The sequence below is a fragment of the Lutjanus erythropterus genome, chromosome 6 (assembly GCF_056507025.1).
Source record: "Lutjanus erythropterus isolate fLutEry1 chromosome 6, fLutEry1.hap2, whole genome shotgun sequence".
In the NCBI taxonomy this organism is placed as follows: Eukaryota; Metazoa; Chordata; class Actinopteri; order Lutjaniformes; family Lutjanidae; genus Lutjanus; species Lutjanus erythropterus.
This window is the reverse complement of record NC_139322.1, coordinates 9,554,212-9,698,390: the sequence shown is the minus strand read 5'-3', so window position 1 is coordinate 9,698,390 and position 144,179 is coordinate 9,554,212. Positions and strand designations below refer to the sequence as shown.

General features: G+C 39.3%; 7 protein-coding genes and 1 non-coding gene across 12 annotated transcripts in view; 4 read left to right on the top strand and 4 right to left on the bottom strand.

The window, feature by feature from the left end:
- Positions 1-12,223, bottom strand: part of LOC146324862 (uncharacterized) — a 16,752-nt gene extending 4,529 nt beyond the window's left edge. Inside the window, exons 1-16 of one of the 2 annotated variants that reach the window (XM_084720476.1) lie at positions 12,089-12,223; positions 10,014-10,159; positions 9,205-9,376; positions 7,376-9,099; positions 7,174-7,294; positions 6,727-6,780; positions 6,351-6,385; positions 5,823-5,966; positions 3,752-3,817; positions 3,468-3,617; positions 3,272-3,379; positions 1,739-1,868; positions 1,417-1,527; positions 1,256-1,300; positions 1,073-1,152; positions 809-921 (exon numbers count right to left, since the gene is read on the bottom strand). In XM_084720476.1, the coding sequence (XP_084576602.1) occupies positions 809-921; positions 1,073-1,152; positions 1,256-1,300; positions 1,417-1,527; positions 1,739-1,868; positions 3,272-3,379; positions 3,468-3,617; positions 3,752-3,817; positions 5,823-5,966; positions 6,351-6,385; positions 6,727-6,780; positions 7,174-7,294; positions 7,376-9,099; positions 9,205-9,376; positions 10,014-10,159; positions 12,089-12,215 (3,326 nt within the window). In that variant the 5' untranslated portion in view covers positions 12,216-12,223. The remainder of the gene's footprint in view (positions 1-808; positions 922-1,072; positions 1,153-1,255; positions 1,301-1,416; positions 1,528-1,738; positions 1,869-3,271; positions 3,380-3,467; positions 3,618-3,751; positions 3,818-5,822; positions 5,967-6,350; positions 6,386-6,726; positions 6,781-7,173; positions 7,295-7,375; positions 9,100-9,204; positions 9,377-10,013; positions 10,160-12,088) is intronic. The other variant, XM_084720477.1, reaches the window with a different exon arrangement.
- A 24,856-nt stretch (positions 12,224-37,079) lies between these two features.
- On the top strand, positions 37,080-74,640 carry nol4la (nucleolar protein 4-like a). Its single transcript, XM_084720474.1, has 11 exons — positions 37,080-37,910; positions 54,098-54,253; positions 58,831-58,942; positions 62,256-62,365; positions 67,820-67,961; positions 68,711-69,003; positions 70,245-70,430; positions 70,949-71,137; positions 71,832-71,951; positions 72,098-72,287; positions 73,533-74,640. The coding sequence occupies exons 1-11, from the start codon at positions 37,569-37,571 to the stop codon at positions 73,748-73,750; spliced, it is 2,058 nt and encodes a 685-aa protein (XP_084576600.1). The 5' UTR covers positions 37,080-37,568; the 3' UTR covers positions 73,751-74,640.
- Positions 74,641-91,699: 17,059 nt separating this feature from the next.
- LOC146324860 (pancreatic progenitor cell differentiation and proliferation factor B-like) lies at positions 91,700-94,447 on the bottom strand. The gene is made up of 5 exons (XM_084720473.1): positions 94,167-94,447; positions 92,758-92,860; positions 92,553-92,630; positions 92,372-92,465; positions 91,700-92,115 (listed from the first exon to the last, which is right to left on the bottom strand). The coding sequence occupies exons 2-5, from the start codon at positions 92,810-92,812 to the stop codon at positions 91,989-91,991; spliced, it is 354 nt and encodes a 117-aa protein (XP_084576599.1). The 5' UTR covers positions 92,813-92,860; positions 94,167-94,447; the 3' UTR covers positions 91,700-91,988.
- A 423-nt stretch (positions 94,448-94,870) lies between these two features.
- On the top strand, positions 94,871-94,942 carry trnae-cuc (transfer RNA glutamic acid (anticodon CUC)). Its single transcript has one exon. It is a non-coding gene; the product is annotated as a tRNA-Glu (tRNA).
- Positions 94,943-95,572: 630 nt separating this feature from the next.
- On the bottom strand, positions 95,573-103,385 carry LOC146324858 (tumor protein D54-like). Of its 2 annotated transcripts, XM_084719955.1 has the most exons (9): positions 103,260-103,385; positions 101,756-101,871; positions 101,470-101,618; positions 100,043-100,090; positions 99,522-99,623; positions 98,217-98,243; positions 96,950-96,985; positions 96,131-96,179; positions 95,573-96,044 (listed from the first exon to the last, which is right to left on the bottom strand). In XM_084719955.1, exons 1-9 carry the CDS (start codon positions 103,270-103,272, stop codon positions 95,973-95,975), a joined length of 612 nt encoding a protein of 203 aa, XP_084576081.1. In that variant the 5' UTR covers positions 103,273-103,385; the 3' UTR covers positions 95,573-95,972. The 2 variants fall into 2 exon arrangements, with proteins under 2 accessions (XP_084576081.1, XP_084576083.1); XM_084719957.1 differs by lacking the exon at positions 96,950-96,985.
- A 3,340-nt stretch (positions 103,386-106,725) lies between these two features.
- On the bottom strand, positions 106,726-114,063 carry dnajc5aa (DnaJ (Hsp40) homolog, subfamily C, member 5aa). Of its 2 annotated transcripts, none has more exons than XM_084720471.1 (5): positions 113,910-114,063; positions 110,979-111,108; positions 110,676-110,889; positions 110,408-110,579; positions 106,726-108,474 (listed from the first exon to the last, which is right to left on the bottom strand). In XM_084720471.1, the coding sequence occupies exons 2-5, from the start codon at positions 111,086-111,088 to the stop codon at positions 108,371-108,373; spliced, it is 600 nt and encodes a 199-aa protein (XP_084576597.1). In that variant the 5' UTR covers positions 111,089-111,108; positions 113,910-114,063; the 3' UTR covers positions 106,726-108,370. The 2 variants fall into 2 exon arrangements, with proteins under 2 accessions (XP_084576597.1, XP_084576598.1); XM_084720472.1 differs by having other exon boundaries at positions 110,979-111,150; positions 113,910-114,031.
- Positions 114,064-117,916: 3,853 nt separating this feature from the next.
- Positions 117,917-124,831, top strand: LOC146324856 (glucose-induced degradation protein 8-B homolog). Of its 2 annotated transcripts, XM_084720470.1 has the most exons (5): positions 117,917-118,084; positions 118,411-118,538; positions 120,210-120,406; positions 120,778-120,975; positions 122,718-124,831. In XM_084720470.1, exons 2-5 carry the CDS (start codon positions 118,418-118,420, stop codon positions 122,889-122,891), a joined length of 690 nt encoding a protein of 229 aa, XP_084576596.1. In that variant the 5' UTR covers positions 117,917-118,084; positions 118,411-118,417; the 3' UTR covers positions 122,892-124,831. The 2 variants fall into 2 exon arrangements, with proteins under 2 accessions (XP_084576596.1, XP_084576595.1); XM_084720469.1 differs by lacking the exon at positions 117,917-118,084 and having other exon boundaries at positions 118,376-118,538.
- A 2,448-nt stretch (positions 124,832-127,279) lies between these two features.
- LOC146324855 (voltage-gated purine nucleotide uniporter SLC17A9-like) lies at positions 127,280-139,751 on the top strand. Its single transcript, XM_084719954.1, has 13 exons — positions 127,280-127,607; positions 131,435-131,632; positions 131,758-131,897; positions 133,425-133,524; positions 133,634-133,758; positions 134,909-135,005; positions 135,094-135,190; positions 135,362-135,449; positions 135,556-135,590; positions 137,054-137,169; positions 138,838-138,893; positions 138,988-139,017; positions 139,150-139,751. The coding sequence occupies exons 1-13, from the start codon at positions 127,483-127,485 to the stop codon at positions 139,317-139,319; spliced, it is 1,377 nt and encodes a 458-aa protein (XP_084576080.1). The 5' UTR covers positions 127,280-127,482; the 3' UTR covers positions 139,320-139,751.
- Positions 139,752-144,179: the final 4,428 nt, after the last annotated feature.

Genomic DNA, 144,179 nt, shown 5'->3' with positions numbered 1-144,179 from the left:
GTGGAGTATTGATTTGTACAGATCTACAGATCATTGCTTTTATGTTCTTCGCTATCATTTACATATTCAAATTCTTCTTGTGTCATCTTTTTCATCAGACATGTACTGAATGCCAAAGGTAGGCAAGAGAACTGGAGAGAAAAAAGGTACTGGGATAAATGTGGGTCCAATTTTGATTCGATTCCACTCATTTCAATCGATTTTCAATTATCAATTAAATATTGAAATTGTGGCATCCCTAGTAAATGGGTAGAAACATATTTTTGGTTCATTATGACACTGTGGTGGGACAAATTAAGATTGTGGCAGCCCAGATGTAAGCAAGAGAGTCTCCATTAGTCATAATTGCTTTTTTCTCTTTATTAGTCATTTAGAAACCTGAAATTTAGGCTGGAATGTGGACAAGAAGACAACTACTAAATATCAGTGTCAGCTCAGTAGTAGCATTGATGTGGCATTGATGATAACTGGGACTAGAATGAGGGGTTGGAGAAGAGGTTTTATCTACAATGTGCTCACTGTGGTCATTTGGTGCATTATCCTAACTGCATATATCCATGAATCAAGACAAGATGCAGTATCATTTATTGAGCTTTTACCGTGTCAGACATGACAAAGTAAAAACTTGTCAGTAAAAGTAAGTCACACATTTAGAACATCAGCAGCAGCTTTTCTCATGTGTCTGCCTCAATAATTCAGATGTCAGATCAATTCATATATCAATTTAGTCCTGTGTACGATGATTCAAAATATTAAATTACAGTAATAAACATTAAACAGTGTACTGGCCTCTGCAAACAGTGTTTACCTGCAGCAGCTGGCGTTGCCACACAGAATGACCTCCAAGCCGGCACAGCACACGGTGCAGTACGACTGGTAGCCATCTTCATCGTAGCGATACAGCGTCTCAATGAAGTTCTCCTGCAAACAGTGACAAGGTCGATTCGCAGCATTTGGGATGTTAGAGGCAGCTGTGTTTCAGATGAGGTTAGACATTCACAAACTGGACTGGGATGGAGTAAAGCAGACCACATTGAATAGACAGAGATAGATCATCAACTTATTAGATTACCTTGCATTTTAGACAAAGGCCACCTTCAAACAACGGGTGTAACACTTCAATGTCAGATGTTCCACAAGACAAACAAACATCTGAAATAACAAATAATCATCACATTTACATTAAGAATCTTATGCTTACATCAAAGAACACTGTAAATCAAAAACTTCTTCAATACTCTCACACAAAACTCACCTTCAATTGTTTTGCCTTTCTCTTTGACCTTTTCAGTAATTGATTCTGTAAATTAAAATATCAAAACAAATCACAAATATGAAGGAATATCAATCATAATAACACAATAACTAGTTGGTTGTTATCTTTGTGGTCTAAACGTGGACACCAACAATACGAACCTCTGCTGTAGGTGATGGCAGGTGCCTTATTTTTTAAAACGTATTTCCTTTTTGCTGGAGGCTGGTAGTCAGACAGAGAAGACTCAGAAGAATCCTGCTGTTGAGCTGAACCTTGGAATAAAGATGGAATAAAGAGAAATTTCATGAAAAAAACATGTTTTAAGAAGCATCTATTGACACACATAGACTCAACAAGAAAAAGAGGTGAAGTTGCTGATAAAACCAGCCAGACAAACTGACACTCTATGACTACTGTCTGTCTAACATGTAATGAAAATTTAATCTGTAGTAAATAAGAAAATGTTTATAAATGTAAACCTACTAGGAGGCAGGAATCCTTCAGGTCCTGTGGGCAGAAATCCTTCAAAAGCCCAGTCCAACATCAGCTTCAGCTCTTTTTCTTTATTTCCTTCTGCCTCAGAAAAAGACTTTGCACATCGTTCACCTGCCAACTGCAGATTACAAACATTTCCTGGCACTGAGTTAAGACATTCTTCAAGTTACTTTCTTCATAATGACACATGAAACATCTCTGGTTTGCAAAAAGGACGCTGTTCCAATTGGGAGAGCCAAACAGTCACTCAGTGGTTTGAAAGGTAATCTTGCAATGCGAAACACTGTATGTTTCATTATTTTAGTCCCATCAGTTGTTTGGTCTTAATCAGAAAACCTTCTGATTTAATCCATTTTAAAGTCAAGTAACAGCCAAACAGCTGCTGTAGCCAACTTTCGACTTATTTGTTGTAAAGTCTGGTGATGTTTGTCTGATAAAGCTGCAATTACCTCTGGCAAAACATGAAACATAAAAACAGGGAGATTGGAATCACAGCCACTGGAAATTTGGCTAGAATTAGTAAAAATGTGTATATGTTATCATAGTACAGTGTCTCATTAAGTATTCACAAAAGCTCATTTTGCTGTTTAGACCATTTCTCAAGACAAATCACATTTCGAGTAACATCTTCCTACAGGAGTACAAATGAAGTCACCGTCTATGCACTCTTCAAATCCACCACACATCTTTGACAAAAACAGTAATTTAACCCTGGAGAACACGGGAGTTGCTGGTTTACTGCTGCCTCCGCTGGTTAGTTGGTTAGTGTTATTGTTTGACTTTGGTGTTTTAACAACTTAGTTTGCATCCAAACAAACAATACTTTCTGCGGGACGATGCAGCTGTAGACTGAGAACTCCCCGTGTTCTGTGAGGAAAAATTACTGTTTTTGTTAAAGGAAAACGCTTCAGTTGACGGCTTCAGTTCTCCTTTGTTCAGTTGGCTCAGACTCAAAGAGGCAGATTAAGTTCCAATGATTTGTGGAATTACTTGTGTGATTTTTGTATATTAATCATAATCATGTCCAATTCCCATTAACAGGGAGCTGAATTTAGATTAAAACTTTGTTTCTGACACTTTTTAGATGTTTACTGTTATGGATGTACATAGGACCCAGTGGGATACCAGTGGCATTAATACAAATTAAATATTAATATAAATATATGTGTAGCATTTTACTATATGGAAACTGGTGAAATAACAGAAAAAAGTTTAATATATTAATTCATCATGCCAAACTCCTCCTAAAACTTAATTAAAATTAAAATCCCATTGAGATCAGTAAATCTGGACCATTTTCACCACAATCATGAAGAAAACTGAGAACCGATGAGACGAGAACTGATTTCATCCTCTGCGCTTTGAGTTGACTAAACCTTTGTCCAGAGAAGTACCACACAACATTTCAGGACCAAACTCATGGTGTTACATTGGTTGGCAAGAAAAAGGTTAGAAAATACGATACACGAACCAGAAAGGACAAAAAAAAAAATTCAGTTTAGTGATGCTTTGGTCTCCTACCTCAATGATCTGGTAGATGGCTTCCTTGTAGATGGGCAAGCTGGTGAAGGAGTTTTTGCAGAAGCACTTGGTGAAGGCACTAAATGACAGCAGACCCTCCGTGTAGATCTGCAACAGAAAAGCAATGATGATCTAACAAATACAATTCCACACATGTCAAGTGTTCCCGCAGCTCAAGCAGATGCACTGTACTAACCTCTGAGAACATCCCGTCTCCAAACCACTCCACCCTCCGCATACCGGGCGGAGCTGACTTGGTTTTCCAAGGCATCACCATCCCGGGCCACCAGGAGAACCCCTTCACTTTCCCCCACACAAGTTCTCCTGACAGAAACCCTTTCCCATCCTGCACACATCAAAAAACAAGGAGAAATTTCATCTACATGAAGATAAAAATCGAACACAAATATTTTCCATGATGTCTGATCAGTTGACTGAGAGTAACTGTATCACGTTTTTTTCCTGCAGCTGTTATATTACCTGGTAGACGTGTTTCCGTCTTCTAACCCTTGGTGTGGGTTTACTGGATGGTGATGTCTCTTCTGCCTGAAAGGCAACATTATCATTGCTTTTTATATTCAATTCCAACAATGAGAAGAGAATTTATTAAAAACACGAAGCAATGAGCTTTTCATCATCGTTAAGATATGAACATTCACTTTGTTCAAAGCAGCACAATGTACTGAAATATAATAAAAAAATCAAATTGGAAAAATCCAATAACAAACAATAAAATGTCTGTTCCACTGTGAATTCAATTTTTGAATGCGAGCCAGTATAATGCTAAGGAGGATGTGTTATCTCACTTTTGCCTTATTTCTAATTTGATTTGGTGCCACATGAACAAAGCGAATGATGAATCTGAAATGAAGGCGTGTGTTAGAGGTAGGATTGGATTCTGATAGCTGTTTTTTCCTTCTTCCAATTTGAAGATCAGAATCTAAAGAGCAATCTGTCATTCAGTCATATCACAGAACAGACATGCTTCAATTTATGTTGAATGTAACAATAGACAATTAATTCCTTACAGGTTTAATTTAAAGGGTCTCTATGGAGTTTTTAAACCTCTATTAGCACTTTGGAGTGTGTTTTTAAATATACATTATCATTCTGCTATTAGAAGAAAAAAAACAAGCTTGCTTCTATTTCTTTAAACCAATTGTAGTCGTCTTGGGTGGCACAAAACCCAGGATGGAGCAATTATCTCCATGTAGGTCGCTATCTCTGAGATTATTGTTGTTTTCGGTAGCGACGGGGACTTTGAAACACACAGATTGTGGAAGGGGAAGAGAATGCCAATGGCAGACTCAAACCCACAGTCTCGATCCAGTGAGTCAGACTAACATGAGTGTGATGCAGTAAGCAGTCCAATCAATGGTGCTACAATGTTCCAGATATGTTGCAATGCACCACAAAGGGATGGAAGATTGTAAACTCGTAAACATGGATGTAAACAATGTAAAATACTCAGATTATGTGGAGGGAAATGCACTCAACGTGTTTGTTAGTCCTAAAGGATAAACACAACACATGTTGGTGAGTAATGCTGACTGCAAACACAAACATTTTGCTTGTTTATGAGAACACTCCACAGGGCCCCTTTAAGTTTTTGCTAAAATTAACACCCATTGAATACTGATGAGCTTCCTCTGTCGCCTGCCATCGTCAGATAACAACCAGCAACCACACAAAGAAAATGTATGGTTAATATTACTGTCTATGGGAGGCAAGAAAAAATATTCAAGGCTTTGGAAAAGAAATTTAAGACTTCCACAGCCTGTTTTAAGGAACTGAATTCAGTGCTCTTTAGGACTTTTCAAGACCTGCAGTTTCCCTGTGAATGGATGAACACTCCAGTAACACTTACCTGCTGATGACGTCCTGTTTTTAATGTGGTTTTGCAATAAATAAAATTACTTACTAAACATTTTATATAGTAATTTAATAAAGAGTATCTAATTGATCTTTTAAACCTTAACAGGTAATTCTTTAATTTTAGTGAAAGCTATTTCAAGGATTCAGTTTTGATCAAATGCTATCAAGCTCCAACCCTGGTTGTTTTTGACTAGTAGCATTTCAGAGAGGCCATGTCATGGCTAGTGCTGGGTATCGTTTAAAAAACTACAGTACCAGTACCAATGTCAGTAACCTTAAAGTGATACCAACACAGATTTGATTATTAATTTTACACCACATGCGTGTAGTATAGTCATAATTGTGAATGTTTTGGTAGCATCTTAGCACACTTCACACAACAGCACACTCAACTTCATCACACCAAAGACTGTATAGGTTGTGGCGGGAGTGGTAGTGGGCCAATCACACATCACATTACACTGAAAAATGCTTAAGGTGATTGGCTACAAGCAAAACCATACCAATAGTCCTTTTTTTCTCGATCTTAGTACAAAAAGGATCAAATTGAATGGAGAAATTTCGATACTACTTGGTACTGGGTTATTTTGCTTAAATCCTTAAAGATATCGGGTACCGATACCCTGCCCTAGTCATGGCCCAGGACTATTCTGGTAGTATACTTGAGTATACCTACCACTTTATCTTGGGACTCCTTATTGTTGTCCTTTTCAAGATCTATGGGCTTGGACCACTTGCTAGCACCAGCCTGAAACACTGTACGGGCCTGTGGCTTCTGGCGCAAGCTGCTCTCCCAGCCAAAACCTCCCCTAACGGCCCCCTGAGAGACAACACACTCCCATTACACGCTCAAATATCATGCACATGCAAATGTAAACCAAAACACACACACACACACACACACGTTTATATAGGGGCACAGTGCACCTCATCACACCAGTGACTATGAAGATGAAAAGACTGTTAGCAGATGAGAGGGAAGAGTGGAAGAGTCACCCAATGAAAGTTCCAACTTGAGATTTTAAAAGAAGCAAAATATGATTAAGCAAAACAATCTTTTCTTATTTTCTGGTTATAGCTGCATTTGAATTCAGCACAACAGTCCTATTTGGAAAAATCTTATATTTTTTAACCAAGTTGCTTCTTTTACATCTAGATGTAGTAGATTAAGAAGCAGAAGACAAACAGAGAAAGAGTTTGTTACCTCTTTCCAAACGGCGTACTGTTCATCCTTTAGTTCTTTGGGAAAGAAATGGAGTATTTCAGTGTGTTTCAGTGCTGAGATCAGAGATAATATCAGAGACATTCTGACATGGATGACAGGATCCTGAACATGATGCACACTACAAAATACTTCTAAAAAAGTATGTTGTATGTTTTTTCTCAGCTAACAGCTACATTAAAATTGACTATATTTACAAACTTAAATTCACAAGATTAAGTACATATTTAATACATTTAAATAATGAAATGTAAAGTATTCGTCTATAGTTTAAGTATAGTAATCAAGTATTCTTCTATAGTTTTCTGCAATTTTGCAAATAAAAGGTTGGCAAATAAAAGGAAATCGTTTTTCTTACCATTTATCTTTCTAAGGCGGACTTCACACGGCTTCACATGAAAGCCATTCAGTCCTACAAAATAAGTGTCATAGTGTTATTAACATAAGGGATCCAATGCATTGATTTCATACACACTTCTGCTCAAACTCTTATACATGTGCATCATACAAATAATAATTATAATCCCATGAAAGGTAAGATGCCCTGCCCAACAAGTCTTCCAGATGTAAAAAAAAAAAAAATGTTTGTTTGGTACTGACCCCAGCAAATATCACATCATCGTGACACATAGATGACAGCTTTTTCAGTGAAAATTAAAACTGTGATACAAAAATGATCACTCTTACTTATTATGATCTTGAGATAATCACAATAGGATTTTTTTTTTTACCATATTCTGCAGGTAAATTAAGTTAGACAGATTTAACTTGTTTGACCTATCGGATGGACTATCATTCTTCTCACCTTTAAGCTGACGTGGGGAGTCCTTGTTGTCAGAGAGAGGGCTGTCAGATGTGAAGTCGCACTCACTTTCTGTTAAGGTTTCACTCTCAGAGAACAAAGTGGCATCTTCTTTCTCCAGGGCCTGAGACGGTAAGTGCACAAAATGAATTAAACACAAGGAAAAACACAGATGTTGATACAGCACGAACTAAACTTTACATACCTGAGAAAAAACCTGCTGAGCCTCTAATGGAGGACAGGGGAAAGATAACAGGGTCAAAATGAGCTTCCTGAACATTGAGGTTGGCTTGGTGTCCTTCAGCACACTGGCCCAGTGTTCCTCCAGTGAAACCACTTCCTCTCCTTCTTCACTCTCCCCTTCCTCGGCCAGCTGATACTCAAGAAATTCACTTGTTAGCTGTTTGACCTCTTCAGGAGAGCTGCAGATTCCCAGCTTTGTCCCAAGCTCCCCTACCGCCTTCCCTGTCACTTTCAGCCTGCTCTGAGCATTCAACAGCTCAAGTATGCTCTTTAGCACCCCCTCACCAAGAGGCAGTTCATCTGCAATGCAACCTGTGAGTGCGATGTAGAAAGACAACGCCTCCTCCTTTAACAGTGACAGTGCCTCTGTAGCCTCAGACTTATTCAGGAAGTCCTCCACAGCTTTCCCACCCAGACTGAGCTCAGGGCTCGACAGGTGGAATTTCTTGTTCTTAAGGATTTGGGCATCGCGCTCTTTGAGGAAGCGAACAGCAGCTTGAGGATGAAGGAAGTTAGAGGTGTAGGTACATAGCAGGCTACTGGCTTCTTCCAAGATGAGCAGCATATCAGCTCGGGCAGCTCCTTCATGCATCTGCAGATGTCTTTGGAAAGTGTGTAGAGGCTTCAGGGCCTGCTCCAGGAACATAAACGTTGCTCTGACTTTAGGATCCTGCAGCTGGGAGCAGATTAACTTGGCTTTCTCGTCATCCTTGTCATATGACTTAAAATAGGACACAAGATCTGTCCATATTTCCAAAATTTTTGTGACTAACTGGAAAAACTTAAGGCAGCTGGTGTTGAGATGAAATGATGGACTGTCCGTGCTGACATCTGAGCCAAAAAGAGCCTCGAGGTTGTTGTTCTTGGTAGAGCAGGAGGAGTGGTGGGCATGGATGTCTACCATCAGCTCTTGAGCCTGATTGGACAACTCCTTAACCCCAGCATGGCAAGCAGAGTCAGCGATGGTGTACAGCCCTCCTAAGGCAACTATGTTCGGGTTGAGTTCCCTGAGCTGTGAGCAGATCTGCTCTGAGGCCGCACCATTACTGTCAGAATAAAAAGCGACAAGATTATCTGTCGGTAACCCGAATTTCTTCAAGGTCTCTGCCACTGCTGCCGCTGTTTGATCTTCTTCACCACCCACTGACTGAAGAGCATCCAGAAATTGGATGCAGTGCCTGGAGGCTTCGACATCAAAAAACCCAACAAGGACCACAGAGACAGTGTCATCCTTTCCCAATGTTACCCCTCCATAAATGTACACACAGTAAGGAGTGTGTTGGCAAACAGATGTGATATCTTTGGGGTACTGCGACCCCAGCGTAGAGCGTGCAAAATGTCTGGACACCTTTTCACCCTTAGCAGACCCGGTGTTAAAGTGTTTGCAGATAAAATGAATAGCTGCATCACTACAGGGCAGCGGCTCAGAGTGTCGGTTTTGCTGGGACTTGTACATTTTTGCCCTTTTTTTGTGTTTCTTTGTCTCTGCATGTCGCTTGAGTTCTGGAAGGCCTTTACTGAATGTGCTCAGGTGCCAGTCACATGAGCGGCAGTAGGTATAGTCATCTCCACGAGTGCTTTGGTCAGCCCAATTAAAAATATCCTTCCACTTTTCAGTGTAAGGATATGCTAGTCTGGTCATTCCAGTACCATTCTCTTCCATGCTTGATTCCAACTTAGATCTCCCTGACAAAGAAAGAGAAGAAAATGTATTATTGCACAATTACTGTAAACGTGATCAGGACACAGTGCACTGTCTTATTTTATTATCACAGTGAAATTGAAACTTACATTTACGTGACTGTGGAGATGCCAAAACAGGGCTGATATCATGGCTGTCCCGGGCTTTCACAGGGTCGTATTCATTACTCTTCGCATTTACTGTATAGAAAACTTTGAACCACTTCAGGATCTCAGTGCTGCTTTTAAGATCCCCTTTTATGAGCTCCTCAACTGGAATGGTCTAAACCAAGACAAAGAATACATATCAAGATTTAGAAATCAATTTAACTTCCATATTAAACAACATTGTGGTATATATAATATATATAAGTAAATTTCCCTTGATAAAGTTGGATTTTTCAGTGTCAGTTATGTGTAGTTGACAAGTCATAGTCACATTGTGGGAAATACTTGTCTTCTTGCAGAGACTTAGATGAGAAGCTTGATACCACTTTCATATCTGTACACTAAACACAATTCTAGCATGTGGTTAGTTTAGCTTAGCATAAGACTAGAAACAACTGGCCTTACTCTGTCTAAAGGCACAAAAATCTTGTTTGTTTAATTCTTATATGGGAAAAGAAACGTAAAACTCACAATTTGTGGTTTTACAGGTGAGTTACATGTTGGAATTATCTTATGGCTGGGAGCAGTGACTTTCTGTCATCTTAGTCATGAGCTGTGACCGTGTGATTGCCAGAATGTACTCACTGCTCCTGGCACTACATATCATCTGATGATATTTAATACAGTTTCATGTACACAGTGACATTTCTTTCTCATAATGGATAAGATTTTGGAAACTTGCTCCTTAAATGTAGCAGAGACGTTAAAAAAAAGAAACTGTAACACTACTCTACTAGAAAAACAGTGCATACCCTTGTGATACCGTTTTTGGTGAAGGCCTCAAGAAGGAGACTGAAGTTGTGCTTATAGTCGGCTTCACCTTGAGCATCAAACTTCACCTTGGTCAAGTCGACAGAGCCAGGAATGACCCAGTCCATGATCTGACAGTGACATGCACCTGTACGATCATACACACATAAAAGCAGTTCAAAAAGTGTTATTCAGCGAAAACCCCCATGTTTTTGCTGTTTTTCAACGGCTGCGGGATATATTACACTGAGCAATGATGACCATTCAAGCTGTGCTGACATGGTGGCTGCCTCTGCCTTACTATTCTTTCCTGTAGATGGATAGTAGGAATTACTGGCATAACGTCACCTATTTCCAAGGTGCATGTAAAAGGGAAAGAGGGTCTAGTAATTACAATCAAAGTGATTTATTGTCATCTTAAAACATATATACATATATACAGTGCTTAACAAATTTATTAGACCACCACCCAGTGTAAGGTTTATGCCACAGCTGCCCTAAATTAACAGCACTGGTAATTACCAAAATCATTTTTTATGTTTCTGTAATGGTTAATACACCAGTATGTAGAAGCTCTTTAACGAAATGATATTTTTAATGCTAAAATATAATTATTATTGTTATCCATGAATTTTCAAAGTTACTGTTTTACAGGCTTAAAGGGAAGACTGGCTGCTAAGAAGCCATTATTGAGGCCGGCAAACATCCAGAAACGCCTCAGATTTCCCAGGGAACACAAACACTGGACTGTTGATGACTGGAAGAATGTACTCTGGTCAGACGAGTCCAAGTTTGAACTCTTCGGTCGGCATCGTCGTGTTTATGTCCGCAGAAAAGCTGGAGAACGTTTTGATGCCAGATGCACCCACAGCGAAACACGGTGGAGATTCCATTATGGTATGGGGTTCCATTTGTGGAAACAGCTTGAGCAAATTCGTGAAAATCGACAGTATCATTAACAAGAACGTTTACCACAACATCTTAGTGCATCATGGAATCCCTTCTGGACTGAATCTGATTTGTTGTGGGTTCATATACAAACAAGACAATGAGCCCAAGCATACTTCAAAGCTGTGCAGAGACAATTTGACCAAGAAAAAGGAATCTGGAGTTCTGGAAATGATGGACTGGCCAAGTCAAAGTCCAGATTTGAATCCTTTTTTTCAAAGATTGATCGCACGAGTTTCATCCAAAGCAAGTCTGTGGGAACAGCTAGAAACTATTTGGAACTCAATAACAAAAGAGACTGTCTAAAAGTACATAAAAACAATTCCAGCAAGAATGCAAGCTGTTATCGAGGCCAAAGGAAGCCATACAAAATATTAAGTTTTTTGGCTATTATGTATGAAAAAGGACTATTTAGTTGTTTCAGTTTATTATTTGCCAAATAAATAACAAAAACATTTTTGTTTTAAACAATTTTTTGAAAGATTTCTAAAATATTTTTGTTTTCTCATTTTTATGACAGGTGGTCTAATAAATTTGTTCAGCACTGCATATAGTCTCCTCTGTAATATTTAAGACTGGCCCTCTGGCTGTAGTGTAGACTTTTTTAATTAAAGAACAATGCAGCCAATAAAATGAACCAAATTCAATGACAAATACACTGCATTTCCTATGGCTGCTTCACAAAAAAAAACTCTTTTGATATGAAGCAGCACCAAATTAAAAGTAACTTAATACAGCTCAACCAAGTAGTGATGCAGCTGTAAGCAGTATCTGAAAGCATGAACAGACACACAGAACTGAAACTAAACTCTAAACATAAGAGATTTCATTAGAAGTTACAAAAGTAATGAGAGCTGACCACGGGGAGACTTTTACAAATCATGCTTTCTCTTTTGTCACGAGTCATACATGTGTTGAGCCAACCAGTTAAGCATAATACACACCTTGGTTAGGAGACAAACAACAAACAACTACACAGGGCCACAACAGTGTGGGTCGACATGTATACACACCGCTGTGCAGCAGTGGAAATGTGTACTGAAAACTTGGTGTTGTGTGCTGTGATTAAAGTGGGCTAAACCAGGCCATTGGAAAAACTGCATTCGTTCTGCTCATACTGATGAATCACCTGAACCCATCTGCCGCACATCTTTGAAGTTAGTCTTCAATAAGTTGTTGATCCAGGTCACCAAATATAAGCGGCTTGATTTATCCTGTGAGGAGGAGTCTGGAGTCACAACCGTCGTACTTGCCATCTTGCAGCTCTCTGACAAAGCAAACAACACCAATCACATTTTTATAATATGAAGGTTTAATGATTAGATAATCAAAAACATTAGCATCCTAGCTAATCAATGTCCATGCCTGTTTTTTTACATCTACATTTATCATCTATACCAAACAAAAAAATCACAACATTTCGTACATTTCGGCTCAGGAGCAGTATAAGTGATTCGATTCCTGGCTCCCCCTGTCCAGATGTTGAGGCGTCCCTGGGCAAATCACTGAACCCCAATCTACAATAGCTGTTTAGGCATTCTCAGTCATCCAGGTCATGGCATTCATAGAATAGGTTGTCGCATGCAACTGGACTGGTACAGTTCTTGAAAAAGTTTCGCCTCTCATCCAAGAGGCTTCTTCAGTTCTGGCAAGCACACTGCAAGGTAGCTTGGTGCTATCTATGTGAGTTTGCATGTGTGTACAAGGAAATGATCTGCAAAGCATTTACATTTACTCTGATACTTGCTTTGAAAAACAAAACAACCAACTACCTGCACTTCCTGCTACACCTTATAAGACACTCACAGAAAGTTACAACTCCACCTTTTAGAGCTATCAGTCCTAGCAAAGTGACAAACCATTCAAACTAAAATATTGACTTTTTATCCATACAACCTTTTATTTGGTTAATATTTGATAGATTTGTGTTTATTTAATAGTTTTGTAATGTAATTATATGTTTAATAAGATGTGGATCGTATAAAAACCTAGATTGTATATTTACATTATTAATTTAATCTTTTGTTTATTAGCTTGTGTTCTTATTTGTAATATATTATTATTACATTTATGATACAGCTTTGTTCTCTACTGTGTTTAAATGTGCACATCACACCAGATGTTCTATCAGACAACAACTCCAGCATCACTGTAATATCTTAAACTTTATTATTCATACAAAACTGACATGCATACCATGATCTATGATGCTATTTATTCTTGTCTAACATGTCTGTCAGTTGTGTTAAAGCTTTTGTTTACCCCTACCCCATGACTGACTTTTAGGGGTGGGGGTGGTGGGTAAGACTGGGCTGATGAGTGGGCTCTAATCCTCTATTGTCTGACTGTGGAAAAGAAAAAGACTGAGGGCTCTCAGTCAAATCATCTTCATATGATCCATCTGATCTATATATCTTCTTTTGTTTGTATCACACCATTTTCTTCTCATGTGTGCATTAAGACACCGAGCTGTGCTATGCTATAGCTGAGTACTAGCAGACCACTAGAGCCACGCTGCTGCTGCTGCTGTCTCCTCCCCTTCCTCCACAATGTATAGAAAGCCTAAATGAAATCTCGCGTTGTCCTTTTTGCCGCGAACGATCGTCCCCAGTGCACAACTTTCACTGACAAGGAAACTTGAGCAAAATAAGATCATGTCACTTTACTTCCATGAAAAACAAACACAATGCCCCACAAGTGACACAGTTACTTCCACACCAACCGGCACGCTCATATCCACAGAAACGGTTTGTTATCAACCTTCACATTGCATGCACGGTGCAGCCTGGTTTCACATGAGGGCAAGGATCTTTCTCTTTTAACGTTACATTGAAGAATGTACTTCAAAGTGATGCACTCCAACAATCGCTTGTGGACATATAATAACAGCTGTCTATTCACGCATACTCGTGTTATTACAACTACCGACATAATGGAACTAACTGAAGCCAATTGCAATCATTATTAGGACGACAAATCCTCCCCGGTTCACTATCCTGTCTGCTGACTTCGCCGTGGGTTTGTATGAGCCGGTCTTTGTGTTGTGAGCCGGCACAAGGTTGGATTAACAATAAACCAGAACAATAAAAACTGAAAACAACACGACCCTGAGCGCATCATTTGTAAACAGTCGATTTAAAAGAAAGTCTCAATATAGAATGAAAGTGGCGGGGTTTGTGCATAGTAGTAACTTACCTCTGTGGTCCCTTATAGCTGTAGACGATCCCCCTGACTCTTAGCTCCGTCCTAAAGCACACTCTCCGATAGGCAGACGGGTCCGTGTGACGTCCTCATTATCCGGGGATGATCCATTGGACGGCCGATACTGGAGGCTGTCCCATAGTAGAACTGGTGGTTAGCCATTAAACACAATTGGGTTAGAAGACCCACACCCATCCTACAATGAGCACAGGTTGACCAAATATTAACCCAGTAAAACGCAAGCGCCGCATCAGTGGCTAAAAACTGGCTGACAAATGTGGCTGTTATCGTTAAACCGGCTAACCCTGTTTTCAGTTTATTTCTGAGAATGAATCACTGTATAGACTGTAACCGGAATACAGGCCAACTTACTCACAACTAAGCACGGGCTGACCAGTATCTAAACTAGATCAATGTCGCAGCTAAACAAACACCTGCTAACTTAACTGCTAGCTAGTTGTAACTAGCTAGCTAACACTAACGTTAGCTTAACCTACTTTAGCTAGCGTTTGTAGGTTCTTTCTGGAAACGAGCCAACATATTGTTCTACAAGCTAACATAGCTATCGCCAAGACATGTTGAATTCTATCGCTAAAATGAACATCCCATGTGTCAGGTATGTATATTGTATATATATTATATATATAGTATATAATAGCCAGAGTATACCCTCATTCAGTTATACTCGCCAGTCAGTGTAAACGATTATCTGTCATCGCGAGATTTCATTTCAGTTACTAACTCACGGGAGTAGAGACGCTATTCATCAGGGATATGAAATGGTCAAAATGTTATGAACTAGCCTGAACATCGGTTAACCTCTCGTTTGTTTGGGTTATGTTAGCTAGTCTATTATCTGTTGAAGTGTTGACAAAAATAACGATTCCAAGGCTGATTTTCCCATCCTGTAACACCATGGGATTCAGTTTTCATAAACGTAGTAATGGCGGCTGCGTCGCAGCGGCTGTGGTCGTTTGGTTCTCACCAGGCCCATTTCCTGCTGCCTTCTGCATTGTGTGCTGTTGTGTAATGGCGCCCTGACAAGTAGACCCACATGAGGGAGGAGAGTTACAGCACTGAATGACCCACGAGGCTCAAAAGTGGAAGCGGCTCCGCCATAACGGCTGACAGCGGTGTCCAACTGCCAAAAGAAAAGAATGATTAAAGAGCCAGCGCAGCCAATATGGCGCCTATTTCATGAAATCGTCAGGAGAAGAGTGGAGAAGCCATTACACTACCTGCGCCACTTGCTAGAGACAAGCAAAATGAAACCGGCCTATGTAACTGCCATTGTTGACCGCTCCTAACTCAAATAGGCTAAGTTGTGACTCAAATTAAATGATACAAAAACAGAATATTAGCCTGGGTATTATATTATTAGCCTGATATTTGGATTGACATTTAAAACCAAAACACTGGCACAAAGTTGGTAGGCTACAAAAAAAACTCAACAAATATTTTCCTTTCTTCTAGACATCTAGACATAAAATAAGACACTGAGGAGGTAGGAGGTCTGAAATTCTGCCACTAGCAGGACTAAGTATATTTCATACACAGTTAAGAATCAGGCTGGACAACATTGGGTAAATTAGCCACAGTATACTGGTTCATCCTTTGTAACAAAATTTAAGTATCACTCATTGATATAACCTTCATTATGTAGTAACTACTTAACCGTATAGTTTGTATGAATGCTTGGTTGGAAAAATACTGTATTTTTCTGCACTTGGATTGACTGACTGAAAAGTTTTACTTTTGTGACTGTAGTGTCCTGGGCCTGGATGGTGAACAGACGTCTCTGTGTTGGAGCTGTCCATGGAAATGGAAAAGGCAAGCAATGGTAACCTGTTCTATGTTATGTAATAGTATTATATTTATTATTTAAGATTAGATAGGCAGAAGGACGAGGGAAAAGACAGCAGCGGTACTATAAATTCTGATTTTCTAACACAGTTAGCAAAGTGGTCAAAAGATGTGCAAATGGAATTGTCCCCCTTTCTTTTTTCATATTTAATAACAGGTCATTTTAATGACCGCCAAACTGGAAATGTCCTCGGTTTTCATTTCAGAAATCTGGCCACCTTACGTTACCATATTAATTTATTTTTTATAATACCTTTGGTCCAACAGAGTCTTGTTTGTGTGGTATTTCATTTTTCTGATGTGTAATCCCCAGCATTGAATTTATTGTCCAGTACTGTTTAGTTTAACAATTTCTTTCAATAAATGCCTCAAAGGCCAACTATTTTCTTCAGTCTTCATTGAAAGTGTGCATAGAGGAGTTTCCAACTCTATACAGGAATTAAAACAAACAGTTTACAGTAAGAGCTGATTAACTTAAACACTGAATTTAATTAATGATAATATCCTCATTGCTTCAAGGGGTGTGACATAATATTGGGGCAACAGAGCAGCACTTTTTTGCGGAGTGGAAAAAGGGTCCAAGTAACATTTTGTGCCTGACATAACTGAATTGAGTTATAAGATTTTGTTATGTGCTATAGAGAGAATGATTCTGGGAGTCGCTGCGGAGGTCCAAGGGTTAATGTGTCTGTCCGAATTTATGTTCAAGCTCACTCTCGGAATAAGTGTAAGTGAATGGTTAGAGACGGGCCCACGAAGGCTGAACCTTGATGGTTGTGTGTCCACGGGGGAAGATGACAATCATACTACAGTGTTTATGAACTGATACCGAGGCGTACAACCCGCGATGTGAGAATGCTCTTACAGGGTGAAATATTACTTTAATAGCAAAAACAACAAATTGTCCCTGAATGTCTTTTTATGATGTCATTATCGAGATAACTCCGGGCCTTTTGGACACCATGTGCGGTGGGTTTAGATCCACTCCAGTGGTAGCCTACAGCGGGGTCGTAGGGGTCAGGGTAGGGCTTTGTTTGTCTGACCACCTCTCCGCCAGCCCACCCACCCTCCCAAAGGGCAGGGTCGTCAGAGTGCGGAGAGAGAGAAAACAAGGCGTCTGATGTTCACTTTTCCTGGTGTGGATGACGCTCAGTGGTGGTTTAATGTTGGAGAACAAGTGAGAATATATGTGTGTGTTTTTTTTATCATCTAAAAAGCAGTTGATAATCGGGTGTTTTCTTTATAGTTTCATCATGTGTTGGGTTAAGAAGTCAGACAAAGGAATTCAGGAGTCTCAATTGTAACCGTGAAAACAAAAGGAGAGAAAAACCCACCATAAATTCCACTGGTCAAAAGCTTGAATAACTGGTCTGACAAAGTCTAATATGTCAAGAAAGCACTTGTTCAAGTGGGATAAATTGCAAGAGCGTCTTCTTTTGCTGGCCTGTCCTCACATATGTCCTCTGTGTAGGGTGAACAGATCCCAACAAAACAAATGTGGGACAAAGACTAAGTTTGTGTGAGACTTAAGTGGGACACGTTACCAATGCTGAGAGGTATCTTAAATCTGTGCTTGGCCCTCACAATTATTGTTGTTTTCTAATGTATTAAATTAATGTATTTAATTATTTCATCTGCATGGCTTTGTTAAATACTAGGTTCTGATTGGTCAATTACAGCATTCTAAGGTCTGTTATTTCTGTATAACAGTCTGTCTGTGGACAGTTATGATCACAGATTCTGGAGGAGCAATACAATTATGTTTAATCCATAAAATCATTTTTAAATTAATATTTGGTGTCAAAGTTGTTTTTTTTGTTAAGCAAGCATGTAAGGAATAATGTACAATGAGCATTATTGTCATTATTATGAAATAAATCCTGACATAATGATGCAGGACCCTGATGCAAAAAGGGGTCTTGTTTATTTATCAGTAATGATCCGCTCACTGTACATTATCCCACTTCATACATGGTTACTTACAAAAAAAAAAAAAAGGCACATATGTGCGACACAAAACATGAATTTTAAGATGATTTTATGGCTTTATTTCACAATAGTGTCCTGTTCTCTGTACATCATCCCGCTTTTGTACCAAAAAATCAAAAATTTGACACAAAATATTAATTTTAAATGATTTCATTGATTTAACAATGATTTTATTATTGCTCCAGAGTCTATGACCAGAACCGTCCATAACAACGGTCTGTTCTTCATAGCAACGGTCTTCTATACAGAATAACAGACCTTACAATGCTGTAATTGATCATTCAGAATCGAATATTTAACAAATCCATGTAATAATAAGTGGGATAATGTACAGGGAGCAGGTCACACTACATTATCCCCTTACATAGACAACAGATGTAGAGTTTCCTGGACTTTGTTGTGGCTGCTTTTCCTTTCCCTTGTGGTTATTTGCATCATAATCCACCTAAATTTGCATAGCTTGTGACTTTGTTGCAACTCGCAATTTTCCTGCGCTGGTCTCAGGTTTGCAAAGACGGTGACAGGTTAACCTGCACTGACCCATGTCTGCAGCCTGACATCAAACGCAGTCCAGTGAAGACAGTCTTCCCTGCTTTCTTCTTCAGCCACAGGACAAAAGACTAAATCTTAAAACTAGAGTCAATCAATATGTGGGACATCGTCTCAATATGTGGGACAAGGGATAAAAGTGCTGTTCAGTCTCACATGAAGAGGACAGGAAGAAAATACTTAATCTTGTCATGGGTCGTAACTCTTATCTGAATAATACACAGTCTGGAATTAGTCTATGATTTCATCAGGGAATCAATAATTAGATCACTCAGTGAGACAGTTTTTCTGTGAATAATTTACTTTGAGTAGAGAACATATAACAACAAACTTAAAATATGACAGAACTTTAATTTTTGTATGCTATTTTGATCTTTTATGAATGTCCGAAGTTATGATTCACTCGCTAATTTACTCCGACCCTTTACTCCTGCATGTGCCTCATGATGAAAATTGGATGGAAAACTTAAATAGCAACACATCAGTCCTGTAATATCAAGGTGTGCAAAGAAAAGAAATCATTACCACTTTCACAAGAGTCATGTGGGGTAGGCAAAGAAGGAAGAAGAACAAGAAAAAGGTCTGAGAAAAAGGAAGGAACCGTCTGAGAAGGGGAAGAAAACGGAGGCAAAGGTCCTTGGGAGCATTCAGGGGAAGAGGCTGTTTGGCTGACACTTTAATGAATGAGGATCATTTTGCTGTTAGAGGTGCTGAAACTGGCTTTTCAGAACAATTTAGCCATCCGTCCTTTGCGTATGATTGCCAAGGTATGTTTAAAGGCTCGAAAAGGTTTTCTTTTTACCGAAATCCGGTCATAGATCGTTTAATAGGCCAGATATTATAGAAATTTTTTTGTTTCATCACAGATGAAGGTTTGTGGTATTTTCTTTTCAACAGATCCAATTAAAAAACAAAACAAATAATTAATCTTACCAACAGTAGACCCTTTCACAGCAGCCACATAGATATGAAACAGTAGGATAAACACAGGTGTTACCAGTGATACTAATTAAGCTCCTGTTCCATTTAGTGTAGCAGAGCCTTTCCAGTGAGCCAACGTGCACAATAGCAGCACTCTGACTCTGTTTGACCTGAATGGAACAGAACCTTAATTAGTATTATTGGTAACGCCCGTGTTTACCCTACTATTTCATGTCAAAAAGGCTGCTGTGAAAAAGGTCTGTTAATGTCTATTCAGTGCATGCTAAGCTCATTTCTTTTTGCCATAGGCCTCCATCTTAACCAGTGAGCCACGCTGTGACACATTCTGCTGTTACTATGAACATGGAATCTGTGGATTATTGTGAGTTTTCAGCAAATCTGAATGAGGTCATGTTCAGACTGAACGGACAGCAGGAGTGCAAACGTAGAAACAAACAAAAAATTAACTGCAGTGTGTGGTCTGTCAAAGCAGTGTAACAGCCAATCAAAGTACAAGCAAGTGCACATTCGCTGCACTGTAACCCTGCATCATGCCAAAGCGTAATAGACCCGCCAGTCCATGTTTTGTCTCGCCAAGGCATGAAAACTACACACACTGTCACTGTCATTCCGCAGCCTAAAATAGAGGTTGCCAAGGGACAGTTCAGGTGTAGCAGTTTCATTATTTTTTTGGGTTGAGGCAGCAAAACTGCTTAGGTTAGTTTTAGGACAATATCATGGTGTTAATGGGTTAAAATAACTACTTCCTTAAAACAACGCTGTCTCACACAGGAACCAAATCCTGGTCTCCTGATCTTTATTCTATGTATGCTCCTGTCATTATCGCCTCCAGTTCAGTCACTCCCAGAGACTGGGTCATGACCCACCGGAGGGTTACAGGAGACTTTACATGGGCAATTTTTTTTTTTTTAAGATTTAAGATTTAAGATTTAAAAACAAAGCCCTAGTGGATCAGTGGGTCTACATGCTTTGGAATGAAACTGGGCTGACATTCATGGTAGATTACTTTATAACAATACTGTATTTCTGCTGTTCACGTCACCATTATTGCGATGAGAATTGTGAAATTCTTCCTCATAAAGCAGCTACGCAGAGTTTTGGCCATTGATGAACCATCAAACTCATGTTGTGACACTTCCACAAAATAGTACCAAATGATACAATATTTACTCTTATTTGATTTGAAAAAAACCCTGATTTGCAATGTTGCAATGTTTTAGGTATTTTTGCAATAACAATATGGGAGAAAGAGAAAACAGCAAAAAAAAAAAAAGTTTTTTTTTTCACTAAATGAAATTTAATCAATTAAAAATGAAAGGCAACTTGGTCGAAATTGCACTGTTCTGAGTGATTGAAATAACCTTACCAAAAAGGCTCAGGATTACAAAAATTCTAAAAAGATTTGCTTTATTTGTAAATGAAGAAATGCGCCTGAAGGGTTTTCCACAAAGAAGCAAAGTCTTTTGAATAATGACAAAACTTGTACCCAGTATCCGGTACTTTCAGTACCTGTGACAAAAAAATAATTAAAATGTAATAATGATAACAAAAACAATATTATTATTATTATTATTATTATTATTATTATTATTATTATTATTATTATTATAAGAAGAAATTGAGTTGGTTCACTGAGATGTACAGTGATGTTTGATGTTTGCACAGGGGACTGCTGGTGTAGCTCACAGGAAGCTCCTATGATTTGTGAAATTTGCAGAAAAGATCCTGTAGAATTGACAGGGATTGGTTGAATTTGCGTTAACTGTTGTGATCACAACATTGCAGCCTCTTGGAGGAACTCATCAATTAGTAAGTTTGTCTTTATTCAAATGAAACAGTATATTCATGAAAAGTTTAAATCAGTAATAACTTATTTATTTGACCACCTGGGGCCAGCAGAGACAAAGTGCAAATGCAACACTGGCATGTCATCTTATTTTAAGTTTATGTGGTGAATTTATTAACAAAGAGTTACTTATTTACATATCCAGCAGACATGGAGCCACATTATCATTATTTTGGAGTCTTGTTTTCAGCCACCTGTTGTATGTGAGTTCAATATTCACTCTCTTTTAGCTCTGTTTTGAGGAATTGCTCACCAGCAAGTCACAAAGTTTCTCTCTCCTTGGTTTATCTGAGGAGATCTTTCACTGAAAACGGCTGCTTTCATCTGGAAATAGAACAAAACAAAGGTCAAAGAGCACTGAGAGGAGAACAGACACATGGTTGTTTGATTTGTTGCCTGCAAGAAAAGTCTGACTTACTGAAACTCCTGCTGTTTCGTGAAGAAAATAACAGCAGAAAGTGTGAGGTATAACAGTAAATCGACAATTATTACAACGTGAATCCTTTAATATCAACATGTGTTGTGGCCTGAGGCTGCAGAGGTTTTAGGTAAGCCACTTTTGGAGGGTGTCATGTGGTGTTGGCAGAGAAAGAAGACTGACAGGTGGTCTGAGAAGAGGCAGGAAAAGTCTGAAAAGGGGAAGAAAACAGAGACAAAGGTCAGCGGGAGCATTTAGGGGATAAGGCTTAAAGGACAGAGCCTGACAGGTGCAATCAGATGTGTCACACAGCCGCAGTAAAGTGGATGTCAGTGCAGCCGTGGGGGGCCACTATAAGCATGTCAAAGCCAATCAGGAGTGTAGAAGAAGAGCTGTGGAGTGTTTGGGCAGCAGGGCGTGTTTGTGTCGCTCCACAGTGAGCCCAGTATTGCTGTCGAGAGCGAGTAGCATCGGCATGATCAAGGCCATGTGGTTAAAAACAGGTGGTGCTGACCAGAGGCGTGAAGTAACAAAATACAAATACTTTCATCAAGTCAGAGGGAGTGTTTGATCAAGTTAGATGCAAATCAGGTATTTGTAAATGAACAGATCAGGTCATGTTTGCTGATGAAAGCAGTTGGCTCCCCGACAACTTGTTTATGACTCGACTTGCAGGATGTGTTGCCACTTAACTTGTTCATTTCTGCCAGTTTAATAAGCAGATGTTGTGTCAAAGATAACGTTTTAGTTATGAGCCGTGGTTGGGTCAACGGGGTCACACATACAATCCGCCTTTGTGTAGCGCTAGCAGGCTTCCTCTGGGCCCCTCGAAAGCCGCTCAGACCGCAGAGGGTTGGGCCGACACGCACGCAACTTCTCTAAGACAGTCATGAAGGAAACTATAGGGGCTACACAAGTCTTGCTAAAATGTGAATCACAGGTTTTCTCCTTATGAGTTCATAATTCTCTCACATGATTCTTATTTTTTCAGCAAAAAAATTACTGCACTCTTAGACACTCAAGTTAAAAAACATTTCTGAGAGACTTGCTGTCCAGACGGAGCTTTAAACAGACCACATAGTATGCATCGAACTTCTGGATGAAAAAGTCTCTTTTGTTCTCTTACTCACTCACTCTTAAAGTACTTAACTTAAATACTGCTGAACATAAAAATAAAATCTGAAAGGTGATACACTGTGTAACCTTTGCATTAACGTAGTGACGCCTGCGAGCGAGTTCAGGCACTCAACTCGAGCTGCACCGCAATCGCACGCGACATGCCTCACACTCTGTAATACATACCAAACGCACCCTTCCGATGTGGCGGTCTATTTAAGCTACTAAAACCTCCCATCTCTCCCTCTGCCTGTCAAGGCCATTCCTGCTTTGCATCAGCATCAGTGCCTGCTCATTCAGCCCCTCCACCACCCCAACATCCACCTGCAGGCTCCGACGGGGCGTCCAAGATATTTGATCATCACTCCTCAATATCTCTGTGTAAACATAATCTGCGGGGAGTGATGAGGTCGGAGCCTAGACGGCAAACTCTTAACTATGTTCTGCAGCTTCAGTAAACATGAGTTTATGTGGTCTAGCAGCTGGGAGTTTGTGATGTGACTCATTTGTCCAATAGGAGCCAGTGAACTGAGATTGCATGAATCAAGATTGCGATGTTTTTTTGTTTTGTTTTTTTACGATTTATTGTGCAGCCCTAGTGTTTATGCATAAACTTTAACTACAGTGTACGTATCACATTTGATTTTAAAGTATTTCAATTGCAATAATAGAATAATAGAAATGCCACCAGCACGTAGGTATAAACGGCATAGACTGCTTGCAGAAGTTACAGCGTAAGGCTCTGCATAGAGGTTGCGTAAAACTACAAATCAGTCTTTAGGTGGCAATGAGAATCATTTTCAAGGGCCCATTCTCCACCCAACATATTGTTTTGAGCCTACTTTGACTATGGGTGCCCCAACCCCGTGGGCCCAGGTGTTATTTAATTGGGGGAAGACCTCATCATAGTTTGACAGACTTTGTAACATGTATTTATCTCGGTAGTTATACTGTATTGTATTGTATTGTGTTGTTTACTGGCTCTTCAGTATCCTTCCATTTAACAGAAAATGTATTTTAATTCTGCTCCGGGCAAATTTCTCTATACAAATGGTTGTCACTGAACTTTAATCCTCCTAGGAATCCAGCAGTTTTGATTGATGTCATTGTGGTACGAAAATGAACTTGCAGAGACTTGAACTTTCCTCGAGACACCACAGGCAACGTATCAGAGTGAGAGTTCAGTCAGCTTTATTATTTGGCAGGTACACTGTTGAGAGCTGCCTAAAAGCTTTGTTTGTTATTAGAAACACTTAAGACAAACAATAAATAAACACTGATACAGGGAAAAAGTTGTGTGCCAGTCGCAACAACAACAACAAATAACAAACTATCGAACTTGTCCCTGTTTTCAGGCTCATTATCCTGCAACAATAACTGTGACAAAACCATAATTATAATCTAACAGTCAAGCCGTGATTATTATAATTATTTCAAGCACGTTTCATGTCAATGTGAGTTAATTCTCCAAGTAAATCAGTTTTTAGAAGCTAAAAATTACAGCTGCCTGGAAGGTATTTAGTATAGTGATAAATGTAATTTGATAGATTATTTGTATTTAGAAGTCTGAAATATTGTGAATTTGCTGAACTTGTTGGCAAAGTGTTGCAAAGTGTTGCTTAATTTACACGTCCAGTCTAATATTCACTCTGTCTTAGCTGTTTTTTTGGTTTCCACCAACTACTTAAAGAAATATTTGGCTCCTTAGCAGCTAAATGCTCCACTGTAGCAGATATTATAATTCTTTTTGCTGTAATTTGTAAAGTGACTTTTGGGAGGAGTATCTAGTAATGGAAACTAATTACTACATTTCAGTAACTTGCAGTAACACTGGTCTGAAGCGCACAGTGCAAAGACAGATGGAGAGACACTGTGCTGCTGCCAGAGGAGTGCTGACTAAGATTACAGCATATATGGGAATACATTACAAAATGTTAGGTTTGTGTATATTTCTCTCTTTTCCTCTGATGCTCTGAGTAAAAAGAGACCCGTGGCTTTAGGTAGGCAGTGGACCAATGAGAAGAATAAATTTTGCGTCTGTAATTACCACAATATCACTAACTAACATTGACTAAACACCAACAGGCAACAGTGATTAGACTTTAATTTTTTGATCAAAATTATTGCTAGGGGCATGTCCCCACCACGCCTTCCTAATTTTACACTGTTGCGCCTCACTGTTCTGTATAAAACGTGCCGTTAAGCAGGCGGAGGAGGCAGTAACAGAGCTGTATTGATGCACATGTAAAGGTGAGACAGCAGGACGGGACACACAGTTGTCACCCTAGATGCCGATGCTGTTGTGCACGTCACACTTCCGGGGTAGCACTGTGCCGGCATTGTTTGGTTCAGCGTAAAAAAGCAAAACAAACGTACTGACGAGCTTTTTCTACGGCTGTGTTGAATCAGCTAGTCGCTAACAGTGTTAATCCTGAGCAGGTAGTGTACACCCAGTTTTTGTATTTTTATTTTTTATTTTTTTAGCTGCCTACTGCGAATAAAAATGATGCTATGAGAGCAGTGAGAGTGAATCAAAACATTAAAGTTGCAGCCAGACAGCTAAACAATGAGCTGAAACAGATTATAAAGCTCCATAAAGCTGAGGGGAGCAGCAGTTTCAGGTGATAATTCTCTGCAGGTTCATTACCACGAGTGACCCCTTTCACATTATCGCATTGTCATTTGATATATCGTTACTGGAAAAATATTGATCAAAGCCACTTTAATATCAACACTGACACACACAGAGGCTCAGTTTAATGGCAGCGCTCCAGCTCTTTTCTCCTCTCCTTGTAGCGTGTGCTCATTTACACCCCCTCATGGATTTACAAAGAAAATGATGGTGGAAGAAGGGTGGAGGCTGCCTCTCCAGCTCGCTCTGACACTAATCCAGTGTCAATGTGGTGCACGTGTGGAGGGAATGAGCCGCTCCCACTCTGGAGGAGAGGGGCTCTGCGGTGAGCCAGGACCGTGGCCCTTATCTCCCTGTCATTGTCCTTCCCTTCCTCTATCCCCCCTTCTCCTCATGATTAACCAGACTCATCGCCCTCTATGGTCCGTCGTTTCCTGTTACTTAGTTACCAGTTGCCATGATTTGCCTGGGCTGCTTGTGTTTCCATGGCGACTGTGCCCATTCTGTCGTCTCCTGGCTGCCTCTTGGCTGCGCTGTCCCGATGGCCTGTAGCCACCCCAGGCCCTGACCCGCAGCTCTGTGCCTGCCTGCCTGCCTGCCTGCCTGCCTGCCTCCCTGCCTCACGGTCCCATAAGGCTGTCAGTGTGTGTTCACGTCGTCGCACTGCAGCCCCTCGCCACGCCAGACTGGTAAATGCAACTTCTGGCTGGTCGCTGTTGTGGCTGACTGAGCAGACAAAGAGAGACAGAGTTGATATAATAGACACTAAATATGCAGTCAGCGTGCTCCCTGTCTCTTTTACACGGCTACATCTCATCACACATCAAATGCAACATCAGGATGAAGAGAGCAAAACACTGTTGGATTCTTTATGAAATGGGGAATTCAACGAAATCACAAAACAGCACATTTTCCAAATCAAAGGGTCTTCCAGTAGAATCATTTAGGCTTCTTATACATATGAGCGAGACTTTCTATCCCCTTTATTGGGGCCTGAGCACCAACCTGAAGAAATTATTATTATTTTTCGTTATTATTCCATGCTCAAACACTCACCAGATTAGGCACACACATCAGTCACATGTATGTTTGATAAGAGTCCCAGCCTGAACACATCTACATAACAATATTCAGTCATAATCGCAGCACCACCTACTGACAATAATCACCATTTGATTTACATTAAATCTTTAAAGTATCCTCTACACGATAAACTGGAATGTAACGTTAATTATTGGCTTTTCTGTAACGCCACCGCATAGAGAAAGGAAGTGACTGGGAACTTCTTCCATGAAATTTCAGAGCCTCGATGACCAGTCAGCCTTTGGCAACGTTCTTCTTTTTTCTTTCTTTTTTTTTTTTTTTAAACAGGAACCTTTTTATTTTACCTTATGGTCAGCAAAAACAGCTTGGTCAGTATAATCTGAATTTATCAATGTAACATATGGATTATAGTAGCCAAAGTTTAGTGAAAATCAATTAAAAAGACAATTATTTGCAATATCCAAGTGATTATAATGAGATCATGTTGCATTTCAATATCAAAATGAACACAAATAAATCAATTTACCCTCTTACCTTACTTTTCACTCTTTTATTAGTTTATTTAACAGTATATTTGTGATTGTGGTAGGCATAACGTAGATTGCATCATGAAATTTAACAAAATAATGATTAAGGGATTCATAGATTATTTTACATAGCTGCAGTATCAAATTTGATACATGCATTTTCTACATGATTTTACTATCAAATAAGTTAAAAAAAATCTGAAGCAATTGTAGGTTGTTATAGTATAATACAGCAAACACTGTACAATGTCATTATTTTCAAAATGAACAAACATTTTCCCTCCAAAAATGTGCGAGTTAACGCGTGAAGGCAACCATGTTGGATTTTGCACTCACAGGTCAGCTGCTGCCTGCAGTGCACTGATGATCCACCAGAGGGCAGAAGACATGTCTCAGATCAACAGTTTTTTTTTTTTTTTCAGTAAAATATTGATCATATTGATGCTGTAGAGGTCTCAGAAACGTTTGCTTCATGGATACATAGCCTGTGTTTCAAATGTCTTTCTTTGAGACTTTCTTCAATCTTGAAATATCTAAATTCAAGAGGGTGCAGTTTTTTTGAATAAGGAAAAGATGTTATAAAACAGCATTATAATGAAGTACTGTAGTGCTGCAGAGATGCCCTGACCTACAAATCTTGTTTTCTAGTTGTATAAAAACATGTTTGTTCGGTACAGACCCCAAACATCATCACATCATCATGATATGAATAGTTTTTTTCAGTGAAAATGAAAATGATGATGCAGAAATGATCATTCCCATTAACTGTAAATTGTATCACAATTGCAATATCTGTCAAAAATAATCACAATGTGATTCTCTTTTTACCATGCTCTGCAGCTCTTCTTCCTATAAATTTCTAAAAAATCCTATCCTGGAAAACTTTCTATCCCCTTTATGAGAAAAGAGTGGGGCTCTGCTGAGATTTTTTTATTATTATGGTTCGGAAGACCTTCTTTCATCTTTATAAGAATTACCACTAGGACTATTATTCTTTATTGAAAGTCTCACTTGGCTGTGACGGAGTGCTGTAAAGGTTTGAGACACCTCTGCACCGCATAAAGAGCATGTGCTTGATTTGATCTGTTAAGGATTAAATTTAATCCTTTAAATTTATTCCTGCCTGCCACTATTATAAAAATCACAGTTTCTCATTCAAAGATACAGTTCAGGTTTAGTTGAATAATAATGTAAGGGATAATGTACAGGGAGAAGGTCATTATGGTGGAATAAACCCCGACAGGGTGATGAAGGTCTTGAATCACCATAATGACCAGCTCACTGTACATTATAATGCTTATTACATGCCTACTTACTAAAAAAAGATAACTAAAAATATTGACTGTTTGATTTAAAAATTATTATATTGCTTCTGCTAAATCTTCCAGAATCAGTGATCAGACCTGACAGTCACGGGTCTGCTGCTCAGAAATAACAGTCGATTAAAGACTGTAACTGACCAATCAGAATCGAATATTAAACAAAGCCATGTAATAATACAATTTAATGTTCTCAGTAAAAATTACAATACATTTGTCACAGTCAGATTGCAACAACTAAACTAAACTAAAATGCATGCATACAGTGTTATATTATTGCACTATATATAAAGTATGTTTTATGCATGTATGTATGAATCTCACAGCCTCATATAAGCGATAAGTAAGTGAGAAATTCTCACTTCCAAGTGGCATCAAGCCAGAGAGATCCATCACATTACAATGGATGTGAATTTTATTTTTCAAATCTATTTTTATCTATTGTGTCGGCTTGTATTTCAAACGTGCATTCGTATGAAATTGTTTTACTGTTTACAGTTGTACCGTCTTATCATCAGTTTGTCAGAAACTTGTAAAGAATTTTTAATTGCACTAAACTGTATGAAAGGTGTTAAACAAATTCAATTTACAATGGACGTGAATGCAGAACTCTGCAGACTCATATTTTAAAAAGAGAAAACGTAAGAATAATCCACTGACCTCACTGTGGACAGATTTCATTAAAACAATTTTCTGATGAACAAATTTCACTAATTTTCACATGTTGCCATAGGAACCATTCATTGTATTTGTTTAGTTCATAATAATTATTATCTTGTTGAATGGCATATTTAGTTTTGTCTAACTGGTAGCCTATTTTGTTTTTGTTTATTTTTGTTTGTGAAGTAGATACCACTGTGGGAACCTGACGTTATATATGAAGGAAGGACCAGCATGAGAGGCTTTCAGGAACCATGATTTCTTTGTTCTTTTGTTTGCTTGCTTGCCTTTGGAGAAATAAACGCAGAAACTTTCCATTGACAATGGTCTATTGTGCGACCACAGGGCATCAGTGGCTCTTTGATTATATGTTTAATTTAAGGATTTGATTTCTGACAAATGGCCTCTATAGTTTACATTTTGTTTTATTTATAAAATTTACAATTGTGCTACAGGAACATTAATAAACATTTCCGTAAATGTTCCAGATTATCCATCATGGCTGGGTTTTTTTACTGGACAGGTGTAATGACAATGACAAAGACATATAAAATACAGTAAAACAGTATGATAATTGCTGTTTAGTATTTAAAATGTAATGCAATCTCAATGCAAAAGTTTCAAAAATGGCAAAAGAAATATAAACAGAAAATAAAATAATTATAATTACATGCATTTTAATCTTAGTATCTGATATTTTACAATCCCAGCAATAATTTTCATTAATTACTAGATGGGAAAATGTGTTTTTGATGTGATTTGGGTGAACTGACCCTTTAATCCAGAGGCCTGTGATAACATTCATATATGACAGAATATTTCAATCCAAAATGCAAACATCACATCATAAACAAACTAACCATGCAGTTAATAGAAACTGAGAGGTGTCTCACTGATGTGTGGTCTTGTGTAGGACAGGTCCGGTCCAGGAGGACGTGGGACACACACAAAGGATGGAGGTGCAGTTTCCGGCTCCACCATCAGGAGGCAGTAGTTAGTTATCAAATTGTCAGTCAGACTTTATCAGCGTGGAGATCAGCACACGCGGGGCGAGCAGGGTAAACCTGTCAGCCTAACTGAGGCTGATTCACCGTCACTCCCCCTCACAGCGTGTCTGCCTCTCATACTCCTCTTCAGTCTCACACTCACAGCTCTGTGTCACTGTCTGTCTCTCTGTTTACTGTCTCTGTCCCCCCTTAAGCCCTGCTGAGGTTGTTGAACCCTCCTGGAAGACAGATTTTGTTTGTTTACACTACAACTACACGAGAATTCTCTTTACAGCGAGATCTGCAGACATCCTCTTTGTTAGCAGTGTAAATACCCCCGAGCTAAAAACTTTGAGTGTGGCTGGACGAGCGCCCGGTGATACCATCAGGGCTGGAAATTAAGTACATTTACTTTAGGTATTGTACTTAAGGACAGTTTTGATGCACTTTACTTGAGTATTTACATGGTCTGCCACTTTAAACTTCTTCTCCGCTACATTTCAGAGGCCAGAATTGTACTTTTTTCTGTCTAACATTTATTTGACAGCTGTAGTTACGTTGCAGATTAAAGGTTTAATTTGTAAGATCTGCAGGGATTTAGTGGCAGAAATTTATAAGTATGTTTCCATTAGTGTATAATCAACTGAAAATAGAAATTGTGGTGTTTTCGTTACCATAGAATGAGCCGTTTATATCTACGGAGGCCGTGGGTCCTCTACAGAGCTGGCCAGGTTGTACAACCATGTAGAGAACTGACAAACCAAAACTGGCTCCAAATAAAACCTTTTGCATTTTTCACAAGTTTCATAGCCACCATAGGTTCTCCTACTTGTTCAGAAGTGGAGGATGAAGCAAGGTAGTGGCAGCTACGGGCGTGTTTTAGGTGTGACCTCAGCGAGAAGCTTCTGTGGAAGCAACGCGTCACGAACAATGGCAGCTCCTGAAGAGGTTAGCATAGATACTATGTTAGTGTCAGTTATATTCAAGTGAAGCCTTTTCTCAGTGGAAAAGATATTTTTTCTATTTTCCCCATCAGCTTCAGCAAAAGTTAGATCTGATTGGTGGAAGTTAGCTTGTGTTAGACACGATAGACGGATGTTTCATCCAACTGCCTGCCAAGTGTTTATTGAAAGTGCCTGCCCTTTTCCAAACATCTGCGAAGGACACTTTCAAACAGCTCGTTTTGTATTTTGAATGCTCCTAATACTTCAAACAGATTCTGAATGCAGGACTTTCACTTGTAGCAGTATATTTACATCTTGTGTTGCTACTTCGACTTAAAGGAGTACGACAGTAATTTTGTAATGTAATGAGGTAAAAAAGGGGAACCTGCAAAAGACACACTTAAAACACACAGTGGTCAAAACTGAAGCAGCACAGGCTGAGATATCCTGACTTTTAGTCCCTAGTGTTGGTCAAACCCTGTGAACATTAGGCCCTACATTTCCCATAATGCAATTTAACAGCATCTGTCATTAGACTCATTAATGTAATGACCCTCTAGTTTTTAAGTTATGACCACCATTTTTAATTAATGAACTTTGTCTCTGGGAAATCATGTCCTGTCTGTCCTTTTGGCACAGTGGACATGTCATACTACAATACCCATGAGCCTCGTCCTCAGGAAAAGAAGCCAGTCAAGCTTCATTATTGCAATTGTTTAACGCACAATATGTTAATTCTTCCACTAGGGGCCTCTCTCACAGAACAAAACATGTACTTCGATGACTTTGTAAAGTAGCATTGGATCATGGGAGTTGTTGTCTTCATTATTTAACAATCACCACAGCCGATAAAAATCTGACGTAACTCAGGCATCATGTTCATAGATGAAGTTATGTATTTAAGTTTTATTCATGTTACATTTAGTCACATTCGTCGACCTCCTTCCTCATTCTTGATTAATCTGATGTATCATGGAATTATAGAATCTAACTAGCAGGAAACGCTCTATTACCTTGAATAAATTACAGATGTCTGTGGGTTTGAACAGTGTTGGAAACATATGGGATAATGTAAGTACACAACTCAACAAAATATACAACATGAGCTTAGCGTTTTTAGACATTTTAATACAGAAATGTTACATATTGTAGCTTTAACAAAATGGAACGGTAAAGCTGCTGAATTCATCCAAAATTGACCCCGATTGCAGATTACAAAATTAGTTTTCTAACCTTTAGCTCCTGCCCATTTTTGGCTGTGCTCATGACAGAATTTTAAGCTCCATGATAGGATGTTTCTTGCCAAAATGCACCTTGGGAAGTGTAGTTATCTTCTCCCCTTTTATGTACACAGGCTTGTACCTTCCTTTTCCTTGCCTTAGTTACGTGCCAGAGGTTTATGTCGATCCGACCTGTAGAAATGCTACAGTGTAGAAATGCTACTACTGTGAGTCTCCGGTCGGTGACTTTATTTTTCCAGATTGTATAAAGTTGCGTCCTGAGCCACAGGAGACACTGCACAACAGTTGTCTCGGGCTGAGCAGTACTATCATAGCTTGTAAAATCAGTGAAGTGTGGCTTTAAGTAAAGGGTCTAAATGCTTCTTTCACCACTGGACACTATGCACACATTAGGAAATAAATTTCATCTGTGGGATGGAGACATGAACAGGGAGGCTCGCATCCAGAGGTTAGTGGGTGGTGCAGGTCAGGGTGTAAACAGATGGGAGTGAAGCTGCTGTCATCAGGCCTATCAGAGTTTTTAAGTAAGGGTTTTTATTTCTGAATGTGAGGTTTCTCAGTGTGAGACAGCCCTTGCTGTGGCCCTCCAGGACAGGAGCTGTCCACCTCACAGTGAAAGGAGAGCGCTCGGTGGGGGATTGTGAGCGTAATTACAGCAGTTTTGCCTCATTAGGAGTGAGGAGGCGTGACCCTGCCTACAGGTCTGACAGCTGAACCGCACGGATGGTGGCGCTGAGAGATGATCTCCGCTCAGAGGACGGGAGGGATCCATGTATTACAAGGGGGCAGTCTGAATCCTGGTAAATATGTGAAATATTTAGATTTTCACCTGTAGTGGTGATTCTGCAACCTAAAAATACTCGGCTACAAGTACAAGCCCTGCATTCAAAATGTAGACTGAAGTATTACAAGCTAAATGAAATCATAAGTTCAAGTATTCATTAGGCAGGAAACAGCCCCGTGAGTGTTTTATAATGCTGTTGGATTATTATTACTGATACATTAATGTGGAAGCAGCATTTTAATGTTGTAGCTCGGTGATTCTCAATCTGTGGGATGGGATCTCTAAGGGGTCCCAGGACAAATCTGAGGAGTCATTAGATGATTACATAAAAAAAAAAAAGATTTTTTTTGCTTTTCTCCAATGAATGCTTTCTTCTTTTGTGAATACTGTCACCTCTTCAGCCTGTAAAAAAATCTTTAAATATATGAAATACTAAATGCTTTTTTACTGCAGTCTGTAAAAATCCTTAGTGGCATAATTTGAAATATTTTCCTTAAAAACGATGTATACATTGTGTGTGGTGGTGGCTTTATCTGCAGAGAACCTGCCCTCTGCATGTATGTCCTTACCCCAAAACATCAGTATTTATTATATTCCTATTCCTGGAGTGTTTACAAGCAGCTTGGACGAATCTTACTGATTCTACCTTTAAAATAAGTAAATTCCTAAATATTTTCATCTCTCTGGGCCCTCAAATGTGCCATCCGCTGACTAATTGTCCCGGCTATAAAGCACATGAAATACAAAATGCTTTTACCTCTCACAGTCTCTAAAAATGATTAAATTACTGGATACTTTCACCTCTTCAGGCCTCTAAAACCGTCTTTCCACTGCTCCAACAATCGCCAGCTCTGGTTTGGTCGAAATAAACCACTGATCCACCAGGTCTGATGTGAAAATATTCTGGCTCTACACACTGTTTTTCCTTTTGCGCCTCTACTGATGTTTTCCCATCTAATGTCATGAATAAAAGGATTTATTTCAGCCAAACCAGAGCTGGTGACTGTTGAAACAGTGGAAAGACCAACCAAAATGGTTTTGGCGAGTTTTATCTCGTTTCTGTCGAGTTTGAATGAATTGTTTGATGATGATCTCTCTCTGCGTGGTAAAATTACTGTATTTGTCAGTGGAGTCTGTCGGTTGCTTTGAGAACAGCAAAATAACTGCTTTTTTCAGGTTAAACAAAAAGGATCAAAAAAGGTCTGCCTCTGTAGGAATCCTTTCCATAATGTTGTCAGACACTTAGAATAATAGTCTGAGTCTATCTGTGGTAAAACAAGCACATTTAGAGGATGCATTTTTGCTCAGTACCAAACCAGTTTCAAAAATTGTTGTCCCCATCAGTCAATTTGACAGAAGAATGGGACATTAGGGTCCAGGTTGAAAGTATCCAATTTTTTTCAAGTACAGTATGTAAGTAAGGGTACTTGGCTACTTTCCACCACTGGTTTTTGTCAAAGGCTCCATGTAGACGGACTCATTCACCCGCCAAACTGGAGCTTCATGTCTAAACCTTTCAAAATAAGAGCGGTGTTGGGATGTTTCCTCTCCTGAGGGTTGCATGTGATGGGGAGCCCTGGAGCTCATCCTGCATGCAGGCCAGTCCTGAGAGGAGACACACAGCACGAGACCAAATAATGATGAAATGAAATGAAATAGCTTGCAGAGGCCTCGACCATTCGCCACATACACACACACACACACACCCAAAAACACACACAAACACATGTGCGTTCAGTTTTTCTTTATCTGAACAGAGTGTTGAGCTGTTGGTCGGGGTGGGGCTTTTTTTTTCTTTTTTTTTTTTTTTCTTTTTCTGTCCAGCACGCCGTTGTCTGAGTCAGGATGGAGAGATGAGGACGGGGCATCCCACTCACCCTCTGCACGGCCGGAGACACTGCTGTGCTGCTGCTGTCATGGCAACAGCAGCAGTCACCACCGCCAGCATGGGCCTATAATGCACAGGCCAGGAGGAGTCACACACGCACACACACGCACACACACACAAAGAGAGCACGACACCACACAGGCAGAAAACTACACATAGAAGACAAATACAAAACCTTTTTCCTTCCATTGCCCCTACATATGAAAGTGACAGAGTAGAAACTGACTAGAATGCTTTCTTTGTTTATTTTTCATTTTATTACTATTATTCTTTTATTTATTTTTTTTTTTTTTGTACTGGGACAGATATAGCACTGTTGAGAATTTATGTACAATTTGCAAGTTCTGCTTTTAGGGCTCTCTTTCACAGTAAAACAATGACCAAAAAAAATAGACGTAGTTTGATGATGTCGAGCGCTGAGTGGCGTGGGATCATGGGAGTTGTTATCTTCACTTTAAAGCAACCACGATACCTGATTAAAATATATCTGACGTGACTTAGACAGAAATCTTGTTCATCAAAAAGGAAAAATTAAGTTTTGTTGATGTTACATTTAGTCATGTTCTCCAACTTCCTTCCCCTCTCTGGCTTAATCTGACATATTTTTTTTTCCCAAGACTGTTCCGACTAACCCCGCCCTACTGTGCTGTGATTGGCTAGCTCTTGTTGCCTCGACGACACATCCTGGTGATTCTTTAAAGCGTTTCTAAAGTTGTGAAAGCGTCTTTTTTTTTTAGCCATAAACCCTGATCTTTTCCTAAACATACCCAACTAGTTTTTGTTCCTAAACTAAACCAAAAAGCAACTGAAAATAGCCTAATTTTTCTAAAAGAAATAATAAGTCAAATAAATCTTTTAAAAAGTTAATAGTGACATTTAGCTTCACATCGTGCACCCAGTTTCCTAGATGAGAATTGTGTGTTTGATCCATACATCCTCTATAACCTCCTTACTAAATTACTCCCAACTGCTGATACACTCAGAGCCAATCACAGCACAGTAGCAGCAGCCAATCACAGCACAGCTTTTTGGGGGGCGTGGATAACGAAAAAGTGTCAGTGTTTTCCCGGAAGTTATAGCAGCTAGCTAGCCGTTGCCAGCTAGACAGAACTAGACAGAGCATTACCTTTAATAAATTACAGATTTCTCTGTGTTTGAACATTGTTGGAAACATTTGGGACAATATAAATACACAATTCAACAAAACATATTACGTATATCTGGTGTTTTTAGACATGTTAATGCAGAAATGTAAAAATTATAGCTTAAATCACCTCAAGCTTCTCAAGAGAAACTTAATTTCTCAAATTATTTGTCCAAGCCATTTTTTAGACTCCTATTGTGCCTTTATGAAGCAGCTGAATATGTTTTTTTATTCAGACAGACTTTTGGTTAACCTGTCTGAACAGCTTTTATTGGCTTTTTTCCTTGTTTGTGTTCAGAATTTTGTATTTGTTTTGGTGTCTCTGTCCCCATTTGTTTGTTGTTACTGTGTACACAAACTGTCAAAACTGTGCTGTTTTTAATATTATTTTTGATAGTTGATTTTTAATCAGTGTAAAGCTCTTTGTTCCTTTTTGTGAAAGCTGCTATATAAATAATCTTAACTCACTTTTTTTTAATTTATACACGAGAGTTACACAATCTGAAGCACAAAAATCGCAGCTGTATATCACAACAGTCACACACACTGTTAAAGGCCTCTGTGGACATTCCCTCACGGTTGGGACTATTGTAGCCACATTTTATTTATCTGTACATCGTTTGCCACCTCCTGGATTTGCAAAAAAAAAAAATGTTTCCGATTGCAAAGGAAATGTGTGTTATTAGTGTTTTCTAGCATATTCTAGTAACAAACAAATTCTGCCCCCACCCTCTCTCACCTTCCATGTCTCTAAATCGGACATTTTCTCTCCGCGTCTGGGCAACATGTAACCACAAGCTCCGCTGCACGTTGAGCCAGTTACCAGCAGTGTTAATGCAGATATATAAGAGTGTGTGTGTGTGTGTTTTTACGGGATAGAGGAAGCAGACAGTGCAGCGTGAATCAAACAGGTGTGAGGAGCAGAGACAATCCCAGGTGGCGCGTGTTGATCGGATATGTGGCCGTACAGGAGCACATTGTGAGCATCTTTGCGCTTTTTTTTTTTTTTGCTTTTTTTTTTTGAAGGGTTGAGCAACCCGCATCCGAAAATAGTGTTGGCTGTTAGAAAGTAGGTCGGTAGGAACTGAGAGCGACGTGTGTTTCCACGCTTTTGTCTGTGTTCTTTGTTGTTTAGCGAGGACTGTGGGTTTTTTTTTTTCCTGCCTACCCTTCAGTGAGGAGCGTTTTACGCACAGGTGGGAGATACCCGCTCAGCTCACACAGCGTACTGTAGGACAGCCCCCCTCTCTGCTCCTCAGCGGATGATGTGAGGAAGTGACATTTCTCACCGCTGCGGTTCGGGACAGCACTGCTTTTCTGCAAACAGGTGTGCTGCTGTCCGGGTCACTTCTGCTTCTTCTGCCGTTGCTGGGGGAACCACAGGGAGGTATCGTCCCAAAACCTGAGCCATTAATAAGCCTCCTGGACAGCGGGACAGCGGGGACCACAGGAGGAGAAGTCTTTTCTTTATTAGCCTGGTTCAGACACAGAGGCACAGAGAGGGAGAGGGGGAGCGATGGCAACGAAGAAGGCGTGCGTGGATGCGCCCAAAAGGAGCCGGAGTCCGGTCGTGTTGGAGGCAGAGATGTTCAGTGAATTTCAGGACTGGTGTCTCCGGACTTATGGAGACTCCGGGAAAACAAAGACCGTCACCCGGCGAAAATATAACAAAATCATGCAGACACTGTTGCAGAACGACGAGTCGGACGGCGTGTATATCGACAACAGCCACATCAACGCCAAATTCAAATTCTGGGTGAAGAGTAAAGGATTTCAGGTCGGGACCAACGTGCTGGGAGAGCACAACAAGAAGGGAGCTCCAGGGAAGCCCGTCCTATATGTCCCGGTCAAGTCAACGGTAAACTGTGTGTGTGTGTGTGTGCGCGTGTCTGTGAATGTGCGTGTGTGTGCGTGAGTACGCGCGTACGAGATGTCCCGTCACCGCCTGTAAGTTGTCATTATTTCAGGCTGCGCACATTCATCTGTTACATGAATAAAACGATAACTTATAACGTCTCATCGTCCCGGCTCCTCCTCGCCTCTCCTCATAAAGCTCCACTTTGTCCACATCCCAACCAGAGCAGCCCTACTCTCATCCCCTGCTGCCATAGCAACGCCGGTGCCTCCTGGCAATCGCGATTGTAAAAGGTAGGCTATCATGCATAGCCATCTCGTCAGTGAGGGTGAAGTCCTGTCAGCAAAGCACCAGATAATTGACTATTGACAACATTTAGTTTGAAACGAGCTGCTCAGGGTCTCGTGCAGCCCCGATGTGGTGATGCTGTGCGCGCGCGCGCGTGGATGCAACGGCATGTTGGTGGTGGGTCGGGTATGTCAGGGTACCCCAGCATGGAGCACCATGAGGGGCTATGGAGGGTATTAAAGCCAAGTTAGAGGGTGTCAGATTGAGCTTTCTGCTGTGAGGAGCAGCAGGGTTGATTGTTTGATTCATCAGAGACACGCGTCCTCACTGTCCCATCCAGATCACGCAATATGGACTGAGTCCGTGCGTCGACAGGATTGATCTGTCCTCCTTTGACAGACAAAAATATTGGGTTGAAAAACACTCAGATGTCTGTTTTTATCATGAAAAATGTGATTGTGTGGCAGCCAGTGTGAGTCTGAGTGTTTGCACCCCACTTTTCATTGTCCTGGGAAGGATGCGGCTCGGCACTCGTTGCTCTGGCAACACCTGTGTAGTCCAGGATAGTCAGTCTGCCTCTGCCGCATTTTATTGTGTACGTTCCCACATCAAGCTCCGTAACCCCGTTTAGGACTGCCTTTACAGGAGAAACCTTTAAAATGTTTCATATTTCCACATTTGATGGCAGCTGTGCGTAATTGCTGACCACGTGAGGGGCTGTGGCGGAAACAAAAGGGTCTGCACGGGACTGAGAGCGACATACGCCCACAGTTGGTGCTCAGACTTCACTTCTACATGTCTCTGATGATGATGCTGCTGCTGATGATGATGTTGGGTGTCAGGTCAGCACTGTGTGAGGCTGCAGGTGTGGGAAGGGTTAAACCACAGATTGCAAAGATAAACATGTACATGGTGAACTGTCAGCAGTGCCCCAGCAGCTCTCTTTGTGCACACGTCTCTGTATGGTGTTTTTTGGGCCTGCTGTGCCAGCAAGGAGACAACCACCATTTTAAATAAGCGCCTTGAGGGAATAATCTCCCCCCATCCTCCTGCCCTGCTGGGACAGAGAGTCTCTCCGGACCTAAAAGAGCAGAAACACATTTTCTGTCAGAGCAGATATTGGCACCGATTACAGACCAAAGCCTTTGATTTTTTTTAGTTGAATAGCACTGATCCTTCCACAGGTGTTATACCTGTGTGAATACACGGTTTAGATTTAGGCCAACTGCCTTTACAAAACTCCTCTAATCTCCACTCAATATTGTGTTTCCCTCTGGGCACGAGGGCAGGTGTGATGTGTCTCTGCAGGTGCAGATGGTGCCTCAAATGTGTTGTTGATTAGCTTTTGTCTGCGTCTCCTGTCAATTCCTGTTCGTCTACATTCTTATCTGTCCTTCTGTCAAATATATGTGACAATTAAGGTTGTCAAAACTATTGATACTTAAATAGTTTTTCAGTACCACATGTTTAAAACCATATAATATCAATTAATTATAGTATCAGCAGTACCAAAGATGTATATATATATATATATATATATATATATATATATACATATATATATATATATATATATATATATATATATATAAAAAAATCTAAGTGCTAATTCAAGAGCTCAGCTCAGTTCAGACTTTATTGTCCTGCCTGAAATGTTGTTTGCAGCATAACCAGACAGAATTCACTGACTTTTTCTGTTCAAGCAGTGTGCAGGTTTTTAATAAAAAAAAAAAAACAGGGAAAAAAATCCTTTTGTGTGGCTAGGACTTTTTTTTTCTCTTTGCCGTGGTATCAAAAGAGGTATCAAGTATCGTTTTTTATACTCAACAAGAACATAAAAACAACACTTTTGTTTTCTTAACATTTCTCATGAGTTCCAGTAAAAGATCTCAGACTTCTTCTGTGCACACAAAAGGTTTTATCCTCTCACAAATTCGCTAAAATCAATGTTATTGAGCACTTTACCTTCGCTAAAATAATCAATCCACCTGACAGGTGTGGCATATAGAGACGCTGATTAAGCATCATGATTATGGCACAGGTGTGTCTTGGACTGGTCACAATAAAAGGACACTTTAAATTGTGACATTTGATCTTCAAAAAATACATTTATTAGACACTGAACTGTGGCTATTTCACATCGGGCTACAGATACCATTTTTCCCCTACACTGCCTCCGACTGGCTTACTATAATATTGTCACTCTAACTCTAACCAGTCACTCCTCATGCCTAAACTTAGCCAACAAAGGCAACGAGCACTAGCCAATCAGAAGCAGAGTAGGGCGGGTCATAACGTTGCCCTCCTGGGGAATTTTTCTTTTCTCTGTAGTCCTATGTGAAATAGCCACAGTGCCTAATAAATGTCTGTTTTCAAGCTAAAACTGCACATTCAGAGTGTCGTTTTATTGTGACCTGCTCAACACACACCTGTGTAATAATGACGATGTTTAATCAGCATCTCTATGTGCCACACCTGTCAGGTGGATGGATTATTTTGGCAAAGGAGAAGTGCTCCCTAAAGGCTCATTCATACCTCTGTTATATATGAAAAAGTATAATGTCAAACGATTTAACGTTGTATACGTTGGCATGGATGTTAAGTAGCTTCAGAAAGAGGCGAAAGCCGAGGCAGCGTTGTCTGTGCGACATCGTGACGTGGACGATTCCTGTTTTTCACTTAGCAATCGATGGACGTCATTTCCAGTTCCTCAGGGATTTTTAAAACTTCCTTCGTTGTGTCCCACATTAACTATTTGCTACACCGCTCCACTTCCCCCAAGACTACTGGTGGTACTGCTCCGTTTATCCGTATTAATAAGCTTTCAGAAAACGTGCAAAAACAGGGCTCAACAATAAAGATCGCCCACTTGCCTTAGCATGCCAAAGCAACCAGGCAAGTGGTAAACAACCAACTATTTTGATAATCAATTAATTGTTGAAGTAATTCTTCATTCAGAAATGGCAGAGAATGTTGTTTCAGCTTCTAAAATATGGAGGAATCCCAATTTTCTTTATTCTTTTGTCATATTAAACTCAACATCTTTGGATTTTAGACTGACAAAAGAACACATTTAAAGACATCGCCAAGGATTTTGGACATTTTTCATTTTATTCTGACATTTTATAGAAAGTTCAGCTCTAGATTAAAAATCACAATTAACTATGTTATTTGATAGTCTTGAATAAATTGAACTATTTGTAAAGGGGCAAGTAAAAAATAACTAATATTTAGCATAAGAGAAATAAATCATCTGTGTGCATACAATAAGTCTCAGATCTTTTACTTCAAAATCAAATGTACAGCATTAATAGGATCGTATCGAAGTTTAAAATTCTGGTGACAACTAGCATCTATATAATTTTCTCCAGGTCAGCCTGATTTCTCTGTGAGGCCCGTTTAACAGCGACCGAGCTGAAATAAACCTCTGAGGTCACATTAAACCGGTGGAGACATTTAGAAAAGGCAGAGTCTCACTGAACTCACTGTTTATTGGAGAGGAGTGCACACGCTTTGTAGCTAATATCATACGGCAGGGGGAAACCTCCCCCTGACTCAGCTCCACTTGGGAAATTTAAACAACAAACAAAACATCATCCAACACAAGCTGCTTCTAATGATGACTCAGAAGCAAGAAATCTACCAATTCATATGCGTGTGACTATTAGAGAGCAAGATTTTTTTTTCATTTTTTTTATTCAGCGTTTGTGCCTCTTTATAAATAGGTTGTCCTGGGCCAGTGGAAAAGTGACACACACATGAGCAGACGTACAAACACGCACACACACACACACACACACACACACACATACAATGGTCAGTGGCTCCTCATACGGCTGCAGGGCCGGGGGCGTGTCTCTGGAGCTCGAGCATTGGAAGCCCCGCTGCAGCTGCTCCCGGGGTGTGCCAAGTTTCTGTATGGGGGCAGGCATGGGGCTAAATGACGGGAGGCTGGGTGGGGGCAGGGATGGATGGTGGTGGCTGATGTGCAGACAGAGAAGGTCTCTTCTATGTGTCAGTGAAGCATACAAGGCGGCTTCAGTGTGTGACGGGACAGAAAGGCAGGGCACAGTAGCACAGATGCCGGACACTGAATTATGTCCTCTCAGTGTGTGTTTTTCTGTCCATCTCTCTCTCGTCTGTCTCGCCCTCTTTCTGCTCAGAGAATCCAGCAGCCCTCAGTGTGGAGATGCAACCTCGTTTAGCTCTCATTATGTCCTGATTAGAGGACGCTACAGAGGAGGAGGGGAACAGGACTAGAAACAGACTCAGAGATGCACCACAGAACGGCACACTGTGCGAGCACAAGACTTTCCCGAGACGAAGGGAGTCAGAGTGCAGCCAGTCTCAAAAGGAAGGCTTTAAACGCCCCGTGCATTTCCTTTCGGCTGACATGAGCATTGTACTGAAAAATTTGAAGTACTGCGAGCTGTTGCTTTTTGTTGCCATGCCAACTGAAATCTGTAAATATCTCTGTTCATCTCTCACAACGAGGTTTTGGTGGACAAGCTCTTTCTCTCTCACTCACACACGCACAAACAGTATGTACGTGTAGATATATATGTGACAGTTCACAAACACTTGACATGATGTTTAAAAGTAGAAGTTGAATCGTGCTCTCAACAGCTTGTGTAAACCTTCATATATTTAACCCCAAAGCCATCATTTACAATCTGTCAGAGCAAAAATACAAGTCTCTTATTGCTGAAACCATTAACAGTCAGGCAACTAACGATTATTCATAATATTAATTAATTTCAATAAATCGTTTGGTCTGTAAAAAATGTCCATGACAGTTTCTCACAGCTCATACTGATGTTTGCAGATGCCTTGTTTTGTCCGTCCAACAGTCCAACGCCCAAATATATTCAACTGACAGTCAAAGACGACTAAGAATATCAAAGAATATACACATTTTAAAGGTCCAGTGTGTAAGATTTACAGGAATTTATTAGCAGAATATGGCAGAAATGGAATATAATATTCATACGTATGTTTTCATTAGTGTATAATCGCCTGAAAATAAGACTCATTGTGTTTTTGTTACTGTAGAATTGGCCGTGAGGGTGCAGATCCTCCTTCAGTATCCTTCTACAGTAGCCGAGAGCAGACAAACTAAAAACTGACTGTAGATGCAGTCTTTGACGTTTATCGTATGTGTAATCTGCAAGCTCACCACTAGACGCCACTAAATCCAACACACTGGTCCTTTAACTCATATGATTAGTCCAAAACCATTTTCTTTTTACATCATATGCAGCCTATCAGACCAAGAATAAATGTCCTAAAGCTGAAACAATTAATATTTGATCAGCAGAAAATGAATCAGTTGATTATTTTCTTGATTAATCATTCAGTTTTTAAAAACGTCCATCAGAGTTTCTCAAAGCTCAAGCTGATGTTTTTAAATGTCTTGTTTCGTCCGTGCAGGAGGCCAGTGACCCAAGATATTCAACTGACAATCACAGAAGAGTAAAAATACCTGAAAATATCTAATGTTAAGAAACCAGAGGCAGAGAAATTTACCAATAAAAAATATAATCGGCATTCATTTCCAGGTCAAAATGATTCTGCAGTGGTCACGGGTATTTATTAGCTCCAGCTCCGATTGGCAGTGATGGAAACATGACAACCGAGTGGGCACGCTAATTTTCACCCCTTTCCCGGCCCGATGCTATGAAGGCTTGTTGCCTCCATTGGTAACTTCTGTGAGTCTTCGCCATCCATCTCCGTGACAGCAGTGCTTGAACATTCAATCCAAATTGGCGATGAGTCTGAAAAACAGAGGCTGAAGTGAAAGATATTTAAAAAGGAACCACTGTATGGCCTCCATTCTGTTTTCAACTGTTTACTAACTCAGTTTTCTGGTTAGTTTTGACACTTTAAATGTGACGCATCAGAAAAAAGGAGCCAGTCACCTAATTTTAGCTAATTTACCTGCTTTCTTTTGCTAATTTTGCTGTGAAAGCGGTATAGTCGATTTGACTAATCACTGCAGCTGTATTAGAAACTATTTTGATAATCAAATAACCGTTCCAGCCATTTTTTCAAGCAAAACTCCAAGTATTTTCTTGTTCCAGCTTCTCAAACATGAAAAATTGCTGCATTTCTTTGTCTTATATGATAGTAAAGTGAATATCTTGGGGTTTTGGTCAAATAAAACAAGAAATTTAAAGACGTCATCTTGGACTCTTGGAAGTAACAGTTATGTTCTGAGATTTTATCAGTGAAGATTCATTAGTTATTTAAAGGCAAACTATTTAAAGGCAAGACCCCCCCCCCCCCCAAAAAAAAAAAAAAAAACAATGCATAGACCTCTCAAACACTGCCTGTTAGAGGTGTGCAGTGGTTTTTCTCATTATTTCGCTGTGCTCGGGACGCTTTACCAACCCAAAATGTCGGACTCAACAATCAACCATCTTTCTGGTGCGTTTATAAACATCAACTGACAAAGTCTACTTATTGGACCTTTAATTTAATCTGCAGATGAACAGATATGAACATAATTTTTAGTCGCAGCCTTAAAGTGACAGGACAGGATCAAATGAAACAGTAAGAGGTCTTCAGCATAGAGGATTTAATCTTAATATCAAATTACAAAATAAGGGTTTGTTCAGTCGGGACGTTCTCTGTCTGTCCTCGCGTAGAAAACCAGAAACCACCTCTGTTTATAATCTGTGTCTTGGAAAATGGAATAAATGTTTGTGCCTCACCGTCAGCAGGGAAGGGGAACATCATCATTATTATCTGATTAATTAGTCCACATTTCCCCTGAGAGCTCCTCTTTTGTGGAAGGGCCACAGAGTCAAAAGAATACTGGCCCTATTATTCAACAGCATTTGCATTAATGTTAGTTTAGCATAGAGGATCTCCAGTGCTTTTGTCCACTGAGGTTTTTTTTTTTTTTTTTTTTGCTTTTTGTGTTTCAACCCTCTCTGGCAGCGCTTATTAGGGGGCAACACATGGGCTCACACTCACGGGTTCAAACACTCAGCACCCCACACAAGAATCACCTCATCTCATTCGTCGTCAGCCACAGATGGACTGAAGCAGGATTTAAGTGTGTGTGTGTGATGGTGATTGACTTCTTCATCAAGTGCGTAAAGGTGGAGACGTGTCTGTTTCTTTGTTAAACCGGAGTCAAACTGGGATTTTATGGAGGAAAAATGGATTTACGTCAGTTTCAGACGTTACCGACTTACTATAAATGGGTGATGAAATCCATACTACACGTATGTGGTAGTTTTGTGTGTGTGTGTGTGTGTGTGTGTGTGCTCGTACAAAGAGGGGGTCGCTGATCGCATGCTCTGTGTTTCCTCCCTTCAGCACCCTCTCTGTTGCCATGGAGAGACCGTTCTTTGCTTTCCCATAGGAGGAGAAATTAACACCATTTTTAACTGGCCCGGGGGCCTCCCCCCTGTGTGGGAGATAGTCTGAGTTCTGCTACACACACACACACGCACACACACACACACACACATGCTCTCACACACTCACACAGTCTCTTTAAGACGGCAATAATCTTCCTACCACACCGCTACTGTCATTTTTAATACCTTTGCAAGGCCAACATTTAACGAACTGGGACAGTATGATAATAGCCTGAAAACGGTGAAATGGACTCTGGGATGTGATGATGTATGTGCGAGTCATTTACATACCATTCTGAGGCAGTGACTGGAACGTCAACAGTGCCAGTCTGCGGGGCCGGTGGGACCGTCTGTGTCTCCGGCTCGCTGGGATATTGGGGATGTCACACACTCTATCAAATAATGTTCATCATGGGAGCAGGCCGAGACACACACACACACACACACACACACACAGATGGACGTCGGACAGAGGGGTAGAGCTCAGTGCACCTAATGTGGATTTAATGACAAGGGCTTTATAATTGAGGTAGAGAGGAGAAGGGAGGGTGACGGTGAGAAGAAAAAGAAGGGGACAAGATTTATCTATATTAAAAAAAATTTAATAGAGTGCTGCAGGGTGACGTATTTTTGTAGGCCAACCCGGAAGTCGGCATCGCTCTGGTTCCCTCTACAAAAAGCCAATGGGATTTTGGATTAGTGCAGAAAATAAGCTGTGAAAAGTTTAGGATGCTGACACATTTTGCTCAGCAAGATAATCTTCACAAATGAAAACCACTTTTATGATTTTGGAGTAAAAAGCTATCGTAAATTGCACAACTTCAACATTGAGTGACCAGTATTGACGTGATGATGTTTAAAAGTATAGTTCAGATTTTTTGAAGTGAGGTTGTACTTATTCACAGTCAGTGTATTACCTACAGTAGATGGCAGTTACGAGAAGCAGAGAGAAGTACTAGCACAGAAGCTAATCTATGTACTGCTGTGGACAGCAAAAAATATTTTGGCTACACCAAAAGGTCCAACTATAACATTCAATATCAGTTTAACGCTATATTTAGAATTTTTTCACCGCTTTACTTTGTCATCAGACAGCCTTTTCTAACGGGAAACCGCCGTTATACAAGCCAGATATCACGCTCATCAAACCAACCAAACTCCACAGACTAAATCACTACTTGCACTTCACTACTTACTTGCAGGAAACAGGTGTTGTTGGTCTACTGCTGCCTTGATTGGTTTATATGTTTACGGATTTGTGTGACTTTCATGAATCTGAACTATCCTTTTCTAACACAGAAGTCACATGATAACACTAACTTACCAGTTGAGGAACCAGCTCCTGTGTTCTGGGATATAAAATTGCTGATTTTGCGTATGGACTTTGGTTGGTTCAGAAAGAGTGATATTTGGCTCATATAACAGTGATTTCCTGTCAGAAAAGGCTGTCTGGCCGCAAAGTGAAGCGATGAAAGTATTGTAAATACAGCGTGCACTTGAACTGATGTTGATTCTTTTACGTGGGCCTCTTTTAAAGTGGCTAAAACACCTTTTGTTGCTGACCCTGTTCACAGAAGTACACTGCTTACCTTAGCCACTTGTTAGCGAGGGCTTTTGTAAGAACATAAAAGCTTTAAAATGCACGATTTTGTCTCGATAATCTCTTAAACTTGTGTTAACCCAAGAGCTTATTTCAGGCATCTAACCAACGATCCATTGAAAAACCCATTGACTTTTAGTCGAGGGAACCAGAAGTGCTAACATGCTAACTCATTCCCAGGTTTTAGGACTCTTTCCTGCAGCACTCTACAGTCTGTTTTATCCCAGTTTTTCTGCCATATAAACCTTTACCTTGCACACACACACACACACACACACACACACACACACACACACACACACAAGAAACAGGGATTGTTCCATTTACGTGTCCATTAGCCAGTTGATAGATTTACAGAGGGGAGATGGGGCTTTAAAAGATGACCTGTTGTCACATCTGCAGTGAGATAATCTGAGTCATGAGGACTGTTGACACAGCCATCTTTACTCCCTACTTGCTGGGCGCGCACACACACACACACACACACACACACACACACACACACACACACACACACACACACAGACAGTACCTGAGCACACATCACTGCTGCCCCAACTTAAGCTACTTATTGTGCAGCGACCTTTCAAAATAAAACACCGTCTTCATTTTTAAAGTCAAGTGCGAGGCTAAATTGAGATTTTTACATGTGACACGAGTGTTTATCCGTTCACCCGTGGAGCTAATTTTTTCTTCTCTTTCTCTCTTTTCTTTTCTTCTCTTTCTCCTCTATCTTTGCCGGCCTGTCTTTGTGACCCAGCTGCTTCCCGTGAACTCCCCCCCATCACCACCACCACCACCACCACCACCACCCCTCCTCCATCCATCCCCTCCCTCCCTCCATCACCTCCTCCTCCTCCTGACCTGCCTGTGTGCAGGACTGCTCCTCTCTCCCCTCAGCGACCGACTCTCTGCTACAGTGTGTGTGTGTGTGTGTGTGTGTGTGTGTGTGTGACTGCCAGCGGGGGTGGGGGCAGCCGACTCAACCCCTCCAGTCTCCTAGCAACAGAGCGGTTTGGTGCGGGACAGGGAGAGCTCTGCGCAGGGGATGGGGGCTGGTTGTACAGTGGCTGAGGGGAGAGCAAAGTCCTACAGGATTAGAAAGATGGAGAGAAGGAGGAAAGGAGGAGAAGGAGAGTTTTGCCGTGTTGTTGGCGATTAGGGATGCTGACATGGCTCCTTTTGCTCTTTAAAACGGTGTGCTGCTGATGAGACCAAATATCTACAGCACTGTTCAACAGCTGTTCTCCTCTGAGATGCTCCAGCTACAACAAGCGCTGCCCGGTAGACATGTACTGCACTTAAACACACACGGCACGCACTAATACACACACTCAAAGCATGTCATGTGCAGAGGTGAATGTTTAACTCCCTGTTGACTTGTGTTTGGAAACTAAAGAGCTTATCGGTGTGGAGGAGCCCGAGAAGGCCTTCAGGTCGTAGGATGGATGGTGGTTAGAAATGCAGTCAAAGGATTAGTAAAATAATAATGATTATTTTCAGTATTGATTCATTTGCAGATTATTTTCTCCATTTTCTGCAGCCTTATTTTGTTTTGTTAGGGTTTTGGTGAGTTCATGGTCAGTGGGAAAACCCTGATCCACCAGCCCTTTGTGGGCTGATCAGAGGTGACGTCCCTTCTTTTGCTCATTTTTGCCGGCCCGTCAGTTTGTTATTTTGTAGTTTGGGTTTATTTTGTTAAATTTCTGGTTTAGTAGATTGTTTTGTGGTCGCTTTTGTGTTCCAATAAATGTTCCAATAATGTCCCAACTCCTTATGTTTGACCTCTTTCATAACATAGCTGATCAATTGTTTGGTCGATGAAATGAAAGAGAATTGTGAAAATGTCCGTTGCAGCTTCTCAGAGTCCAAGGTGATGTCTTTAAATGTCTTGCTTTGTCTGTCCGAAACCCAAAGATATTCAGTTTTATAACAAAGAAAAGTAGAGCATCTCTCTTTTTGAGAGGCTGGAAACAGAATTTTAAAAATTACTTTAAGAGGGCTTAAAACATCTTTCCAATAAAGTAGATACATGACGTCTAGTTAGTCCTTCATGTCTTATTTTTAATTTATTTCTATGCTCCTGCAAATCACTTTTTAATTGCCTTGTGTCTGAATGGTGCTGCATAAATAAACTTGCTTGCCTTGTCTTTAATGATTAACCGCTTAAATAGTTGATGATTGTTCAACTAATCATTGCAGCTTCATTCAGCAGATATTTTTTATAACTTATTGATTGCTGTCATTTTTCAAGCGAAAACACAAAACATTCTTTGGTTCCAGCTTGTCCACTGTGAAGCTAAGCTGTTTTTTTTTGTGTGTCATTGTAATCTGAATATTTTTGGGTTTTGGACTGCTGATCAGTCAACAAAAGACATTTCAAGAGGTCGCTTTGGGCTTCAGGAAATTGTGATGGGCATTTTTTTAAAATATTTAAGGTGCTGTAACTGAATCTGGAGAAAGATAGTTGATTGTTGAGTCTTATTCCCAGGAGGCGTTAACATTTAGGGAATGATGCTGCACAATCAACTATTTTACCGACCTGTGATTGGCCAAAGTCTCATGACACAGGCTAGATTTTCTAAAGCCTGAAAACAGCCAAAAGGAAAGTCCAATTGTCTCTCAGACCACTTGAATTATACTTAATAAAAAAAATGCAGCACTTTTGTGTTAAGGAAAAGATGCCAGACTTCTTCTTTTGTTCACCAGACTTCTTCTTTCGTAAACCATCCACCTGACAGATGTGGCGACTGATTATACTGCAGGATTAATGACAATGAAAGGACACAAAATGTGCAGTTTTATCTTGAAAACAACAAACAAACAAGGCACTGAATTACAGATATTTTGCACAAGATACCATTTTTTTTTCCCAGGAGGAAAAAGTCATGACCTGCCGTACTCTGCCTCTGATTGGCTGGTATTCATTGCATCCACTAGTTGGGTTTGTTTGATTTAGGCGTGAGGAGCGATTGGCTGGAGTTTAGAATATCAGGGTAAGCCAATCAGGGGCACAGAAGGGTGGGTCAAGACTTTAGCCTCCTGTAAAAGAAAATTAATAATAATTCTCTGCAGCTCTCCAAGACACACCTGTGCAATAATCCTGCTGTATAATCAGCATCTCAATGTGCCACACCTGCCAGGTGGGTGGATTATCTTGGCAAAGGATAAGTGCTCACTAACACAGATTTTAATGAATTTGTGGAACAAAATTTGAGAGAAAGAAACCTTTTGTGTGCACAGAAGAAGTCTGAGATTTTGTACTTCAACTCATGAAAAATAGGAGCAAAAGCGAAAGTGTTGCATTTACATTTACGCTCAAAGGTGATTCTGGAAGTTTTGCACAGCGATGCCAAAATATCATAGCTTTAATTGAGAAAATAATTAATCATATGAAAGTGAAAATAATATGTGAAAAAGATAGTTGCTGTTACCACCAGGTGTAACACTGGTGTGCTGCCATATTCTGTACATGGTGTGTGTTTCGGGTGGATTTCAGGTCGGAGAATACACTCCCAGCAGAATATGTGGTGTGTATGTTGGATATTTTGTTGGGGTATAATTCACTGGAGGATGCAGCCGCGGTGTGGGTGCACTGCACACCCCACAGTTGTATGAGATTATCTAAATCCAGCGTGAATGGACCTGACACCATTGTCCCAAGCAGCAGCAGCAGCAGCAGCAGCAGCAGCAGCAGCAACAGCAGCAGCAGTGGCGGCAGCGGCAGTAGTGGCGGTGGTGGAGGTGGTGATGTCACCGGGGGAATGATGATGATACCTCCAAGTGCGATAGATTACAGCTGTGATGATGAGGTGGAGGATCGCTATTATTTCATTTATTATCATTACATTTAGCCCATGCTGACAGGGGAGAGTGGCTGGAACGAGAGAGAGAGAGCAGGAGAGAGGAAGAGAGGGAGGAGAGGGCCGGATTAAAACAAACCCGCTCTGTGAGCTGGTTTTAGTTGCCATGGCAACGATCATTACCTCGCACTTGGGAGAGCAGGAGCAAGGAGAGAGAAGAGGAGGAGGAGGAGGAGGGGGGGGGGGGGGGGGGGGAACGAAAGAAAAGAAAGAAAGGAAGACGGGACAGAGGTAGGGGATGAAGACATGGAGGCAGGAGAGAGGACGGAGAAAATGAAATGTCAGATCCCAGGAAGTGTGCAGAAATGTCAAGGAGAGGAGGGAGAGAGGAAGAAGTGTGATTCCTCAATGCCAGGGGGACAACTTTTTGAACTCGGGACCCTCCTCTCACTCAAACAAGAAAAGATCACTCCCCACCTAGAACCCAATCTCCACAAAATGTCAAAGCCTGTCTCATATCTGTGTGAAGGGGGTGGACTCATGAAAAAAAAAAAAAAAACTAATTAAACGCCCAAATCCTTTTTCTTTTTCATTTTATGCTCGCTGGGGCACTTTAAAATATTAAAGATAAGATGTGGTGGAATATGAGGTTGTCAGAATAATCGATACTTCAATACTTGTTCAATTTCACATATTTAAAACAATCCAATACTTACATTTGATAATACTGAAAGTACCAAAGCTGAAAAAAAAACAAAAAAAAAACAGAGAATATCTAAGTCAGGGCCCAACACTAAGGATTTCCCACTTGCCCGGGGCCAGTAAAATGCTTTGCTGGGCTAGTAAATCTAACAATTGAAACATATAGTTTTTGTAGAGCTTCCAACTTGACAGACACAGTTAATGAGGGGGATTAAGGGGGATTGTCAGGAACGCAAGAATGTTTGTTGCTTTGCATCTATGACACACTTTGTCCTTGTTCTGATTCAGCTGCTTAAATAAATCTTAAACTAGAGCTGCAAGAGTTAATTCAACAGAAAATAATCACAGATGATTTGATACTGATTCATAATTAAACTAATTTTACATGCACGATTGGCAGAAAATGCTGTTTTCAGTCTGTCAAATATGGAGATTTGCTATTTTGTCTGTTTTTTATCATATTAAACTGAATATTAAGGCTGCAACTAACAATTATTTTCATTATTGATTAATCTGTTGATTATTTTCTTGATTAATTGATTATTAGTTGCTCTCTAAAATGCTAGACAATGGTAAAAATGGCTATCAGTGTTTTCAAAAACCCAAGATGACGTCCTCAAATGTCATGTTTCTCCTACAACACAAAGAATTTCAGTTTACTGTCACAGAGGAGTAAAGAAACCAGAAAATATTCACACTTAATCAGCTGGAATTGCACTCAAACCAATTAATAAATTATCAAAATAATTTCTGATTAATTTCATAATCAATTAATAATCGATTATATGGTTAATCATTGCAGCTCTACTGAATATCATTGGGTTTTGAACTGACAAAGACATGTAAGGGAAACTGTGATGGGCATGTTTCACTTTTTTGTGTCATTTTATAGACCAAATAATAAATCAATTAATCTAGAAAATGATTGGCAGATTAATAAACAATGAACATAATCATTAGTTTTATCCCTGGATTAAACAACGAACAATTAACAGCGAAGTTTGGAACTTCAGAAAGTGTAGGGACAAGTAAAAACTGACTTTTGATTTTTTTTTTTTTTTTACCCACTTGCCTAGCTGACAAAAAAACAAACAAACAAACAAAAACACATTAAAGTAAAACCTTTTAAGTGTCTCATTTTAGTCTTCATTGTCCTGTCTGAAATTTCGCTTGCAGCACAGTGACAGTGTTCACTGACTTTTTCCGTACAAGCTTTGTGTGCAGGTTGTTAAAGGTATAATATGCAACACTTTTTATGTATAAACTCATATGAACATAGTCCATTTCAAGTGTGTGGTGATATCTGCAGAGAACCTGCCCTCTGCCTGTAGTTTTCTTATTTTCTCATTATTTTTCTGCACTTGACATCCTGGAAATTAGTGCTTAACAATCAAATATCTATATAGGCCTGTTTGTGGACAAATCCTAACAGTTCAAACTTTAATTTTTAAATGAGAAAAACACATATATCATATTTTGTTTGTCAAGATTTTTTTCTTTTTTTTCATAGTATCAAAAGAAAGTAGCTCTGGTAGATTAGCTCCATTATATTCTACTGCAGAAAGAAAATAGTTCCTGCTTTGAGCACCACAATCTGAGCGCCATTTCGTCCCATTACATTGGAGAGAAGGCTGACATCTCTTGGGCCGATATTTCCCAAACTGTGCAACTCACACCAAAAAAAATCTAGATGGAGAAACAGCACAACAGACCAGGGGAAAAAATATGTATTTTTGATTTTGGGGTGAACTGTCCCTTTAAATTTCTGGTATCGTGAGGAACCTTAGTAAAGCAAAGTGCTGACTGTATGGTGAGGAGGGCATTTAATGATGGGATGAGAGAATTACTTGGAGGTAAAAGATGAAGGCAGAAAGGAGAGGAAAGCCCCATGTGGTGCTGCGGATAGAAGCCGTTGTCCTGGCGATCCCACTTGTATGGCGTGTCATGTGACCCTTTGCCCGGCACACCTGCCCGGGAGAAATCAGTGGCAGTTTCTATGGCGACAGGGTCAGCAGCACGGGCGCCAGAGGTGGTGGTAGGAGGGACTGTGGGTCCTGTACAGGGTCTGTGGTGTTATTTTTAAACATTGCAGAGAGATGAGGTGGTGGCCGGGACCACACTTCTCCACCTGAAAGAGAAACGTAGAGACAGACTGATTGAGGAGGACGGCTGGACACAACAAGAGAGTTTTATTTTCAGCGCTGGTGAGGACACCTTGTGCATGACTGTCTGCAACCACATGACCCATGACTCATGTGCCTTAAAGACCCCTCTCACCTCACACGGGTGCAGGACTCTCTCCATTTGCAGCCATAATATCAGAGATCCTCTGCTGCAGATGACACACACACACACACACACACACGTCCTCTCCGTCAGCCCGAGGTGGGACATGCAACTAAACTCCAGTCTCTCTCTGTGTTTCAGTGTTCAGATGGGAATTCAGCCCAAGACAACTCCTCCCTGAAGCGTGTAGCCGTGGTCGAAGACTTCTTTGACATCATCTATGCCATGCATGTGGAGATGGGCGCCGACCCCGGCAGAGCGCCCAAACATGCAGGCCAGAAGAAGACCTACAAAGCGGTGGGTACTTCAAAGCAAGTGGCAGCTAACCCTGCAAACTCTCCTCTCAGTATCTCTTTATACCCTTGGATATTGAGTATTTTTACAGTTAAGACATCATTACCCTCTTGTCTCTGCCCTTTCGGCTGTTGCTCGTGGTGATGAATGACAAAAAAAGGGAAACAAATGAAAAGGAATGGTTGTCTGCACACGGTGAAACTTTTAAGTTCCCCAAAACATTTTTTTGTCTGGCTTATGAGACCTTGGTACGAAAATCATTCATGTGAACAATAAACTGTATAAAAGAGTCTACCGTCGTGCCAACAGCTCTGTGAAGCTGTGCAGTGGTGCTCTGAGCTAAATGCTAATGTCAGTGGTTCCCAAACCGGGAGGCAGCCATAAACCAGGGGAGAAATGTAGAGTACAACAAAGTTGAATGAATGAGCTTTATGTTGAGAAAGAAACAATGCCAGCCTTTACTTCACTAAAATTCCACTTGAATGCTTTTTTAACAGTTTCTTCCCAAGTTATTATTATTTTGAAGGGGAGGGCATGACAGAAAAAGTTTGGCAACCATTGATTTATCATGTTAGCATTCTAAAGCACCACTGTGGCCGCTACTTTCTATAACTCCCGTGAAAACACAGGACACGTTAAATACATCAGAGCAGGGAACAAAGTCGGCAAATGTGACTTAATGCAACATGATTTCTGCCCGCATCGTCTCAGATTTTCATTTGCAATGGTGGTTGTTTAACAATGAATAAAAGCAACTCCCATTATCCCACGCCACTTCAGATTTTACCAAACTACGTCTTTTGTTACTGTTTAAATGTGCATTTAAGTTGCCTAATATTAGCAAAATGTTTGATAACTACCCAGCTAACAACTGATGTAGATTAGCTAGCTTGTTAGCTGGTGTTTTGCTGCAGAACATAATGCTAGCTAAGTGGCTAGCTAAGATTATCTAAGCTTGCCCAGCTCTTACTGGTGCACAGAGCTAAACGAGACAGGACTTGAGAAAAGGTCTGTTAGTTCTGAGGGGAAAATTAAAGTTTTGGCCAAATTTTAGTCATACTAACTGCTAGTGTGGCTAGAAATAGAGCTCCAACTGCAATTAGTAGATCACATGATAATACTCATTATCGCCAAATAATGTATCTTAATCTTTGAGCATAAACAAACATTTTGTCTCACATGAACAGATTTTGAAGCAGCGGTCTGTGATCCAGAAAACTCCCTAACTTTTTGCCATGAAATTTTGTACAGATACTTAGAGAGCATGTCACAGGAGTATATCTTCACTCTTGTCCCATCCCGCTCCCACAAAAATACTCCTTTACCGAGTAAAAAAGAAACGTGTCTCTGTCCCATCGAGTTCCTGTCAATCCATAATAAAGTGCCTGCAAAAAACTGACTTATTGTTACCATGATTTTCACTCCTGTTGACCTTTTTTTTCCTGTCCCACCCCAATAATTAAACTGACTCTCATCCCACAATACTCCTGAAAAAATGTCAACCTCTTTGGTCCCCAGAGGACAAATTCTAATAACTTTGGAGATCCTCTGATTTTTCTTCTAACTCCACCAGCTGGTCAAAGTTTAAAGTCCACTTTTTGTTAAATGAATGTTTGCCTGACAAAGACCTTGAATCAATAAAAGTATTTTTTTGAAATTACAGTGAGCAGACAACCTGTCCTTTTCCTTTGAGTGAAAAGTGAGTTTAAAAAAAAAAATCACAGCAGGATTATTGTATTTGAGAAAAAATAGGCCCAAAGTGAGGTCAGTAATCTTTTCAGAGGACCATAACATCCTCACTAAAGGCATGTTTAACACCCAGAGACCACCAAGATTTTTTTTTATATTCTGTGACAGACAATAGGCTGGATACTTCTTAGTTCTGGCAACGTAATATATCATTTTTAGCATCAGGCGTTACCACGGGAACCACTAACCAGTACTTGTGGATGTCTGGATGTGGAACAAAGACAGAACATGACTTTACGTTACAAACTGAGGTGTGGTCTCAGGTCGGGTGTGGTGTCCTGACAAAAAACGAGGGGCTTTGTATGCAGCTTCAATGTCGTGTTGGTGGGGGGGGGGGTTAGTCGCGGGACTTTGGTACCCCTCCTCTCCTCCCTCCCACCCCCCAGGATTGAAAAAAAAAACAATTCCTCCTGCCCTGTAGAGAGGTCCTGTCACGTCTCATAGAGTGTACCCTTTTGAGGAGGCAGCATCACTGGGGCAGGGCATAATATGGAACTGTCACTGTGGCCTTCTGGGAGGTGCACGCTCCTCTGGGTGGCCTTTCCCTCTCAGCTGCCTCAAGGGGCCAGGAGGGGCAAAGGGGATGGGGGGGGGGGGGCGGGGGGCATGGCAGTCGTGATGGTGATGGCGGTGGTGGGCCGGTGGGGGTGGGCACCCCTGCTGCCTCTCCATGGTCACGTGAAGGTCGCATTTTACAGGGAAACGCCAGAGGGGGCGAGGAGGGGAGGGTGGCATCGCGGCGGAGACAAACAGAGGAGGAAGGCTGAGCACGAGAGAGAGGTGTAGATATGAGTCGACTGCACCTGAGAGAGTGTGCGTTTTGTCATGATGAAGAGGCCCAGGCCAGGATATGTTTGGAGGCTTATGGCTTTGGAGGTTATGTTGCATGAAAACAGAAAACACGTCTGACTGAACTCTCTTAGTCATGAGAACTGGGGCAAACCCAAATTTTGAGTTGGTTTTGATTTTTATTCTTTAATTATGCTGGAAAAAATATATTTTAAAGGATCAAACTCTTGGCTGTTGAACCTTGTAAGGGGCCAGCTTACATTTTTTAATAAACATAGACATCAACTACATGAGATTTGTACAAAAGTTTAGTTTTAATAAGGCATAAAAAGGGTTAGTCATACCCGAAGGACCCATGTCTCACTTCCTGGTTTTGAAAAGGTGTGAATACTGCTAAAACACTAGTAAACTTTCTGCTATGAAGTGTCAGCTTCTAAATCAAAGCGTAATAAGATTTATGGTTAAAATTGTGTATTTTGATAAGCATAAGAGTTTGTCAACTCTACATTTAATAAAAAATTTAAACACTTGGAGGGTAGCCCATTACAGGGTTTAATAGCCAAGAGTTTAAAATATATTTTCTAAGCATAATTGAAGAGTACAACTCAAAATCCCCTCAAATATGGTTTTGTCGCAGTAAGGAAACCCGATTCCTGGACACATGTCGTGAGCAATGTCCAAGAACTTGCCTTTAATTTATGTAGCGTTTTACTCCCAGTTATGCAGAGAGCAGCACGTCCCTTCATTCAGCCACGCCCCGTTTTGACTAAAAACAAGCGCTTTTAAAGCGTCAACGCCAAATAGACCCCACTGTGTCATTTGCATGCATTTTAATGTTTGTGGTGTGATTAGTTTATCATAACGCCACAGTGGTCAGACGACTAAAACAGGAAAGTAGTGTCTTAAAAAGAGACGGATGTCAGAAATATGTGACCTGGAGATTCAGTAAGGTGTTTGTATATGTCACGATACACCACCTCCAGACACTCAGAGGAGTCGCTCTTCAGCTTCAAAGGAGGCAAACACTCACCATCCCCTATTCATTTATTTATGTTCTACGTAATGACACCGATTGCTGATTGGCAAAGACTTAGCATAATTGCTCACCTGACTGGCTCCCAAATGCACAAAAGTGACATGGTTCTCTTATTTTATGTGTTTAATCTGGCAAAAACCTGACTGGTTGTTTTTTACTCAAAAAGGCACAGAAGCATGACGCAGGAGCGAAGTCCCCAGATTCAAATTCAAGCTGATTGTTTGCCATTTCCACAAGAAGGAAATTTTGTTTCACACAGGTCAAGGTGCTACCACAGACATATAAAAATCTAGACCTGTGACAATTTAAGATATAGAAAAGAAAAAATATAAAAAGATAACAGACATTTGGCACACAGGAAAAAGTGATTACAAACAGGTGCAGAACTATAAGATGGGTTGCATGTGAATATGTAAATGTAACACAGAGGTGTTAAGACATGGAAATTTCTACAACCACAATGTTGTGTACCTCTACCATGGAGTACTACAGCAGAAGCAGAGAGGTAAAGGTAGGAAACACCCATTTATGGTGGGAGAACCCCCAGAAACTGAGTCTAAAACGTTCTACATATTGACTATGGAGGCCTAAATGTGTATTTACTCAGATTTTGTGTAATTACGGTACTACATATTGAAAGTGTATAATTGAGTCTGTTATAAGAGCCGGTAGAGGAATGAGAAAGATGACGAACACCACTTGAGTTTTAGGGTATCAAAGCTGAAATATGCAGCTGGAATTAGGCCATCCGAAGGCATGAGAGATCGCCTGGAGGGAGGATTCCTCCTCATGCCACATCGAGATAACACATAATCACTGACCCCAAACTTTCACACATGCACCGTACAAAAAAGGAAAAAAAAAAAAAAAAAACACCACCTGCACACATTTTGTGCTCAGCCACAGCCGGAGCTGAATCTGCAGCCATTTCTTTTTTCTTTTTTTTTTTTTGTCTGTGTGTGCCGTAACCCGGTCTCCTCTGCTCCTGCTCACTCCCCCGGCACAGATAGCAGAGACCTACGCCTTCCTGCCCAGAGAGGCGGTGACTCGGTTCCTAATGAGCTGTGGAGAGTGTCAGAAGAGGATGCACATCAACCCCAGCACCGCAGAGTTCAAAGGTAATGGCACACATCTGACCCGTGGCTGGCTCGCTAATTCTGCAGACATCATTAACTGATATGCTATTTTTGAGATTAACCTTTAAGAGTGGATATTTCAAACATCCTTTGACATGGAAATGGGTTAATTACTATGTAGCAGTGCATGCTGAGATGATACAAACCAATCAATCTGCTGCTACAACAGCCAATCATTAATACTGGAGGACAACTTCATGATAAGATTCAGAGAAAAAGAGATAGAGGTGTTCAGTTTTTGTTTTTGACACGTCAGGTTCTCCATTGTCCTGTCAGACACTAAATATGAGCTGATGTGATGTTTGGTGTTTGTACTTTGAAGAGTTTTTGAATCAAACCTTCATCAATAAAACATATTGTACATATCCATCACCGACATGATGTAACAAAGACTCAAGAGGACCACATCTCTGGGATTGTTACAGTCCCACTGAAATGATCACAGACTCCCTCTAGCGGCCGCTGCGGAGGCTGCGGGCGACTCGCAGCCACATTGTTTCATTGATTTCAGGTGTCACGGTCGAGGATGCTGCCCGGATTTCAGCTTTTGGCAGGATGTTGCAGGAATTCTGTCTCATTCAAAGAATTTCTGCATCACAGTTCTTTACGGAGGGACTCAGTGAGGAGGAAAACACTAAAATTCATTATGTTGGTTTACTGTCCAGTTTGAATTATAATCGTTGCAATTGTAGTTAGGATTTCAAACTGTGAACCTGCTGGTGCTCTGAAAACATCAGGAAGGCAATTAGTGCAGTTTGGCCTTCAGTTTGCATCAAAAACGACACTCCTTACTGATCCTAACTCAGTCAAATCTTTCCACACACACATGATTCACATATTTTCTGATCTCCATCGCAAGGTTATTGTAGTAAACTAAAACTAAAACTAAAAAATGAAGCTCACTGTGACCACACATTTTATTTAAAAACAAAAACTAACTTAAATGATATTGTGTTCTTACAAAGCGAACTAAAATAACATAAAAATACACGTAATTTCTATAGGTTTTAGTCTTCAAATGTGAGACACCTGCCCTCCTCAAACTAATACTGATATTATCAAAAACTAAACTAAAACTAAACATTTCAAGGAATAAAAGCTAAACTGAAACACACAAACCCACTGTGAAAACAATAATAAATAAAAATAAAACTAATAAAAAATACAAAACTATAATAACTTTGGTTCATTGTGAATAAGCATCGATAGATCTACTTAGAAATCACAGAAAAAGACGTTTTTTATAACTCCAGTTTGTCATAACTGCCTGAGAATCATCATGTTTTTAACTTTTCTTCAGCGCAGTGATAGTTGTGTGTAAAATCACGACTACATTTCAAACAGGAACCGATAATTCAGCACATCTTTAATGCTGCCAGTGGCACAGATACTGATATATTGTTTTTTTTTCACCTCACAACTTCACAGATACGAAGGTGTAAAACCAGTAGAGAATCTGATCTGACCCAGTGTAAAACTGGTTGTGTTGTGCAGGACAAACATAAAACAAAGTGTCTGTGCAGTGAGAAACAAACACAACAGATCTTTATCATAAACTAGGTCATTCAAAGAGAAGCACAACATTAATCAAAAATATTTTGCATACTAAGTTTGGTTTATCTGTCCACAATGATAATATAAGTTTAGACATAGAAGGATGTTTTACAAAATATTCTGACCTTTAATTAATATAAATAAAACATTATTTTCATTCTCCAGACATGCACCATTATATAAAATCTAATTTATTTCTTTCGAGGACTTTTGTATCTTCCTGTTATCCTTGGGATTATATATACATATGTATATATTATAGAATTATTGTCATTATATAACAGTGCACTGGGGTTTATATGTCATGTATCATTACACAAATGATCTTAATTTAAGAAAACAAATCTTTGTTTACTAATTAATTTTCCAGATGGGTTTTGGTCAGCTAGTCTGCAGTGGTGAAAGAAGGATTTAAATCATCAAAAGTGACAATAAAACACTATTAAAATACTCAGTGATGAGAGAAAGTCCTGCTCTAATTTTGTTTTTTTACTTAACTATAAGTGTAGAAGTAAGAGCATCAAAAGCTAATGTATTCATTTTGAATTTTGAATGACCCCGTCACTGTTTTAGCCCATAATATTATATATTCAAAGTAAGACTGCAACCAATGATTACTGTCATTATCAATAATCTGTCAATCATTTTCTTGATTAACTGATTAGTTGTTTTTTGTTTGTTGTCGATCAATGTCCAACATGACGTCCTCAAATGTCTTGTTTTGTCCACAATTCGAAGATATTCAGAGACGAGTAAAGAAACCAGGAAAAATACACATTTGAAAATCCCAAATCAGAGAATTTGGAATTACCAAAATACTTAACAATCGATTTTATAGTTGACAACTAATCTATTTATTGTTGCAGCTCTAATAATCAGTTGAATATGATGGAGTCTGAGCTAATTTGAACTATTTCATAGACAGTTTGGTTCTTTTAATCTCTAACAGTGAGCCTCAACACACCAACATTATCTTAAATTTCTGATATATATTGTCCTAATTTTCTGTTAAGACAAAATAAAAGAAATCAACTCCAGATGCACCGAATCTTCTTAACCATCCAAATCTGCTCTCACTCAAGTGTAGGATTTTTTTTTTCTTTGCTGTTATTTCAATGAAATGTCTGCTTTCAAATATTTTATTATACATTTAATTATACATTCAGTATTTTAGATACCATTATACATGATTACATAAACATAATGTAATAAAATAAATAACAAATAATAACAGAAATTTAAATATATTTGAAATATATGTTTCCTTGCGTTGGACAAACAGTTTGTGGACTGTGAGGAGACAAGATGTTTTTTACTTATATCAGTACGAGTGCATTTTACCACTCTGAAAAGTGAAAGTGAAAACATCATCAGGCTCTAACAAAGTAAGAACAAGTCATGGATACAAACAAAAATAAGAGGAAATTTGTTCAGATATCACTTCCTACATGAGGCTCACTGCATCATGTTTTACAAACTGATCATGTTTTCTACTAAAAATCTGAATCTGTCAGATAAACGTAGTAAAAAGTAGAATATTTCTCTCTGAAATGTGGTGGAGTAGAAGTAGAAAGTAGGATAAAATGGAAATACTCAAGAAAAGTGTCACAAAACTGCACAGAACTCAAGTAATTGTACAGTGATGGTTTATTCTAACTTACATCAAATGATGATGATGATTTATAAGTGCTTGTGTTTCAGATGATTTGTTTGTAAGAGTGTGTTTTTCTTTCTTTGCCAGAAAATGACAGACCCACCTCGCTGGTCCCGGACCTCATCGATTACAACATGCCTCTCACTGCCACCTACCTGAAACAGATGAAACTGCAGTGCATGACAGCCACTGAGAGGGTGAGTGGGTCTCTGAGGTCTGGGCCGTGGACGCCTGCGACGCGTGGGCGCAGACAGACGCGAGGTGTCCTGATGGAATAATTAGAAAGTCGGACACCGTTAAGATCTCCTCCTCGCCGTAAATGTGTTTGTATTGACTGCTGCACAGGAATCCTCTGCCCATTTTCTGTTCAGAGAAACACACTGTGCAGACAGACAATGAGACATCCCTCCTCTTAACTTTAAATGCAGTGTTAAAGCATCAGATCTGTTCTCATCCTCCTGCTGCGAGATACAGGAGGAGGAGGAGGAGGAGGGGCTCAGATGAGGATTAGTGACGTCACGCGTGAGACCCCTCCCATGCGTGGCTGTGACAGAAACACTCAGAAAGCACTGTCACTAAAGTGCAGGGAGCGCTACTTGATGATGATAATGTCGACCTCACTCACGCATAATTAGGATTATCCGGAACAATGACCCAGACTGTGATTTGCGGGTGAGTACAAATTAACAAATGCTCAGACTGTTGGTCGCATCTGTGTGCAGACTGAGAATGAGCAGGCCAATAATTTAATAATTAACCATCACACAGGGCTGCTCCACTGATGGAGGAGACTTGTAGTAATTTGTTCCATATCTCTGCAGCGCTGGAATACAGGAGGGTTTAAAAGCAGCAGCAGCAGCAGCAGGTTTGTTCTGTTGACAGAAGAAGAAAAAAATGTGTGAATGTGTATCCAGTCTGGTGCAGCAGTCACTTCTCAGCTGTTTGCATGTTGTTCTGCAGAAGTTTGGTGATTGTTAAAGCAGAAACCTGCCTTTTTCTTTGGCTTGTGGCGAAGAAACAAACCACATATGTTCAGATTTAAAATAAAAAAAAAAAAGGGATGATGAAAAGAAGCCTCAGATCTGTTTTCTATGCAGTCACTGTTATACGTCTCAGTGTGGACGTTCAGATTGGAGGCAGCTTTGAAAACACGGCTAAAACTGGGCTGCAACTAGTGATTTGTATTGTTGGGATTTTGTCGATGCAGAGATGCTCCTGCCTGCAAATTTTGATCTCCAGATGTAATAAAAACACGTTTGTTTGGTAGAGACCCCAACAAATGTCACATCATCGCGATTTTTATAGTTTTTTTCAGTGAATTTGAAAACTGTAATGCAAAACTAATCATGCCCACTAACGGTGAATCATACTGCAAGTGTAATACCTGTCAAAATACTCGCAGTAGGTTTCTTTTTACCATATCACCCTTTGCTTATCTATACCGATACTTATCAGTGCTCTTATAATTTGGTGCAAAAACCAAAAACATGATGTGAAAAGATGTGAAATGTTTCAGCAGTTATTGTATTAACATTTGTTTTTGCAGAAATAACAAGTTAAATTGCTTCCTAAGTTATGAAAACAAACTCAAAACAAGATTGCCTCTTCCCATAAACAAATGATAATCTATATAAAATAGAGTGTTATTTGCAACAGATGCAAAGTATGTTAAGTATTTAGATGAAAAATAAAAGATTTCACAGTGACAGAAACTGAATTGTCCACAGAAATGAGACATTCACATGATCATCTGTTGAATCTCAATCCTTCACATCATAAATGAAGGGCCTCCATATGTTCTCAAATATGTGCTGTTTAACTTTTAATTTGTAAGTTATCATTTCTAATGGGAGGCCTGATAACATCTTCCTTATCCATAGATTCTTTCAGTTTTACCGTAATTATGTTTCTCTGGATAAAAAAACACCACAGGAAAACTTTTTAGTCCAGTAAGATTTGTTCTGAAACAGTCTTCTCGATAATTCCTCCTCCTCCTCTAATGAAATAATGTTCCTCTAGTTTTTAGGTGCATTTTCACCTAATTTTCTAAAATGAACCCACACTTTTGAATGTTTTGTCCTGTAAGTTGTTTATGTAAGGAAACAGCACCGGTTTACTACCAGTTCTCAATACCTCATGCCTTTCTGCAACTGATTGTTGAAAAGTGAAAATTGGCATTTAAAGCTCAAAGTGACATCTCTAGATTGTTTGTTTTGGCCGTACAATAGTCCAAAACCCAAACATATTTAGTTTACTATCACATATAGGGCTGCAACTAATGCTTATTTTCATTGTTGAATAATCTTTCAGTCATTTTCTCAATCGATTGATTGGTCCATGAAGTGTCAGAAAAGGGTGAAAACTGTTTCCCAAAGCCCAAGAAAGTTCTGTTTTGTCCACAACTCAAAGATGTTCAGTTTACTGTCATAGAGGAGTAAAGAAACTGGAAATAATCACATTTGAGAAGCTGACATGAGAGAATTTTTGCTTTTAAAGAATTACCAAACTGATCAATCATCAAAATAATTGGCAATTAATTAAAAAGCTGACAACTAATTTAAGACAACTCCTCATAATTGAGGAGCTTGAATCACAGAATGTCAAGAGATTATAAAAATAATTGTAGATTATTTACACCGAAATATCTCCATGCTGGAAGATTTTAATCACTCATATTAACTTCTGATGATATATTATCTTTGTTTTTCTTAATTGGTGAGATAATAAGGTTCACTTCATTCTAAAATATCTGAGTAAAGGCCACCAACTGCTTCTACTTAATTCTTTTTGTAAACTCTATTTGGTGATGCACCTGGTCTCAGTTTTAAGAGCAAACACCTCTATTTTATCAATTATATACCCTCCTGAAGCATTAATGACACTTCCAACTACTTAGAGACTGTAATTAGAGACTCTTTCCTTCCGTCTCTCTCTTGGTCTCTCGTTAATGCTCACTTGGTACCTAATGGAGCTGTCACTGAGCATTTTGGTCCCCCTCGAAACCCCTTTGCAGAGGGACGGACGCATATTCCCAGGAGTTTAGGCCTATTTGTGTGCTCGTGCGGGGGGAATGATGAGATGACGAGATGCATTTCTGCTCTGTTTCCGTCACACAGTCGTAGTTTTGCCCCCCTTCTGCCAGCTGACACATGATGGCGTGCTGCGCGCAGGCCAAAGGGAAGCCACCGTTTCTGTTCCCGGGCCTGTGAGAGGCTCGGCGCTGGTCTGAAATGTCGTCGCGGCTGCTCGGCAGATGATATGATTTCTGCAGTTTGAAGCCTCAGCTCGGAATTTGAATAGTTTGTGAGATTATTCCGCTTTTGCTAATCCGTACCCCCCAGTTTACTCATACTTGTGTTACGCTACAACAAGCATCTTTAGGGTCTCTACGTAACAGAGATAAAAATAGCAGCGCTCCAAGAAACATATTACTTAACAGGGAGGCTCCCGTATTTTCCTTTTTTCTCCTGCTGCCAGACTCCAGTACGTTTTGTAAAGGGTTAAGCTGTAGGTTCATGTGTCATAAATGTACAGTGAAAGCGCTTCATACTGTCCTCAAACAGATCCCTTCCTAAAGCAAATTCAGCAGAAGTGATGATGGACCAAATCCTTCTTGTTTTGTGCAAAAAATGCAATCTAAAGTTCAGCTGAAGCTAAAAGGAACATGAGAAAATACACTGACTTTGAAAGGCTCCAACTTGATTTGTCTAACTTAGACTTCAATGTAACTTTAAGATGCATTTTTAACAAATATCTTAAGGAGACATATGTAGTATATGTAATATACAGCAGCTAACCGCCAGCTCCAGGATGTGGCAGGAATTTTGTTTGAAGAACATAGTCACATTTTTCATTTCCCCCAATACAAAAATGGGAAATTACTGGGATGATATAAGGGTAGAGTTAAAGTGATACTGGGCTATGAATTACCAGAGACATCTGTGGTGGCAATCTGACAGGGGATCTGGTTTAAGTTCTGTTGTCTGACAGAAAATGGAGCAAAGAGGACCCTCGTACTGCCACAATGCAATGATGCATTGTTGGAGGACAAATGGAGTGCTTATAAGACCCTTCACAGAGACATCAATAGAGCCCCTGAATAAAAACAAAGACATCTAGAGTTTTATGTGCTGTAACCCACTGGCATGATTTATGTTTGTTCTGTGGCTTAAAAAATGCATTTCTGCAGTTTTACTGTTTATTATAGGAATGTAAAAGGCTGTATAAAAAATGCAGTCAAATGCAATAACTTAAGAAACAGTTTAACACTGTATTGTTTTTAGCTCCCATCATTTACAATAACAAAGCTTTAAAGAGACAGTTCACCTACTTTTCAAATGGAAAAAAAACAGCTGAAAAAACAAAACAAAACATAAAGTGACTCCATACTGCTCGTCAGGCATAATCCTAGTCTCCTAAAGCCCCGACAAGCCGCTCGCTTGCACGTGCACACCATTGCACCACAGACACACACTTCAGATGGTGTGCACGCACACATGAACATAGCTCTGAGCTAAGGATCTACAGTGAAGATTTAGGCTAAAAACACGCCTTTCAAGTCAACTTGGCATGTCAGGGCTTTAGGAGACTCGAATTACGCCAGGCAAGTAGTATGGAGGTATTTTATGGGGGTTTTTGCATGTTTTTTTCTGTTTGAAAACTGGTCACCATTCACTTAAATTGCTTGGGAGATTCTGCAACACTGTTTTCAGCAGCTTCCAGCAGTGTTTTGTGTACTAAAAAACTAAACCCAACCTTCAGTCGGCATGAGGGTGAGTAGATAATAGCTGAATTTGGGTCCCTTTAAGAAGGGATTTCTTTGTTGCCTGAAGGAACAGTTATAGCCACCAAGACAGCTACATAAAGGCGTGTCAGTTTTGTGTTAAGACAGAAGTGGCAAAAGTGCAGGTACATGATCTTTACTCAAGCAGAAGTACAGATAGTTGTGTAAAAAAACACTGGTAAAAGTACTGATTCAACTTTTCTCTCAAATAAAAATGAAAAAGTACAGGCTCTGAAATGTACTCAAAGTATAAAAGAAGAAAGTCACGTTTCTACCGGATGTTTCTGTGCAAAGCAAACTGGAGCTCACCTTTTCTCCTCGGTCGAGTCTCCGTCTGTCTGTTTCATCTTCTTGCATCTTTTACATGGTTTTCGTCTTGTTTCTTCTCTCATGCATGATAAGCACTGATGTTTACACTGAGGAACTGTCTTGTGTTATCGTTCCATCTATTTAAGTTGAAATCAATCTTAATCTTGGGAAGGTGGCGTGCAATGATGCAAAATGAAAATAATCAATCATTCCCCTCCAATGCATCAAAACTAAAGTAACAGCCTTGTTTTGAAAATGTAAGGAAGAAAGTACAGACACCTGAAAAACTGGGTACAGTAACAAAGTATTTGTACTTCATTACTTCTCACCTCTGTTTTAAGATAAACTTCAAAACTGCGAACCTGAGACACCAAGAGACGTGACGATCGTCTCCTCTTTTGTTCCAGCTCTTTATCTTTACTGTATAAACAGGAAACTTTGATGTTTTTGTCAGAAGAGTGAGGATCTTTCTCCTGACACTCAACAGTACACCCCCTCTGCCGGTCCATGTTTCTCTCCCCGTCTCACTGTCTCTTTCTGTCCCATTGCGTCTCTTCAGGATGACAGTTCGGTGAGCAGCGAGGACATGAACAGTGCTGAGCCCACATGGGTCGCAGCTGAGCAGCCCCCAGTGCCTGAGCCCAGTCCACCCAACGGAGAGAGAGTCAGCAACCCAACAGCCGCCATCAAAGAAGAGGACGGTAAGACGTCACTGACCGTGGACACGTGTTCTTATTGGCATGATGTGGTTTAATTTGTTTACATCTGGAATCTGAAGGTGAACTCGCTGCATGTGAAGGGTGCAGATCAGTGTTTTATGCAGGAAACAGCTTGGCTCGTTCTTAGTGGACTAATCCAAATAAATCCACTCTTACAGGGGGTGGGACAGCCCCAATCCATTGTGCACCCCTCTCTCTCAGGGTGCAGGGCTTACAGAAGTAGGACAAAGGCCGATATTAACCTTCACAGCTTAGGAAGCACCATAGCGAAGACAGAAAATAGGGCAAATCATTGAGAGGGAGAATTACTCTGTTCCAGTGATGGTACAGTAGGTGTGCACAGAGCACACGTAGAAATCATCCCAGTGAAAGCAGCGCACGGCCATAAACTAGGTTAAAAAGCTGTAATGTGCACACACACCAGGAAGTGAAGGCTCCCTTCCCCCATCAGTCCCTCCTCATCCTCATCTCTCGCCCTCTTCGCTGTTAAAACTCCTCAGATTCCCCCCTTCTACCCTAACTTTTATTTATCCTGACAGTTGACCCCGATACACACTTCCTCAACAGTTTCAGAGAGCACAACACGAGGCAGGAAGTCCCATCCCCCTGACGTTACACTCCCACTCCGACAGAAATAGTTCCTATTGTAGTAAACAAACCCACATTCATGCTAAACGATGATCTGCACAGCTCATCTCTGTATCTGTGTCTTCGCCCTCTTGCTCCTGCAGATGACGACTCTTCAGAGAGCGGCAGCGCCAACGGGCTGCCGGCGCTGACCTCCCCAGAAGTGCTGGCTGTGGGTGGGAACCCCCCAGATGGTGGGGCCCCTTACGGGGAGGCGACAGAGAACGGGCTGAGCGCTCCCCTGGACTTCAGCACCACCTCGCCCTCGTCCTCCTCAGAGGATCAGCAGCCGGTCAATCTGAGCGACAGACTGCTGCCGGCGGGGAGCTCGCCGCCAAACTCTTACCCCGCAGACGCCAACAGGAAGTACCCCATCAAAACAGAGTTCGCCAACAAGGTAAGAGACTGGTTTTGATTCATCAGAATTTAAAAATACAAGGTGCTTCACCTTTCTCATGAGGTGCCAACTTAAACTGGTTATGAAACCGTCTCAGTTTAACACTGATGCCTCCATCAGTCCCTGCAGGATTTTGCAGGCTTTTTTTTTAGATTGTTTGCAGCCTGAAGTGCCTGATTTCTCCGAAGCTTTTCTAAAAAGTTGTGATGCATGTTGCAATGTTTGTGGGTGTTTTTTTTTTTTTTTTTTGTATAATTCATGAAAAAACTCAAAAGCAACTTGTTCCAGGGAGAATAAAACCAGACTCCGAGTGTTCCAAGTAACCTTAGCAAAAAAAAAAAAAAAAAAGGCTCAAGATTACAAAAAATCTAACAAAAAAAGTGCACCTGGGGGTATTACACAAAGAAGCTAAATCTTTTTGGAGATTTAACCCAGTCAAAACAGCACAAAATTATAAAACATAAAAGTGCACAAGGACAAACTTTGTGCTCTTTTCAGTCCCCATGACAAAAAATACATAAATAAATGAATGAATAATAATAATCATACATTTAGTTGGTTAATTTAGACACATTTGTATGATGTTTGCACAGGGGACTGCTATGATTGGTGGAACTCGTGGGAAGCTATGACAATTGGTCAAATTTGCAGAAAAGTTGCAGTGACTGGACAAAATTGCAGGGTCATGCAGAATTCACAGAGATTCACTGACCTTGTGTGGATTGTTGCACTGATCTATACAGTGAAAGGATTTATTATTTCTATATAGTCATTCTTGAGCCTAAATGTGGAGATTTTTCACTTCTCTCCATTTATTATGGTAAACTGAATAATTAGGCAGAAAAATAACATATTTAAAGACATAATTTTGGACTTGGGATGGACAATTTTTTAGCATTTTATGAAATTTTATACATGTTGTGACCTTTGATGAAATATGACAATTGTTGTTATTCCGATAACGGGTAGTAAACAGTTGCCCGACTGAGTAAGTGAAAAAAAATTAACGTTGAACTCTGCTATATTTATATTTTCCCGGACAAAGTTACAGTCAGTAGTACGTTAACCAGTTAAAAATATTTTATTTAGATAATTTTGTTTTTGACGTCATATGTTGTGGTTATTATGGTGGAAACACTACTGCTTTTGTTCACAGGGGGCTCGAAAATCAGTTTTTCATTAGTAGCTTTGAGAGAAATCTATAAAAAATGATATTTTTGTATGTTTCTGTGTGTTTCTAGTCCCCTCCTTACAGCTCAGGAAGCTATGACTCTGTGAAAACTGAACTGAGCATGAGCGCAGAGGACTTGACCTCTGGTCGGGCACAGATCATTGACGACGACGACGACGATCACGACGACCACGATGACAGCGACAAGATCAATGACGCCGAGGGGATGGACCCCGAGAGACTTAAAGCCTTCAATGTAAGTAACTGTTGCACGTTAATTAAATTCATACATACAGAATACAATACAGCGCTGTTCTTATCTCTGACTCTGCAGAACTGATAACAGACAACATGAGTATTATGTGTAGATATTGTACTTAGAAATATTAAAGAAGAGGAAAATCCTCATATCGTAATAGGCGAGTGTCCTGTATATTCACTGTTTATGGTGTGAAAACCTCTATCTGTGCATTTCTGACTTTAATGTAAACATGAAGAGTTGTAGAGTTGCAAAAATGCAAACATGAGTGAGTAAGCAAACAGCAGAAATATTGTCCTGAATATGAGCAATGAATGCATTTCCATCTCTCCTGTGTTCATCACCTCCCCCTCCCTCTTCATCCTCCCCCATCCGCTGCCTTCCCTCTCCTCTCTTTTGTTTTCGGCTCTCACACCCCTCTCTCTCTCTCTCTCTCTCTCTCCACCCTGCACCCCCACTCCATTTTTCTGCTCTACATCCCCTCTCTCCCCTCCCCCGCTCGCTGTCTCTGTCAGATGTTTGTGCGTCTGTTCGTGGATGAGAATCTGGACCGCATGGTGCCCATCTCCAAACAGCCCAAGGAGAAGATCCAGGCCATCATCGAGTCCTGTAGCCGCCAGTTCCCAGAGTTCCAGGAGCGCTCACGCAAACGCATCCGCACCTACCTCAAATCCTGTCGCCGCATGAAAAAAGGCGGTTTTGAGGTACAGAGTGCCCCAAGCTAAAATGTTACTGTTTAAATCCAACATACAGTCATTAAAGGAACAATCTGTAATATATTTCAGTCATTTTTGTGAATCGGGGTTTTGATTTTTACTCTCAAGAATGGGTGATATGCAGTAATTTTTCATAAAATGACCGGGATATGTCATCAGAGATTAAGAAAACAACACTACGGCTGCAGTGTCCTCCTGCGAAGTTTATATTCTGGGCTAGAGTAATTGTTTTTATTTGCCCATTTCAATTAAATAAAGTTCAAATTAATACCGAATGTTCGCAGAATGAGTAAGTGTCTGTTTATGAGTCGCATAAATGAGTCAACTAACTTTACATTGACAGACAACTGACAGTTATAAACAGCTGATCAACTCACAGTGTGGGTCTCATCCTCACTTCTTATTGTCAGATTATAATGTTGCGCTCATCTTGCACTCCTTCAGTGTTCCTGCAGCCTGCCTGAGCTTCCTTGAGTCTGGGGAGGAGGGGGAAAACAATTCGCTTCAACCATAAATTGTATATTTAACAGGGAATCAACCTATTTAATATACAGTCTGTAGCTCCAACTGGCTATTTGGACTGCAGTACTCATTTTTGGATGTGCAATTGCTCCTTTAAATCTAAATAAAAGTCACTGTTTCACATTCATAATTCAAAACTCTCGCTGACGCTTGTTTCCAGATACGACCGACACCTCCTCACCTCACCTCTGCCATGGCTGAGAACATCCTCGCTGCTGCCTGTGACAGTGAAACCAGAAACGCTGCCAAGAGGATGCGGCTCGACGTGTACCAGGCGACGGTAAATGTCTTGGCAGTTGGTGTTTGTGAGTTTGCCCAGCAGGGATTTGGGAGTGTGCTAGGGACCGGCCACGCATCATTAACGCCAAACTGCACAACATGAACTACAATATTCTCCCCAAATTGAAAACATTTAATCTCTCGTAGGATGAGCCCGCCTCCGTCGACAAGCCCAACTCGAGGGACCCGGCCTCCGTGGCCCCGTCAGGGTTCTCCATCTCCAGCGCAGCTTTTGCCCAAGACCAGCTCTACACCAACGGAGGCCTCAACTACAACCTGCGGGGGTACGGGACCGTCGGCAGCAACCAGCAGAACTCTGGTGCAGCACAAACCAATGGTGAGGGGCTTCTGTCAGTCCAGATCAACTGAATAATGAATAATAATGCCTGTTTAATGCTCTGTGTGTATGACAGCTTCCATAATAGAGGAGAAATGCTCTCTGTAGATAAAAACAGCTCATTCTAAAGTAATAAAAACACAAAAGTTATTATTTTGAGGTGATTATGCGCTAATGAAAACATGCTGAAATGAAAGCATGCCTAAATTATACACACTGGACTTTTAAGTCTCCACCTTGGAAAATTAAGTGTTATTTTTGGTACTTGCAGCACTGAAAGTATATTTAAAAACTGAGCGGCTACATGTCTTTATGTCGTTGAAAACATAATGTCCCTTTTACTGTGGATCCTCCAAAGAACAAGCGGCTGACCTTTTCTTCAGTAGAAATTATTTGTTTAAAATGATGTTGGTAGATTATGCAAAATAACAGGGATATTTTACTGGAGTGATGACAGTGGTAGTACTTTGGCAGGTTTGGTCCAGACTGAAATATCTCAGCAACTACTGTATGAATTACCATTAAATTCTGTACAAACATCCCTGGTGCCCAGAGAATGAATCTTTATCACTTTTCCTCTTGCACCACTAGCAGATCAAAGTTTTGCAATTAGTCTGTAAAACATCTCAACATCAAGAAGATGGACTGGCATTAAACGTTGTACCTTTACTTTCCTATTGTGATATAATCAGAGCAAAGGTTCACTATGTCCGAGACTTATTTATGACCTGAACTAAAAATAATCAAATTTCTATCAGCCTCAGCTGTACTTGATGTTTGGCACTAATTAGCAAAAGGTAGCATACCAACAAACCAAACTAAGATAGTAAACATGGTGAGCATTACCTGCTAAAATATCACTATGTTAGCATGCTAAAGTTAGCATGTAGCTCAAGGCGTTGCTTTGTCTTTGTACAGTCTTAGATTCAACCACAGGTAAGACAAAAAATGTATTTTAGGGGTTATTTTTGTAACTGACCCAAACTAAGTCCAGTTTAGCAAGCTTGGTACCTCGATAAGCTTTCTCCCTTCCTGTTTCCTTTACCTAGATATATCTATACTTGGATTTATAGTGTTGTTTGATAAATCAGCATGCAGGAATCCCCTTTTCTTTAACTCTCTGATGCATCTCTGAAACACTAGATGGACAATTTTCTTTCCAAAGTTAAATTGCAAAGTCAGATTTTGTTGAAAAAACTGAGACTCACCTTTATAACCTTTAAACCATCACCGTTGTGTCCGCAGGTCCCACAGATCTGAGTATGAAGTCCGTCGGCCCGAACTCCTCCTCCTCCAGCTCCAACAGTCACGGTCAGGGGGGCAGCGGCGGCGGCGCTTCGGCTCAGCTCAGCCCCCCGGAGGTCACAGCGGTGAGGCAGCTCATCGCAGGGTACCGGGAGTCCGCCGCATTCCTGCTCCGCTCGGCAGACGAGCTGGAAAACCTGATCCTGCAGCAGAACTGAGTCTGAAGCCAAACCTCTGGCGAGACCTTGTCCTCCCAGCCTGTCCATCTCTGTCGCTCTCGGTCACACATATTTGGGCAGACTCGCATACAAAGACACAAAAGTACACGAGTGATACTGCAGTGCACAGTGGGTCCTGTAGGTATGGTACCTTTACTTATTCCCACATGTTTATTCTGTATTTGGACGGGCCGGAACATATCACAGGCTGAAAAATGTTTATTTATGCATTTGGTTCACTTTGACCTTAGTGCCCTGTTATCTGTAGCCATTCATCCCATTCAGTTCATTTTACACCTTCAACCTCCATTCGTCTCAGGAAGCGATGATCTATGTGAAAAAAATGATCTACACTGGTGCACAGGGGAGTACCAGAGGTGTGAACCTGAAATTAGCTGTGACCATAACGCCACATTGGCTCATTTGTGCAGATGTTTGGACAAATTAATGGTTAAATAGCAGTGATTTAGTGTTATTAACTTGTTTCTATCTTTACACAAATGTAAAATATGCTGTACAGTGGCATGATTTGATTGGATCATCTGAGTCGAGTCATTTCTAAATGATAATTCTCTCCAAATTCTTGTAGTGTAGGGTGCGTACTTACTGTCAACTCTACAGTCACGTTATACCTTCAACTTTAGTAATGACTTTATAGTGCTTTTTCATCTTCAAGTTGGTTACTTCACTTTTCACAGTCAAGTTGTACATATTGTTAATGGTATTTACCGTTAATAGTGTTAACAGTGTTTTTGATCAGTTTGTTAATCACCTCACAGTCTTGCTAACAACCGTTAGCAATGTTAGCTAGCTACTAAGTGTAGCACCAACATTAAGCTGCTTTCATATGACAAGAAACTTCATCATAGCTCATGGCATAGAGAGGCAAAGCGTTACAAACAAACTTTAGCATTGGATGTAGGTAAGGTCGTAAATTACAGGCCTATTCACATATTTCATAGCCCTGACTTTTCGCCATGGGTTGGCAAGATTGTGATGTTTTAAAAGTTCTGTTAGAGAATTTGGAGAACTCTGAAGGACTCATTGATTTGCAGAACTCTCACAATATTTGTATGCGCTGTTTCGTCTTTGTGCACGTCATACAAACAATCTCACAAAATCTTTTGCAGGTTTGGGATTCCTTTCAAAATTCAAATATCGCTAGACAAAAAAAGCAAACTAGCTAGCTAACGTTAATGGAGCAACGTTGGTGATTGTTTAAGTTATGTTAATGTTAGCAGGACACATACAATTTAAACCCCTTATCCAGCACTAATGATGAAGCTTTACTGCTTACTTTTGAATGACAGTGTGCTTCAGTCACTTTTGTATTTGGTAGCTTTTCCAAGCACCAAGTAAAAAAAAAAAAAAGAAGCCATAGTGACCTAACTTTAGCTAAGCTAAGCTGTGAAAGTCAGGCTAACACTGAGTGGCTAGCTAAGATTGCTAATGGTTTCCTAAGACACTGAAGTGATTATCAAAACAGTCTAAAACACAACATAAAAAACTACAACATGCTACTAATATGTACAAAGCTAACTGTGAAAAGTGAAGTAACTAAGTAATTAGCTTGGTACCGTTCCTGTAGAGTTGACAGGAAGCAAACAGACGTGTGGTTCATAAAACATCACACTACATCGTGCAAGTAGAGAATTCACTTCTGCGTTGCTTTCTGTAAGTCCATAGATGAATCGCTGCTAAATCCACCGACCTGTGAACCTCAACAGCTACTGAAGGACGTGCTGACTTACATATGTGCAAAAAAAAAAAAAAAAAACGTAGAGAAAAGAAAAACAGGACAGTGTTTGACAGTTTTCACCTGTAAATTTTTAACCAACAGATCCGTCAAGTCGTGTGGTCAAAACTATACCTCGGTCCTGCTCTGTTGGAGTGGTTTCCAGATTTTTAGGCGTGTGGTCACTAAGAGACAAAGACTCATTACCCACCGTGACTTCATCTTCAGTTATTTTATTATGAATATTTCTATCACGGGCAATTTCTCATCATTACTTAAAGAGGGAGGAGGCTTTTAAGAAGCATGGGTATGCAAATTGAGGTCACAGACACCTGTCAGGGAAAAAAGGAGATTAATATATTGTTTAGACTCTTGGTTTTCTAACCAGTGCTACTGGAAAAGTGGAAAAAGGTGCAATATCGAAGATAATCAGTAATGGTGTGCTTACTGAGATGACTCTGTCAGACTTGCTGAAGCATTTTTAAGACAAAAAGGGGGGAGTACTTTACCACAATCTCCTCCTTGCTGTTAACTGTCGAGTTGTAAAAAAAACAAAAAACTAAAACAAATGATATCCCATGCAGCATTGTAGCCAATTTCAATGTTGTTGTTTGTCGTGAATACTGATCTTTATTGCTAACCTCATAACTGAGGCACTTTCATGTATCGGGATCAGTCATCCATAGTGATAAAAGGAAATGGGACCTGGCAGAAAAATGAGACTTAAAGGGATAGTGTGGAGTATTTGATGCCGGGTTGTGTGAGGTACTTATCAATAGCCAGTGAATTACCTGCAGAAGAGGGCGGGTGGCACGCCACGAGTTTGGAGAAGCAGAGAGGAGCACCAGCACGGAAGTTAAGCAGTTTTCCTCAAGAAAACAATGAATAGACTCACATGACATAATCCCTTTCGATCATCGCTCATGACCCACGAGAAGTGTGTGGTGGTGGCTGTATCTGCAAATTGTATTTCCTTAATCCTTTTTTCTCATTGTTTCGCTGATGCTCGGGATGTTTCCCCAACCCAAATACAACAATTTACCGTCAGAAAAGGCTGTCTGACTGCAAGGTTAAGTGGTGAGAATATAAGCAGTTCATCGCTTAGCTTCCTACACCAGTACTCCTGCTGCTTCTCCAAATTGTACTACTGTAGGTAATACACTGACAATAGATAAGTACCTCATACAACCCCACACTGAATAATCCAAACAATTTCTTTTAATGTTGCACGTCTTTTTTTTACATTAAAGTGATTTTGGGGTTATTTTGTGAAGGAATTGTTCTGTGAGTATTTTTTAAAGTTAAAACGGGCACATTGAGCTCACACGCATCCATTACTGACGGTCAAACGAATGCAGCGGTGTCACCCTCACGTCCATATGGCTTTACCGGATGCAGTGTGAGCGTGTGTGGGCTGCTCAGACAAAACAAACTCCGTCCGTCCATCCGTCCATCCGTCCGTCTGTATCGTCCCCTCTGACCTCAGCTGTGTCAAACCCCACCTCTCTCTTCTCCCTCATTGACTGAAAAACACACTGTTTGAAAAGAAGCAAGAGACAATCTTTGAAAAAGATGTAATCGCATCACAGTTTACTCTCCCAGCTTTCTGCTATGGTGTGTGTGTGTGAGTGTGTATGTGTGTGTGCGTGTGTGTGTGGTCTGAGGGCACACAAGAGTACTCAAAGCAGATCTAGAGCACAGTCTCACAACAGACACTTTTAATGGTGAGTCACTCAGCACAAAAACAGTGGTTTAAGTGTGTGTACGTGGTGTTTTTTTAATTTATTTTCTCGATGTAAGTGTTGCTATTGACCGTATGTTGATTTTCTGTGTGTGTGTATAAGTGGAGTGACCCAGTTTGTACAACATCAATCTGTGAAGATTTTAATTCAGTCGGCTGAAACATTCCAAACAGAAGGACAATGACTCTTCAAGCAGCCAAAAGTGGCTCGCACCTTATTGATTTGTCAAAGTTTAGAGAGATATATTTCTGTATTTATCACAAATCTATCAAATTTATCAGTTATTTATCACGAATCAGTCTATTTCATAAACTTTTTCACCACCACCAGGCCGGTTTTAGAGTTGGATTTACATACTACAGTGACCATTCTACATTTTATTATCACCCTGTCATGATTGGGCTGCAATGTCACATTTACATTAAATTATCTATTGCAAGTTTGGAAGCACTTTATAGCTCAGGATTAAGGTAACATTACACAGTGATTTGAGTGTGTCTTTACCTCATTTGGAATATCAGCTTCAGTTCAAACGCATCGAGAACTGATTATGACAAAGGACAGTTTGACGCAATCAGAAGCAGCTCTCAGTCTGCTTTATTGATGATTATATTTTTAAAAGAAGCGAAGCAAACAGCTCCTTTTTTAAAAACGTTATTGGAGCTCAGTTTGAACTCATCGGTTTGCATGGTCCATCAGTGGGGTGTTTCATCAAGGAGACTCAGAAAAAGCTGTGAAAAGTCTGTCTCGTATGTTGCCTAAAAAAAAAAACAAAAAAACAAGGTGAACCAGGATGAATCTGTTCCATAAAGCCGGTTTGTTTGGAGCTAATGTGAGCAAAGTCAGGTCTGGTTTCTTTAATGACTTTGAAAATCAGATCTGAGACATCCAGCATCAATCACATCAGTTTACAGTGAGGAGGACAGACGCGTTAAGACAAATGTGCAGGGTTTGCAGCCACAAAATAGGGCTCCAACTAATGATCACCTTCAAGATATGAAATGGCTTTTTTGTCCAACCAACAGTCAAATACTTAAAGACTCTTCATTTACTGACAGAGAAAAACAGCAAATCCTCACATTTAAGAAGCCGGAAACAGCATGTTTGCTTGAAAAATAACAATTAATCGGATAACAAAATTGCTGGCAGCTTATTTGCTTTTGATCAACTGATCGTTGCAGCTTTCCCACAAAGCAAAGCTTATTAAACATAATAGGGAGGGTAAAATATTACAGCCAAAACTTGCAGCATTACTAAAAAAAAACAATGCAAGAGAGTGCGTTGTTGCACATCGTTGATCAGCGGTGAGTTCAGAGTCTGACAGCAGAAGAGAAATTAATCTAATCTAGTGATGTTGTGGGTTCAAGTCCTGCATGAGACACATGAACTATTAAACTGTTCTAATAAATTAAATAGGACCTGAGCCAGGTGAATTATTTAACAGGAAAGCAATGAGAACCTACAGAGAATTAATTACCACCTGAATCCGCAGCTCCCCTCCGCTTTACTGAGCTTTACAGTGAGTTTCAGCAAATTAACTGTTTTTGTTCACTCTTATTGTGTCATTTTCTGCTGCAGTTACAGCTCTTTTCAGCCAAAAAGCTCTAAAATACCCCACTTTACACTACCTGTTCAGCCTCAAATGGCAGACAGACAAAGTTAAGAGGCTGGCTGGTACACAGAGTGGAGCACTTAGCAGCTATAAGAGCCTGATGTTTCCCTCAGGAGGTGGTGGAGACCAAAAATGGAGCTAAAAGAGGGGGATTGTTGGACTTATATCCATCAGGTGGACAGAAACACAACTCAAAATGAATGCCAATGTTACTCAGTAACTCCTGGATGTATAAATAAGCAACAAATTCACCGCATCAACTTAAAAGGTGAAAATACGGTTTGTCTTTCTGCTGCCTTCAAGTGGCCAAAAACAATATTATTTAAGTTATCAGTTGGCTTATGTTTCTACTAGCAAGCAACAGCCTCCATATGGTGAAAATTCTGTTTAAATACTTTCAGACTGGCTGTCTGCCACTTCCTGCAGAAGTATTAAATTAATTTTTGGCTGTACGGTTCTAATATTTTATTTAGTGACGTTTAAATCTGCAGTGCACAGTTTTTGTCTCCCCCTTCTGGCAAGTGAGAGTAAATATATAAACACTCATGTCATGTGCCTGCATTTTTCTGTCTGTACACTTTCAGGTTTGGCAGAACGGTCAATACTGGCTGATATAAAATGCATCATGACCAGAGCGCCAGCATGGGAATGTTGCAACAGAGACCAGACTTAATAATTCTACTTTACTGCAACATACAGTTGCTTGGCAGTGACAGACTTAACCAGTATTGTGTGAATTTGCTTGGGCAGGGGCTTGAATGTATCAGGCATTTGTTTATAATTTATGTAAAAGTCCTGCAAAAAAAAAAAAAAAAAGATGAAAATGCTTCTTAATATGAGGCTACATCCATGGGATGAAGTGGTTTATCAGCTTTAATTTAACTGCATTTAAATGCACATTTGTTGACATACATGAGCTGAGATTTTAATTATGCAATCGAGTGCATCCCATGTTAATATGTGACCTGAATTTTACATGTAGAGCAAACAGACTCATGTTCAGAGCGCAGGGGTAAAGAGGAACCTTTAAAAGAACACCATGTTTCAGCCTGACAGATTGACTGTAACACCGTTTACGCCCGAGGTGAAGCTGAGGGATGAGTTTCAGTGGCATCAGACTAAATCTAAACCTCCTTTATGAAACAGAATATCCTGACTTGCTTGAAACAAGCCCGGTCCGACTCGCTTCGTGAAACACCCCCGTGGGCTCAGACAGACGTTAACCGTAGATGTACGTGGGACCTGAGTCCTCACACATGTCTTCCTCGTCTCCTCCAACCTGCTCCTCGTTTGTTGCTGTAGCCATAGCAGATCCTCTACACTTCACGTCTGAACTCAGTGATGTTGATCTCATCCTCACGACCAAACATCTTAGCTTGCAGATTTGTAAAACTGTCTTAAAAGTCTTAAAACGCTGAGCAACGTTTTTTAGCTGTGTGCTGGAGTTACTGTGATCAACGACAACCATTGTGTGTTGTCATGTTGTTGTTTTTGTTTTTTTGTTTGTTTCTTTTTTGATAATAACGCCCAATGGATTTTCTCTTTGTATTGACTGGACAATGTAATCTATTGGTGTTGATTAAAATGCCCTGGTAGCTTGTGGATTGCTAAAGTGGTCAGATAAATGTACTGTATAGCTGTACAAAGAGTGATAAAAGATGTTTTAAACCTTTTCTTTTTTTTTTTCTGTGGGTACAGCACTGTTTAAAAAAAAAAAAATCAAAGTGGTTTTAGCCCTTGCCTGTTTTAACTTATCATTTGGTGGTGGTCTGTATTACTTCTATTGTTATTTATATTATTTCAATTGTTGCCTCTCCTGCACTGATGACAGACTGTAGCTCTGTGCAGGGGGTCGTACTGTAAACCTGTGTGAAGCTTTGTATTTTCCCCTCTGGTTTTGGACTCAGTGAAAGTGTGATGTTTACATGTACAGTTTTTCAGAATACTTTTTTTTTTTGCGTTTCATTCAGTTTTTTTTTTTTCTTTTGCTTTGTTTTCTCCTCACCTAAACTCCCCCCCCCCCTTGATCTGTGTACATTTTGCCCAGATATTTTTTTTTTGTTCCCTTTTGTTGTTTCATTGCATCAAGTGCAGACGTGACCTCTTTGACGACGTGGTCACATGGTCAGAGTGTGCCGTGACAACTGGTTGTGGTGGTCGGCTCGGTGTTGTGGTGGCTTCCAGCATTTGAAAAAAAAAAAAGGTGATCTTAAGTAAAAAAAAAAAAAAAAAAAAAGGGAGCTTCACAACTTCTCAAAGTGGACCAGCAAAGATTTATTAAGGATCAAGACGACTTTAATCAGCAGTTTTAGAATACTATTGTGGCCTAAACGGAGATGGGTGTAGGAACATTTATTATACTACATTAAGTGCTCAGAATCTTTTAATATCCCGGCTGTAATGTCAGGGAAAACTCCATGTCCTTAACCCGACTGGTACCCTGAAAGGTACACTTTGACCTGTTGTAATATCTCCTCGGTAACATAAAAGCCATTCCCCTTTCCTGGCCTTTTAAGGGGAACCCATAAACCTCAGGAAATATACTGAATCTCCAAGTTTAGTTTTTATCCACTGATTTCTTCTGAAATGAGATGTGATTCTCTAACGAAAACCATTAACATTTATATGAGATGTCTATTGTTTTGTACATTTATCATTGTGATTTAAAAGTGGAGCTTTTTCCAGTACCTGTGACTTAATATTTTGATTTTTTTGGAGTGTTTATAGGTATGGATATTTATTATTATATGTGAAACTACAAAAAGACAAAAGAAAAAGGTTGAACCTGTTTCATTTGTATGTTTCATGCAAAACTGTCCAGGTGAGATTCTCTCTGCCTCTTACATATCACTAATGAGGGACCTGTGTTTGTTTGGAAAATAGCGCTTTTTCAGTGTTGCATCAACGCTATGAAAAAAAAACAACAAAAAAAAACAACAGTGGTTTACCAACAGCAGAGTTGCAAAGCTCTCCTCTTCTCCTGAGATGTCAGTAATTGAATAAAATAGTGCGATGAGCTATCTAACTGAGTTCTCCCTTGTGGTTTCCTTTTCCATTTTTTTTTTTTGCAAACATCTGAGTCTCACATCAAAAGGCAAACCACACAGGTGGTTCAGCACATATGATGTTGTTTTTAGGGGTGAAGTTCTTTGTCCACCGGAGGGCAGCAGAGTCATAGAAAGCAGCGAGACATAAAAATAGACAGACAATGTCAGTCAGGAGGGTGCAGAAGTCAGACTGTATGCAACCTGAAAAGGATGGACAGAAGAAATGGCAATGCTCTTAATGTTTACAGAAGAATAAAGGCTAAAGAGTATCATCAGTGAAAAATTACAATTAAGTAAGATGTACCACTCAGTAGTTAATCTGCAAGTCAAGAAAAGGAATCAAAAAAAGAGTAAAACAGAGAACAGTTAGTCCAGCAGTAATTTAGTTGCATAGATGGTTCTGTTTAGCAACGTATTAGCCTCAGACAGCTTGTATAATGGTTAGCTTGGTTAGCATTAAGCTGATAGCAGCAAGCTGCTGGAACAGGGTAGATAAAAGTAAATGTTTGTCAATATTTGTTTGGTTACAGAACTGACAAAAGGCTCAATGTAATGATCTCAGTTAAACCTTATGGAACTGACTCAAGAATGGTTCCTACAAGCAGCAGAATGTTCCACAAAAACCAAATGATGGAAGCAGCACAGTCTACTGCCATGCTAGCTGCTCTCTACTTTAGCACTGCTGTGCTGAGCTAAATGCTAACACCAGAATGCTAACATGGTCATATTTATATGTCATATGTCTGCTAGCATGTAGATGTTTAACATGTTCACTCTCTTAGTTTAGCATCTTAGCATGCTAATATTTGGTAATTCATAATAAACAAAATATAGCAGACAGTGATGGAATTTAGTGCCCAATTTTATTTGTTTAGTTATTTGTTTAGGTATTTAGGTAGTTATTGGGTTATTTATTTTTGCCCCGTACTTTGGTACTGCAGTGCTGAGCTAAATGCTAACACCAGGATGCTAACATACCAACTAGGGCTGGGTATCGGTACACAATACTATTAAAGTATCAACTGAAGTACCAAGTAGTATTGAAACTTCTCCAGTTAAACAATACCTGCATTCAATCTTTGGGGTTTTGTTTTATGTAATATTTATATGGTTTTACTTGCAGCCAGATGTTCTTCCTAAAGAATAACCTTCAACAAAAGGTACTCTGTTGGTATCAGTGTCACTTTATGGGTACTGGTATTGGTGTATTGTAATATTTTAAAAGATATCCAGCCCTAATGCTAGCACAATCATATTTGTATGTCTATGGTCACAATGATAATGCTAGCATGTAGATGTTTAGCATGTATGTTTAGCATGTTCACCCCTCTTAGTTTAGCGTGTTAGCATGCTAATTTTTTCTAACTCACACTAAACACACAATTCAGCTGATGCCAGTGGAATCTCACGCCAGCTTTCTTTAAGTGACCAATTTGTTTTCAAGCTGTTGTTAACTCAAATTTAAATATATATATATATTTTTGATTATGTTAACACACACCCTGATATGTGGTTCTGATGAATGACCTCTAATATTTTTAGTGCTGTCGTCTAGTCTCATCTAGTGTGTTCTTACGTGCAGGTTTTTTATTTCAGGTCGGAGGTGGAGTAGTGGTTACGTTGTCAAATATTTTGGCTGGCTCATGTCGGTCAGGGAACATTTACAGCTGGCTTCACAAACAGAGACTTGTGTGAAAATGAATGCTGTGTTCCATGAGACCGGTGGGTGTCAAACTCCTTTCTGGCATGCCTCCCCTCAGAAACCAAAGAAAGGTCATGCCCCACCCTGCAATTTAAAAAAAAATCATGATGGGGAAGCAACTAATAAGAAAAGATAAGAAAAGTTGACTTTTAGTGAAATAAAGCTTGTAGTGGCTCTATGCTCCACAAGATTGGGAACCACTGCATCTGACCAAAGTCACCATTTCCACACAATGAAAACACATCAATGACCTCTTCAGTTAAGGAAGGAAAATATATATATTTGATTTTGGGGTGAAGTGTCCCTTTAAACATAAAAAGTTTTAAACACATAGTTAGTAATCTCATGCAGTTACATTGTTGTATTAGCAACACATTAGCCTCAGGCAGCCTGTATAATGGCTAACCTGGTTAGCAGTAAGCTGATCATAGAGAAAATAAGCTAACAAATGACAAATACAAACAGGTACTGACTGACCATGTTCACCGTCTTAGCTCAGTGTGCGAGGTCGTAATAAACACATGCTAACATGCTTTTTGTGACCTTTATTTTGATTGATTGAAACTAAATAGATACACAAAATTAAATGACAAGAGAAAATAATATAAAAGCTCCAGGTCATCCTAGGTAGTGTGTCCTTCCACATGTCACTTTTCTCAAAAGTTTGTAGGTTAATGTACAGGCCTGAGGACAAACAGCTAAGGCTGATGGGAAAGTACTTTTTTTTGCAGATATTTGGTAATAAAACAAATCTCTTTTTACCACATTCTGATGCTAGAGGAAAAGCTAAAAACCACTGAAGTTATTATGATTCATCATGATCTGAACGAAATTTCATGGCAGTTCTTTCAACTGTTTTGAAGACATTTCATTTAAACCCATTAATGTCGACCCAGCGGTGACAAAAGAAAACATGAATGCACAACATTTCAGTGCAATCCAACTTTTTTTTTAAATTTGTGTATTGTACATTTGTATATTTTATAGTTATTTCAGTCTGGATCAAGATGGTGGACCAACAAACCAACCCAATGCATCAAACATGTTAAGTTCTGAGAAGAATAACCTACATTTTTTAAAAACTTATCTCAGTATGTCCAAAATTCAGTTAGCTCTATTTTAAAGTTATATTTTATTGATTAAAAGATGAATATTCTGATGCAAGACCTCTGATATTTTTAGTCTGGTAATCTTATCTCATCTAGTGTGGCCTTATTTTAAATGGTCTTTGATTTCAGACCTGAAGTGGCGTAGTGGTTGTCAAATATTTTGGCCAGCTCCTGTGGGTCTGAGAACATTTACAGCTGGCTTCACAAACAGCCTCGAGTGAAAACGGACGCCGTGTTCCACCAGACCAAAGTCAATATTTCTACAGAGTGGAAAAAACAACAACAACAATGACCTCGTTATTTTCTTATTTCCATATATCCATAATTTTTCTGTACTATTGAGGACCCAGGCACATTATCGCTTGTGATTAGATTATGAAGATAGAAGTATTAAAGTAATTTCCTGTGCCGAAAATGTCTCTTAAGTAAAAAACAAACAAACAAACCTATGGCCTAAGTGTTATTATATTATTATCATTATTATAATATTTTACTAATGCATTACTTTGTATGTTGTATTTTAACTTTGGGTGACATGGAAACTATTTTAACCATTCTATAATATCATATATATATATATATATATATATATATATATACATATATACTATAATTCAATGTTTTTTATGATGAGGTTATAAAATATGATGTATTGCTATAGCAACAGTATAGAGAATACTCAACTAGAAATAATATTCTGAACAAATTTATACATAATAATTTAGTTTATAATCACCATTCCTGCCTTTTTTTCATATTAAGACTGGCTTGACAAACACTTGACTTGGTGTGCATGACTTGAGACTTGATTTAGACTCGAGACAGATGACTTTGAAGGACCTTTTGGAAATTAAATATTTGCATTTTTCTAGATATTGAAGGTGACTTGGTGTACCCCAGGGTGTACCCCACCTCTCACCCACTGTCAGCTGGGATAGGCTCCAGCCCCCCCGCGACCCGTCAAGGATGCGGACAATGGATGGATGGAAGGATACTGAGGAATACCGCAAACCTGCCAAACCAGAGGACGTGGCGCACCAGCAGAGGCCAACACGCAAGGCATCTGGCATCTTCTCCACAGTGGTCTGCTAGGGGTGTGGAAGCACTGAAAGGGACAGGAAAAAAAGAGGCCCAGCTCTGTCCTGGACTGCCCTCTAGACTCCATTGAGGAGGGGGGTGAGAGGAGGATGTTAGCCAAACTGACATCAATCCCAGACTACACCTCTCAGCCCCCCAGCATGAAATTATAGGTGTATTAAGCAGCTCCTTTCGCAGTAGACTGCTGCACCCGCAGCGCAAGAAGGAGCACTACTGCAGATCCCTCATTCCAACAGCTGTCAGGCTGTTTGAAAAAGAAATCTGTAATATATATACTGTAATGTCACGTAAAATGACCATGATACATCATTAGAGATTAAGGAAGCCTGTCAAGTTGAAACATTCACTTTTCTGAGAACACTGATTGCAGCTACAGCGTCCCCATTTGAGATTTCTTTTCCAGGTTGAACATTTGCACATTTCACATTAATTAGAGTTCAAGTTAATGCTGAATATTCTCAAATGAGGTAGTACACGTTTATGAGTTGTAAGAAATCAGTGATAATCTTTTAGAAGGAGTAGATGTTTATAATGGTTAAATTGAGCTTTTGAGGCTTTTATTTCTTGGATAACTGGCTTAATGATTAATAACTGACACATGCATGATTTATGATTACGTCACTAGTAAATGTCCTCGCCTTGAGCCAACTTTCAGATCTGACTCATTTGGCATCTTTTTCCAGGGTTTGATCCCAACAAGAAAAACAAATAAACAAGTGTGTCCTGCACTAATGATCGATCACGCTGGGATGAAAGTTTTTTTGGGTTGGCATTGAGAGTCCCCCAGCGACACGTGGACTCATCTCAGTGGTTCACGTTCTCGGCTCATGCTGCTGATCAAACAGAGACCTAAAACCGGACGACACCCGATCCCCTGCAGACAGTCCGAATCCCCCTTTACCTGAAAAGACAAACAAACCATTATACAACAAGGAGCTGCAGCTGCTAATACTGAGAATTTGAGGTCTGTTTCCGTTCCTTATCTGTGCAGTTTGAACTCGTCCCGTGTTTTGTGCATGCAGAGTCGGTGGGGTTGGACTCTCTGGCAGCAGTGAGTCACGGGACAGATGCCTTTGCCCCAGATTCTCTATTTATGTTTGAGCCAATTGATGTGTAGGAGCGCTCTGTGTGACCGTGCCAACATTTTCCACTGAATATAAGTGATGACAGGTGATCACGGTGTAAAAAATACTCTGATCCAAGAATAGAGTTTCACTGATCATCATGAAGAAAAATGGTTCGAGGTAAATTCATATTCAGCTCCACATTGTGAAGACCAGTCCTCCATAAAATCATTAACCAGCACTTGTGTTTACCTTAATTTCTCTAAGGGGGAACCTGCAGAAAAAAAGGTGAAAATTACACATCAGCTCAATGTTGTTTCGTCCAACAGTCAAAAACATAAATATATTCAGTTTACTATCATGTACAACAAAGAATATGATCAAATCATCTCATTTCAGAAGCTGGAATCAGTAAATGTTGCTTGAATATATATTAAAATGATTATTTGATTATCAAAATAGTTACCGATTAATTTTCTTTTGATCAACCAGTTGATCAATACTTTCAGTTCTACACTGAACAACACTGATTTTTATTTGCTAGGATGCCCATTAAAGGACCAGCATGTAGAATTTAGTGCCATTCAGCAGAAGAGTTTGCAGAACACCTCCCCATCCAACGTGTATAAGTGAAACTGCAAAAATCCAAAATGCAAAATGAAATGCAAAGGGCCATATCCTCCCACTGTTAAAACAACCCAAAAATAATTTTGCATGTTTTTTCCGGTGTCAGTTATGCAGACCAACCACTAATGTTAGCTATACAGACCAACTGCTAATGTTAGCTGTACAGAAAAATGGCTATTGTAAGCTACACAGACCAACCACTAATGTTAGCTATGCAGACAAACTGCTAGTGTTAGCTATGCAGACCAACTGCTAATGTTAGCTACACCGACTAACTGCTAATGTTAGCTACACCGACTAACTGCTAATGTTAGCTACACAGATCAACTGTTAATGTTAGGTATACAGAAAAAACGCTAATGTTAACTATGCAGACCAACCACTAATGTTAGCTACACAGAACAATTGCTAATGTTAGCTACACAGACAAACTGTGAACAGTAAAGCTAATCCAAAAGTAATATAGACTAATCAAGTTACATTACTTTAATATTGTGATACTTGGGCTTGGCTACTGACTACGTTTTTAACGGGTAACTAATATTTGTATTGGAATACATTTTTGATGTAACCGTCTCAACCCAGTCATCTGATTTGGATACAGGTACTGTTGAAAATCGTTCCCCTCAGTAGGTCATAGTAGCCTTTAGCAGCCTCCAAATGCCTGGGTCTTGTATTAGGTGCCCTACTTTTTTTTGCTGTACCTATAAAATATAATGATCTTGTGCCGTTACACAGGATTCTGCAGCATCACAAGAACTACTTTCACTCATGTTTTTGTTTGTTTTTCACATTGTTGATCACTGCAGCTGGGTTGTTTGTATATAAGTATTCTGGGGATTCGTCCTTCATATCGTTCTGTAAACTTTGCACAGAGTAACCCGGAGTGGCCTCCGGTGTAATAAAATAAAAGACGTCCATGACGGGAGACTCCCATGTCAGTGAGATGACACAGGAGTCGGTGTTTGTACTTGGCCAGGATCATGGGACATTTTTAGACGTGGGTGCTTCTCTGATACGCTGACGGGAATAGAGCAGCTTTGTGGGGCGGGGTAGGGCGGATCACAGTTTTAAAATGACTCACTTGACAATCTGAAAACATGAATCATGTCTCTGGTCTTTTACGTGTCCGAATGATTGTCCCAGTTTATGGCTCTGAATGCTCCACATACAGTACTGGAAATATTTGACTTTTCTGTTTGACCAGAAAGATCACCTGACAGCAGGACGGTCGCCAGACTTTGTTCAGGCTATTCTTAGTTGTGCAAATTGCAAAATGTTCCCTATTGATTTCACAGAAAAGTTCATTCACAGAACCAATGCAATCATTGATCATCCTAACAGTTCAAAGTACCACATGGCATCACAGTAATTTGAATATTTTTAGGGTCCAAAACCTGCTGCATTTGATTTCAGGGAAGCAATAAACACTCTCCCCGTGCAGCGTTTCTCACGTGAACACAATCTTTTACAGCAGTGTGCTGTGGCATTTCAAAAGTGTCTTTTAAAACAATTACAGTACAAGTTTAAGATTTTTTAATAGCAGCAGGTGGACCACTTTTTATGACATGCAGTTACAGTATTGTGGAAGTAAATGTGACAAACTCGGATTTTTCTACCTGACAGTCCGTCTTATTTTATTTTGACTGACTGTCAGTGCACTTGTTTTATTTATACATTTTAATTGTTTGCTGTGTATTTGTGTAGACTTCTTGTGACTCATGGCAAATAGGCTGTATTTTCTCAAATGACTGTGATGTGTAACTCATGTAAATAGTAATTAATTACTAATAGTTCATCACTACATGGTGCTTTGTACTTGATGTCCTGGAGCTTGGTGACTGAAAACATCCTGTTTGGAGTATCTGTAAATTTCTCCAGAATATTTCATTAGTATTTCATATGTATAGATTTATTGTATAGATTATCAATATTTATTTTCTTTATTATTATTTTATTTTCAAGCTTTTTTGGATTGGCAGTGGGTGAGGGTTGGTTATGAGGTGGCTTGGGGTGGAAAATTTCATTTACTTTGTATTTGTGTGCACCTTATGGTTCATCCAATCAAATAAGTAACTGATCTGCTTTTAGAAATGTTTTTCATTTATAGAACCAAATATATATATAAGATACACTATAAAAATGGCACAGGAGTTTAGTGGAATCAATCTTTTCTCATTAACTTAATATAAATAATGTAAATATGCTAGTTTTATTTGTTGATTAAACTAGTATTTATTTTCAGAATTATGAACATGAGTTATTTTAACTTGAAGTCTTCTGATGTGAAATTATGAACTGAATAAATATAGCGTAGTTCAATCAACTTATTAAATTAAGTTTCTAAAGAAACAAGAGTAGCAGACGTCCCAGCATGCATTTTGTGAGAATTAAAAGTCTCCAGAGGCCCTTCATTTTATAGTTTTAAGAAAAAATATATGATGAACATCTGCTGTACGTCTATTTTAAGATGGGTGGTGTGTGAAATGAAGAACTGACTTTTCAAACTGACAAAATGTAGAAGGAATCTAATTTGATTATAATATTTGTCAGTGTTGGTTCAAATTAATATCTTTAGTTTTCTCAAGTACAGCTGAATTAATTAAATTGACTAAAACATTTTTTTTTTTGATAATAAAAAAATTACCACTTTTCAAATTGCCTTTTCAAATTCAGTCACAGCAGCTTGTACACTAACCTAACAAAATCAAATATATATATTTACAGTGCATATGTGTTTCAATATAATTTTTCTATGAAAATCAGATAATCGTCCTGACCTTTAGTTTTCCAGAAGCTGTTGACCCACATTCGAGCTCAGGTGAGACATTATGTAAGCTGTATTAAGAACTGCATTAATCGTGGCTAATCATATCAAAGCTAAACAGATTAGGTGTGTTTGTTGAGCAGGCTGTATGTGTTCTCACACAGAGTTATAAAACAGCTGCTCTGCTGTGTGGACCACCTGAAGACAGACGACAATAGTACTAAACATCTGAGGTTAATAAAAACACAAAACAGATAAAAATCAAAAGTTCTTTTCCTAAATAAAACTAAGATGGTGTTGCTTTTGGTAACTGTGGTGTAAAGATTAAAAACATCTGTATGGAAAAAATGAAAATGTGTGTTCTTTCACCCTAAAGTCTACTGCTAGATGCAACAGAAACACTTCTGTTTCGTGGGAAATTAAGAATGAAAATAAAGAAATAATTTTCCTTTCCTTTCAACAATGCATCATAAATACACCCTATGCCTTATCATCAAGGGTGGAACTAATTATGAGTACTGTTACTATAATTAAGGTTTTTTGGTTTTGAGAGTTACTTTCAAAATCATAGTTGAGTGCTGAGTACAAATTTAATCAGTATCCAAACTTTTCATCTGCATTTTATTAGCCAATAAGATGATCTGATGGCAAACAAACCAATAAAAATAATGACATACAAACAAAAAACAAAACAAATGCTGCGGCAGCTCATATTTGGAGTAAGGATCTTAATGATTAATCACTAATAGATTAATTGCAGTTAAAAATGTAACCAATTAAAAACACAGTCATGGATATTTAATCAATAGAAGTGGCAGCAATTTGCACCGGGCCATTTGTTGAATAAGGACAATTAAACTTTAAGTTAAAACGAGAAAACAAAAAAATGAAAAATATTGAAAATGAAACATCTTGCCTTCATTTAGCATTTGAGGATCATGAATATGCAAATACTCTCCGCCCTCTCAACACCCCCTCAACTCCCACCCCTACCCCGAAGTAGCTGCACCTAGCTTCTCCTCAAATTTGCTAGCTAATGACGCTAACTAGCTACATCTGGCTTCTCCTGTTGGCTGAGCATCACTGCTAACGACATGTACAGTGCCACACCCTCGATTAATGGGATTGGTTCCTTAGGTTTATGATGTCATATATCCAGCCAGACTGAATCTGTTTTTTTTAAGACTGCCCTTACTCACCACAGCTTCAAAGAAATGTTCATAAATAGTGTTTACTGCTTATTCTGCTCCTGATATGTAACGTAACACATGAAAAACTCCACATGGACGTGTTAATAAAGTAAATACGTGTTTCTCACTGGAAATCTTTATGTTTTGTTTTAGTTTTTATCCTTCCACAATGTGTTATAAACTTGTTATATACCTGTTGCGGTGAAGTTGATTCACAGAAAATAGATAAATAAATAAAAATGTAGGACACAACCACTGATTGCGAGCATTATATTTATTGTCAACAGTGTCACAAGAAGAACAAAATGAAAAAACTTTTTACATACTTGAGTTCTTTTAAACTTGTGGTCATAATAAAAAGATACTATACATAGGCAAATATGAAAAGCAAACGTCACTGACTAAAAAGGTAACAAACACCATCATCATCTCCATGTCCATCGATATGTGATGGAAGGCAAGTTGATGGTGGAGGAGGTGCGAGGGAGGGGGGGCGGACGGCGGGGGGGGGGGTTGGTGAAGCGCTGGCAGGGAGGGAATGGAGTCTAGGAGATCGTTGGTGGAGGGTTCGTTGTTTCAGACTTTTCGCTGCTTTCACTGGCTTGTCTCTTCAGAACCATCTCCCTGGCGATGCAGGTCACCTGACCGTTGGCCACTGTGTAGGTTCCGTTTCTGCAGCACAAAAAGAAAACGTTAGTTTTACTCAACAGAACCAAAAATATCAAGAGTAACTGCACCTAAAACGCACAGAGACGTCTGTATCTGTTCAACCAACAAAACTGTCAATATCTGCATTTTGATAGAGGACAGGAAATGGGCGTAGTTCATATCAGAAGTTTTGTTAAATCAGGTAAATGTTAAAGTTATGTTGAACTATATGATTCTCTATAACTTTAGTGTGATTATATTCATAGATATCGACACTCACTTTTGGTTGTCAGAACCGTTCTGCACGCCGGGCATGTTCTGTTTTGCAAAGAAAAATGAAGTCCACCAATGACCAGAGTCCTGCCTTGGAAGTCCTGTGAAGAACCAAATGATTATTAGACTGTAACACTCTGTTTGGTGCACGGAGACTTCACTTAAAAAAAATAAAAATCTTTCTTTACCTGGGTGGTGTGGAATGACCTCTCCCATGTAGTCCGCGCTGCCACAGGAGCTGCTGCTGGAAGCGGAGCCGAGGCGCCCTGGAAAAAACATATAAAGACTTTTTAGTGGAAAAACTCAAAGATAGCTTATAAGAGAAGGGAAATAAATATACTGGTGTCAGATACAGGAAGATCTTCTATGCACACACGCACACGTCTGACTCACTTCTATAGTAATCATGGGTGGCGACGAGGGAGCCACCTGATGGAATTGCTGCCATTTTCTCCGACCTTAGGTGGAAAACCGCTCAAAGATGGAAAATGGTACCCTGGAGGAGAGCAAGAGGAAAAGAGGTGGCACAGGTTTTAACAAGCTGGAAATAAAATGACAAAGTGGATGTAGTTATTTAATTTCCTTCCATCATATTGTATTTTAAATGTCCTGTGTTTTGTGTATATTGTTATACTGTTATCACCAAAATCTCTTGCTTTAAAAAGCATCCAAGCACCAGGCTTATGGAGACATGAGGTGAGAACACACATCTGCATTGACAGCATAATAACATGCCACTCAGGGCCTATTTTTGGGGGAAGCGTTTGTCGTTTGCATTCAGGGCCTCTGTGCTACATTCCTATCTGCAGGCCTTCGCTGCAGAGTGATAAAGCAGAAACAGCTGCTTCTGAGAGTCGTGTTTCTCTGGACTCAAATAACCAGAGAGCGTGTGTGACAGAGCGTGTCCACATGTCCAGCTGAACGTGGGCACGAGTCGGCCGAGTGACCATAAAAATGACCCAGCAGAAGATGATTTTAGTGTTTTTTTTCCCAATGTGACATATTTTGTGTTGCTGGTGGACGTCCAAGCTGCTTCTGTGTAAATATGCAAGAATAAAAACGCATTATTTATAGGGATGCAACATTATATTGATATTGTGATACTGCAATATCACACTAGTAACTGCTACTGACTGATGCACTGTTTTGCAAGTGCACATACATAACTGAAACATTCATTGCCACAAACAATTCACGCCAGGTTTGCATGGCTGGTAACTTTAATTTTATTTTATTAAACATGAAAGCAGAGGCAGTTTAAGTTAAAAAGAAAAACAAATTTTATATAGAAGAAATGTGGCACACATCAGCTTTATTATTTAAAACAGGATATTTCTGTAAGTTGTAAATTTTTTTGTTATGTATTTCATATTCTACATGTATTTTAGACTCATAAAAGTAGAATATGTGTGTCAGCCTGCAGACTGAGAACCAGCTGAAGGCTGTAAAGCTTAACACCAGGTGAGCAGCAGATGGCTTTGGGGATTTTAAGAACCAGACAAATACTTACTGTACATGTCTGGGTAAACAGTAGCTGATGCATACTTACACAATGGCCAGAAGGTAATTCTACCTAGTGACAAGTATTTACTGTAATGTGTCTATAAAATGTACGTGGACTTGAAAAGTTAGTCAGATATGTTTTTAAAGCATTCTAGTGCCCTGCAAAAACTACCTTTGTATGTTTTAATGAGTGCGGGTGTTGCTGATGATGATGTTGATAAAATAAAAGGTCATATTTTATGCTTAAACATGCAAGATGGTAACTTTTTTTTTGCAAAACTTTAATGATTTTGACCTACCTTGAAGTTGGGGATGCAGTTGTTGGCACTGGTCTGCGGTTGGAAGGTGCGGATGGCTTCAGGTAGAGGAGCTCCTAGTTGTTACAATGGCCCATTTGTGGATGAAGTCTCTGTATTGACCCTGCCGGTCAACTCTCCGCTGCTGTCTCTGTCTCCGCACCGCCACCAGCTGGGGTTTATATACGGTCTGTCCCCGGCGCGTGCTGCTGTGGCACGGGGCGGGGACAGAGGCAGCTCGAGGAGACAGAACGTGCTGTTGTTCTGTTTGGTCGCTAGGAGTTTCGTCAGGTGTCGTCAGGAGGAACTCGGTGACACCAGACGAGACTTTGAGAGGCTTTATCTAACCCGCTGATGGCAAAGACTGCACATAATCACTCCTGCAGTACGTGGAGATAACGTTAGCTGATGAGTCAGAGACAAACAAACGCCGTTTTGTAATTTACAACCAAATTAAAATCAGGAAAATACTTTTAAGACGTTAAACGAACGTATATTTTCTTCTGAAGTGACGTTTACTACCGTGTGTCTGGCGAAGTTGAACATTTATCTACACCAGTTAACTAGCAGACTGTGTGTTATTATTCATCAAACTCCATGTAGCATGTTTTAAGCTGCACTTCACCAAACACTCAATACAAATAAAATGTATTCACATGGCGTATACAAGACTTTAAAAATAATGGGAGCTATAATTTTCATAGCTATCCCTGGTGGTCTAGTGGTTAGGATTCGGCGCTCTCACCGCCGCGGCCCGGGTTCGATTCCCGGTCAGGGAACACTCCTTTTTTTCTCTAGCACGCTTTGTTTTAGTAGTTGATAACAACCTGGAGTAAAGCCCTCAGAGACCTTTCTGTACGACCTTCATTTTGACACGTGTTTGATAACATATAATGGCTGCCATTACATGCTGCATGTTATGCTGCAGTATATGTTGGGTTGCACCTGAGCTGGGTTACAATCACATTGTCAGAAAACAAATAGTTTATATTCAACAGTGATATTGCACATATTACATAAATATTTCACATACTGCACACATTTTTGTGTTATTTACATGAATGTATAAAAACTACTGCAATAACTCACCATACAATATATACCAAACTGTTGAGTATTTGAGTAGAAGTACAGTAGTAGAGACATTTCCTCATAATCTGGTTCAGAAAAAAGTTTTGAGTTTCTGTCCACAGAGTTTACACAGAGTAAAACAAAGCTGTTAATACATTTGCAGCCTCTTGCGCCCCCTAAAGGCTTAATATAATATAAAACAAGAAGACCTAGGCCCAAGCTTTGGAAATTCTCTCATTCTCTCTCATATTCTCTCAGAAATGACAATAAGTTTAGTTAAGAATAACAATCTAAGTAAATTAAATTTACCTAAGTGACCAGTTATGACAAAAGACCTCTCACCATTCACTTGACTTTAATTGAAAAATACAAGTACAAAAATACTTCATCTTAGTGATATTCTGTTTTGTAAATGTCACAATTAATGTCAATGAATGCATATTGTGAGTAATCCTGCTTAGTTGAGATGTTTTTGCTGCACTGACAGGTCAAAATAAATAACTCTCAAATTACATGTTTCCAGCATGCAGAAATATAACATATTCACAGATTACATTGTTAGAATTTTAAAATAACTTTCCGTTTCAAACTTAATACATTCTATTAGTCATATTGTATTAATACAGCTGTTAGAAATAACTGGAGAAATTCCCAAATACAACTGAGCAAAATACCATTTTTTCATAATTTTACAAGGTATGAAAAATAATGAATTGTGATGTGTTAGGAGGGTTGATCTCATGTACGTGAGGATCTTCTTTCAAACCCAGACGTGTCGCCATTATTTGCCATGCTGCCTGTCACCTTGTCCTGTGTCACACAGACAGAAAACAGGCGATCAGTACTCACAAACGCAGTCAGAACACTGTGCGCCTGTTGTTCTGACACAAACTCACCTTCACGCTGCCGACCATTTCCTCAAAAGACTTGAACGTGTTGGAATGTCTACAGAGAAATGTGAGGACAAATTGCACGGGACACACAATTTAGTAAGTTTTGTTTAACCGCATAAATACAACATTAATCAGTAAATACACCGCCTCACCAAAAAAAGTCACTGGATTTAACTAAACAAATAGTCCTGTCAATTTGCTCGAGAGCATAAAGATTGGACTCTGGAGCAACGGAAAAAGGTCACGTGGTCTGATGAGTCCAGATTTACCCTGTTCCAGAGTGATGGGGGCATCAGGGTAAGAAGAGAGGCAGATGAAGTGATGCTCCCATCATGCCTAGCCCACCTTACAAGCCTGTGAGGGCAGTGTTATGATCTGGGGTTGCTTCATTTGCTCAGGTCGAGGTTCAGCAACGTTATGTGCCCAAAAAATGAGGTCAGCTCACTACCTGAATACAATGAATGAGCAGGTTTTTCCATCAATGGATTTTTTTTTCTTCTTTTATGGTACGGGCATATTCCAAGATGACAATGTCAGGATTCATGGGGCTCAAATTGTGAAAGAGTGGTTCAGAGACATTGTGGACACACATGGACTGACCTCCACAGAGTCCAGACCTGAACCTCACTGAGAATCTTTTGGATGTGCTGGAGAAGACTTTACACAATGATCTGACTCGCCCATCATCAATACAGGATCAATACAGGTGTGACATAATCAAAACTAAAGGCGGTCCAATAAAATATGAGAGTATGTGAGGTATTTTGTTTTTTTTGGGGGGGGGTCGGGCAGTGTATATGACAAACATTCACAGTGTTTTACCTCATAGACGGCACACTTATGGTGTGGCTCAGGGTGCTGGACGCCACATTGAAGAGGAAGAATAAAAAGAGTTTGACCATTAAAAATGACAAAGATTGCAAACAAGAATATCATACAGAAATCAACAAAAGCATAACAAAACAACCCTTAAATTTTCTCAAAATGGTATCATTCATGCTGCGCTGCAACTTGTGATTATTTCATTATTGATTATTCTGTAACTTATTGTTAAGATAAGATAGAATTTCTCAAAGGACATTCTTGCACAAGAGATTGCTAAAGAGGAGCACTAAATATAAAGTGTTTTATCAGCTCTCAGATGTACATCACTTTGGATAAAAGGGTCTGCTAAATGAAACTGTAAGATTGTATAAGGAATAATGCAAAAGCCAGGGCCTAATAGAATAACAATAAAGGAAAAATAAGTAAAATAAGTAAAGTAATATAAACTAAAATATAAAAGTAGTTTTGCGAATTATATTTAAGAGTAATTCACATGATATTATTCACAGTCTGATGTTTTTTTTATTCTAAAAAAAAGTCACAAAAATCAAAAAATTCCCAACACAATTTGTCAGAGCTCTTTTTGCTGTTTTGAAATATCGTGTTTTCTAGGAACAAGTTCAAGACCCACATAACAAATTTGATTTTAAAGGACATAAAACTGTGAAAAGCAGCAAATCTTTAAATTTTTATAAAGAAATATCAATTATTTTCCCTTGATAAATAATTAATTAATCATAATTAATAAAGTAGTAATTGTTGATGTTGTTTTCAGTTTCCTGTCAATCAACTCATGGATTAAACTACTCATTATTTCAGCCTTCCTTTCGCGTTTCATAAAGTCAATATAATATTCATGTCAACTATATGATTGTCTAATACAGTGGTTCCCAAACTTTTCACTCCTTTTCTATCATTGAGTAAACCGACGACCCCTGACTAAGTGACTTATTTTATGGATATTTCATGTTATATTCAACCCATGACGATACCAGAATAAAACAGCTGATAAACTGTAATTAACACAAACAGCGTCACAATAACTGCAAAAAGTTTGTGTGAAGCTCTGGGGAGTCCCAGGCCGGGAACTGGTGGTCTAACAGTTACCACAGCTGCACAAAGATGAAAATCTAAACTTTAACTAACACATGCACGCACGCACACACACACACACACACACACACACACACACTCTGAGCCACATTCAACACTCTCTTCAGACCACAGAGCTTCACGACAGCGAGTTCAGTCTCACAGATCTTACCGTGGTGGGCTCGGGAGAGGCAGAGCTCTGCGGAGATAAAGACAAGACACAAACATAACGTCACACCTGTTCCCACATGGATGACAACAACAGACTTATCAGCTACTGCTGCTCATGCCCAGCTGTCCTGGTGTGATTGGATTACAGTCGCTACACAGGGCTAAACAAAAACATAAGACTTCAACTTAAGTTCAAAACATGCATCCCCCCCACCCAGACTTTAAAAATGGTCTGAAATAGTTTGCCTAAAATGGTCATCTTAAATTTCTGTTGTTGATTTCAATATTCCAGTGACATTATATTAATTTTTTCAGGGGAAACTGTATCAAAAATGTCCACAGAATCTTTTGGAATGATCCACTATTTGCCATCCTCTCTGACGAAAGAATGACAAACCTTTGACGGACACTTTTCTACTGTGAAGGAGGCAAATATTTGACACTGAAAAGAGAGATTTCAGTTGGAATATCACTTGATTTTTTTTTTTTTTCAGTAGTGAAGGGTCAGTGAAGGCTGACGAGGGGACATCAATCATACAATGTTTGCAGATATCAATAAGTCTGCCAAGATACGATTTCGATTCGATTCATTTCAGAGGTCTGTGATCCATATCAGATTATATTATATGTCCAAGTAATACATTCAGTTGGTTTTATGCCATCTCACAAAAAGAAACCAAATTTTTATCACTAAACTCTCAGTAATTTCAAAATAAAGGCATATCTGAAAGATGAAGATATAGATCAATATTTTCACTTTATGTCGATCATATTGGGTCATTGAATATTGAATTAATCGACGGATCATCATACCCTTACTTTTAATTTAAAGTGTTTTAAGTAATTACAACAAAATGAATCAACCTAATTGTGAATCATTTATAATTCATATAAAAGTGACGCCCTTTTATCTTAGAATATCAATGAAATGCTTCAGTTTGAGATGTTGAACCTGACAACCTGTAACAGTGACCTCAGTCTGCATTTTAAAGCATCCGTCTGACATTCTGTCCACTTGTGGTGACTCTCTGTTGGTTTCCTCCCTGGTCCATCTGCCTGGCTACAGTAGCCAAAGACAGATTTTCCTACCAGACACTTCAGTAGCAGCTTCTGCATTTTTAACATGCAGAGTTTGGTGTTATTATTACGCCAAATGTGCATCACAGAGAATAGAAACTACCATCTCTAGCTAATTTCTTCTGTTCATTTTGGTTTGTGCTGACTCATTACTGATGTTTTTGGAAAATTATACAATTTTTCTTTTGAAGAAGTTAGAAGGTGGGAGCCAGGCCGATCGTGAGGGTACCTCATCTCTGCCAGTCTCCTGGTGATGACCACGCCCATACTGGACAGCGCAGAAGATGTCACCTGGCCTGCATGAGAGATACCCTCCCGTGTCCTCACATATCTACGCGAACAAACAAGAAATAGAAGAACCTGAATGGAGGAAAGTCACAGCACACATGTGACACACAGCAAAGAGGAAAGCACATACCGAGGGGATAAATGTATGAATTCATACACACCGACAGCAGACATTAAACAGTTAACAACAGGCCCATATACGCCACCTGGCTTTCAAACAAACGCTCCACGCTACTCCTGCCATTGCCTGTTAAATCTACTACTTGTGCTAAGTCAGGCTGTAAGGCTATTAACAGGGCACCGATCCTATTTGACCTGGAAAATCCCATCACTTGTTCCTTAAAAGAGATCCCTCTTTAACATGTGAGCTCAGGACAAAGACGTTTGGAAACCCCTGCACCGTGACACACGGCACAAGTGGTCCTTACAGGACAGTTTGCAGACATGATGACCAGCACTCACATGTCAGAGTGGCTGATGTCGTCCAGGGTGGCCGTGGCTGTGAGATATCTGCAACAAGAGCAGAACATGAACACGCTGACAGATTATTGCCACGATTGCGACAGTCATAAGTCATTAGTGTTTTCAACGGTTATGTAACCAGGTCACACAAAGACAATGTGTGCCAAATATCCTGCTAGTGGAGAGGTTGGGTGTCCTAAACCAGGTAAGACTAAAGAGGTGTGTATTAGAGTTTTTAACCATCCCAAAGGCCTTACTACTATTGTATGGGATAGTTTGGCTTTTTTAAAATGGGTTTGTATGAGGTATTTATCAATATTCTGTGTATTACTTAGAGTATATGGCGATTGACATGCCCAAGTTTAAAGAAACAGAAGGACTACTGGTGTGGCAGCTAAGCAATGCAGATTGAGATTTTTAGATTTTATTTGTTCACACACATATATAAAAAAAATACATCTGCATATATGCATAAACATAAAATGTGATGGAGAGGTGCTTAAAACCCTCAGAGGGGCTTGATCAGGGCTCTCTCCTGTGCAAACCCAAATCCATCAGTAATGAATAGAAAAGAAAAGGTCAGAAAAGAAAAAAGTTAGAGAATAAGACTGAACACACCAGCAGACATTCATATTTATAAATGTCCAGCTGTTGACAAAGTCAGCCTCCTAACACATTCGATATCAGTTTAAGTGCATGCTATATTTAGACTATTTTTGACACTTTAGCCTGTCAGAAAGCCTTTTCTGATGAGAAACTGCTATTATATAAGCAAAACATTGCTCTCACCAAACCAACCAAATCCCATAGGGAAAATCAGTAATTTTAGCTCACAAAATACACAGAAGACGGGAGTTGCTCTAGTACTGCTGCCTCAATCTGTTGGTTTGTTTGTGTTACGGTGTGACTTTTGCATTTTAAAAGGATAGTTTGGATTCACCAAATCACACAATAACACAAACAAACTAAGCAATTAAGGCAGCAGTAGATCAGCAACCTCCTGTGTTTCGCAAGATAAAATTACTAATTTCGCCTATGGAGTTTGGTTGGTTTGGGGAGAGCGATAATTGGCTTATAAAATATCTGTTTCCTGTCAGAAAAGGCTGTCTGATGGCAAGATAAAGCAACAAGCAATATAGTGTACACCTAAGCTGAAGTGATTTTTTTAGGTGGACCATTTTTAAGTGGCTAAAATACCTATTGCTGCCAACTGTGTCCATACCAGTTCATTGCTTAGCTTCCATGCTGGTGCCCCTTTCTGCTTCTCCAAACTGGGGGTGTGTCGACAGCCACCCACTGTAGTTAATATACTGACTCTTGTTAAGTACCTCATGCACCTCATTTTAAATAACATGAACTATCCCTTTAATGTAACAAGGACAATGTCATGCAGAAAGCTACACTGCCGGTCTAAACATGCAACTTACGGGGCTGAGGTCTGGACCTCTTGCCAGCCTTTGGCCAGGTTCTGTTTGATGTTACTGAGAGGACTCATTCCCAGCTGCCTCCGGATGTCTGCTGCATATTTTTCTTTGACCAAAAGCACCTGTCGCAAGGTCTGAATTTCATCCTCCATCTATGCAGGAAAAAAAACACAAAACAGTTAAATCAATACAGAGGTAACAGTAAGCAGATGCAGTTTTACATATTAACTTTTCCTGCTTTGTATTTTTACAATATATTGCAGCTAATAGCCCAGAAAAGCTGCGTCACCTTTGAAAGTTCAATCTGTAGATCGTCTAAGTCCTCCTGTGTAAGATGTGAGGGTGAGCATCCATTTTCTGTTGTCCGTGTGGAGAAGCTCATGGATGATGGAGCCCCACCAAAACCTTCCAAAGAAGCATAAAGGTTAGATAACGATAAGATTGGATAAAATAAGAAGATAGATAGATAGATAGATAGATAGATAGATAGATAGATAGATAGATAGATAGATAGATAGATGCCAGTTAAATTGTCATAGGTGATTACTATGGAGGAGTCCACTTTCAAGGATTGAGAAGATAGTACTCTTGGTCAATGTGATTGTGCCAAAATTTTCACAGAAATTATTTTAAAAATTGCAGATCTACCTGTTTATGCATCATAACAGTTTTTTCCAACTTGGCCTTGTATTGCATATCAACAGGATCACTCATTTGTAGCGTGTGACAGCTGTATTTGTCTGTTTGCATTGTTTATACTTAATGTTATATTCACATTTATGCTGCCCTCTTGGCCAGGTCACTTGAAAAAGTGATTTTAAAAGTAATCCGGATCAAGTACCTATCAGTAAATATCGGAGACCCTTGGATTACAGTGTATGAGTGAATAAATATTAATTTGAATATGAATAAGCAAATATAATTGTCTACAATGTGGAAATTTGCCTTTGGTTTCACCATAAAAGATGTCCTAAAAATACAATATAAAGTGCATCAACTCCACATCCACAATCATAAAAAATACAACTCATATAATATAGAATATGACTATAATTTTACACTTTTTACAAGATTTTCAAGAATAAAGTAGTCCCCATGAAACCTTCAAAATATGCATGGGGAAAATCTTAGATAGATATACTTTTTTAATCATTAATTTCAGTATTCATTTTATTTTTTTTATCATAATAAGGGAGATATTTGCCCAGGGTAAAAATTTAATAAGTTCAGAATAGGTTTTTTAATACAAACACAACACTTTGTGAAGGCATTTGACTCACAGTCTCAATGTGAGTCTCAATAAACAGTTCGTTTTCGAGTCTTCTAAATTCTATTTTTTTGATCAGTTAACTAAAATGTTTTTTTCACATACAGATAGATAGATAGATAGATAGATAGATAGATAGATAGATAGTAGACGTTACGTAACCAGCTTAACTGTTGTATAGCGTAGGTTAATATATTGTTATACAACGAGTCGAATAACTTTCAAACTCCAGTAGTACGTTATAATTACAGTAGTTACTTATTTATACCAGTAACAGATGAAGGTAATTGTTGTTGTTGTTGTTTATCATTTACTACAGAGCACAGGAGCTGTCCTTAGTGCTGAACTTCACTCTGTCTGCTAGGCTAGCTGAAGCTAACATGCTAACAGCTAACGTCACTTGTTGCACGCAGAGTTACCGTTAGCATGAACCAGCGTTTACAGCAGCATAAACACACGATAAAAACGGTTAAGTGCCGACTTAAAGTGACCAAGATACGTGTGAAAATGATTTGAACAGTCTTACCTGGTCGGTTCATTGCTGCCACTTTCTCCTCCGGGTGTTTGTTAGCTTGTTAGCTTGTTTGCAGGCTTCTGTAGCCTCCAATCGGCTCAGTACAGAGACGAGCAGGAGGCTGGAGCAGACAAGATCACACACACACACACACACACACACACACACACACACACACACACACACACACACACACACACGTCCATCATTTATTTTTATCACACGTTCCTAATAAAGGTTTGAAAGTAATTTCATGGTAAATAGGTGGTAATTACTAAGTGATATATTTGAAATGTCTTAGAAATTACCCACAAATTTCATGATTAATTATGTGATAATTATCAAGTGCAATTTTCATGTAGTTGATGGTAATTACAAAAAAACATATTTATATTAATATGTACAGGACACCGTTTCTTCAAGTATAAATCCATACATCCATACCTTGAGAAGCTACAACATTGAAATGCCAGTCACATATTATTGTATAAATAAGAATAATCAGTTTTTATCATTTAAAATAGGGCTGCAATTATTGATTATTTTCATGATCTTGGTTAATCGATTAATCATGATCTTGATTAATCGATTAATCCTGTCACAATCTTGTATGTATGTATATGATTCTATTCATATAGCCGTAAAATATAAATGGTGTAAGTGAGGGTCAGTCCACTCAACTGGAAGCTCATGTAAAGCACCTGTGATGATTAGTTATCCACTTTCTCCTATTAAATAATTAATTCTAACCTCACGCAACAGGATTTACAGTTGAAATGAGTAAAATAAACAACAATAAGTTTTTTTTTTCAAATGTCTGCAAATTCTGATTTCATCCTGAAATAAGTTGGTAAAATTTGAAAAACGTCTCCATCTGCTGACCAAACATGGTACCACACTGCAGAGTTCTGTGGTTATTCAGAGTTACTGATAAACAGATCATGTTACACTCAGATAAGCAAGAAAACAGCCGTAAATCAAGACAACATGTACATTTATGATATAATATTAGGAACATGTGTGTAATCCCATATTTGGTTTATTGACATCACTGTGTACAGTGATGGAATGTAATACTGAGTTAGATTTACTCAAGTACTGTACAAATTTAAGATACTTTTTTTTTCATGCCACTTTCTACTCCTACTCCATCACATCGCAGAGAGAAATATTGTTCTTGTTGCTGTTCATTTTATGATACAGCTTTACTTACTAGTTACTTAACAAATGAAGACTTAAAACATACAGTTTATAAAATATGATGTTTGTCATAAGTAAACTGCCCAAAAGTTTATGCAAGAACAGCTGAAAAGATTAGTTCAATAATCTGTTCCCAACTATTTTGATAATGGATTAATCTTTAAAGTTTTAAGCTTCACAGATATGAGGATTTGCTGTTTTTCTGCTAAATCATTTCAATAATTGTATTATATTTTAATTATGTTGACTTTTGGACTGTTTATTGGATAAATCATTGTGAAGATGTCACTTTAGGGAGCGCGCTGGTAACTCAGTTGGTTGAACGTGTGTCCCATGAACTGAGGTTGAATCCTCTGCAGCAGCCCGAGGGTTTGATTCCATCCTGCAGCCCTTTGCTGCTTGCCATCCCCCTGAAATATGATAGTATCAGTTGCATTCTGCCAACAACATCCTGAATTATAACTGATGCAGCATACTGGATTATTTTGTGTGTGTTTTTGTGGTGAACAAAAGTTATTGAACCCCTAATAATTCCAGCCCATCAGATTTGAATCTTGTTGTAACTTGCACCATGTTGTTACTCACCTAATGTAAAATAATTTGATAAGGACACAATGTTCAGGAACATTTATTCAACAACAGCAAATCAGATCAATGATCCACTTGTTTTCTTCCAGACACACAATTACCATGCTACAACATAAACGTTAAGGTTTATACTTTATATGGGCCAAGTGTATGTACAAGCGACCTCAACCATTAAACCATTCCTCGCTAAATTTAATGGTTACATTACAACACCGTACCAGTTAAAATCATAGCCGATCATCATCTGAAACATGACAAAGTATGAAATAAATAAAATTCCAAATATGCATCATATAACCATTTCACTATAGTTACACTATATACTATGTTGTCTTTTTATGGAGTCATTTCCTGATCATTGATCCATTATAGTTTTTTTTAAACACACAGTGCATTCAACTTAGAACATTTACAGTAGCATTTTTCAGTATCTCAATGAAAAAGCCATGACAGGAACATCTATGTTTCATCAAGGGTTACAGGAAACATCATACGAGGGCCACAGAGGTCAACATCCATACCGTTAATAGCAGAGGGTGGGCGACAGGAGCTCACCAATTGTAAACCATTTAAACACATTATTAGCAGTTATGAAACTTGACGAAGTGGCAAAGACGTTCATGGCAATTTATGGCAAAATGTGTGGCAATATATGCAAATTTCAGTCGTATGAAAAATCATTTAACTCGGAGCTGCCTGTAGCACTGGCTCACAGATGATATGCCTGACGAGCGTCTTACTCTACATGGATTCAAAAAAGTCAACAATGATAAACGATCACAGCATCGGACAAAATCTCATCAGACTTCAGTTCAAAACACAAGGACTAAAAACAGGATGAAAATCTGATTCCTCACTAACTAAAATAATCCCGTGTGGGTGCTCTGCAGTCAGCTTTACCTCCCAGCCATGATGAAGGCAACATGTTTTTCCCACATGACATTAACTACGCAACATATTCAAGACAGCTTTCATTATAAAAACATGTCACCCTCTGCTGCTAGAGATCTGTTATTTCTACCTAGAAACAGCTCTGATCAGTCAGCTGGATTACCTGCAGCTCCTTGGCTTCATGTAGCGCAAGTAAACAAAAATATCTGCAGTAATTAGATGAAATAAATATTTTTCAGTTGCAGTGGGCCTCACGCAAGAGCATTTCATACTGCCTGTCCATATTTGAGTGCACACGCATGAAACTTGTAAATAAGTTTGCCCCAGAATCCAAAATACATATTTTTCCCCTGGCCTGTAGTTCCATTTATCCATCTAAAGTTGCTTTTGTGTGTGTGTGTGTGTGTGTGTGTGTGTGTGTGTGTGTGTGTGTGTGTGTGTGTGTGTGAGTTGCAGAGTTTTCGAGATACCAACTCTCAGATTGTTGTGGTGCTCAAAGCAGACAATCCACAGACCTCGTTGTGAGCAGTTTCATGTAGGAACTATTTTCTCACCAGTAGAAAAGAAAGTAGTTCCTGTAGATCCTAAAGAGGGTCCGGTAGATTTAACTGCAGAAACAAAGTAATTCCTATTAGTCCCATTATATTGGAGAGAAGGCAGACATCTCCAAGATAATAGATCTCCAAAACACTGTAATTCAAAGCTGTCTAGATGGATAAACAGTTCTACAGATAAGAAGAAAAATATGTACTTTTTGATTTTGGGGGAAACTGTCTCTTTCACTTGCTTTTTTCATACAAAGGTGCCACATCAGATTCAGCAAACGTTCATGACTTCAGATAACTGTGCAAATAATCCATCTGTGCGTATTTGAGTGCACATGCATGATTTGTAAATGAACATAATAAACGCCCCAATTGTACCATAAAAGGCTATGCTTCCTGCAACACACGTTGGGAAGTGTTACTGTACGACTCCTACGACAGGCCTGAATCGCTCCTAAGTTGTTTGTGTCCTTGGAAAAAGTCAAAGTACAAGAAAATTTGTGAATGTAACAATTTCTCCTAATTCACTAAAAAACACTTAAGAACAAATCTGTCAATACAATTCGTTCTTGCATGAGGCCCAGTGACGTCTCTGAATTACATAATTTTTTGCTAACACAGAACTCTAGACAGCAGAAATTCATCATATTATTCCAATAGCCTTGATGCTTTAGAAAACTTTAGACAAATAAAAAATAAAATTTCCTCCACTCGTGAAAAACTGCTCAATTTAAATGGTAATTATCAAGATTATCAAGATTCCTTTAAAAGCTTATGCTTCTAATTTATGGATCCAATGCCAACATTTCTGATAAATCAGATATATCTGCTGATAGAAAAGGCAAATAAAAACAAAATTAACAAAAATTCTGACTGGCTGAGAACATATCAACATAAATTCATGACTCTATAACTGGTCCACCTGGGCTGAAACCTGCCATAATCGATGTTTAATACAAAAAAAAGTAAACGTTACCTTGAAAATAACTGTCATGACGACATGTTCAGTGCTGCAGAAAAGACCGTAAGAATGAGCTGAAATAAAGCTGAGGCAGAGGGAAGAAAAGCCAACACTACTTAATAACTGAAGTAGAATTGTTATGTCAGCAGGCATTCATGAAATAATGTCTGCAAATAAAGCTCTGTGCCTTTACAACCTCATGATTCACGTTAAAAACACTCAGGGGAGCACAGTAAAGACAAACACAGCGCCAAAGACATACTGTGGGTCTGACATGGCAACTGAAACAGTGTTGATTGTGAATCAGAAGTAGAAATTCCACCAATATTTCACTAAAACTCTGTTCTTGAAGGTTTAATGATGGCACCGACCACCTACATCTCTCTAACCAGCACCTCCCTGAGCCATGGCTCTCCTTTCCTTTAGCATAAAATATCACGTAAAGTTCACCCCCTCCTCCTCCTCTTATATATGAGCTGTACTCATTTGAACATATTGCACATACTTATGCACCTACATTATGAGTCTTGCAAAGTAAAAATGTTGCTAAAGATGAAATAAAACTGGAGACCATGTTTTATAAACAGTGCATGCTACACCATGATGCAAAATGTGGGACACCGAGGGAAAGTGGGGTAGGCGACCTGTGTGGTTAAAGGCCAAGAAATACAAAAGAAGAAATGAAAAGGAAACAATTTAGTTGTTTCTCTTTTCTTCTCGTACTGCAGGGGGTGGGAATAAGTTGTGGACCAATCAGGGTAGGGGGTGTAAGGGATGTGACTTCATTAGTTCCTTTCATGGGCCATGCTTACTAGTCCCTCTCCTCCGCATGGCTCTCTGTCTGAAGTGGAAAGATGGATTGCCCCTTTCTTTCATCTGACTGAGGTGGAGCAGGGAAGCAGGCAGGACCGCAGGCCAGGATTGAAGGGAGCGGAGGGTTAGTTGAAGCCGGTGTCGGTGTGGTAGGAGTGGTGACCATCCGATGTTAGCTGGGTCGTCTCTGTGGCTGATGGTTGCAGCATTATAGGGTCACCGCCAGCCTCTGTTGAACAAACAAACAACATTTTCAGTGTTTGCACTGAGAAACCCTGCTGTTAATAACCCTCTACGACTGGGCGACACGGACAGAATCAAATTTAACAATATGTTTGACCAAATACCTTAATATCGCTATTGTGGCAATATTGTAGGGACAATTATTAGTGCTTAGCATGTGACAACCCCTGGGGCTGAAAAAAAGAAGCTGGCTCCAAAAGGAAATCATTCCCTGCAGTCTTCCATGTTACAACACCCAACAATGCCCAACTACAGCAGATATAGCATGTTTACAGCCTGATGCAAAAACAGTTTTGGTCTCAATAGCTAATTTACTCACTCATGACAACTGAACAGGGGGTGAATTTTTATATAATTCACCAATTTAAATTACATTAAGCCTTGAAGTTATGCATAATTAAATCCACAATATGTAAATTCTGCCACTAGGGGTCTCTCTCAAATTAAAACCATAACAAAAGATGTAGTTTGATGAGGCTGTGAAGTGGCGTGGGATCATGGGAGTTGTTATCAGCCACCATAGCTGATGAAAAACCATGTGACGTGACTCAGGCAGAAATCATACTCATGGCTGAGGTAATAACAAAGTTGACGTGACCTGACTTCCTTCTTCTCTCTCTGACATATCCTGTGTTTTACAGAATTACAGTGTGAACATTGTTGGAAACATTTGGGATAATGCAAGTACACAACTCCACAAAATATTTAATATATGTGGGCTAACAGTTTAAGACAAATTAATGCTGTAATATTTTAATAACCCCCTCAATATTGTAGGGAGGACTATTGGTGCTCACCAAGCTGTAACCTCCGGGACCAAAAAATGAGGCCAGTGAAGCTTTTTCTACACAGTGCAGCTAAACAATGGGCTAAAAAAGACAGTATAGACCTACACATGTAGACTGCTGTTTTGTTCAAATTCATTGTTAAGATAGGAAGGATGAAGCGTTTGTGTGTGTGTATGTGTGAGAGGGAGAGAAAAAGAGAGAGAGAGAGTTCATGAGGGGTTACTTGTTTTGCTGCTGTTGATCAACAGGCCTGCAAGGCTCATCTCTGGAGAAACTCTAGCTGGGATCTGAATCTGTTTACTGTCAAGTTTTGTGGTTTGTATGAGTTCAGATTATCTGGTAATTCTCTCAGTATTCCATCACTCGTTGGGCATATTCGTTGGGATATGAAAATGCACCTGCTGCATCCTGATTTTCATATAAATGCAACCTCCTTGTGCACAGGTCATTAACTCCAGACTTTTTTATGAATCCCCAACTTTAAAATCAGTCTGTGCCTACGGTTTAAATTATATTTAGGTATGAAGTTATGCATATGAGTGACATCATATATGGCTAACAGACAGGTAGCCACTTATTCAGCTGCTGCTTTGCCCATTTTAGCTGGGAGTTAGCAGAGTCAGGTGCTGCCAAGACGGCAATGACCAGAGCTACCACACTGTGAGCTTCAAAAAGGCTCTTTATAAATAATCCTCAGTTATGCGGACAGAGCCACGCTTCGGAAAACTCAAAGCAAATACTGTCCAGCATCAACCAAACAAAGGCCCAGCATTTAATCTGAGTTTGTTTTTGCGTCAGTGAAACATCACAAAGGACATGATGCCAGTTCAAATCATTGAGAGGGTTTCAATATAAACTTGGTGAAACAATTTCAGTGTGTTTATCAGTACTTTTTAAACATTTTCAGCAAATTTCAACAATACCACGACGATAATGATAACCGTTATCATTTTGGTCAGTGTAATCATGATATGAAACTTTCACACAGTTTCATCCCCACCAAAATCTACAGTGAGATGATATCTACTCCAACCTCATGATATTGATATAATATCAATATATTGTCCAGCCCTATAACCCTCAACCCTAAAATTCAACATGGGCGTGGCGACACAGGTGACTCAGTCTCACCTCTCTCATCAGACTGCAGCTGAGCCTCCAGGTCCTCGGGGGACACATAGAAGTCCTGTTCCTGTCCCTCTCGAGGCCGTGGTTTACACCTTCCACAGCAGCAGTTACAGCAGCAGCACAGGCAGCAACAGAAGTAGCAGCCCGTGGCCAGGCCGCAGAGTACAAACAGAGCCTGCAGACAAAGGATGTGAAGAGTCAGTGTCCGAGCTAAAAAAGAAGAAAACGTTGAGGGGGAAAAAAAAAAAAAAAAGAAAGCTAACAGTTTTACCTTTGCCCACCAGCTTGAAAGGACAAAGTAAGTGTTGACATTCTCCTCTCCAAACTGCTCGGCCACATACAGTCCCAGAGAACCATATTTGTCATAAATATTACGCTTTGTGGGGTCGTTCAGAATTGCATGAGCGTTGTTGATCTCCTTGAACTTATCAGCTGCCTCTGGATTGTCAGGATTCTTGTCAGGGTGGAACTTCAATGCCAGTTTCCTGTGTGGAGAGTTGGCAAAAAGACAATCAAATAACCGCAGCCCACATTTCTGCGGTCATTTACATTACGTCACAGAGGGGTGTCTCACCTGTAAGATCGTTTAATATCATCCGTCGTGGCTACCTTATCGACTCCCAGCACGTGGTAGAGAGACTCACCAGCGGTGGACAGGGAGCGCTGCCTCTGCTGCTCAGCCATGATGCCTCACTTCCCCAAAACTGCACACAGAAACGCAAACCTGAACACACTGCTGGGGCTGCCTGTCACGATTCATGAGCAAACATACACAATTAGAAATAAGGGTTCCAAAGGGGTTCTTCCTGAAGGGCTGAGAGTCCACCCAGAACCGATTGCTTCTAGAAAAAAAACCCCATTGTTTGAAGAAAGGGTTTGTCAAGCGTTCTTTGTAAGACTAAGGGCTCCATTAGGAACCCTTTTCATCCAAAGAACCCTTTTTAGATGAAAGAGTTGTTCAAGGATTGTTGAAATCCTTCAAGAACTCTTTCATCCAGGGGTAATATAGGGTAGAACCCCCTGGGTGGGTTCCTGATAAAACCCTTGGAATATAAAAAGGCTTTTCTGTAGAACTCTGTCAGCATGTTCTATGTAAAACCCATGGAATATAAAAAGTTTCTCAGTAGAACTCTATGAATGTGTTCCATGTAAAACCCTTGTAATATAAAAAGGTTTTCAGTAGAACCTCCTGGGAGGGTTCTTGTTGCCACCCTTAGACGGTGGACATATTCTGAATAGGACCGGGTTAGTTCTCTGTAGAAACTCTCTCGGTGACACCTTTCACGGATGGTTCTATAACCCTTTATGTTGAGTTCGTGGTAGAACTCTTTGAAAGGGTTCCAAGCGGAACTTTTACAAAATGTTGTAATAGGAACCAAAAGCAGTTCTGCCATGGGGACAAGCTGAAGAAACCCGTACGGTTCTAGTTAGCAACTTTATTTATAAAAGAATAGGAGATCAGGGGCCTTATTACAGAAAAATGTCCTCAGTGCTCGTCCTGAATTAACTTAATCTTAAATTAACCTTAACTTAAGTTTCGACAGTGGGAATAATCGTATCGCTCCATCACAGAAGCAGTTCCTGAACTCATGGCCTATTCCAACTGAAACCTCGTATCGTATCTTAACTGAAGAAATCCTAACTAGAACTGTAAATTCGATTCTTCACTCTGCACTCATCCTGTCATGTCTGTATCTGTATTTAGAATGGACATGAAACTGCCTGTATCCTTGACTGTCTGTCTGTCTCACTGTCTGTGTCACTGGCTAGTTAGCTGCTATACTGGAAAAGAGAAGACAAGTGTTCAATTTTTAGTTTTGATGAGTTGGAGGCATTAATAATGTCAGTGGAGGAGAAGAAACCCCACCAGTTTGTCCATCAACTTCCAAATTAATCGTCTTGGCTGCCCATATATATCTATCAATACATGCTCCATGAAATTTAAAACTTTGTCATACAGTTTAAGCCTTTTAGTTATATTATTTCAGTGTTCATGTTGTTCCCCATCTTCACTGTCACAGACCAACAACAGTGGAACTGCCATTTTTGCCACTTATTTTGAATTTAGGACAGGATGGCTGGTGGGCTGCATCTCGCCCTTTAACAACCTCAGTCTGGTTCTTTGATCATTTATAAATATGAAAAGATGTATAAATAACTAATTTCCTCAAATGAGAGAGGCTAATTAGCCCATTCATTGGTTAAGTCTGTTGTTAAGCACAGAGACACATATTTATTAAAGAGTTTAACTCAGGCTGATTAAAGCTACTACAAGGAGGATGGAGATGCCATTTCTTTATAGTTATTGTTAATACATGCACCTGGGTTGGATTCTTCACAAAATTAAATGAGTATATGTTTACATTTTCCCAGGAAAAGTGATTAGTAGTGATTAGTGATTAGTACATTAGCCAGTTAAATTGAAATAGGAGGAGATATTTCTTTCCATGATTTTAATTTCCAGTGCGATAACTGGGCCCCTCTTGCGAAATTCTTCAGTAAGGACGGTTCTGTAAAAGATAAATTACTATAGTAAGATAGCAGAGATATAGAGATTTTTTTTTCCCATATGCAGTTAGGAAAGATGTTTCTGTAATACCCAAATAATAAATGTCATCCTAATGTGATATAAGATGTGAATTCAGACAAGTTTCTATTATACAGGCCTAGTCCTATGTGTTAAGATAGCCTTTATTGTGAAATACATCTTTTAAAAATATACATATATACATCAGACCTTAAACTAAAGTAAGGCCTGTGTCACTGAATCCTCCTGACTGCAGTCAGCAGCTGGTGTGTCTCAATTAAATACAACTATCATGTACAGGCTGTGTGTGGAGAGACCCGGCTCTGTTTGAAATATAAGTGCAACATACTGGGTTTATTATATTTCCCTGCACCAATTTAACTCTCACAGTTTTTCAGTGTAATTGCACCGAGGTCAATTGTCCAGCTACATTTCAACATGATAAAACTGTAAATGTGACATCTTGGCAGGACCACTGCTGCCTCTGCTGCTGTCAGTAAATCAGTAACTGACATCCACACAGTCCACCATGCTGCAAGAGAAAAAGAAATAACGAATTGATGCTGCAAGTAAAAAAGATAAAGCCACTCCTGACAATATAGCTGCTTCCAAATGGGTGTCATCTTGACACAAATGAATAGGCACTGGTCTATTTGAAGCCCTGAATAGCTTATTTCAACATTTTTACCCAAATCAGTCTGTTCTGAGAGGTGGATGTCAAATTTCCTTAAGATACGAATCGCATCCAGTTGTCAATTGTCTATAAGAAGGATTAAACTGAGAGAATACGATGCTAGGAGCATAATCTCTGTGCAAGCATCATCAGCAGCACTGCTATAGCGCACAGCATCCATGTTGGTTTGCTTCCTGGCCTGTTCTTGATGCAAGGCAGGGATGGATCGTCAGCACTAATTTTCAAGGTTAAGGGCCGGTGTTTGGAGGAGAAATAAATGATGGACATGCACCTCTAGGGCTCACCTTTCAGTCGGCTCTGATGCGCTGCAAAACTAACGGTCCCAGCAGATTATAATTTTAGACAGTGTAGCGTGACTATGGCTGCATCTCGCACGTCCCCGGACCCTCTCTGGCTCCCACCACTACGCAACCATGGACAGCTGCAGCAGTGCGCAGGCTCCGCCCCCAGAACACCCCATGGCGACCCGACGTGCGCGTTCACAAACGTACTGGGATGATGATGATGATGGTGATGGGGAGAGAGGATGTTGGATGAAAGTGCAGCCACAGCACTGTCACAGAAACAATACTACTTCAAGCAGGACGTAGTTACTTAAGACCACTTAACACTGATTAAACGGACTTAAAGCAAAAGTAGGCGTATTCTCCTTCTGTTGTAGTTAGCTAGATAGGAAAATCAATCTCTTTTAGCATAAAGACGGGAAACAGCTATCTTAGCTCTGTCAGATGGTATCAAAAACCACCCACCAGCATAAACACATTAATTAGGATGCTATGTTTCATTTTTTTAGTCCGTAAATAACACAAATTGAAATGTAAAATCGACAATTTGCAGTTTTACGACGGTTATGTGTCGGACTAGCATATTTCTTGGCCCTGCGCAGTTGTTGCTAGGCAACCAGAGGATGCACCAGGAAGTGAGTGGTAGTGTCATATCATATCACTGCCACAAAATAAATAAATATTTACACAGTTGTTGTACATATCAAACAAATAAGACATAACAAAAGTATGAAACAGGTGTAAACAGCTAACCTAGCTTAGCTCTGTCAAATTCAAACAAACAGCACAAGCTCACTAATTAACAAGCTATAATTTGTTTGTTTTTTAAATCCATAAATTACCCAAACTGATGTGTCAACTTTCAAGAGCCGTTCTCGGCAAGACCAATAACTATAACTGTAAAAATATTATTTTAAATCAAGTGTATGGTAGAGCCTAGACTGCAAGTTGTGGTGTGGACTCAATCATCCACTTAAAAACGATTTTCTAAGCCAGTATTTTATACTTGTTGTTGCTAAGCAATCAGAGGGGTCACCAGAAAGTAAGTGGTAGTTGCCCAGAAGTGGTAGCATATAATTTCTTTACTGCCATAAAAAGACAAATTAATGGTTTACACAGTTTTTACACTAAACAAAGATATAATGAAAGACTTGAAACATAAGTCAAAATCTACCTACCATCACAAACTCACAAATTAATAATATGTTTATGTAATATGTTTCAATGTTTTAATCTGTATATTACTAAAACCGAGTTGTAAAAAGCATCCACATCAAGACCAATTACTATAACTCTAAAAATATAGTTTTAAAAATCGATCCAACTCAAGTGTATGGCAGAGTCAAGACTGCAACTTTATAGCTGAGGTGTGAACTCCACCATCCACTTAAGTTATCACGATTTTTAAAACTATATCTTTATAGCTGTGGTAGTTCTTGGTGTGGATGGCCCTTTAGAGCTGTTATGTGTTGAACTAGCATATTTCTTGGTCCTGAGCTGTTGTTGCCAGGCAACCAAAGGAGAAACCAGGAAGTGAGCAGTTGCGGCCCAGATGTAGTCCAGCATATGACTGCTGTAAAAAAAAAAAGAAGAAGAAGACAAATTAATGCTTTACACAATTTTATAGATTAAACACATATATAACATGTTAATTATTGAGTTTAAGAGACAGAAATTTTGACCATTTTTAAAGGGCCAGGCTAGGTGTTTCACTTTGTTTCCAGCCTTTATGCTAAGCTAAGATAGCTAATAGACCTAAACTACATCACAGGAAATTATCACAATTTGAGTCTGGAATCTCATATTGTTACACTGAACTGATACTGAGCAAAGTGTAGGTGTGTTTGATTTAGGACCGGCCAAAAGACCATTTTCACGGCAGCCATATTGATATATTGAAAAAAATATATCACGAAAAACACAGGTACTAGCAATGATGGTAATTAATAACACCATCATTGCTAGTACCTAATAACTGATAACACCTGCGTTTACCTTGCGCTATTTCATATCAATATGGCTGCTGTGAAAAAAGGTCTGCTCTCAATTAGAAAGCCTGAGGATGTCTGAGGATGAGCGATTGTTGAGGTGGAATCAGAAAAAGCTCCAAACATTACAATACATTTGAAAAACTCAATAGCTATGTCTCTTTTTAGAAATCATGACTCAGTTACTCAAGATAATCCACAGACCTTGATGTGAGCAGTTTCATGTAGGAGCTACTTTCTGTCTGCAGTAGAATTTACCGGAACTACTTTCTTTCGACAAAAAGGAAAGTTCTAATTTTCATTGTGGTGCTGTGAATACAGAAAATAAACCTACTAAACAAGACTGAGACCATTTTACTTCACCAGTTAAATGTTGGCTGTCATACAGAGGACGTTTTAGTTTGAGATGTGGAGAGGATTCAAGCTACAGACATTGACTTTGTAAACTGGAAACATGGTGTCTTAATTGATTTTGCCTGTGTGTATTTCCATTGAGAGTAATCTCACATTGAGCTTGAAGCAACAGTTACAAGAAGTGACCATCATATGACTTACTGAATAATACAGGGAAGATGACTCAACCCAGACTTTAACCATAACCATTTGTCTGTGTGTCTAATCAAAGACCTGAGTAACTCTCTTTGAGAGCGAGGGACAGCTCATGAACTGGGGTGTCACGCCTGGATAATCCACAGCAAAAGTAAGGCGGCTGCCTCTGGGCCATTAACCATCCAGGGGCCCCTGAAAGAGAGCCTTGTCTTTTACAACATCTTCCTCATTTTAACCAGACTTCATTCCTATAATTACAGAGAGGTATCAATATGAGATAGGCTATCATGGCCATTGCAGCTAGTAATAAAGTTATTAGTTCCACCTGTGACTTCTGTGCTATGCCAAAATGCACAAATTGAGAACTTCTTCTTCTAATAAAAACAAAACACAAAAAATCCTTCTCATTACCTTCAAAACATGTTAAAAAAAAAGAAGAAGTCTGTTTTGCAAATGAATTGTTTGCCCAATTTTCTTTCTTATAAAGTGCTAAATGTACCCCCAAAATAGGATGACCAGACGTCCCAGTTTACCACGGACAGTCCCTGGTTGGAGCTTCTTACTGTGTGATAAGCATACTTCAAAGTGAAAAAATTAGTCAGACTAATAACTGTCTTTGGACAAGCGTTATAAGCACTTTCCCTAATCAGTCATTAGTAACATTAACAATCAGTTCATTAAAAAGTTGAAATTTTTCTTATATCATAATACCAAATTATTTTTCCCCACTCAGTCAAAGCTTTATTTCCACAGCAACATATTGCATAATCTGCGACAGCCTTTAAAACATATAGCATAAAGACGTAAAGGCCTGCCTATTAAGCACTTATACTCGAATATCAGATAACGTGGAGCAGGCTCATAAAAATAATCTTTTATATTTCAGTTCTTTGTCGATTAATTAAATTTTATTTGGTCTGTTGAGTGTTTATAGGAGCGGAAAGCCACCACAACAGGTTAGTTTCTTCCATGAAAATTAAAATTATGATGCAAAAATGATAATTCCCACTAATTGTGAATCATATCACATTTATGATTCATGATTTGGCAGGTGCATGCTTTGGATTCTGGTACTGGGCTGGTTTTTGGGTCAGTTTAAGCTGTTTTGGGCTGGATTTGATCTGCCATTTGACTGGTTTTGTCACACAGATCTGGCAACCCTGCGTGGCATGTTATTCACTAAATACATCCTCATGAAACCATTCAGTGAACCACCATGGCCTGTGTGGAAGCATCTGTGTTTCTTATGTTTCTCCATTTTATTTATGTTGTCCTTTAGCCTGTTTGGAGGCAGTATATAATATAAACAGATATATGTAGACTATAGAAATCCAACAGCACATTCTCACAGCAAGATTAGATTCGACGATTTTACATCTATGTTCGCTGCACTGACTGTTCCTCGGCAACCGTGACGTCACAGCACTAGCCAATCGCAGCGCTCGCAGGACTGACGTTGCTATCGCGAGGTTATCACATTAGCTTGGTTAGTTAGCTAGCCGCGAAAAGCCTGACTGTGTAGCCGCAGTTTACGGTTTTGTTCCTCTTAAAGCCCTGAGAGGACCGCACACTGCTGTTTGTTTATTGTCTCCTCTCGTCTGAAAGAAAAGGATAATCTCCGGAGCTTGTGTTTGTACGGTAAGTTGTGTAAACGACACAGTCTGCTAACTAGCAGGGCTGTTGCCCAGAGAGGAAATGGGTTTGTTTTGGAAGCCTCGGAGAATTTTCAAATTATTTTTAATGGCGCTACCAAGCAACCAAACGTCGTTTTAGGAGCAGAAATGAAGTGTCTGTTGTTTTGTTATTAAGTTGTCATTTTTTCAGTGGTGTTTGTTATAAATATTTGTGCTCAGCGCCCAATATCTATCTGTGCACGGTGGTAACGCTACTGTTCATGTAGGTGCAAACTGTGACCAAGCTGTGTCAGTCTTGTTCACGTTTCCAATGGCTTCTCCACTCTCCAGGATCCCAATGATGAGTTATGCTGAAAAGCCAGAAGACATCACAAAAGAAGAGTGGATGGACAAACTAAACAATGTTCACATACAGAGGGCGGACATGAACCGGCTCATTATGAATTACCTGGTGACAGGTGAGGCATGTAGCTTGAACACAGTGACTGTGAGCTCAATGTACAACTTGTACCGGTCAAAAGACATCATGCGTATACTATCCTTAAAGGGACAGTTCACCCCTACATTAAAAATGCATATTTTGACACAACACATGGTCATGATTTGTTTTTAGGCATAAAAAATCATATTGTGATCATGGCAATATGGTGGAGGAGTTAGTTCCACTTCAATAGTCAGTTAATCTGTTAATTATATTCTCGATTTATTGATGATTGGTTGTTTATCTTAAAATGTCAGATAATGGTGAAAAATGTCATTCAGTGTTTACCAAAGCTCAAGATGATGCCCTCAAATGTCTTGTTTTATTCACAACCAGGGCTACATGATTTGGTAAAAAAAAAAAAAGTTGTACTGTGATTATTTTGACTGACTGGAAATTGAGATTGTGATGTGCGATATGAATTGTGAAAATGATCGGTTTTGCATTACAGTTTTAATGTTCATTGAAAAAAATAATAATAATGTGATGATACAATATTTACCAAACAAACATTTCTTTCATCTGGAGAACAAGATTTTAGGCTAGGTCATCTTTTTTCCAGTACAGCAGTACCTCATTATAGTGCGTTTTCTCACACATTTTCCCTTTTCAAATTTTCATCAATTTGGATGTTGGACTTGGTCATACTGAAATTTTGTTGCAATTGTGATTAATTATGCAGCCCTACAGAATACCCCTAAATTTTATGGTAATAATTTAGGGTCATATCGCCCTCCCCTTCTATTTATCCGACTAGATCAGGTGTGTCAATCTCATTTTAGTTAACGGGCCATATACAGCCCAATTTAATGTCAAATGGGTCCAAACAGTAAAACAGTAGTTTATGTCTCAGCAACAGGATTCCATCAATACTGTTTAAAGATATAAGTTCTGATACAGATTTTTTTGTACTGAAGCTGGTGATTGACAATATTTTGTACAGTGTTAAATATCTTTAAATATTTAAAGGTGGTTGATTCCACTGGGCACGTGTGCAGCACGGTTTTGATTCATCCTCCACATGGCTGCATGTCTCACCAGCAGCTTTTCAGGAATGTTTCAGCAGCAGAGCATTTTGCCTGCCTGATTATGTTGGTTTGCCCAGATTTAGTTGATTTGGTCGTCTTTCTTTGCTTTTTGTGCTTCTATGTAGTCAAGTAGTTTCTTTTTTATCTAATTTTATGATTGTGAGTCTGCACGGGGTGTTATATTTTGAAAACTGAAAGGATTCTCTGATTTTTTTTGTGTTTGACTTTTGCCCACTCTATCTGCTCTGTGAAAATTGACACAGCATCTGTCAAAAATAGACTCAGTGTGTATTTTAGGCATAGCAGAGTGCCACATTTTGGACACGTTGAGCGCTGCTGGTGGATCACTAGCATTATTTAGAACAGGTGCGATCACCGTCAGCAGATGCGGTGTAGCTATAACGTGATGCAGCCATGCCTGGTGGAATCAAGCTGTAAGTATTCATTATTTTTCAGAGAACTGTATTCTGTATTACACTTTGCAAAATCTGCAAAGAACTGCTTTATTTCTACCATGCAAAGAAAGAAAAGTGTCCTTATACATGTATTTATGATTTTTTGGGTGATCTTTCCCTTGATGTCTTTTCCTCTGCCTGTGTCTGTTTCACATCTGTTTCAAGAGGGATTCAAAGAGGCCGCAGAGAAGTTTCGGATGGAGTCTGGGATCGAGCCAAGTGTGGACCTGGATTCTTTGGATGAAAGGATAAAGATTAGAGAGATGATCCTGAAGGGACAGATACAGGAAGCTATTGCACTCATCAACAGCTTACACCCAGAGCTGCTTGACACCAATCGATACTTGTATTTTCATCTGCAGGTACATGTGCACAGAGCTTTGTATTGTCCATCAATAGTTCTGATTTTAGTTTGTGTCTCTGAACTGGAAAGTTGTTGGCACCAAATTATCCAGGTTGTGTTTAAGGTTTACAGAAGAACTTTATTTCTTCATTTATCTTCATTTAAGTGAGATTAAGGCACAGCAACAGTATTAAAATGTTGTGAGCATTGTTAAAAATGTGAATAATAATATGTAACCATCTCCACCCCCAGTAGGTAATAATATAAGCCAGGCTGTAATTGAACATAATGACATCAGGTTCTTTCCTGGTTAAATAAGAAGATGCTGTAATACTAGATAAAGCTTGAACTATGACATTCGCTGCTTGTGCTTCATTTCCACTCTTGCAGCAGCAACATTTGATTGAGTTAATCAGGCTAAGGGAGACTGAGTCAGCGCTGGAGTTCGCCCAGACGCAGTTGGCTGAGCAGGGGGAGGAGAGTCGCGAGTGTCTGACAGAGATGGAGAGAACATTAGCCCTCCTGGCCTTCGACAACCCAGAAGAGTCGCCCTTTGGAGACCTGCTCAACATGATGCAGCGGCAAAAGGTAAGCTGGTTTCTACTCAAATTCTTAGCCTGATAATTCGACTGAAGTGCTGAAAAAATTGAAAGCAATTTTAGGGTGCTTTCACACCCAAAGTGTGATAAGTTTGGCCTGGTCCAAGTTAAAAAAAAAAACAAAAAAAACATTGCTGTTTTATCTCCACGTAATATTATGGTAGTTATTATCTCCACCAAGCGTAATGTTGCTCTTTGATCATATGATTTCTTGTTGACTTATTTTTGTGAATTACATGAGACTATTTATTTTTAGTGCATATTAAGATGTGATTCCCTCTATAAGCCTCGAGGGTTTTTTCTAAATCTAACCTGCACAATTTGCTTTTTTCCATTTCTTCTGTTGTTGTGTTTCCTCTGTATTGTTTTATTGTGCAAATGAATAAATAAATAAAAATGGCAAAATATAATGCAAAAAATCACAAAAGTCCAGTAAAAATGTCAATAAATTGAGTTTTTTCCAAAAGTGCCCACTCGTTCACAGATTACACATAAACTAAAATATATATATACATACTGCCACTGTTAATGGGAAAGTGAAAGGAATGCCCATCAGTCAGTAGAGAAGCAATGGTAAAATTTTTGGTATTGGTAAAAATTTACAGCAGTTACATGTAGTTCACTACTCCCCAACACTGCTCATTGATTGGACTGTTGGACCGAGACTGTTGTTCTCCATCACAAGCATCACATCAACCTAGTGGGGAAATTTAATTCTGCATTTAATGCTGCACTTTACTGCTTCTTAGATGTATATTTATTATTCCCTGTTGTCACAGAGGGGTTATAAAGAAATAACTGATTATGAGCATTATGTGTGCGATTAGACAACAAAATCAACTGTAGGTTATTCATTATGAGAAGCAGAGACGGGACAGAAATGTTGTGACATATTACCTTAGTCAGAAAATTGCAGCTCTTTGCACGTGGCCATGTTGTGATTTCGCTAAAATTTCTGAGCATTATGTTTATTATTAGACTGCAAATTAACACGCATGCATGTTATTACTTGATGACAAACAGACACAGGACAGAAAAGAAGTGTTTTCTGCAGCAACACAATAATTATAATAATGCATTTTATTTAAGACACCTTTCAAAACACCCAAGGAAGCACTACAATCAATATTAGTAAGGGATCATAATAAGGCAGAATCAGACAGAGTATGCTAGTTCGAAAAGGTGTGTTTTAAGACGGGATTATGGAGGATATTATTGTGGGAGCCACACTTTTCCACACACTTTTTAATGGACTATCATGAGTGTACAGAACAGGATACAAGCACAACACACTGTTGTTTAAGCTGCATTTGCCTGTCTGTCTTATCAGGGAGATTCCTGCTCTCGCATGCTGACGTACATGTTGCCATGTTTACCAAATTATTTACATAAATGGATTACTTGTACAGTTTCCTCATCATAAAATCACTTCCTGAACAGTTCATAATGAGCAGTGGACTTAATACTGGTTTAGTTTTTTTTAATTGATGCAAAAAAAAAGTTTTTTTACTTGACAGCTTTTACACCTCATTTAATAATTTAAACCAAACTGGCAAACATACAAGAATTTGTTTAAAGTGGCTCAGTGGAGTCAGGTGACTCAGTTCTTGCTTGTCGTGGTTGAGGTTTGTCAGACCACGTGTCACCATTAAGAACAAATTGAAAACATGATAAATAATCGTGCAAGGCAAGTTGTTTCATGTTGATTATAACGCATGTCTCGATGCACAGGTGTGGAGTGAGGTGAACCAAGCTGTGCTGGACTATGAAAACAGGGAGTCGACGCCCAAACTGGCTAAACTCCTGAAGTTACTGCTGTGGGCACAGAACGAGCTGGACCAGAAGAAGGTGAAATACCCCAAAATGACTGACCTTAGCACGGGCACCATCGAGGACCCCAAGTGAACGCGACAGACGAGAACAACCACCTTCCACGTCCCCTTAATTTATGATCAGTCAGTGACTGTGTGACAACCAGGTAACATATATGTATAAACAAATGCTACATCGTTTTTTCATGTTTCATTCATGAGAGGTAAGACTTAACTCATTGTGCAAACTGTAAATTGCTGTATTTGCAAATTGACAGAAAATATTTAGTTTAAATACTGATCCTGGATTTTTAGAGAGATCTCGGAGGAAACAAAATTCAAGTTGCTGTTTTATATTTTGTCTTTCTAAAGCCTAAGCCGGTAGTATTATTTATTGTGACCGTTTTCCCCACCAAGACTTTTATTTTGCCAGAAAGAGAGTTGATGGTGTAAATGAACAATGTTAAAGGGACAGTTCACCCCAAAATCAAAAAGGCATAATTTTCCTCTGACCTTTGGTGCTATTAAACCATCTAGATTTTTTGGGGTGTGAATTGCAGAGTTTTGGAGATATCGGCTATACAGATGTGTGCCCTTTCAAGGAACTGCTTTCTTTCTGCTGTACAATTTACTGGAACTGTTTTCTGTTACAAATATAGTAGTTCCTACATGAAACTGCTCACAACAAGCTTCTTGAAGCTGTCTTGAATAATGAGTGATGATGAGTGCCATTTAGTGCTATAATCGTGGAGAGAAGGCAGACATCTCCACAGGCGACGTCTCCAAAACTCTGCAGCTCACACTTAATAAATCTAGATTGATAAATGGCGCTACAGGGCAAGGGAAAAATATGTATTTTTGATTTTGGGGTGAACTGTCCCTTTAATGCTGTGGTGTGTGTGTGGAGCCAAAAGCTCAGCTTGGGTACAACTTTAATGGTTTAAAGTTTTGAAACAGCAAAAACACAATTGCCCTTTTTTTTAAAAAAAAAAAGGAAAAAAAAGTGAAAGTATGTTTTAGATTGAGATGACGCTGCAAGAGTCCAGATGGTTTCAGATCAGAAATCAGTTAAAAGTTTAAATTTCATAGAAAATGTGAGTATTTTTCAATTACATGGAAAATAAAACTTTATTAATGTAATATGCTTTTAATTAATATAATATTTTGTGATTTTATTTCGTATGATGTTTGAGGATTTGCTACAGAATCAGCCGCTTGCTTTCTACACCTTGAAATTTGATTGTACCTTTACACTATGTGTATGGGATGACCTGCCTTCCAAATTATCATTTCATGAGTGTTTGAGAGGGTGAAATACGTCCAGACTGACCGGTTGAAATCAGAGATTGCTGTCTGACTGAGATTAGCCCCCCCGATGCCTTTTCTGAGCCTGAAGTATGCACACCCCCCCAACATGCTCCAAATGGCTTTGTTTGGTTTTATGTTGCGAGGGGTGGAGGTTAAGATAATGATCTGCCAAAAGCCCACTGATGGAGGGAGGATTTGTATAGAAAAAAGGGCTGCTCCGATCAAAAAATGCTAATGAATGATGGGGCCCGTTACGACAACACTCTAGTTTGAAAACTCTCATATTTAAACTGTATTCTGACTGATTCTTTTGTTCGCTTTGTTTCGGTAATTAATAACGATGATCAAACACGTTGACATTTTGAATCTGAGCAGGCGTTTTTGAAAAGGGTCACAGAACTTTGCTGTCCATTTTGCCACTTTTAAAGCCGTTAGTATTTTCACTTTAACTGCATGTAAGTGTATCTTTTTTTTTCAATGGGGAAAGGCACTCGTGCTTTTTTTATTTTATTTTTTTGTTTGGTTTGTTTACTTTTATAAAGAAAAAAAAAACAAACTTGCTGCTAGTTGTCCATCCTTAATTTCTTTTAAGGTTGTATTGTCTTTATAGATATTGGCTTTGACAAATACTGAGACCCAGAGAGCTCACATCCCTTTTATTATTCAACATTTTTAAGATCAGATTTGCAATTATTAAAATAAACAAAACTTTTGTGAACCATACAAGAGCTGGTTTTTCCCTTTCCTGAGGTGTGAGTGTGCATGTGCACAAAGTTCCACTGATATGTAGTGTTCACTGCAGGTTTTCAGCAGACCCTTAAAAGTTATTTTATTTATTTATCAGGGTTCACATAGGTGCTGGAAATCCTTGAGAAAACTTGAATTTTAACGTAGTGTTCTAAAAAAAAAAAGTGCATGGATTTTTTTTATAAATTGCGGTTACAGTTGGATTACTTTCATAACAAGTCGCTACGTGGCTGGATAGTTCAGTTTTATATAATGAAATAAAATAAGGATATTGGCTCAAACAGGTTGTATGGGAGGCCAAGTCTATTTACAGACAGGTGACACTTTTTGAAACATGACATGACACTCTGTCTCTTTAAAATGCTATCACAAAACATGATTTTTGGTTGTTTATAGCACAATAACTCCTGCAGCCTGCCTGAGCTTTGAGAGTCGGGAGGAGGGAGGCGTTGGAAACGACTCGCTTCAACCACAGACTGTATATTAACTTGCTATTTGGACTCCTGTTCTCATTTTTGGACTTATTGCTCCTTTAAAATGTCCTAAATATAATTTTGACAGGTTGGATTATGAAATTATGGCTTCTTTTATGAAGATGCATTAACTTTTGTCTTTCCTCTAAATGTGTCCATGGAAAAAAATGTCGTGATCATCCTGCAGCAACTGCAAAACGAAACCAACATACCTGTAACCACTGATGCAAACTGTGCAGCCTGGTCAGAATTTATCGCAGCAAACCCCGCTAGTGTGCCGGGATGTGGTGAGTGGGCTTACATGGCGTCTCCTCTCATCAAAGAAATAGTTACTTCTAGATGTAATACGGTAAAATAGTTTCTGTTGACATTAATATGGAGTGCAAGCTCAGGTATGTGGCTTGAGATCACTTTGAACGTTTGGTTGAAGCCTGCTGCACCTCGTGCAAGAAAACGTTGAGATTAGAAACTTGAGGTGAAAAGGCATTACAGTCAAATGGGAACCAGAGGACATAAAGCTGCCGTAAAGAACACCAGCAAACATCTGGCATCACCCAATACTGCTCTGTATTCACATCTGGAGCAGCACTAACAGCTGCTCCTCCTGTTAACTCCTGCAACTCCAGTCAGCAACATCCAGACAGCATTTGGATCAGTGACAATATTTTTATAATATTTTTATAACCCTACAATACAATAACCCAGTGCCAGTGATACTCAAGTTAATGCCTGTGGGCCGAATCTGGCCCACAATGCTCAGCAGCCTACCAACCATTTTGTAGTTCACAATCAAAAACTGGTTTAGATGTTTTTGTTTGTTGGTTACCAAGTATCAGCTTGTAAATGTTCAATAACAACCCTGCGCTGCTGCTTGGAAAGTTACATATCAGCTTACATAAACTGAAAGGGTTCAAATATGCTCTTCGTTCTGCCCCTGGTAGGATCTGTTTATGTTTATTTTCATTAATCATTTCAACATTTCAGTGATGCATGATGGGAAATTTCAAATGATACCAAAGCATTTACAACTAAAATGCATTTGCAGCTATTACATGCAGTAAAATATCTGATTTATCTGTCAATCCTTGCTCCAAGTTTTTTTTGGTTAATAAGTTAAACCAATTAGTCATTTAATTCAAAAATAATAAATTTAAATATCAAAAGGTCTTATAATGTTTATTCATGTTTGTTTATTTACTGGCCCTTAGCCTCCTGTAGTTGCGCAAAAGTGACCCAAAGCAAGTTGATAACCCTGCCGTATGACAATTCAATTCAATTAAATATGAATACATTAATTTACTTTGCAAATAATTCTGGAACTCATATCTTCCGTCATACCTAGTGCTTTTTTTTTTTACCAGTATGAACATGAAATAGGTCTTAAATTGCATTCATAATTGCCATAAAGTCATCTTATTAAGTCTTGACATGTTTAAACCTGCAGAGCCTCTGCATATAAGAGCAGAGCTCCTCCAAAAAAGGTTTTTGTCAAGCTTTGATTTTACTTGAAGCTACTACAAGGAACTTTGATATTGTGTTGACTTAGGAGGCCTCTGCGGTCAAAAGTGGGAGTGTTTCCACCGTAACAAACAAAAATATAACATCAAAAATAAAATTATCCCAAGAAAAATCTCCTTCTGCTTCTTTTTAACTGGCTTTTTAACCTATTACTCACTGTAACTTTGCCTGGAAAAATGTAAACAGAGGCTGGTTTCATCTGATTCCAAGGAGGATCTGACTCGGTGGCAAGCGTTAAGAATAATTACAGAAACAGACAATCTTTTTGTGACTGGTCTTATTAACTTATGTAGCTAATATAGAGGCGTCAGTAATAACCTGACAATGTTAAATGTTAAATAACCAGTTAAAACTCCTTGTGGTAGCTTTAACAACCCCTAATCATGAAAGCATGGAACAACAAACACGCCTTTGTCCCTAAATTAGAGTCGCATGCAAATGTTTTACCAGGTAAAGCAACCTCCGCCCAGACAGACCTCTGCCGTCACTGTTGCACATCACAAGCAGATTCTCTTTTTTGAGTTTTGTTCCAACAAGTTTTACCTGTCTGGCCTGTCAGCCTGAGGAGGATATGAGGTGTGTAGCCGAAGAGCGCTCATCAGTGTGGGAGAGTTTCACAGGCGGCAGAGGACTCTCTGAATGGCTGACAAGCACACGGCAGGAGACGGCAGGAACGACCGCAATGGTTTACTGTTGGATTGTAAGGTTTACACAGCCAAGGATTTTACCAAAAAGGAGCTGGTGGATCAAAACCTGTGGCCCAGGTGAGACTCCTCAGACTTCAGTTGAGATTGAAGAATACCACGCTCAGATTTTGTTTATTCTCTGTCCTGCTGTTTCTAATAGGATTCTTCCAAGTTGTTCTCCAAGTTGCATCTGAGCTAAATGACAACAACAAGGCCGCCTTCATATCATCACAGGGGAACAGATATTATAGTTTTGTAATTTTGAGTTGTTATTTTGTTCCCAGTTCAGTTTCAGTCTTCAGTCAGGTTGCTTGTTTCAGATTAGTTCCTCTTGTTTTAAGCATCACTACTTCCTCATGGTTGTTGCTGACAAATTTGACCATTTGTACAAAGACTAAAACAAAAGGCATTTGCTGTATGTATTTATTTTATTTTAATTCGTTTTCTAAGTACTCAATATTGTTTCAATTAGTTTTAGTTGAGTCTAGTTTTTATTTTTATTTCAGTTAACTAAGCTTTACTTTTAAGGAAAGGGACAGTTCACCCTAAAATCAAAAACACATATTTTTCCCTGGCCTGCTATTTTAACCACTGAGATTTCTTTGTTGTGAGTTGTAGAGTTATGTAGATAATCGGCCATAGAGATGTCTGCCTTCTCTCCAGTGTAATGGGACTAAATGGCACTTGGTTTGTGGTTCTCAAAGCGCCCCAAAAATAAATCTGAAAGATTCAAAACCAGTTTCTCTTTCCAAAAATCATGACCTGTTTATTCAAGATAATTCATGGACCTTGTTGTGAGCAGTTTCATGTAGGAGCTACTTTGTTTTTCCAGTAGAACCTACACTAACTGCTTTCTTTTCTACTGAAATGAAAGTAGTTCACACACATTATATAAGAGAGAAAGCAGACATCTCTACAGCTGATATCTCCAAAACTCTGCAACTCACACCTAAAAAAACTAGATGAATAAATAGCGCTACAGACGAGTGGGAAATATGTTTTGATTTTGAAGTGAACTGCCCCTTTAACTATAATAATGTTAAAGGATATATGACTGTAGACTGTCTCTACCCAGGACATGATGTTCGCTGACTCAAACAATACTGGGTGACACTGGTATGTACCGTACTTAACATTTACTAGAACCTCAGAGATAAATGTCGCTGCACATTCTTACTTTTCGAGAATTTTTAGCCATGCTGGTGGTTCTATGGATGACAGTATCAGTCCGTCAGCTGGCCCACTGCTTTGCTCCAGACTGAAATATCTCAGCTCCTATTTGGATGGACTGACATGAAGATTTGTAGAAACATTCATGGACCCCGGTGGATGAATCCAAATACCTGTGGTGATACCCTGACTTTTCCTCTTGTGCGGGGGTTCTCATAGTGCATCCTGTGGGCCCATTGTCGGCCACTGAAAAAACATTTTGTGCAGCCCCTGAATGTGGCATGAAATGCATGTATTATACGTTAATTTCTGCATTTGAATTCTTTCACTAAATAGCTGACAGTTAATACACCACACAGCCACTGCTCAAACTGCTGTCCCCTGTTGAGCATCTGACAGGTTAGAAATGTCAGCTTGGACAAAGTTACTGATTGCATGATAAGTGAGTCTCGTGAGTGTGGAAGGAAGTGTTTGGAAGTATTATATTACTTTATTCAGGAACATATGGTGTAAGATTACAAATTCCAAAAGTAATAACATTACAGGTACTAATACAAGTAGCTCTAAGTTAACAAACTTTTACTTTTTGACATCTGTAGGCTCTTATGATAACGTATACTTATGTCAGGTCAATCCTAACCCTACAAAGCTTTTCACCCTGCACATATCCCAGGGTTAAAAGCATTTTTGTAGTCCTGTTACCCCCCAGCAAAGGGAGCTGTTAGCCACAGGCTCTGGAGCAGGGTTATCCCCATGTTTGCAGGGTTATCCCCTGAAAATCGGCTCAAGGGCTAAAGGATGTTGGAGATTAGTCACAGTAAACTTGGACTAAGAATGTGCAGTGTCAAAGTCCCCCACACATTGTTAGCACAGGGTTAAGATAAGCCCAAGCCTATCCTTAGTTTTGGGTGAAGACTTTTAGCTCCGTTTCACAATGACACCTTTTAGACCTGGGTTTAGACCTGGGCCAGTATTTCAAAACTTTTAATCCAGATCAGACTGATTCAGATAGGATTAAGTCTCAAAATTGGGTATTTCAAAACCAGGATATGTGATCCTGATCCTGCAAGGATCTGTATCTGCAGGATACAGATTAAATTATTACCTGCCATTATCCTGATCTTACTGGAAAGGTGGATGTAGAAACATGCAGGGCCTGTGGGATGAATTTAATCATTATTGTATTCATCTCTTGTATATTAAAGTAACACAGATCATGCCAAAACAATATCCATTATAAACAGTTAACCAATAAAAATGATAGATGCAAAAACAAGCATTTCACATTTCATCCTCTGTGTGATGTGCAAAATAATTCTCTCGTGCATCATGCTTGATAATATCACTAAATGATGTAATGTTCTTCAATGCAGTGGAAGTAGATGATTGGCCACTGATAGCAGTGCAACCTGTTTGACAAGCTGGACGATCAATGAGAGATGCTCTAGTGAACCATTAGTTTATTGAAGTTGACTTTTGATCAATAAAAACAGTGGTGTGCTGACAGAACAGTCATGTTACAGTTTTGTTTTTTGTTTTGTTTTTATCCAGCCAGACAATAATGCACTTCCCAACATTTTCATGTCTGTGCTGATGGTGTTTCTTCGACTGACAGATGTAGATTCTGCATCCCTGATTTTGTGGTATCTAGATTGTAATGATTCTATCAGACAATTCTTTGAAAACCAGGAGGAATCAAACATGATCAGTTTAATCTCAGATAGCAAAAAAATGGATTACAAATCTGGTTAATTCTGATCCAGATCAAAAGTTTTGAAATACTCACCCCAGAGGGTGACGCTGAGCTAATGCCTCTCCAGGGCAGGACCAGAAAGCCCTAGGCTGAAATCAGGGTTGGCACACTTTTGAATCTGTCAGTAAGGCTTTTCACACTGCATGTTTATGGCCAAGGACTATCCTTAGCCCTGGGCTAAGGATGAACCTTTGGATAACTTAGCCTCTTTTCACACACATATTGTTAACCCAGAATTGAGCTAAGCCCAGGACTGTATAACTCACGCTGCACTTCTTCTCGCTCTTGAAGCCTCTGTACACCCACACAAGTTAGTTTGCGCTAACCTGGCTAATTATCTTCCTCTAATCTTTTAGCGCTGTTTCATACTGGCTGCTTTTAGCCCTGGGTTTAGTCAGTTTTCAGGGTATAACCTTACAAACTCAGGGCTAACCCTGCTCTGGAGCAGGGCCAACTAGCCTTAGGCTAAATCCTGGGTTAGCCCACTTTGGAGTGTTCCAGGATTGTGCCAGTGTGAAAGCTCTTTTAACCTAGAGCTAACAGCTCCCTTATCCAGGGGCTAAGTGTGGTGTGAAAAGCCCTAAAGCAGGCCGACCCCAACTTTAGCCTAGAGCTCGCTGGCCCCGCTGGAGTAAACCCAGGGCAAAAAGGTGCCATTTTGAAACAGGGCTAAAGGCTGTTGGTGGTCATAGACTTTCTACAATGTTCACATTAGTCTCTGTACGGACATTTAACCCAGGGTTAGTAGAAGTGCAGTGTGAATCATAGAAACCTGGGTTTAGGTTAACTGGGTTAACAATGCATGTGTAAAAAGGGGTTATCTCAGAGTCAGGTAAGAAAATGCACAGTGAAAAGCTCTTCAGTATTGTTTGAATAAAGGCTGGCATCATTGTCACCCTCCTGGATGTGTTTATCCTGTTCTTTAGTTACAGTTCTTACTGTACACAAATTATGATTCATGTCGTTTCCCTTCCTGCTGTAGAGCTCTGGCACGACAATGGATCCTGATGCTGTTTATGGGCACCTGCCTCCTCTACTGTGCCAGGATGGCCATGCCGATCTGTGCCGTGTCCATGGCGGCCTCTTTTCACTGGAGCAAGATCGACTCTGGGCTGGTCCTGGGCGGATTCTTCTGGGGATACTGTTTCACACAGGTCCTGGGAGGACATGCCAGTGACAAGTAAGCACTTCAGCTGGTGGCGTGACTCCATATAGCATTATTTAAACAAAGAGTTTGATAAGCAACGTGGAATATTTATTTTCGGCTTAGAGTTTCAGGATGTAACTGTGTTTGCTATTAATTAGAGTGGGAGGAGAGCGTGTCCTGTTCATGTCTGCAGCTTCATGGGCTCTCATCACAGCTGCTACTCCTTTTCTGGCCCATCTAAGCTCACACACCCTCGCTTTCATGACATTGGCCAGATTCCTAATGGGACTACTGCAGGGTGAGCACCGTGCCAGTTATTGTAATGTAATGAAATAACCACTTAAAGGTGTAGTTCCCCAGTTTGGGATATGCACTTGTTTGCAAAGACAAGGTTTAAGGTCAGAAATCTACTTGCTTCAAGTCAACTTTTTACTGTTCCATGTATAAATAGTTTTATTTGCTAGTGGTTATCAAATGCAACAAACACTAAAGTTGATTGTCATGTATAATCTAGGGCTGCAATGTCCACAAAATGTCAGAAAATAGTGAAAAATGTCCATCCCAGTCCAATCTGATGCCTTTAAGTGTGTTATTTTGTCAGCGAAAAACCCAAAGATATTCAGTTTAATATGACAACTAACTAACTAACTTTTGATTCTTTTTTGCCACTTGCCAGGGAGGGCAAGTGAGTTGCTAGATATACTTTCCTGGCATGGCAAGCTGGCAATCCTTATTTTTGAGCCCTGCAAGAGTTAAATGAGAAGATCAATACCACTCTCATATCTGTACACCAATGATGACCCTAGAACCAGCACCACTCAGCTTAGTTTAAGTTAATATAAAGATTAGAAACAGCTAATTAACTTATTATTCATTTCACGCATATTAACACCAACGTATAAAAATGGCAAGCTGTGGTTCTAAGACTGTTACATGCCGGATCATTTCCTGACAGGAAGCAGTTGCCAGGCAACCAGCAGAGAAGTGGTGGGAAGCTGCTCTTCCCAACCAAGCTAGTTGTTTCCCCCTACTTCCAGTCTTCATGCTAAACTAAGCTAATCAGCTGTGGGTTTTAAATTTCATGTATAATCTGCAGAGATGAGAGTGGTGTTGATTAGGGATGTAACAATAGATTGAATATCAAAACTAAAAAAAATGGCTCAAAACCATTCCAGACTGTGATGATATTTGCTGTGATATTACACGATTAATTATTTTATTTTATTATTCATTATTTTATTCTATGAAAGGGCTGCTACTGACTGATACACTGGATTTATTTTTTTAATTGTACATACAGAATTCAAACATTCGTTGTCAAAGACAATTCATGCCAGCAATTTTTAAATTCATAAAATCATTTTAAAATTAATAAATTAATATTTTCTGTCAAATTATTGATTTTTTGGGGTGTTACTTTGCAATAATGACCTGCTCACTGTATATTATCCTTTACATCTTAAAGAAGGAAAGCAGAAGCACTTTAAGTTAAAAGGTAATGCAGATTTTATATGAATTATAAAATGCTGTACACATCAGATCTATTGTTTAATAAAGGATATTTTTCTTTGTTTTTTAACATTGCAATAAATTTAAATTGTGGACTTACTATTGTGGTATTATTGTACAGTGAGTTTTCTGTATCGTTGCATCCCTAGTACTGATTATTTCATATAACTCTTGACTGAGTGGGCTTTTTTTTCACTAAATTTGGAAGTCTTCCTTTAAATATAGCTCCGGGGTGAAGGAAAATAAATGAATGTAATCCAGTGGTGACTAAACTCTCCACACTAATGGATATTACTCATCATCTGATGTCTTACAGGTGTGTTTTACCCGTCTCTGGCCAGCCTTTGCTCACAGCGTGTGGTGGAGGGAGAGAGAGGGTTTTTAATGAGCACCATGCACAGCGGGAGCCATCTTGGGTTTGTGAAACAAACACACAGATCCACACAGGAAAGCACATTCACCACCACCACCACTGTCTCTGTTGACACCTTTTATTTATTTATTTGCTCTTTGTTGCTCTTTCAGAACCTTGTTAGCGGGTGGGATGGGGTCCCTGATGTTGGACTGGTACGGCTGGGAAAGCATGTTCTACACTACTGGTTTCCTGTCCGGACTCTGGGCTCTCGTTGTTTGGCAGTGTTTCTTAAAAGGTGCTAAATACTACTGATGTATAAAAAGAGCTACTTCCTGTGAAGTTCTGCTGTAAAATGCTCTATGCTAGAGACAACAGGTTTGACTGTTTTCACCGCATCGAGTTTGTATGAGTCACAAACTAATGAGTCGGATTTTCAAGTCACTCCAGTTACCAAGTCAGTCACCCAGAGCTTTATGTATCCTGGGAGGCTGGGAGAGTTAATACTGAGCTGGAACATGTGTCAAAGTGGTTGCTTTTCTCACAGGACTTAGTTAATACAGTCATTAATTATTTCCAGAAAAATACAGTTAATATAATACTGTTTTACACCAAAATTAGTGTGTATATATGCAGGTTTTATAAACATGGATAAACCCACTAAAAATATAGGCGATTGACCTTTCCCATTGCCAGCAGACCTGTTTGACAGAGAGAAAGGACCTATTGTAGCTTCTAACTGAATCTCTGTGGTTTGAAGTTTAGTTTCTCTCATGCGTCGCTGTTTGTACTTTCAGGTATCTGCTTTATTGTACTTTGGAGTTTGTACTAGCGTAGTAGCAGGCAGGAGGCACGCATCAGTGAATGAGTTAGTGGAGATGAGGACAGTGAAAAGAGCTGTTCATTTTGAACAGTTCATTCATGACTTGCACATCACTAATCTACGGGCCACAACGGCTCACAGAGTATGCTAGTTGAGCCAGTTAACTTGAATGAAACAAGTGAAACAAGTCATTTCACAGAAGTTGACACAAAAAAAGATTACCCACTGTTTTACAGTCAGTGGTCAATGACTGTCAGCCATTGCGATGGATAATGGCGTCGTTCATCGGCCCAACCCTAGTTAAGTTAAGCGCAAGACCTCCACCTCCAGGAGACTGGAGTTTGACTACCACGTGAAGGTTATTGTTGACTAATTATTTTTAGACTTGGCTGACTTTAATCTTCAGGGATCTTTTGTTTTGTTTTGTTTTTTCAGTTTTCTATTGCAGTATAGGCAACAAAAGTACTTGGTTAGGTTTAGGAAAAGATCATGGTTTAGCATTAAATAGATCATTAACCACATGTTAGAAAGGCTTTCTGGCAGAAAGCCCTGAAGGGTAGCTTCTCCCATCTTTCCTGCAAAATGGTCATTTCTTGAAGGGAACTCTGTGCAATGTGTGTTTCAGGTGAAGCTGCTCCAAAGGAGATGAAGCTGAGATCTAACTCACAGTGGATTTTATCAAGAACACTCTGGCTGAGACTTTTGAAGAAGCCACCTGTCTGGTACAGCTCATGTTCTTTAACTCTTCAGTGTTTATTTTTCTCTACACGTTCCCATCTGACCCTCTGTCTTTATCCTCTTCTTTCTCAGGGCCATGGTATTCGCTCACATGTGCATGTGCAGCACTTCATACACTTTATTGTCCTGGCTGCCAACTTACTTCAAAGAATCATATCCACACGCAAAGGTGTTTGTTGTCTCCACCTAATGTTCTTATTCAGCTGATTAACAAGTTGAACTACTCTGGATTGTTCCACGTTCATTCTCTGGGCTTTAGCCACGCTCAAGTCAAACTACATTTTTTAAATTCCATAAGAAAACTGATTAGTGTTTCTGCCCAACTGGTCTGTTGTTGCAGGGATGGGTGTATAACGTAATTCCATGGTTAACTGCCATCCCATCAGCACTTTGTGGAGGATATGTTTCAGATTTCCTCATAAACCAAGGTATTAAACAAGAATCATTATTATTGTATTGTGCCACGTGTTTTTAAGCTCAGTACCTTTAATAAAAACAAAAATACATTTACATCTTGTGTATTTTCTTCTACAGGATATGGTGTAACATCTGTGAGAAAGATAATGCAGGTAAGCATGTTAACTCTGTACAGTAATTCATTGCACCATAGTTGTGTTTAAAGTGATGAAAGGTGTGTCTGTCTGAAGGGTTTGTCCTGACTGCTTGCGTGGGTGTTGATGTTGGAATTTCATGTGCGTTTCAAACATGTAATTACAAGCCTTGAATCTGCCCGAGGGCAACTGATGTAGAAGTATGCTACTGTGAATCGCTGTAACAATTTTACATTTTGGTCCACATGAGTGTGTACCAAAGAAAGAAAGGAAAAGTGAAGTAACTTTAATATAAGGTAGACATATACTGCTACAGCTTGACTCTGAATGAGCTGCATCAGTATGGATTAATTTAATCTAAGATTAGTTCAAATCAGTTTGGCAACACTAGGTTTAAAAGTAGTAAATCAAGATTTAAAATTACGCTGAGCTCTGTTGCACAATTTACAAACTAATCTTAGTTTGGTAAATACAACTTTATTGATGTAAATTGAAATTAAAAAGACTTTAATCAGTATGGTGATGCTTGCTTACCCAACTTAAATGAAATAAAAAAAAAAATCAATTTGAGTGCTGTAAGGAACTAGAGACGGGAAAACTGTGTTGGCTGCAATGTATTTTTTACATCATATTGTTTGTGAGCTGGTTAAATAGTAAAAAAAAAAAAGTTACAATGTTAGATAGTTAAATCTTTACAAAATGTTGTGTTGTTTGCTAGCTAGGTAAAAAATATTAAAACAAACTTTACATTGTTAGCCATCTAGCTTAAAATGTAATAAAATGTTATATTGTTTACTAGATAACTAAAATGTTAAAACAAAAAAAACTCTTTACATTGTCAGTTAGCTAGCTAAAAAAATTGAACAAAAAATTTGACCAAAATGTTTTTTAAACTACATTAATAGCTAGCTAGTAACAAAATGTTACATTATTTATTAACCAGCTAAAATGTATAAAATAAACAGTACATAGTTAGCTAGCTAAAAGTGTTGTAAAACACTGTATTGTTTGCTAGCTTGTTAAAACGTTAGTTAGCCTAGTTAGCCTACCCATAATGGCTTGGTTCAGAAGCTCTACTTCTAATTCTCTGAGAAAAAATTGTTGGCTGAATTAAAGGAGCAAGAGTAAAGCAGTAAGTTTAAAGTTAATACTGGATCACGGCTTAAAATTTTGGTGCTACAGAACAAAATTTTATCAACATTTAGAATAAACACTTAAACTGAGGTTTAAAAAGAGGTTTAGATGTAATCTTTCTTAATTTAAAGCTAGTTTTAAAGTTCGGTGCAACAAAGTTAAACCATGATTTAATCAGGTTTACAAAGTATTCATTGTGCAACCCAGCCTTTGAGATTAATGGTGTTTAAAAAAAACTGTACCAGACACTTGTACCGAGTTTTTAAACTGTTATTAGTCTGAACCAATAGGAATCACAGTCAAGAATGAAATGAATTTATCCTCTGCATGTTTCTCTCCATCCTCAGTTCGTTGCCATGGGCGTATCAAGTATGTTTCTTTTGTTTCTGCTGGGAGACGTTGCATTTCCCTCCGCTGTTATTTTCATCTCTGCTGCTATAGGTGTATCTACCTTCACCTGCGGGTAGGTTTGACTATTAAAAAAACAATTTATCTATGTGTTTAAACTGAAGCAATTTTTATGGGAATTGAAGATTTGTCAGTTAAATTGAGCTATGACAATATTAAAGGATGAAACTAATTCCCATGAAAAGACCAAAACTAAAAATGCATCAGTCCCTCTTAATAATATCTGATTTCCTTTTCCTCAACTTCACTCAAATAAACTTTACTTAAATAGCACTTTACACACACAGTACAGCTGATTGACAGCACGGAGGTCAAGCCAGGACAAAAAGAGAAGAAGCAAACACGAGAAAATCAAACATAAAATGAAGTGAAAGTAATAATAATGGCAAAATCAAGTTGTTGCACAAGTCAGCAGGAGGTTAGCTGTTGTCATAACAAAGAAAACAGATGGTGTTTTTGGTTAATATGTAGCTAACTCTGCAAACAGGTTCAGGCATCTCATTGCCACATTACAGGCTTTTAATCATAGTGGTACACTGCTGTACTCACTGTTTAGCCGCTGTCACAACATTCACCTGGAAGCATTTCAAAAGCCCCGCCTCCTCCTGTAGGCTCTGAACCTCCACCAGGTGTGGAGCGGGAAGCTTAAGTTAAGTTACACTTTATTGTTAATGTACACAAAGGAATTCGTCTTTTCACGGAGGGCAAGTTCACCGGCTGTGCAGCACCCTGGAGCCGTTTTGGGGTTCAGTGTCTTGGTCAAAGGCACTTAAAGGGATAGTACGGATGATTTACAGTGGGGTTGTATGAGGTACTTATCCACAGTCAGTGTATTACCTTCAGTAGATGGAGGTCAGCACGCCCCCACGTTTGAAGAAGCAGCAGGAGCACTGGTGTAGAAAGCAAAGCAACAACATGCTGTGGACAGGATCAGTAGCAAAACATATTTTAGCCACTTAGAAAAAGGCCCACTTTAAAAATCAATATCAAGTTCAAGTGCACGCTATATTTAGAATATTTTCTGACGAGAAACTGCCGTTATTATACACCAAATATCAGTCTCTCTCACTCAACCAGACTCCTTTTACTCCTTTTTACCTCACAGACCACAGGAGTTTTTGGTCTGCCGCTGCCTTGACCTGTCGGTTTGTATGTTTTTATTGTGTGACCTTGGTCTTTTCAAAGATTAGCACAGATTCACTGAACAAACTAACAGATCAAGGAAGCAGTGGTTTGGAGAGAGTGATATTTGGCTTATTTAACAGTGTTTAACCATCAGAAAAAGCTGTCTGATGGCAAGGTGAAGCAGTGAAAATATTCTAAATATTGCATACACTTGAGCTGTTAATTTTTACAACTCATATATATATATATATATATAAACTCTCAATTAAAATACCTTTATTGTCACAGTATGGTCATGTCAAAACCGATGATAAATGAAATTGAAAATATAATTTCCATATAATTTTTTGTCCAAGTCACTGGGAGCCACATGTTGCTCCAGAGCTGCAGGCTGCAGACCTCTCTGTTATAGGATTGATTCGTTGTTGGTTTTGGTCTTTTCATTGATTTGCTGAACATAATAATAAAGAATATAACCAGACTTATATTTCATAACCTGTCATATGTTTATAGTCTTGCAATTTAGTAAATGAGAGTCATCTTTGTTTAATCTGACGTAGATTTAGCTGTTTATGTGATGAGTTTTGATGTGTTTCAGTGGCGTGTCTGTGAATGTACAGGATCTCACTCCATCATGTGCTGGTGCCCTTTATGGTGAGTCTGACAGATTATAGTTCAGTTCCATAAAATTGTGCTGATCTTAGTGTTTGTTAATTGACATTTAATCACGTTTCCTTTTCTGCAACAGGTTTTATGAACACATTGGGTGCTTTTATGGGTACGTATCCAAGATATTTATTAATTTTTGCAGCCCGTCTGTTGAATCTGGATTGTAAAAGTGTAAATTCTCTCCGGTTACTTCTGCCACTGATCTCAAATGTCTCCTTTCTCTTCGTTGCGTGTTGCACAGGACTGGTGTTGGTCTCCGTGTCAGGTTACCTGATTGAGGTCACGCTGTCGTGGGCCACCGTGTTCTCACTCATCACTTTGGTAAACGCCACGGGTCTCACAATTTTCCTCCTCTTTGGAGATTCCCGTCGTGTCGACCTGCAGGATCACAGAGAGGCTGCTGTGATTTGATCCCGACCTTTTGTTACAAACACCAGTGTGTATCTGATTTATGGGGCTGGACATTACATTTAAATCGCTATACACAGTGACAGTTTGTCATAAAAGTGGAAATAACTCAAACTTCCTCTTTTTAAAATGAAGGAACTTGAATATTGCACACAAAGTTTTGTTATGTCGTGTTTACTGTGAGTCACTTTGGCCAAAGGTGACTGCACTGTACAAATGTTCATGATTGTATAAATATTTAATGTAGAAACATTGATGTTTACATCAGCTTGTGACTGCTGCATCTAAAAACATGACAGATGAACGACAGGCAAACTCTACCAGGGTAAACTGAGACCATGTATTTAACAAAGTTGTTGACATTTACTTTACTTACTTGAGACTTGATTCCCTCAAGGCCTGACTTGACACTTGAGTCAGTGTCGACATGTAAAGGGCAATAAAGTCTGGTTTAGTTTTAGCTGTATTAGCTGTATTTAAGATTTTTAGTTTAAAACCTCTCAAAAATTAACTAAAATTGAAATAAAGTTGCAGAGAATCTACTGAAGTTAGCATGCTAACCAGTTAGCTTCAGCCTACCCAGTCTTGTAATACCACTTTGTCACACTTCCTACAGGGCTGAGGTTCTACCCACAAACATTTGCTTTCGAAGAACCCTTTTTGTTTTTTTGAAGAAGTCAAGGCTTTTGAGCAAGACTAAAGGGTCTAATAAGAACCTCTTTATTATGAACCATTATGCACATTTCCACCAAAAATATATTTTTTCTCTGAACCTGAAAAGGTTCCCAGCTGGAACCAAAAATAGCAGGTTTTCCTGGAGAACCAAAGAGTCATATTCTACAGGTTGTTGTGGGTTCTGCAGCGCCCTCTGTTGATGACATCTTTGATTAGAATGGTTCTATTCAGAACTGGTGGAAACACAGGCTGGTTTGCTAGATGGCAGCAAGTTTCCAAGGTTCTTGAACGCAACCGGTTAAAGAACCAGAGCTAATTTGGTGGAAAAAGTCTCTGGGTGAAACCTCTCACAGAAGGTTCTAGGTATAACTGTTGTAAATGTTGTGTTCTAAGTAGAACTCTCTAAATGGGTTCCAAATGGTTCTAAAAAGAACTGAAAAGTGTTCTCCTATGGGAACAAGCCCAAGAACCCTTTGTGGTTGTAGTTAACGCCTCCCTGGAAAGCTGGGTGTTGTAGTTTTTAGCAAACAGGAGTGAAAGTATTGAACTGGGATGTGGATGGTTGAAGGGCCACTCACTGGGCCCATGGGCCGCATTTTGAGAACCCCTGGTAGAACTGGTCTTGCCTCCACTTGCCGTAGAAATTTGTATTGCATGTTTACTGTTAAGATTCTGCACCAGTAGCAAACTATGTACTTTAATTTTATTTCAGCTGGACATTATGTGTAAGTCGTGTGTGTGTGTCTGTGTGTGTGTGTCTGTGTGTGTGTGTCTGTGTTTGCTATTGGCCAAAATGTTCAAATGTTTCCATTAATGAGCGAGGTGGAAACAAAAGCGTCTGTCTTGATGTGCAGTTCGACCTCACCAGAATTATGTTTTTTTTTAATTCTGGTATATGTTCTTATAAACTATGACATTACATAAATATTTATTTAACTGAACACTTTATTTTTTGAAGGTGTTCAGTTTTTGTGGTATTGTTAAGTTTGGCTGTGGTGTTTGTAAACTGTCACACTTTTATAAATGTGTTACTCTTTATGATATATTAATTTGTTAATAAATCTAAAGAGACTCTTTTTGATAAAAAGTTTGTGTTTTCTGTTTCTGTTACTGTAATCGGGTGAAATGTGTAATGATTTGATTGTACTGATCCACCAGCACAATCAGATAATACTATAAAAACATGTGGCACAAATAATTTATTGGTCCTCAACAACAACAACAACAACAAAAACAATACTAAAGAGTTTTTGTTGTTGTTGTTGTTGTTGTTGTTGTTGTTTTGTAAAAATGGAAATGAAGGGAAACGAGACAAAATATCTCAGTAAACATGTTGACTGAACCCAAGAAAATAAGTAAGCCACCAGATACAGATTAAAAAGAGAATAAAAATGAGAAACGGTCTCATCAACATCAACATGTGTTGTCATGTTAGAGTGTCACATCTGAAAGACCAGTCATACAAATACATACAATATGTAATAACATTTGAATTTTATATTAATAACAGGACAGAATATTGAAATACATTAAAATATCATTGAAATAATTATTCATGATTTAATGTAAATGCAAAAATTTTCAACTCCAGAATGAGCTGCTTAAACAGATGTTACATTCAGGCTGCAGGTTGTGAATGTTAAATAAAATCAAAATACAGAAAAATATATATATATACTTTCTGCTCTATCAGTTACAGTATTATTTGCTTTATCTAACTGAGAACTGAATAATAAAATAAAACTTGTATTTAAAAAGAGGAAATGTTGATTGAATCTTCATTTAATTAACTAGTTATTAGGCCTGTAATGTAAGTAATGTCTATATGCTGCCTACATGCAGTACGAGCTGACAGATGTAAATATTTAATACTTTTCTTCTGCCCAACAACAGATTTTGAGAAAACTTGACTTCAGACTTTGTACTTCTCAAAAAAACCGAATGTGTTTCACTTTTGGCATCGCATCTTTATATCTTTTATGATTTACCAGTGGCTTTTAATCGTGTTTTCATGAGGAGATTCATGTGATTCATTAGTTTGGATGATTTGTGAAAATTCACTTTTGGAACAAGACGCCACCTTGTGGTTTGGGGCAATGAGTGCATCTTCTCCCACCATTGTACTGTGTTTTTCTATGTTGTCTGATTTTTGTTGATGCGCAAAAAAACAAAACAAAAAAAAGCCCACATAAATAAGTTTATCTCTGAAAATTAAGACATCATATTCCCATGACTATATCCCATGAATCACTAATAATTTAACCTAATTTGGACTATTCTTTGATATGTAAAAGTATAGAAATATAGTTTTTAAAATTTTGTTACATTTAGGGTCCCAGCCCCTTAAGATAAACTCATACAAACAGGCTACGTTTTATGACTCAAAAGCTGGCACCTTCATTACCCACAATGCACCTCTACCCTTCACAGCACCTTGTATCCTCGAGCCACTAGCTTCAAGCAGAGGTCTGGTAAATTTCACTTCTCTCTTAAATCCACACACCCTGACTTTCTTTTTCATTTTCAACATCTTCAGCCCCAGCTAATGTTGACTCAAATGACATCACTTGAGGCAGTTTATCAGATGTCATGGAGCTTTTTCCAGAGCCACAAAGGACTTTATAAAAAATGTTTTCGTCTATGCAGTATATCATATCCTTCTGCGCAATGATACGGTTGGAGGGTGTAGTTCGGTAGAAGGAAAGTAGTTCCTACATGAAACTGCTTCATCTTGTTTCATCTGCAGTGTACGAGGCAGGGAATAAAAATAATGATCACTTTTACAGCATTGTTTTTCTAACACAGTGACAATAGAGTGGGCTCTTGCTGAGTCCACCAGTGTGTGTGGGCGAATATATACACATATATAAATAAAAAATAAAATGTAGACTGATATATCTGTGACAGGCCGACATCAGCAGATAATATTGGCCAACCAATATTTCTGTCTTACTCTTATTTTGAGTAACCAGGTCATGATTTCTGTAAAGACACATTGCTGTTGAGCTTTTCAAATGTTTTTGTTTGTTTGTTTGTTTTTTGTGCTTTGAGCACCACAAGCCATCTAATTCCATTATATTGGAGAGACGGCAGTCATCCTTATGACCAGTATCTCTAAAACTCTGCAACTCACACCAAAACAACCTAGATAAGTAAATAGCACCATAGGCCAAGGGGAAAATATGTGTTTTTGGATTTTTTTTGTTGTGAACTGTCCGTTTAAACAGGGCATATTCCTCCATATTACAATAGTTTTTGCACAGTAATAATGCATTAAGGGAAACCACAATTTCACCTTTTGAAATTCTGATTAAATGGACGGGATGAGGGCTGCAGCTAACCACAGTTTTCATCATTGATTAATCTGTTCGTCGATTATTAATTGTTGTATAAAATGTCAGAAAATGGTGAAACAAAACCCAAAATGTCAAAATCAAATGTCTTGTTTTGTCCACATCCCAAATATAATCAGTGTGTTGTCACAGAGGAGCAAAGAAACCAGACAATATTCACATCTAATGAGCTGGAATCAGAGAATTATTTTTCTTATTTAAAAAAAAAACAAACACTCAAACTGATTACTTGATTATCAGAATGGTTGGGGGTTAATTTATTAATCGATTATTCCATCAGTCGTCAGGAGGAGGATGATGGAGGCTCCTGTGCTGCAGAGGACAGTGAGGGTCCGGTGGTTTCAGGACCCTGGTCAGCGCAGCTCGCAGCCCGCACAGATCAAACAACGCAACTCAGACAGAATTATATTACATGAACCTGGTCTGTCAGACGCTTTGATGGGGGCAGCATGCGGCGTCTGGTAGAAGCGGAGTGGATCCACGTCATGACGTTACCGCCTCAGCCTATGAGGAGCGGGCATGAAGCCGCACGCAAACCGGGACGGGAGGCTTTTGATGTAGAGAAATGTCTTAACATATTTATAAAACCGCAGAATGAACGGCGTGTTTAGATATTTAAACCCCGGCGGCGTGACGGGACTGAGGCTCGTCTTCATCTCTCCTGAGCATAACGGGACATCATCATCATCCTCCTCCTCATCATCATCATCATCTGTCCGCCTGAATCAGCCGCTGCCAGCAGCTCCGTGGACTTGTGGTATTGTTTGGCCTCCATGTCCGTCCATTTAAATGAGGTGATGCGGGGATGTTTGCGCCGCTGTAGAGCTGAAAATGA

What these genes read in the sequence shown, in the direction of transcription:
- dnajc5aa (XM_084720471.1), bottom strand. Translation starts at nt 111,088, where the DNA reads ATGGCTGAGCAGCAGAGGCAGCGCTCCCTGTCCACCGCTGGTGAGTCT. An exon ending in GATATTAAACGATCTTACAG is followed by an intron (nt 110,890 to 110,978) that starts GTGAGACACCCC and finishes CTCTCCACACAG; the next exon opens with GAAACTGGCATTGAAGTTCC. An exon ending in GCTGCAGTCTGATGAGAGAG is followed by an intron (nt 108,475 to 110,407) that starts GTGAGACTGAGT and finishes TTTGTTCAACAG; the next exon opens with AGGCTGGCGGTGACCCTATA.
- LOC146324856 (XM_084720469.1), top strand. Translation starts at nt 118,391, where the DNA reads ATGGCTTCTCCACTCTCCAGGATCCCAATGATGAGTTATGCTGAAAAG. An exon ending in TATGAATTACCTGGTGACAG is followed by an intron (nt 118,539 to 120,209) that starts GTGAGGCATGTA and finishes ATCTGTTTCAAG; the next exon opens with AGGGATTCAAAGAGGCCGCA. An exon ending in ACATGATGCAGCGGCAAAAG is followed by an intron (nt 120,976 to 122,717) that starts GTAAGCTGGTTT and finishes CTCGATGCACAG; the next exon opens with GTGTGGAGTGAGGTGAACCA.
- LOC146324858 (XM_084719955.1), bottom strand. An exon ending in CCTCTCCCGAGCCCACCACG is followed by an intron (nt 96,986 to 98,216) that starts GTAAGATCTGTG and finishes TGTGGCGTCCAG; the next exon opens with CACCCTGAGCCACACCATAA. An exon ending in AAATGGTCGGCAGCGTGAAG is followed by an intron (nt 96,045 to 96,130) that starts GTGAGTTTGTGT and finishes TGTGTGACACAG; the next exon opens with GACAAGGTGACAGGCAGCAT.
- nol4la (XM_084720474.1), top strand. Translation starts at nt 37,569, where the DNA reads ATGGCAACGAAGAAGGCGTGCGTGGATGCGCCCAAAAGGAGCCGGAGT. An exon ending in ATGTCCCGGTCAAGTCAACG is followed by an intron (nt 37,911 to 54,097) that starts GTAAACTGTGTG and finishes TCTGTGTTTCAG; the next exon opens with TGTTCAGATGGGAATTCAGC. An exon ending in GCATGACAGCCACTGAGAGG is followed by an intron (nt 62,366 to 67,819) that starts GTGAGTGGGTCT and finishes GCGTCTCTTCAG; the next exon opens with GATGACAGTTCGGTGAGCAG.
- LOC146324855 (XM_084719954.1), top strand. Translation starts at nt 127,483, where the DNA reads ATGGCTGACAAGCACACGGCAGGAGACGGCAGGAACGACCGCAATGGT. An exon ending in CACAGCGGGAGCCATCTTGG is followed by an intron (nt 133,525 to 133,633) that starts GTTTGTGAAACA and finishes TTGCTCTTTCAG; the next exon opens with AACCTTGTTAGCGGGTGGGA. An exon ending in AATCATATCCACACGCAAAG is followed by an intron (nt 135,191 to 135,361) that starts GTGTTTGTTGTC and finishes CTGTTGTTGCAG; the next exon opens with GGATGGGTGTATAACGTAAT.
- LOC146324860 (XM_084720473.1), bottom strand. Translation starts at nt 92,812, where the DNA reads ATGGCAGCAATTCCATCAGGTGGCTCCCTCGTCGCCACCCATGATTAC. An exon ending in CACCCATGATTACTATAGAA is followed by an intron (nt 92,631 to 92,757) that starts GTGAGTCAGACG and finishes TGTTTTTTCCAG; the next exon opens with GGCGCCTCGGCTCCGCTTCC. An exon ending in GGTCATTCCACACCACCCAG is followed by an intron (nt 92,466 to 92,552) that starts GTAAAGAAAGAT and finishes GGTTCTTCACAG; the next exon opens with GACTTCCAAGGCAGGACTCT.